Source organism: Dendropsophus ebraccatus, chromosome 2 (genome assembly GCF_027789765.1).
Source record: "Dendropsophus ebraccatus isolate aDenEbr1 chromosome 2, aDenEbr1.pat, whole genome shotgun sequence".
In the NCBI taxonomy this organism is placed as follows: domain Eukaryota; kingdom Metazoa; phylum Chordata; class Amphibia; order Anura; family Hylidae; genus Dendropsophus; species Dendropsophus ebraccatus.
In genome coordinates, this window is record NC_091455.1 from 176,735,204 (window position 1) to 176,879,382 (window position 144,179).

At 43.1% G+C, this 144,179-nt stretch overlaps 3 protein-coding genes and 1 long non-coding RNA gene across 5 annotated transcripts; 2 read left to right on the forward strand and 2 right to left on the reverse strand.

Annotated features, from left to right (window-relative positions):
• Nucleotides 1-7,811: 7,811 nt before the first annotated feature.
• Nucleotides 7,812-28,840, forward strand: LOC138784778 (ferroportin-like). 2 transcript variants are annotated; one of them, XM_069960467.1, is made up of 8 exons: nucleotides 7,812-7,876; nucleotides 8,780-8,847; nucleotides 9,852-10,011; nucleotides 12,254-12,369; nucleotides 15,107-15,233; nucleotides 22,356-22,610; nucleotides 24,728-25,441; nucleotides 28,403-28,840. In XM_069960467.1, exons 1-8 carry the CDS (start codon nucleotides 7,870-7,872, stop codon nucleotides 28,672-28,674), a joined length of 1,719 nt encoding a protein of 572 aa, XP_069816568.1. In that variant the 5' UTR covers nucleotides 7,812-7,869; the 3' UTR covers nucleotides 28,675-28,840. The 2 variants fall into 2 exon arrangements, with proteins under 2 accessions (XP_069816568.1, XP_069816569.1); XM_069960468.1 differs by lacking the exon at nucleotides 7,812-7,876 and adding an exon at nucleotides 7,913-7,967.
• A 4,917-nt stretch (nucleotides 28,841-33,757) lies between these two features.
• Nucleotides 33,758-42,718, reverse strand: LOC138784779 (uncharacterized). The gene is made up of 5 exons (XR_011361936.1): nucleotides 42,617-42,718; nucleotides 41,094-41,185; nucleotides 40,754-40,775; nucleotides 40,368-40,439; nucleotides 33,758-34,084 (listed from the first exon to the last, which is right to left on the reverse strand). It is a non-coding gene; the product is annotated as an uncharacterized lncRNA (long non-coding RNA).
• An 878-nt stretch (nucleotides 42,719-43,596) lies between these two features.
• On the forward strand, nucleotides 43,597-62,143 carry TOMM7 (translocase of outer mitochondrial membrane 7). Its single transcript, XM_069960469.1, has 3 exons — nucleotides 43,597-43,745; nucleotides 51,920-51,968; nucleotides 61,822-62,143. Exons 1-3 carry the CDS (start codon nucleotides 43,643-43,645, stop codon nucleotides 61,835-61,837), a joined length of 168 nt encoding a protein of 55 aa, XP_069816570.1. The 5' UTR covers nucleotides 43,597-43,642; the 3' UTR covers nucleotides 61,838-62,143.
• An 8,313-nt stretch (nucleotides 62,144-70,456) lies between these two features.
• IL6 (interleukin 6) lies at nucleotides 70,457-75,604 on the reverse strand. The gene is made up of 5 exons (XM_069960470.1): nucleotides 75,574-75,604; nucleotides 74,445-74,608; nucleotides 72,864-72,977; nucleotides 72,208-72,351; nucleotides 70,457-70,636 (listed from the first exon to the last, which is right to left on the reverse strand). Exons 1-5 carry the CDS (start codon nucleotides 75,584-75,586, stop codon nucleotides 70,457-70,459), a joined length of 615 nt encoding a protein of 204 aa, XP_069816571.1. The 5' UTR covers nucleotides 75,587-75,604.
• Nucleotides 75,605-144,179: the final 68,575 nt, after the last annotated feature.

A 144,179-nucleotide genomic window follows, 5' to 3' on the forward strand; every position in this document is an offset into this window, starting at 1 on the left:
AATAAGATTAGTGACATGACAGTTTCACTATACAGTGTATTAAAAACATATACAGTGGTACCTTGGTTTAAGGGTACAAACCCACTTGCCTGATCCGCAGCGAGTCCCCTCGCTGCGTATTTGCAGCAAGACTCGCTGCGAATCCCGGCCCTATACTTTCAATGCCAGACAAACTCGCAGCAGGGATGTACATCCCTGCTGCGAGTTTGTCCGCAGCCCGCCCCGTTAACCCCCTGCCGGCTGGACACTATACATTACCGGGTCCCCGCTCCTGCTTGCTTCGGGGCTCCCGATGTCTGCATGTCCCGCTCGGCCAATCAGTGCGCTGCGGCGGGGCAGCGCACTGATTGGCCGGCCGGACGTGTCGGGAACCGCCGAAGCAAGCAGGAGCGGGGACCCGGTAATGTATAGTGTCCAGCCGGCAGGGGGTTAACGGGGCGGGTTGCGGACAAACTCGCAGCAGGGATGTACATCCCTGCTGCGAGTTTGGCATTGAAAGTATAGGGCCGGGATCCGCAGTCCCCTCGCTGCGGATCCGGCAAGTGGGTTTGTACCCTAAGAGTGTTTTGGAAGAAGAGCTCACAGATTTTGTAAATTGTGACTTGGTTTAAGAGCATTGCTTTGGTTTAAGAGCTCCCTGTACTGGGTGGGAGGGTGAGTGGGGAAGGGGCATGAACTGCATAGTAGGGTCTATAGCACTGTACTCTGCCTCAGAAAGTCTCCCTCACCTTCCAAATCATAGCAGGTCTACTTCAGGCTGGGGCTTGCATCAGGGGACAGGACTGTAGAGGTAATCTCTCCATAGCTGTAATTCCTATCTCCCCGGAGTGCTGCTATACTGTGCCCACATCTGTCCTGCTTATTCCTTCATGCTCCCTGCAGTCTCTGTAAGTTCTGATTGGTCCATGCTGAACAACCCCCCCCCCCTTCTCCATTGCTGTCATGTGACCACACAGACCTCTGACAGCAGCCCTGCTTCTCTATTCTAGCCTGTTGTACTACGCTACTACATTATGGGGATCTGCAGTTCCATCCTGTATCTACAAACTGCTGCTGTTTTTTCAGGGTTATGCACTTACTATACATTATATACCACATGCTGATTGCTATTCACCTGTATTCACCTCGGAACCTTACATGTGTACAATTCAATTAATCCGATTAATTATTCCTATACAATAATTAGGTTACAGATACAGGTAAATGAATATAAATATAGATGACACAAAAACAACTTCCTTTGTCTACCTAGGGAGATCAGTGGTTACCTCCTCTTTGGCTATTTAGACCCTTATTAGCATATTGGGCAGAGAAACTAATGGCAATGATAGGGAATGAAAAGGGCTAAAAATAAAATGTTTAAGAACAAGAAAGTTTTTTTTTAAATGCCCACCAGACCTCCTTAACTCAACGTTGTTTTTTTTTATTTATTTTTTTTAAAAGACTCCTTTTCTTTTTAAAAAGACGTCCGTTATTGCTGCATATTAATTGACCAAAATGCAATGCATTGAAGTCAATGGAATGACGGCGCCCAATGCACACAGTGTATGAAATAACAGATGTTGTCTGTCAGGATGTCAAAAAAATTATCATGACAATTATTTTCGGACGTCTTTTGCAAAGAGTGGACGTCATTTTTTAGTTGTTCGCACACAGGTTTGTTGTTTTTTTTTGCAAACTTATATTTTATTTTCAAAAATTTTCCAAATAGCACATGAAAAGATTACATCAGCAATAAAAATATGAGGCAAACCCCTCTTTACAGCTTATTTCGATAACAGTAACAAATATACAGTGTTCTGCCAAACAAGAACAAGATCCAACACTAACAACAAAAACAAAATGCCCCCCTTTATTCCCTCCCCCTCCCTACGCACCCCAACAAACCTCCCCCCCTTCCCCCCATCTCGCAGGAATAAGTTCACACACACTCCACTTCAGAGCCACTAGCAGATTAGTCTCGGATTTTGAGGGCCCCCAATGTACCCGCTATATCTGCCTTAAGGTACCATGTAGTATTGCGAAAAGGAAACACTACTTTTCTAATCTCCGCTTGATCCAAAAAGGTCACTATACACGTCTTCCACTTTTTGAAAAATGATTTTGCCTTATGTTCCCTGGCTGGTTCAGCGTCCAATTGATCCATGAGCAAATAGCGTTTCATCTGAGCAAGGACAAACTCTCTCGAGGGTATGTCCCCCGTAAGCCACCTTGCCAAGAGGCACCGTTTAGCTACCAGAATCCAAATATGAAAGAGGTGAGTAATCGTGACATCCGGAGGAGGGATGTGCAAAATAATTAAATGAGGGGTGATTGGGCAAGATATATGAAGTTTACCCTGCAGCCAATCCAACAGAGACACCCAGAAAGACTGCACATCGGGACAGGAGTATAGGCCATGCTCCAGGTCAGTGCCCGCCTCTCCACATTTTGGGCAGGCTATAATTCTGTCCGGATGGGATGGAGTCCTGGGAAAAGTAAATCCATAGGTTGCATGATGCATTATACGAAATTGAGATTCACGCCATTGCTCAGAGATAATAATGGACCTGATAAGATTCCAACCTTTGAGGGCGCCAGCCACTAAGTCCTCCATAGGCCATTTATTTTCCCAGTACCTCAGTAAGGAGGACGCCACCCCTTCAGTCGTAGAGTCTCTAAGAGTCATGTACAAGGCAGGTAAGGAATGTAGGGGCGTTGAAACCTTGACATAAGTAGAGATGGGATTGGCCGATAATTCCACAGTGAGATTCCTTAGGCGAGAAATAAGGAAACTATAAATTTGATTATAGTCCAGGAAGTGGCCGGGGCTTAGATCATATTTCGCCTGCATCTCTGAAAAGGACAAATATCGTTTTTCAGTGGTGCATATCAGGTCCTATACTCGCATGATCCCCTTAGCCCTCCATGAGGCGAAAAGTGGATTATGATGACCCTGCGGAAATGCTGGATGGTGCTATAAGTCAAGGAATGCGCTTACTTGCCATGGCAGCCCCAAAAGAGTGCGGCAAATCTGCCAGGCTTTCATAGAATCCCGGAAAACCAAATTAAGTTTGATGTCCCGAGGTAGCTCACCATATTTCGTATGGAGAAGACTATTCAGAGACCAAGGGCAAGCCAGATGTGACTCTAAGGTATAATTAGAATAATTGCTAGACCCTCGTAGCCAGTCCAGGCCATGTCTCATGAGACAGGCCAAATTATATAGGCGAACGTCGGGCAGATTTAGTCCACCTTTATCTTTAGGTAGCATTAGTTTTTTATGAGCTTTTCTTGGCCTCCTGGAGGACCATATAAATTTACGGATGGCCATCGTAATAAGGGTGACATCTGTATGCTTCAGTAAGAGTGGAATGGTCTGTAGCGGGTAAAGTAATTTGGCGAACCCGATCATCTTGACCAGAGCCACCCTGGCAAATAGCGAGAGAGGTAAAGTGGACCATGGCTGGAGGTCCGATCGAATTTTTTGTATTATGGGGGGGAAGTTGAGCGAGTATAGGGAACCAGATGTAGTACCAACCTTTATTCCCAAATAGGTGATATGATTTCTAGTGGACCGTATTGGAAGGGCCAGGGAAGGTCCAGAGTTGACAGAGTGTCCAAACGATAGATCTAGAAGATTGCTCTTTTCCACGTTGACCTTGAACCTCGACTGTAAGCCAAAGTCTGTCAGATATTGAAAGACCGTGGTCAAGTCTCTATCAGAGTTATTAAGGAAAACCAGCAGGTCATCCGCGAAAAGAGCAATGCGTATCTCGCACGGTCCTACCTTCACCCCCTCAATATCTGCAGCCCTTTGCAACCTTCGGGACAGAGGCTCAATGGCTATGTTAAATAGCAGGGGGGAGAGGTGACATCCCTGCCGCGTCCCCCGTTGTAGTGGGAAGGCAGCAGAGAGAAACCCCGGGGTATGGATTCGGGCCACAGGGGCAGCATACAAGGACCTTATATAACTAAAAAAAGGGCCCCGAAAAGCCCATCTCCGACATTACCCTCAACATCCATCCCCAGCTCACACTATCAAAAGCTTTTTCAGCGTCAATGGAAAGCAGAGCCGGGGATGGATGCAAATGGGGTCGCCTCGCTACCTCGTCCAACACCACCATGACTTTCCGCACATTCATAACAGCTGAGCGGCCTCTAACAAATCCCACTTGGGCTGGGGAGATAAGGTCTGGAAGGATTAAGGCCAATCTATCGGCCATAATTTTAGACATCAATTTAACGTCCAAGTTTATTAGAGAAATTGGACGATAAGAGGCAGGGGAGTGTGGGTCCTTCCCAGGCTTTAGCAATAGCTTAATGTAGGCGGTGTTGGATGAGCTAGGTACAGGGGCTCCTTCTAAGTAGGAAGAGAAAAGGGACATTAGTGCAGGGGAAATATCATCACATAGTATCTTATAAAAGTCTGCTGAATATCCATCAGGGCCTGGAGCTTTATGGGATTTCAGCTTGGAGATGGCCTGCTTAATTTCCTCAACACCAATCGGGGAGTTTAGGATGGCAAGGTGCTCATCAGACAATGTTGGTAGGTCGTGGTCCCTTAGCCAATCCGGCACTTCTATATTAGTATTAGGGCTAGGGGAAGAGTAAAGGGTTTCATAATAGGACTGAAGAATAGAATTAATAGTCCAAGGATCTCTCTGTAGAAGACCGTTACCGTCCAAAAGTTGTGAAATATGCTGCATGGTGTGTGGACCTTTGGCGAACCGTGCCAATAATCTGCCTGCCTTGCTACCATGGCGGAATAATAGGGCATCGAAATATGATCTATGCAAGCTATCTCTCCTCTCCATCCACTGTTCATAATGTTGGCGGGCCTCTTGCCATACCTTTTTAGTTACCATTGATGGAGAAGACAGAAAGGCCGTGTAGGCATTACGTAGTTGGGTACTAAACTGTTGTATCTGCCCTGAGATTTTCTTTTGTATCGCCGCCTTATAGGCCATAATACGGCCTCTCAGTACCGCCTTAGCCGTGTCCCAGTAGAGATGGGGTTGAAGAACATGTGCTACATTATCTACGGAATACTCCAACCACCAGGCTTTCAACAGGGTTTTAAATTCATCATCCTTGGCAAGACCTATAGGGAATCGCCACAGAAAATCACTTCCCTGAGGTAACTGTGTATGGAAGGTACAAACTAAAGGCGTATGATCCGATATCACCATATCTTCTATAGTGTGTTTGCCTAGACGGGGGAGCAAAGTAGCTGACACCAGCACATAGTCGATACGCGACAATGAATCATGCACCGGTAAGTGAAAGGAGTATTCTTGGGCGTCAGGGTGAAGGTATCTCCATGTGTCTATAAGGTGGTTAGATTTACATAAGGATAATAAAGGAGTAGCTGTTAGGTGAGAGGATCGTGAGCCAGTACGGTCTTCCACAGTAGAGAGGACCTCATTAAAGCCCCAAGCCACCACCTTTAAAGGTATCTGATCTGCCAACAGGTGCTGAGAAAGATTGGAATAGAAGGATGTAGTAGGGCCATTAGGGCCATACACATTATAAATCATGACGTCTTCCGTGGGAAGGCGAACATGCAGCGCACATAACCTACCAGCTGCGTCACTAGAAGAATGTAGGACAGTTCCCTGGAATGCTTTATGAATTAAGATGATTACCCCTGCTTTACGGTTCACTGCAGAGGAACCATATACTTCTCTGACCCATAGCTTCCGCAACCTGAAGAAGTCAGAGGCCTCCAGGTGAGTCTCTTGCAATAAAACCACATCCGGATGCAACTTTTTCAGGTGGAGGAGAACCATTGACCTTTTTTGCGGGGAACGAAGGCCCTTAACGTTCCACGTCACTACTTGCAACATGATAAAAATATGCGGAGACTATTACTTGCGTAATGGCCGTGTGGAGACCCCCTTCCTGCGAGTGCCCTCCCTAACCCCCCCCCCCCCCCAACAAACCCGAACACACCCTCCCCCCTCCCAACAAGAAAAAATGACAGGCTTCCTTGAGTGCACACCGTGCAACCTACTATCAAGGAAGCATTGTCTCCTGACTTCACCTTTTTCCATGCAGCAGGACATGAAAAACATCGAGAATCAAACAAGTAACTTTACACGACCTGGACCCTTATGAGAACCTTTACACGACCTGGACCTGGACCCTTATGAGAATATAACTATAATAGGAAATGTCGCTGCTTATGAAGGCTCCTGCACGTAGACATCAAGACTGAGACAAGGTACAAACTGGGATCCCTTGCTTCAGAACAGCATCCAGTCAGTTTCTCAGGCAAAGTCCAGATTCCTCCATCTGCTCGGCATAAACTCCATACTGCTGAATATCTTATATGGTAGGTAATGAAGAACGCCGGATTCGTTGTTCCCTTGGGGGACTGAACCAGTCCGAATCTTGCCGACAAGGAGAGTTGTTGTCCCCCCAAGAAGCCGGGGATTTCCTAGAGCTGTGTGCCTGTCCCGAGGCAGGTCTCGGTGTAGTATCGCTCAGCAATGAAGATAGCCCCTCTTTGGCATCTTCCGGAGAATGATAGGAAGAGAATGTTCCGTCTGGGTGAAAGATGCGTATGGTAGCCGGGTGGAGAAGAGCAAAGCGGACCTGCTTCTGGTATAACAAGGAGCAGATGGGCGAAAAAATCTTGCGCTTCCACATCGTCTCAGCCGAATAGTCTCCAAATATTAGGAGTTTGTGTTCCTTGTAGAATAAGCCGCTCTTTAGGCGGCGAAATATACTCATTATTTCTGTCTTATCAGCATAGTCCAGGTAGCGGACAATCACTTGTCTCGGGCGTGTGCGGTGTTGTAGGGCAGGATGGGAGGTCGGGCCCTAAGCGGTGCGCCCGCTCAACTTTGCATACACTCTCCACATTCAACAGTTTGGGGAGCAATGTTTCACAGAAATGTTTTAAGTCTTTCTGAGGAACCGTCTCCGGTACTCCTATTACCCTCAGATTGTTCCGCCGAGAGCGGTCCTCCAAATCTTGTATTTTCTCCCATAATTTGCGTGTCTCTTGGGCTATCATACCTTGTGGAGCAATGATGCCATCTATCTGATCCTCCATGTTATGCACTGTTTTACCTGTTTTACCTCTGCCTGGAGCTGGTGGAATTGATGCGCTATGGTAGTCGCTAATGTTTCTTGTAGCTCCGGAGCTAGACGTTTGGCCACCTCGACCGCTAGCTTAGCATAGTCCACATGCATCGGGGTTGTCTCTTCCACACTGTCAACTAAGTCTTTAGAGGGTCGGGTGGGAGAGACAGGTCTCTGAGCTGCGTCACGGCGGGCCTCCGCCATGACAGTCTCCTCACGCTGTGCCAGATTCCTCAGAGAGACGCGGGTTTTCGAGCCTGTGGATTGGAGAAAGCGGTCCATCTTGGCCACCGGGACGTGCAGGGCTCTGACGACCAACAACTGGGCTGTGGTGCGGGTCGGAGCAGCTATTATGCGGAGTCGGGACCCGGAGCCACGGTCTAGCACATCCTCACCGCATGGCGCCGGAACCGGAAGTCTCTACACAGTTTTTTTTTACCATCCTTAATATTAAATTCAATGGACTTTTCAATTAAAGACACACCCAAAGGGCAATCAGTCCACCCAAGCTAGAATAATGTACCGGTAGTCGTCTTTACACTAATGGGAAGCCAAACTATGAAATGAAGGATGTCATTTTAAAACTTAGGACAGGGAAAGGGAGGGACAGGAAAAAACCGTCATGGGAACATAGCCATTTTGGAGGAAATTTATCAAACATGGTGTAAAGTGAAACTGGCTCAGTTGCCCCTAGCAACCAATCAGATTCAACTTTTTATTTCTCACAGACTCTTTGGAAAACGAAAGGTAGAATCTGATTGGTTGCTAGGGGCACCTGAGCCAGTTTCACTTTATACCATGTTTGGTAAATCTCCCCCCTTATTGTGTGTATTATTATCATTCAATATAATGTATTAGAGGCTACATCTGGTGTAGATTTTTTGCCTATTTCCAAGGTGGTATACACATTATATCAGCCAGTGAGATTGATTACATTTCATCTATGCTGTAATTTAAGTAATTTTGTTCTATGTATGTCCAATGTCGCTCCTAAAGGGAACCTGTCACCCCCTGTGCAGGGGTGAAGGCCGCTAGAGCCCCCGGATTCTTACCCCATCTCGCCAAGTCCCGCTCCTGGAGCTGGTCCCGGGATGGAGATATCCTTGTTGAAAGAACGGAGTGCGAGCTGCATAGATGAGTCTGATGCCCATAGAGAATGAATGGAGCCGTCATTCTCTATGGACGTCAGACCCATCTCTGCAGCGCGCGCCGGGTTTCCGCCAAAGATATCTTGGTCCCAGGACTGTCTCCAGGAGCGGTACTTGGCGAGATGGGGTAAGTATCCGGGTCTCTAGCGGGGGTTGGGTGGCCTTCACCCCAGCATGGGGGGTGACAGGTTCCCTTTAATCTGCAATTATTATTATTATGATACAAGTGAGCTGACTGGCATTCGATAACCATGCCAGGCTTTTATTGTGGGCATGAATCCCAGAGAGGAAGGACAGATAAAGCAATGCTTTGTCCCACCTACTCACTGGGAATATATCAATTTATAAAAAATAAAGGAATAAAAGGAAGACAAGAGTAAGTTGTACAGAAATGTCAGTGTTATGAGCAGTCTGTCCCATATTGTCACATCTGAAGTTTTTTTTTTTTTTTTTGAGGCTTAAGTATGAAGTATTTTTGTTTGCTAGATTTTTTAACAAAAGAACATACGCATAGTGTTGAGTTGCCATTATGTACCAAATAACTATATTGGTTTTATCAGGCCCAGCTGTCAGCTACCTCATGGGACCAAAATTTCTTGTCTATGTAAGCTGTGCACTTTCAATATGGGTAAGTTCACTATTTAGTTTTGATATATACTGTAGCATTACACCATGATGTAACCTAAGTAATTGAAATTAGCAGGTGGTTATTTGCATACCTCACTGGGAAAGTCATAGAGATCTAAGTGTCTAGACTATGTCCTCTACAACATCCCTGTGCATGGAACATCAGGGGGTATTGCAGGACCTGTTACAGCCTGAACCAGTAATATATTTCTAAACTCCTTAAAGGAGAGCTTAAAGGGGTAGTTTGTGTAAATATTTTTATATGTAAAAGCACTTAGGATGGGCAGCACGGAAGCATTCTCCCTTTTATTGGCTGATTGCTTGCTCTTTTACATGGGCCAATTCCTACCCATCCTACCCAAACATTCAGCAGGTTAGAAGCATCTAAGCTGCTATGTCCCTAGTGCATGGGGTGCTGAGGATGAAGGTAAGTTTCCTACTTTTATCCTCAGCGCTGTTTTCATGCACTTTGTAGTTTAAGCCAAATGCTAATTGGGTGGTTTGGTGCACTGGGGGCGGGACTACCACTTTAGTGCACTGATCCACCCGAGCTCTGCAGTGATAAGTGCTGGAGTGACATCACCGCAGAGCAACGCCCTAATATTCATTAGAAGGGGCAGGCCAGCCAGAGGGGATCGGTGCACCGAGGGTGGTAGTCCTGCCCCAGTGAACCAAACTTCATCATTAGCCTATGGATTAAACTACAAAGTGCTTGAAAACAGCGCTAAGGATGAAGGTAAGAAATCTACCTTCATCCTCAGAATCCCATGTGCTATAAGGAGATGCTTCTAACCTGCTGATAGTTTCCCTTTAATAGAAAGAAATCCCAGGAAAAAGTCTCCACCCCTAATCCTTACAGATGGCTTAGTATCAGGCTGGGGGGCCCTTCTGAGGTACTGTATACTTTGCTGTATACTGTATACTTTATTATATCTGTGATAGATTGATCCATTTGGTGTACATATACATGTGCTATTATTGAAGGTGTTCTTATGTTTCTTTCAGGGGGATCGCATGTGGCATTTTGCCATCTCTGTATTCCTCATTGAACTCTATGGACATAACCTGCTGCTAACAGCTGTTTTTGGTTTAGTGGTAGCCGGCTCTGTACTAGTGTTTGGGGCTTTAATTGGTGACTGGATAGACAGGAAACCCAGAAATAAAGGTATGTTATATGATAAGAATTGGTTCACCTTCTTGTATTCTTTATAGATGAATTATATACTGTATACAAGCACCATTATATTCCCTTTTAAAAATTGACAGTGATTTACTACTGTGCAAAATATAGACCAAAAACCACTAATACTCGCAGCCTTCCTTGTGCATTTACATTAAAATAAAATGGGAAATACTTCAAAAGCAGAATTGCACATGTATATTTTTACATGAGGCCGATGCAACAGACAAAAGCTTCCTCCCCCACCATCACCAAAGCATTGGCTGGAACTACTTTCATTTAAATGCAAATAACAGGTTATATTTTTCCAGCAGGACAACGCTATCCACAAACACATCACTTGTATATCAAGAGGAAAGAAATGGGGACATTATTTAATAATAAATGTCAATTCATTGCTGTGCTAGCGTAATGTTTGAAACAGGTTACAAAAATGCTTAAATAAAAAGGTTTATAAATTGGGGGTAAAATATCCTTAGGATCTTTTATTGTATAGAAATAGTAGGGGATACTGTAGATCCTAAATTAAAAAGAAGGGTAGCTAAAATGTAATTACTTGGAGTTCTATATAGTCAGCAGGTATCTGCCAGAACCCTATATGCATTATTGAACTATCTGATTGTAAGTAATGCATTGAGTTTGCAGTTTGCATAGACTGTATAGCGCTATGGAAAACCACAATGATGAGTTATGCAAAATGATGATCTGTGACTCACTGACAAATAGCTCAGCTACATCTGTAGTTTTAAAAGTGATTGTACATTTCTGTAAGGTAGACTGGCGCGGGGATACCGGTGCTGCGGTCCTTTTTTTGAACCACGGCCCATTTCCCACGCACAGCACCGGTCTATAGGTGACAAAGCCCCTCCCCTCTTTGATGCAGCTCCATTGATTCCAATAGACCAGCGTCACAAAGGGGAGGGCAGAACGTCACACTGGGGGCCCCTGGTGCCCTGGAATAGACCTGGAACTGACCCGCAGTTCAAAAAATGGACTGCTGTACCAGCATCCCTGTGCCGGGCCAGTCTATTGATGTAAAAATCCTAAAGCGACGTACCTTATGGTACATTCGCTTTAAGACTTTATAGTATTGAATTCATTGGAAATGATGGTTTAACCCCTCCAGGACCAAGGACGTAATTGTACGTCCTTTTTTTGCAGTGTGTTTTCGCTCAAGGACATACAGTTATATCCTGAAATAAAACGGGTGCAGGAGCTGCGCCCGTGCCATCCTGTGGTGGGTCCTGGCTGTCAGTGATAGCCGGGCAACTGCCACATCTGCCGCGACCCGCGCCTGGTCAGCTTTTCCTATTTTACAGGCACATTACAATGCAGATCTGCATTGCAATGTAATGTGCCTGTAATCAGGCAATCAAATAGTGATGTCCCCATGGTGGGACAGTAAAATAAAGTATAACACTTAACAAAACACACACACAAATAAATAAGTAAATAAAGTACACTGCCACCGGCAGAGAAAGCAGCTACCAAGCAACACAAGTGTGAATAAGGTCTCACTACTCACCATCCACCGGCAGGTAGAATGCGAAAAAGAGGAGGCACTTACCATATGTACACAGGTGCTTCCTGCTAGTTTGGATCACATGGGTTTTACAAGGGGGGAGTGCTAGCCACAATGAAAAAAGGGACAGAATACATAAAATATGCACAAGCCAAAAGGACAGAAATAGCTGCACATGGTTGATATGAAAGCCTATCAGCTACATTAAAAACCAACATCAGAAGTTAGTATATAATTTGATCAAACCATATTGCCTCATGTACCACAAGCAGGTCTCTGATACACATGAGCCCCTTTCTCTCCATGTCCGTACAAGTGTATAATAGTTGGTGTCCATGCTAAATGTAACCTATGAAGCAACATTGCACCACTATAGACTGAGTATGTTTATGCTGAGGAATAGGCAAGGAATTTCAAGTGGAACCAGAGCAATGTTGGGTTCAATGTTGGGTTCATAGACGTCATTGGGGCTTTGAATTTCCTCATTATGCTTAAATTCCACTAGAATTACGCACCTACTTCGCCAGAGCTGAAGATGAGGGAGTTTCAAGCAGACAACTTTCCCCTTCAATTCCTCGCCTATTCAACATGTGTGAAGATACCCTTAATATGCAGTACATTATCTCTCCTTTTAAGCAATGAAGGTGTCCTAGTAAATCCTCTCAGTGCATGTTTTCTGTTAATGATACATTTTTGCTTCCTCAGTTGCACATGCATCACTATTCATTCAGAACTCATCTGTCACCGCTTGCTGTATAGTCCTGATGCTGGTATTCTCCTATAAAAATGAGATAGAACAGATTTGGCATGGCTGGCTTACCGTAAGTCTGGTTGGTGTGTGATTTCCCAGCTTTAAAGTACAGCTTAAAGGGGTTCTCCAAGATTAGTAAAACATGGCTGGTTTACTCCAAAAACAGTGCCGCATTTCCCATCAGATGGTATTTGATTTTATATGTTTAAAGGGAATCCGTCAGCTCCCGGGCCCTACCTGAGGTGCTGGCAGTGTGCTGTAGCTGGCAGTCCCCCAGTAAGCATGGTGCCTTTTTGGTAATTTTCCGTGCAGCGGATTATGTACAATCTCATGTCTCCTACTGTCACAGAGCAGTTGTTCGTGCCACACTTGTCATTAGGGATGGTCCGAACCGAGTTCGGCTGGGGTTCGTGCGAACCCGAACCCTCGGTAATGATTCCCGCTGTCTGCCCGCTCCGTGCAGCGGGCGGATCCAGCCGGAGGACCGCCTGGAAAAATGGGATACAGCCATAGCCATAGGCTGTATCCCATTTTTCCAGGCGGTCCTCCAGCTGCATCCGCCCGCTGCACGGAGCGTGAAGACAGCGGGAATCCGATGCCGAGCGTTCGGGTTCATCCGAACCCGAATCTCGGCGGGTTCGGACCATCCCTACCTGTCATGCATCCTCCTCCCTCTTCATGAATAATCAATGCTGCCTGGCCTCCTGCTCACTCAGCTGTCAGCTGATTGCAGATCAGTCCTCTGTAGGCAGTTTATCTCTGAAAGAATCTCTCTTCCCAAATGTATTGGAGCTGTGGTAACTCACCTGTCTAGAAACCTGACAGCAGTTCAGTCTCTGGTTCATCCCCTGATGAAAATTAACTAGATGTCTTTTTTTTCTCATTATTGTATCATTTTTAAGGCTATGTTCACACAGTATTTTTGCTCAGTATTTTGGTCAGTATTTTGCAACAAAAACCAGGAGTGGATTGAGAACACAGGAAGGCTATGTTCTCACACTGTTGAAATTGAGCAGATGGCCGTCATTTAATGGCAAATATCAGACGTTGTTTTAAAAAAAAACTGTAATTATTTGGCATTAAATGACAGCCATCCACTTAATTTCAACAGTGTGTGAACATAGCCGTTCAGTGTTTTCAATCCACTTCTGGTTTTGGTTGCAAAATACTGACCAAAATACTGAGCAAAAATACTGAGCAAAAATACTGTGTGTGAACATAGCCTTAAAAATGATACAATAATGAGGAAAAAAAAGACATCGATTTAATTTACATCAGGGGATTCGAACCAGAGAATGACCTGCTGTCAGATCCCTAGATAAGTGAGTTACCCCTAGACCACAGCTCCAACACATTACAGAGGAAAGATTCTTTCAGACATAAACTGCCTACAGAGGACTGATCTGCAATCTAACAGCTGAGCGAGCAGGAGGCCGGGCAGCATTGATTATTCATGAAGAGGGAGGAGGATGCATGACAAGTGTGGCACAAACAACTGCTCTGTGACAGTAGGAGACATAAGATTGTACATAATCCGCTGCACGGAAAATTACCAAAAAGGCACCATGCTTACTGGGGGACTGCCAGCTACAGCACACTGTCACCACCTTAGGTCGTGCCCGGGAGCTGACGAATTCCCTTTAATGAATGGGACAGGGCAGCAGCAATACCACACAACCTGAGGAGAGATGTGGCATTAATTTTTTTTTTTGTAAAGAAGCAGCTGTGATTTACTAATGCTGTGAATGTCTGCCTTTTAACACAAAGCCTGTTTAAAGTCCAATATTATTTTTTAGAACATCTGATAGATAGAAGATCAGGCTCGTTTTTTGTGACATAGAGCCCCTAATCACTTCTTTAATACACTCATAGAATTACATGATAAAATTCTGATTAGTAAAAGCTTAATGTATACTCTATATCTGAGTTCATTGTAAAAAAAAAAAATAATTGTATGCATTAACATTTTCAGCTTCCCCTAGTGGTCACTACAGGCAGCCAGAATTTTATTATTTAACTCCATGGGTAGGATTCCAACCAAGTTAAATAAACTATATTTTAGGAGTTAAAAACAAAATGGAGTTTAAAGAGGACCTGTCACCCCCCGCGCCGGGGTGACAGGCTCTCAGTCCCCTGCTAGATCCCCTTATAGTTACCGCATGTCGCCGAGTCCCGCTGCCGGAGCCGGTCCCGGGACAGAGATATCTCGGTGAGAAGCCGGCGCGCGCACTGTGGAGTGGGGTCCGGCGTCCATAGAGAATGAATGGAGCCGGACTCATCTCTGCTGCGCGCGCACGGCTCCATTCATTCTCTATAGACGCCGGACCCATCTCCACAGCGCGCGCGCCGGCTTCTCACCGGGATATCTCTGTCCCGGGACCGGCTCCGGCAGCAGGACTTGGCGACGCGGGGGGTGACAGGTCTCCTTTAAGTTAAGGGTGGACATTCACTTTAAGAAGCGTATGGATTACTGGTTGTTGTTTAGCAAAAGCTTAAAGAACTAAACCGTAAATATAGGATTCTATAAGAGATCAAAATAACTGTAGAACATTCATGAAATGTAAGTACACAAGATGTAACAATTGCCTCAATGTTATCCCTTTATTTTGGAATTTTTTTGGTCAAAGCCAAAGAATTTTAATGATTTTATTTAATTAACAGCTTAATTTTGCACATATAGCTAGTATGCAGCTAGATAGATTGTTGCACACATTCATATGCGAGTGTTGCTGTGGTTTAGGAGACCAGTAGGAGCAATGAAATTTAAAAAAAATTCTAGTTCAAGTGTAATTTTTGTTTGTTCACAGGTATTCTGCTATGGAGTGGTTATTATTTTAGCAGATCTGGCAAATCTTGCAAGTACGGCGCTGACCATAACTATTCAGAAAGACTGGATCGTAGTTATTACAGGAGATAACAGAAGCCAGCTGGCCGGTGAGACTTATATTAATACATAGCACTCAAGAATTTAGTGATTCTCCAGGACTTTAAACTGATTTAAAAAAGTATTTCTGCCATTTCTATGTGCGCAGTTGTCTCTAATAGCCTGGCACCCGACTTAAGTGTTACTGCACTGCAGTATAAGGCGCCTTACTGCTGCAGCAATTCCATTTTCTTTGCCTTATATTATTTTCTAATATTTTATTTTTAATATTCTAATATTTTAAAAACAAGATATTAATTTTATTCTAAGTCAGTGCGACTAAAACTCCAAATACAGTTAAGAGGGTTTTGTCTTGTTTTACAGTTTAAAAATTGCTTAGCATCACTATGTGTTGACCCCTATATTTTTTCTCTATGGAGCTGTATGAGGGCCTTTTTTTTGCACAGTGAACTGTAGTTTTTATTGGTAGCAGGTAAGAGTTCTAACATAGCAGCCACAGATGCCTTTAGAAGGTCCCTGAGTGCCATGGCAACCAATCAGCACCCTGTGATTGCAACAATGAGATGGGACCAACAACTGTCATTTAACAATGACATCTAGGGAGTTAAATGACCGGCATCAGAGTAATCTCTGATGCCAGCCACAGGCAGAGGGTGTCAGCTATAGAAAGCAGCTTCCTGCTGGGTATTAGCACTTAGCACCTGAAGATTGAGTTGTGGTGCTCCTCCTATGAATGCAGCACCCTGTCTATTGTGTACAGGGAACAAATCTTCTTGTCCTTTCCTAAGAATTAGCTATCATTTAAATCTTGGAGAACTCCTTTAATTGTATTTATTCTATGAGACCTAAACAATCTTAGCTAGTCAAAAATGAAGGTCCACTATGGATAATCTCGACATCATATATGAGGGTTGTATCTTTTGCCATTCACTAATATACATCATTTCAAATTTATTCCCACGTATAATTCCATTAGTAATATTTCATTGTAAGTTCTTAGGCTATGTTCACACTACGTATCAGACCAGCCGTTCCGTGACCCCGGCCGGATCACGGAACGGCCGGTCTGTGCCCGGATCATTGCGGCCGGTACTTAAGTACCGGCCGGATGATCCGTCTGGCCGCAGAGCTCTGATACGGGCAAATCAGCACGCGCACGCATCAGAGCTTCCCATAGCCCACAGTAAAGCAAGCGGCCGGAGCTGCTCGCTTCACTGTGTGAACTGACAGGGCTTTCTGCGGCCGGAATTTACTAAATTCCAGCCGCAGAAAACTGACATGTCAGTTATTTGTGGCCCCGTATGGGATCCCGGCCGGAGAGTATACGTTGTGTGTACGCTCCAGCCGGGATCCCATAAAGAAGCAGGCATTGTTCCCCCGCACAAAAGTACGGCCGTTGTTGCCATCGGCAACAACGGCCATACTTTTACTTAGTGTGAACAAAACCCTTTTAAAGTGTAACCTGTTATAAGGGCTGCCGCCGTATAAGGGGTGAAATCCACATTACGGGTGGAAGGTCGGGTCTCCATGGCTATGAACATGCATACCGTAATGGGCAGAATCCCCAGTGGATCAGAACAGGGGTCACGTGCATTACGGGTTCATGTGTGTTCATAGCCATGGGGACCCAAACTTCTGCCTGTATAGTGGAATTCACTGTTGATACGGCAGCAGCCTTGATGACAGGTAGACTTTAAAGGAGAACCCCAGCTCCAGCTCTGGTGCCGGTATCCTGCAGCTCTGATTCCCCGGTCCTATCCGCTTCTGGGTCTGGGTGGGGACCTAGGACGTGACATACCTGCACAGCCAGTTGATGGCCGAGGTGGGATCCCGGTACAGCCGCCGCCTGGCTGAGTGGGCTTAACACGTCACTTCCCAGGTCCCCACTCAGATCCAAAAGTGTCTGGGACTGGAGCTGCGGGATATTGTCACCAGCAATGGAGCCGGGTATGCTGGGTAGTATGCTTGTCACCCCACTGAGCAGACATTGATGGCCTATACTAAAAACAGGCCATCAATGTATAATGCCCAGAAAAACCCTCTCCTCAGAGCAAAGTCCAATTCCCTTTTGTGTTATTTTCCGAATATGTGTGTGTTTTTTCTTTAAGTGATGATTAATGTGTTTGTCGCTTCATATAATAGTGTAGGGCTGTACAATATGCTGATGCTATATAAACAATGTTATTATCAAGAGGATATAGCACTATACATTCTATGGGGATGCAGGAATACAATCACAGCAGTTAGAAGCAATTACACAGTAACAAAGAGATCCAGTCTGAAGGGCATAGGGTAGAAACCTCAGTAGCTAAAGCAGCTGGAGGGCCACACATTTACAGTCCACTGCTTTATTGGTGATATGTGTGCGGCACATTAATGTGATCTAAATGTTTGTAGGAAAGTGTTATGTCTGTTATTTTAACACTGAAATAGAATTATTCATTTCTTCTTGCTTTTGTTACATGTGCTTTGATGCATTGGTCATGCTTCAGGCCGTATGAATACGGATGACTTGGTTTCCTTTGGGATTTTTATAATTAGTACACCCTTAGATGTAACGTTTCCTAGGCTTTTAATTATTTCCATTGAATTATTTTTTGTACAGAAGCCAAATATACAATATTAATAGGATATAACCGTGTGTGTGTGTTTTTTGCAAAAGGAATTTACTTTATAAACAAAGCATCTATAAGGTTCCCATACATATTAGAGGAAAGTTTCCATTGCATATCAATGATATCTAAATACTTTGAAGCTTTTCATATCAGAACACATATTATACAGAAGGGCTTCATGTTTGGCTTAATTAATGCAGTGTATTGCTGTCTGTTTCACTGACTACTCCTAAAGTGGATATTCCCAGTATTTTTTAACCTACTTTTTGGTTCCATGTTGAGTGCCCACATGAAATATTATGTGCCGTTCCATAGTATGTATAAAAATAGGTATTCTATGCAAAGAAATTGATTTAAAAAAATAAATCTGTTTCTATTATTAGACATCTTACATTGATGTCAGTGGTGGCGCCCCCTGCTGTTCCTTGTTCTAATTTCTGTATCCACCTTCTGCAGCTTCCAATGATGGACATGCAAGTTCCTTTGCTGGCCTTCTCACCGCACCTTGATATTTTTGTAGAAATTTTTATGTCATAAAATTTCATATGTGTATCAGACATCCATAGAAATATTGTTACAGGGAGGGAGAGAGGAAATGGGAATGAGAGTATATTTTTGTGTAGTATTATTCTTTTCTATAGTTTATAGAAGTGCGTACAGGTAGTCTGTGAAGCACAAATAATAAATAAGTAGGATAAATTAATGTGGGGTGCAGAGAGGAAAATTCGATGGAAAATTAAATCCTTATGTATTAGTGAGTTGAGGAAATACTTTCTACACAGGTCAGTGAAGGAAGGCAGAAGCAGGGCCGCCATCAGGAATTTCGGGGCCCCATACAACCAAAGTGTCTGGGCCCCCCACATTAATAAAAAAACAATTGTGTGTTCGCCCCATGCCTTGCTGGGAGGTATAATTTGGTTCAGATCAATTCTAGAGAACTGGCTCATATACCCCATTTTCCCCAGTGGCTTAAAATGTAACCTCTGTTATACAGTTATAAAATTGTAGAAATTAAATGTGAACAAGGTGCAATTCAAACAGACACTTACTTGTATAGCTGCCTCTTGTGCTCTGTATGCAGTGCATTATATTCACCCTTGCAACGTACAATTTATAGCGTGTCTACAAGCCCAGCGGGGCTCATTATGATGGAGACTAAAACTTATACAAGAGTGGGGTAGGGGTTCCCCTGTATTCAGAATGCTGTTGAGTACTAGGCAATGCCCCGTTTGGGGTTATTGAATTTCGAGGGTCTGGGGGGCTGTTTGATTTGTATATGTTCACCAATATCAGCCCCCCCCCCCCGGTAAGCTCACTAACATAGAATATGTTGATAAGGCTAATATAATGAGGCTGTTCCATGTTAGTGAGCATATACAAATCACCCCCCCCCCCAGGCAGACTAGTTTAGCTCACCCAAGCCAGTGATAGCGAATACATGGCGGTGAGAACGCTTTCTAGGAGATCCTGTTTGTGCAGCAGAGGTGTCTTTATCCTGCTCTGCATAGACCCTCGAAATTCAATAATCCCAGACGGGGCATTGCCTAGCACTCAACAGCATTCTGAATACAGGGGAACCCCTACCCCACTCTTGTATAAGTTTTAGTCTCCATCATAATGAGCCCCGCTGGGCTTGTAGACACGCTATAAATTGTACGTTGCAAGGGTGAATATAATGCACTGCATACAGAGCACAAGAGACAGCTATACAAGTAAGTGTCTATTTGAATTGCACCTTGTTCACATTTAGGTTCTACAATTTTATAACTGTATAACAGAGGTTACATTTTAAGCCACTGGGGAAAATGGGATATATGAGCCAGTTCTCTAGAATTGATCTCACACACAGACACCAGCACACATGTATACAGACATACAGACACCAGCACACATGTATACAGACATACAGACACCAGCACACATGTATACAGACATACAGACACCAGCACACATGTATACAGACATACAGACACCAGCACACATGTATACAGACACCAGCACACATGTATACAGACACCAGCACACATGTATACAGACATACAGACACCAGCACACCAGGGCACGATGAAGTTTGAACTTCTGCAACCTGGAGAAATCACCTGATATCACCTGCAGTCCTATGTAACACCACATAACACAGTGGTATCTCTGAGTACAGATAATGTAGTAGATTTCACCTGCAGTCCTATGTAACAGCACAGATAACACAGTGATATCTCTGAGTATAGATCATGTAGTAGATGTCACCTGCAGTCCTATGTAACAGCACAGATAACACAGTGATATCCCTGAGTACAGATGTAGTAGATTTCACCTGCAGTCCTATGTAACAGCACAGATAACACAGTGATATCTCTGAGTATAGATCATGTAGTAGATGTCACCTGCAGTCCTATGTAACACCACAGATAACACAGTGATATCTCTGAGTACAGATAATGTAGATGTCACCTGCAGTCCTATGTAACACAACAGATAACACAGTGATATCTCTAAATACAGATAATGTAGTAGCTTTCACCTCGGGGCGCCCCTACTAAATGATGTTCTACAAAATAAGAGAACCGTCATACAGTGACTCACCGGTGACGTCTTCTTTGATCTGAGGCGTCACTTTCCCTTTTCCTCTCCATCCGGCCCAGACCTCCATGATGATTCCTTCCAGATACGTTTCATCCCCTTAGAACCTGCGAGACAAACAATTTAGGCTCCGCACATTTCTAGCAACTTCCTTTCCTTTCTCCCCCCTGTAGGCTCCCATAGTAACTGCGCTGTGTGGGATGCCCCCTGTATGTAGGATCCCCTGCTGTGCCCCCTGTATGTAGGATTCCCAGCTGTGCCCCCATGAGCTAATAATGCCCCCAGAGGTACCCCCATGCACTAATAATGCCCCCAGAGGTACCCCCATGCACTAATAATGCCCCCAGAGGTACCCCCATGCACTAATAATGCCCCCAGAGATGCCCCCATGAGTTAATAATGCCCCCAGAGGTGCCCCCATGAACTAATAATGCCCCCATATACTAATAATGCCCCCAGAGGTGCCCCCATATACTAATAATGCCCCCAGAGGTGCCCCCATATACTAATAATGCCCCCAGAGGTGCCCCCATATACTAATAATGCCCCCAGAGGTGCCCCCATATACTAATAATGCCCCCAGAGGTGCCCCCATACACTAATAATGCCCCCAGAGGTGCCCCCATATACTAATAATGCCCCCAGAGGTGCCCCCATATACTAATAATGCCCCCAGAGGTGCCCCCATACACTAATAATGCCCCCAGAGTTGCCCCCCATATACTAATAATGCCCCCAGAGGTGCCCCCATATACTAATAACGCCCCCAGAGGTGCCCCTAAAAAAAACAAACATCTTACTCACCTAATCCGCGCTGTGCAGGCAGCAGCTCTTCCTCCTCCTCTTCGGGCTCCATCTTGCGAGCCGCAGGGACGGGACTTCCGGCAGACGTGATGACGTCACATCGTCACGCCTGCCGGAGGGGCACATGATCACGGCCCGGCCTCCCATAGGCTGCTGGTATGAAGTGCCGGCAGCCTATGGGAGAGAATACAGGAGGAGGACGCTGACAGGTCCTTCTCCTGTATTCTGATCGCTTTAATGTTCCGCCCGCTGTGCGGGCGGAACATTAAAGCGATCAGTGCATCCCGAGAAGCTGCGTGGCCACAGCTTCTCGGGATGCTCAAAAACAGGTGGCAAGGGGGGCCGTGCGGACCCCCCTAGCGTAGCGGGCGGGGGGCGGCGGCCGGCGGGCCCCCCCCCCCCGTGTCTCTTAGGGTCCGGGCCCCATACGGCAGTACCACTTGTACTGCCCTATCGGCGGCCCTGGGCAGAAGAACTGAGGTATGAAGAGCCAGACAGCAATACACTGCTAGGATATACAGCTTTTTAGAGGTCAAAGGGTTTACACTGGTTCCACAGAAAGGGTAGAGACCAGAGCTGCAGAGGCTTGAGGAAAGAAGAACATTACACTGGAAAGTGTCTTTTTTTGTGTGGATAGTGGCATAAGGATCTTTTTACATGACCCGATCTTCAGCCACCCACAGTGGCAAACATGTGCCCATCAGTGAGAACGCAATCGTTTGTAAAGTGTCTTTACACAGCACAACAAAAATGAGTGGCCGGGCCACACGAACAATACCTGTATTGTTTGCGTGGCCTTTAAAATACATTGCTGCACAAAATGCCATGGCCTGGCTGAGAGATTGCCCGCTCAGCCAGTCAGCGACTCGGGCAATGCCCTGTACGCGACGTTGCAAATGGAAGAGCTGAAGGACACCGGTGGCTGTTAGCTGGACCCAGGAGCATTGCTATGGGGCACAAGGATAGGTTTACTTTGTTTTTTATATTCTTGTACCCTACTGCCTTCCTGTCATTTTTGGATTTCATGGGACTTCTCTTTTAAACTAGAAGGTTGCACTATAAAGAGTCCTCTTGTTGCTCCAGTCTTATGTATCGTTACAATAGTATACAAGTATGTGGACATTTTCTCACCTCTATGTAATCAATTGTGTTTGTGATCTCTGCCTCCTATAGGGATGAATGCAACTGTGAGAAGGATGGATCAAGTAATAAATATCTTTGCCCCATTATCAGTGGGCCAAGTCATGACTTGGGCTTCTAATGTGGTTGGCTGCGGATTTATTCTCGGTTGGAATCTGGTTTCACTGTTCGTGGAATTTATTTTTCTCTCCAGAGTTTATAAAATGGTACCTCAGCTGGCTGTAAAAGCACAGCAACCCATCGGAGAGCATTACATAGAGCGACAGCTGGAACTCCTAAATGTACAAGGTATGGCATCTTATAAAAACGAGACTCGATATATAGTTTAAAAGCTATAGTCTTGTAATTTAGAATGTTAGAATAGGCACTAAGGGCTAATGCACCTAACTATGTATTTGGATGCTGTGTTATACAGATACTGAATATGGCGGGAAAGAATTGCTCTGGTAGCAGACATGCTGTAACGCCTGGAGTAGTGGATCCACTGGGCCGACACTAGCGATGGCACAAAACCGCACCAGGGAGCGGAGTCTAAAGGGCCGCTGGTTTTCACCAGAGCCCGCCGCAAGGCGGGATAGGCTTGCTGCGGCAGGCGACCCCCAGGCCGCTACCCCTGGTTTGGTTGCTAGTGACAGCAGGCGAGGCGAGGCAGGAGCAGTAGGCAGGAGATGGTGCTAGCAGAGGTCTGTAGGCGTAACCGCAGGTGACAGGCTGAACACAGGAGCGATAGTGTGACAGAGGAGCAGGAACCAGGAACAAGGACTGGGGACCAGATAGCGGACAGGAATCAGGAACAAGGACTAGGGACCAGGTAGCGGACAGGAATCAGGAACAACAGGGAGCTGGACCAAACACTATAGGAAGCATGTAGAGGCTCCAACACCTGGAAGGGGGCAGGGCTGGAACTTATAGGGGAGTGATTGACATTCAAGCGAATTAGGAGCGCACTGCCCCTTTAAATCTGAGACAGCCGGCACGCGCACGCCGACCGGCACAGCGACGGGCAGGAGCGCGGTGAGGTGAGGCGCCCCCCGAGGCCCAAGCAACAGCAGCGCCGGGTCCCTGCATATGGACACCGGCTGCTGCAGAAGTGGGAGAGAGGGTGCGGTGGCGGTCCGGAGCACGGGACGTCGCCGTGGCCCTAACACATGCATACATTTATTTTTAAAGCCTATACATTTCATTGCTTATTGTTAGAATAAAACATTCACAGTTAGACATATGCATGTGGTGCTAATCACTCAAACGGGTCCCAAGCCCCCTGTATTTCCTCAACTGCATTGGAGATGAGATTGAATGGAGGGCCAGTCATACATGCGCCTTGATGCTCCATTCTTTGTCTACGAGAAGATTAAGACAGTGAACAGTCAAAAAAGGTCCCTACACTTAAAGGAGAAGTCCCTTCAAAGTTAAAAATCTTCGGCGGGTGCGGGAACATAATAAAAAAAGCTTATTTACCCATCCCCGTGCCCTCACAGTGCCGGCTTACCAATTCCTGCCATCCACCGGTGTCCTGCAGCTCCTCCAGCTACAATGTTACATACCCTGCTGATGGATCACCGGTTCAGCCAATCAGTGACTGGGGGGGGGGACACCACTTCAGTCACTGATTGGGTGACCGAGCAATCCCTCATCCAGGCCATGACGTTGCAGCTGCAGAAACCAGGTACTTGACCCACTTGACTGCTGGACGAGAATGACATCTGGCAGCTGACAGCGGCCACACAGGGGCACAGGGACCCTACATTCTTTATTACGTTCACACACACCCCTGCCTGCCTAAAATTTTTTACTTTGGTGGGACATCTCCTTTTAAGGGGTATTCTGCAGAAATACAATTATTCCTTTACATGGCAACTACATGGCAACTACATAGCAACTCTGCTGCCACCAGTGGCTGTGTTCGAACTGAAGGGCTTCAGAAGCTCTGATGCTCACACAGTTGGATATCACTAATGCTGCTGCATGCAGTGTTAGCAATACAGAGCCTCTCCTAAGGGCCCTATTACAGCAAACGATTATCGGGCGTACTTGGACGATTACCGTCAATTCCGGATGACAATTGTTTGGTGTAATAGTGCCACGATCAGTTGACATGCAAGATATCGGCTGGTCTTTAAAGAACATTTTCTTTAATAAAGTTATATTACAAAGTTATATTAAGTTATATAACTTTATGAAAGAAATATTTTATGCAGAATACCCCTTTAATTTTACAACCATAATTGCAGATGTAAAATTCACATATGTGGGATGTTTTACCATTGGGGTCAATATAACTAAGTGTTTTTGAGCCATTTTTGGAAAGTGAAATGTCCATTTTACGTCTACAGATAGCTTCAATGCGGTTGCTACTTGTTTCCTCTAGAAAACGATCCTCTAATAAATGACTTTTCTTTCTGTAGGTGACCTGCCAATCTGCTCAGTCATAGGAGACTTCATTGGCACACCAGTCATTCCCAGTGTACCCAATATAGAGAGGCCCCGGACTCCAGAGCCACCAGCAGGACGCGCTTCATCACTTCCAGTTTGCTTCCAAAAAGTACGCAGAATGTTGCGTACCTGTACAGACGGCTGGAAATCCTACTACAGACAATCTGTTTTCTTAGCAGGTTTAGGATTGGCCTTCTTGTACACCACAGTCCTGGGCTTTGATTGTATTACTACAGGTTACGCCTACACTCAGGGGATAAGTGGCTCTCTGCTCAGCATACTCATGGCTGTCTCTGCCATCTCAGGATTAATGGGCACCTTTCTGTTTACCAAACTAAGAAGACATTACGGCTTAGTGGTCACAGGAATTATATCCAGCTGCCTCCATGTTAGTTGTTTAATGCTTTGCGTATTTTCAGTCTTTGCTCCCGGAAGCCCGTTTGACTTGAGCATTTTCTCTGTCATTATGGGGGTGAATTCTTCATCAAACACCGAAAAACTGCATCAGAACCAACTCCATATTTATCCATCTCAAGGGAATATCAACCAGCCTATCCTTCCAGACCGCTCCTCAATCCACTGGACTAACAATACTGTGCTGTTTGAGAGTGTACGTGCTGGCGACCATCCAGACTCCTATATCTCAATCATACTGCTGTTTTCAGGAGTAATATTAGCAAGAGTGGGTATGTTCACATTGGCTACAATCTACAATTATTCCTAAATATAGTTGGCCATATATATTATAATATTGTACTTTGTGTGCATCTAGTATACTTTTCTTTCTTTTACTCAACCATTGTGAATTATTTAACTACACCCTAAGGCCCCTTTACACAGAGCGGTAATCGGGCTGAATAAGGCCAATTTGACTGATTATGGCTCCGTGTAATAGAGACAATGATCAGCCAATGACAACTATCATTGGCTTATTGTGTATTTTGGTCTGGTCCTAAAATCAGCGATCTGTGATGTGTAAAAAAAGTAAACTGTATACATTACCTGTCCATGGTCCCAGTGTTCTTCTGCCCTCTGTTCACTTCCCGGAGTCGGTGAGGTAGCTTCAGAGCGGGTCTCTGAACTCACAAACTGCTCAGCCAATCACTGGCCGCCGCGGTCCCGTCCAAAGATTGGCTGAGCGGCCTGACATTTCAGAGACCCGTTCTGAAGCTACCTCAGCAACTTCAAAAAGTGAGCAGAGGGCAGAAGAACACCGGAACCATGGACAGGTAATGTATACATCGCTAACAATGTCTGTGCAGCCCTTGCTAAAAGATTATCGAGCAGTGTAATAGGCTCGGTAAGCAAACGCCGATCTGCTTAGAGGGGCCATTGAACCGTCTAATATGGCCCTTAGACTGTTCACACCATGTTGTTTTATAATTATCAAAAGACGGCTGACCAAAGAGACGGTCGCAAAACAATCATTGTGTGAACATAGCCCTACTATGCACCCATTATCATATGCACAGTAAACCAAGATTTCAAATGGCACATGTCTTGCATGCAGTACAAGTGTAATGCAGGTTATGCTACTTTCCTGAGGCCTCTTTTAAAGGCTTGAAAGTTTCTGTGAGCAACTTGTCCACTTCTCCTGTCCACTGGTTTTGGTACTTCATCAATATGGCGATGGCATATCTTCACATAGGACAGTGTTGTTACTTGAGTCAAGAATATTTTAATGCTTGACTGCTCAAGTAACAAACCCCCTTGAAATCAATGGGAGCCCTGAGCATTTAACCAGGTGCCCCCTAGGATCGTTTGTCCTCCGTTTTTGAAGGTGTATGGTCTCCTTTACCCTAGGATCAAGCTTGATCGACCATGCTTGTTCAACACTAATTGTTCCCACTAATTTGCACTTGGCCAAACTGATCATGCATTTCATATGAACAGGTTTGATCAGCATGTTTGACATTTTATTTGTCTTGGAATAGGTTGGACACTACTTTAAATTTTGTATTGGTATCCAGATTAAGTATATATCATCTAAATGTATATGCAACTCTCTAACTCTAATATGCAGCTGTGTTGTCAGGTGTGTTTTGTAAGAGCAGCATACAATAGAGGGGTGGAGGTGCTAAGTATATTGGTTTTTATACTTTTTATTTCTGAGACTCTACAGTGGGAATTTATTAGTTTATCATTTACCATCTTATACCTGTTAGAATCTTAAGCCCCTATTACTCACATCGATATTGAGAAGGAAACGAGCGCCGACCTGTCAGATAAGCTCTCCCTTCCTCCTCACCCCCCACCCGCTGCCTATGCTATTACACGCACAGACAACAAGCTAGGAGGAGCATTGAGGAAAGCGACGGTCTGCTGCCGCCACTCCTGTTACATATACTCCTGTCACAGTGACAGACAGCAGACCATTGCTGTCGTGATCGTGTTGATTTCGCACAGCGTCCCCTGTCTGTCCACTTGGCGAACACAACACAGAGCCAGCAAAAATTCACAAACACTTTGTGCAAAATATGCACCTTTACTTGGGTCAGCACCAGACACAGTTATGATAACGTCACCCTATATGTATTTCTCAACCTGTCAGTTACTTTCTGTGGTTCCCGGCTATTTAAATTGTTAGATACTATGATAGTGACCAGGACATCTAAGCCATAACACAGACAGCCAATGATAACATTGTGGGGTGCACAGGAGACTACTAAAGGCCTCCAAGCCTACAATTTTAGTACTTCTACTATACCCTGCAATGTCTAAAAGGATTGTGGTTACAGCAAAATAGACATAGGGGGATTTATCAAACATGGTCTAAAGTAGAACTGTCTCAGTTGCCCCTAGCAACCAATCAGATTCCCCCTTTCATTTTCCAAAGAATCTGTGAGGAATGAAAAGTGGAATCTGATTGGTTGCTAGGGGCAACTAAGCCAGTTCTACTTTACACCAGTTTGATAAATCCCCCTCATAGAGTATTTCAGTGTATTGTGCATTCAGTGAGTTGGAAAGTTAGTTAAAAATTTAAATTAATTTGGCCTGTCCATATTAGTTTGAACTATTAAACTAAAACGCTATGATCACACACTTTAACAGGTAAAGGTAAAACACGGCTGTAATTCTGGGGTAAAAATACAGCTGTATTTTCATTATAATGTACTCCATTTAAGTCAATAAGAAAGTGGCTGGCAAAATGTCCATAACTCATTACGACCGCACAAATGATGAACACGTTCATTAACAACTGCTTTTGCAAAGTATGGCTGTTTTCTTCTCAATCTATTTACAAGTTTTGTCTTCACTTGAACTTATGACCGTATTTAATTTTATTTTACTATGTGTAAACCTAGCCATTCTCAAAACGAGAGCTCACTCCTAAGAAAATGGAATAAATTCATAAAATAGTACCCAAAAATACTACACCTCATGGCGACTGCAGCACTCTCCCTTTCTAGTGAGTGGTGGGTGGTTTACACACCCAGACACTGACCATTCAAAACTTTTGACATGTCCCTACAAGAGTGCTAATGTTTTTTTTTTTTTTTTTTTTTTAAGTAACAGTGACACAGAATGTAATTCCAACAAGTTACCCTTATAATAGTAACACTATGCCGTATTTTACACTAACCTTATTTTATTTTCCTATTTTCTGTTGGTTGTAATAATATTTTGGTATATTTTATCTCTTGTAGGTCTGTGGTCCTTCGACTTAACAGTGACTCAGCTTCTCCAGGAGAACATTCCGGAATCTGAGCGCGGAGTCGTCAACGGAGTGCAAAGCTCAATGAATTACCTGATGGATCTAGTACATTTCATCATGGTCATTCTTGCTCCTCAGCCCCAACAGTTTGGGCTCCTGGTTATCATCTCGATCCTGTTTGTGATCGCTGGACACACCATGTATTTTTTTTATACCAAAAAATATAAAACAAAAGAGAGGGAATCACCGAATACTCCTGCCTGATAGTCTTGTGATTAACCATTTTTAAGTAGCTAGTGCTCCTTGTAGTATAATCTTTGTAGTATGAGTTTTAGCATGAAGTGTTGGATAACTTTAGCAAACTTGTCCAATGTTCACCTAATCTGTTCCATTTCTTTTTATATTTTTATTTTATACATGAACCACCATATTCCATATACAGATTCTATCAACTTCACTGGAAATAAACAACATACATTACTTAAAACACCAAATCTATGCTTTTGCCTATATTATAAGTTTTTGTATTTTACTGAAACATCTGGATATCTCTTGAGGTGGATTATGATATAGTCTGCCATTGCAGTGATGGAAAGTGGTATAGGTATAGTGTTATAGTGCCTATTCTGTGCACAACACAGTCAGGTTACTCTGACCAATATCTGCTCTTATGAATATTCATACTGTGCCTACTACTCTATAATAGCTCTCTGTGTGTTTGTAGTTCTTTTTAACTCCTTGGTGTTGAGATCCGCACACTAGACTGAAGGACACTGTACTATCATGCACAGATCTAATTCTTATTGTTAAGATGCAGACACGATAGTCAGTGGCCTCCGCAACTCTACTGCCCAGGATATTTGGTGGGGGTGGGGGAGGGGGGGGTGTAATAATTTTATAGATGCTAGTCTGCAGCATAGAGCCGAGGCTGACAGTGGGCGCCCCTGGCACAGCATTTACTTTGATGTAATGTAATATCAGTGACTCACAGTTGATGTCTTCTCTTGAGTTGTCCTTTTCCTTTTTTTCTGATTTGGACTGCCATGACTTCTTCCATCTGTGTCTCATGGCTGCACAGTTTGAAGCTTAGCTCTGGCTGTCCATGCATAATGGGAATTGCAGTTTTGCAACAGCTGGAGGGTAGAAGAAATAATATGTGTCCCCTTAATGCACTGTGCACTCCCAATGAGGTATAATGGATCTCAATTCCCCTCCCCCGAAGAGGAAATGTTGTGGATACCCTCTGTATCCAAGTGATTATCTACCTGCTACTGATTAGATAATGGAAAAGGTACACGTGTACACGGAAGGATTATGCCGAACAGCAACTTAGAATAATGTCCAGATGTTACAAGATGACTTAGACACACTGAGTGTTTGGGCGTCCACTTGGCAAATGAGGTTCAATGTGGATAAATGTAAGGTTATGCACCTGGGTACTAATAACCTGCATGCATCATATGTCCTGGGGGGAGTTACACTGGGAGAGTCACTGATGGAGAAGGATCTGGGTGTACTTGTAGATAATAGACTACAGAACAGCACACAATGTCAGTCAGCTGCTTCTAAGGCCAGCAGGATATTGTCATGCATTAACACAGCCAAGGACTCACGGGACAGGGATATAATATTACCGCTTTATAAAGCTTTGGTGCGGCCTCATCTGGAGTATGCTGTCCAGTTTTGGGCACCAATTCATAGAAAGGATGTCATAGAGCTGGAAAGGTACAAAGACAGGCAACTAAACTAATAAGGGGAATGGAGCATCTTAGTTATGACTAGAGATGAAAAGAATTACATTTGTTTAGTCTGGAGAAGAGACGTTTAAGGGGAGATATGATTAATTTATTTAAATATATAAATGGCCCCTACAAGAAATATGGGGAAAAGATGTTCCAGGTAAAACCTCCTCAAAGGACAAGGGGGCATTGCCTCCACCTGAAAAAAAAAGGTTCAATCTCCGGAGGCGACAAGCCTTCTTTACCATGAGAACTGTGAATCTGTGGAACAGTCTACCCCAGGATCTGGTCACAGCAACAACAGTAGAGGGCTTCAAAACAGGGCTAGACAAGTTCTTAGACCAAAATAATATAAATGCATATGTATAGAACCTATCATCATCTTTCCCCTTCCCTCCATCCATCCCCTCCTTGTATACTCCCCTTCCCTGTATCCATCCTCTCCTTGTATATCCCCCTTCCCTATATCCATCCTCTCCTTGTATACTCCCCTTCCCTGTATCCATCCCCTCCTTGTATATCCCCCTTCCCTATCTCCATCCTCTCCTTGTATATCCCTCTTCCCTGCATCCACCCCCTACTTGTATATCCCCCTTCCCTCCATCCATCCCCTGCTTGTATATCCCCCTTCCCTGCATCCATCCCCTCCTTGTATATCCCCCTTCCCTGCATCCATCCCCTCCTTGTATATCCCCCTTCCCTATATCCATCCTCTCCGTGTATATCCCCCTTTCCTGCATCCATCCCCTCCTTGTATATCCCCCTTCCCTGTATCCATCCCCTCCTTGTATATCCCCCTTCCCTGCATCCATCCCCTCCTTGTATATCCCCCTTCCCTGCATCCATCCCCTCCTTGTATATCCCCCTTCCCTGTATCCATCCCCTCCTTGTATATCCCCCTTCCCTGCATATATCCCCTCCTTGTATATCCCCCTTCCCTGCATCCATCCCCTCCCTGTATATCCCCCTTCCCTGCATCCATCCCCTCCTTGTATATCCCCCTTCCCTATATCCATCCCCTCCTTGTATATCCCCCTTCCCTGCATCCATCCCCTCCTTGTATATCCCCTTCCCTATATCCATCCTCTCCTTGTATATCCCCCTTCTCTGCATCCATCCCCTCCTTGTATATCCCCCTTCCCTGTATCCATCCCCTCCTTGTATATCCCTCTTCCCTGCATCCATCCCCTCCTTGTATATCCCCCTTCCCTATATCCATCCTCTTCTTGTATATCCCTCTTCCCTGTATCCATCCCCTCCTTGTATGTCCCCCTTCCTTATATCCATCCCCTCCTTGTATATCCCTCTTCCCTGCATCCAACCCCTCCTTGTATATCCCCCTTCCCTGTATCCATCCCCTCCTTGTATATCCCCCTTCCCTCCATCCATCCCCTACTTGGTTGAACTTGATGGACATGTCTTTTATCAGCCGTTGTAACTATGTAATACTCCAGCTTTATTGCGTAGCAAGCAGTTTATATAGTAAGCACAAAGCAAAGGGTGGGGTGTATCCTATCCGTCGTGTTCATTGGTTTCTTCCATCAGTCACCTAGAGATAAGAACAGAATCCGGGAGTGATACAATGATGGGGGGAGCCATCTTGGAGTAGGATACCTCTGCCATCATTCACAACAGTACAGCAAGTGATTTCAGTTAATACTACGGTTTGTCACAGTATAATGCACTGATATAATGTGCACCCCCTTTAATAAGTTGTTATACAATGCCCCCCCCCCCCCCCCCCCCCCAATAATCAGCTATATCTTATTGAGGCTGTGTATTTCAAATCGCTTCCTTCTGGGGGGAGGGGAGCCTGCTTGAATAATCATAAGATCGTCCATGTGGCCCATAGAAGAGAGTGGCGGTCTGTCGTCATTGTGATTTTAGAACATGCTGAAAGACCACGATCAGCCGACAGGGAACAGGTAATAAAAGAAAGACTGAGATTACTCCTCTTCTCAAATCTAGTCCTGGCTTTGGCTTAAAAAAATCTGTCAGCTAAATCTCTCTGTAAACGCACCATAACTCAATGTGAATGTATAATTTAATTGCCATCCAGCAGTCTTTTATTGCATTAATGCAATGAAACTCCAGTATGTGTAAACATACCCTAAGGTAGGAAATAATCTATTATATCTCATTAGGATGGTGTGCATTGTGTATAAAAATACATAATGAGGTATAATGTAGTGTGCCCCCTGTACGGTGTTACATACTCACCTGTACTGTCCTCAGCAGATGCCGCTCTGACATCAGCATGTCAGGTCTGGCTCCTAGTGTGAGGCAGCTGCCACCATCTCACACCGGGAGCACAGATCAGTATTGCAGGTTGAAGGCGGTGGCTCCTTACGGTGTATCAGCGCCTTTTAAATGTTTTTATTGATTTTTCAACAACAAAACAATAGTCATGGAAGTGGGTTGGAGACAAGGAATGGGAGAGGGATGGGTGTGGGTAAGGAAAAGGTGGGCAGGGCAGCATGGCGATAGGTTCACCAGCAGAAGATATAGCATCAAGCCTCAAAATAATGCTGAGAGGGAGACACTTTCCAGTCCCCAGGTAGCATGTCATGGGAACAGAATGTCATTGTTGTAAGTAAACGTAATGTAAACCTTTAATGTCTGGTTATTTAAGGTATAATATAAGAGACTGCTTGATATAGAGGAGTTTGGGGAAAGCAACCATTTTTTTAAGATTTGCTCTACCTGCTGAGATTGTGGCTTCACTTTTAGGCCAGCCACCAAATTTGGCTAATGTGCTGAATAGACAATAATAGAGCACATAGGCCTCAGCAGGTGGCCATCCAGAGTGTCAAGCACACTGCCACTCACTTCACTTGGCTATAACCTCATCACTTTTTTCTAAACCTGAATAATCACTTTATAATCCACACTGCAACTGCAGGACAGTTTAGACTGTGATTTCCTATGCTGTGTGGACAAGGCGCCAGAGTTTGGGGGTGGGGGTACTGTATGCAGCACTTACAGATACTATTTATTGGGGATTAAGAAGAAATAAAAATAATAATAATAAATAATAATATACACACACTCTGGCTCAGAATCTCAGGAGTGAGATCCTGTGCAATCATTAATCTTGGACATATCTGTTGACACACAAAAAGTGTGGAAATGACAGTGATGCTTAATTATCCACTGTCATTACCAATAAATGTTAAGTAAGCAGGGGAGGTAATATACTACATCTTTCCCATTTACTTTATTTTGGCCTGTTTTCTATATAAAATACAATCCTATAAGTTTGACCACTAGGTGTCTCACTTACTGGAAAACTGCATTTGCGGCTCCATCACCAAGGGTCCTATTACACCAAGCGATTATTGTTCGTATTTAGCAGAATAGTTTGGTGTTATAGCACCTGGGAAAAGACCACGATCAGCTGACATGCAAGAGGGCAGCTGATAGTTGTCCTAAAACAGGTTGAATAATACAGATAACGATAGCGACGGTCTGCTGACCATTGCTCTCTTCAATAGGGCACTAAAAAGGCTGCTGAAAAGGCTAGCGTAATTTGCCATTTAAAAAAATAAAAACTGGCAGATAAGGCAAGCATTAACTTTATACTTGCTGTGTTTTTATTTTATATAAGCTTATGCTTATTTTAAAACATGTTTATTAGAACAGTAATATAAAGAATACATACATCATTAAGAAAAATGACAAATGTAAACGTGCTTGACAAACTCTGATAGGATACCATAAATCTGGTGACAACTCTCTTTAAGCAGCATGTTTCTACAATCAGAATGAGAATCGACTATATATATATATATATATCTCTGCAAGGATAGAAGACTATAATGTCAAGATCACATCTTGTCCATTTTTCTGCTTCAATGACTGTTCTCCGGTACAGGTTGTCAGCTGGCAGGCTATTCCACTACACTCATCCAGGTTCTTGACCTCTTCTGTTCGGCCTACAAAACAATAAAACAGTCAATATTTTCAATGCCTCCAATTATTCTGCAAGGATCGGTATATGACTGGGTTCCGGCAAAGAGTAATAGTCCTTCCGGTAGATTTCCTGTTTCTTTTGAATATACTCTTAGGTTTTAGCTCAAGACCTGCAGTTTAAAAATAAAAACTTGTGTGTGTTGTAGCAGCCTTACAGTTTTGGAAGAACTAGACTGATGGCATATAAGTAGGACTGCTCTGGTCCTCAGTTTGTGTGTGGTATTACAGCTCGGTTCTATTAAAATAAATGGGTCTGAGTAGTTATAACACACACAACCTGAGGGAAAGGTTGGAGCTGTTTTTGGAAGAAAGCCTCTAATCCTGGAGAACCCCTTTAAACACTGCTTTTCTGTGGGGCAGACTGGTGATCACATGACTAAACTGCAGCAATGAAATGCATGGATGCAGCTGTGCTGGGATAACATGTGTTAAGTACACGATTGGGGGTGGGGGTGGCGGATGCTTCTTAGGATGCTTCCTAAGGGTGCCTTTAGGCTTCGTTCCCACTGAGCAAAACTAGCAGAATTGTCCACCGCAGAATGCCGTTAGACTCCCAATATGAGAGGGAGGCTATGGGAGGCGCGCGCTCCTGCTTTGTCCGCGCTAAAGAATAAACATGTTCATTGTTCAGCGCCAGGGGCGCCGCAATGATGAGGCGACCTGAGTCGTCTGCCTCAGGCGGCGCCACCAGCTATCTTAATGGGGGCGGCATTCAGGGCCGCTTTAACCAGAGGGCACATGGTGCACGTGCACCGGGCCCACTGGTTAAAGGGGCCCCCCCGAGCAGGCCGGCCGTTGCTATGTGCGACCAATGCGGTCGCACAGGGCTCCGGCCACCAGCCTGTCAGGGGGGAGCGCCATGGATGGGTAATCTACTTACCCCTCCATGGCGCCCCCTGCAGGGCCCCCCCCGGCGATCACCGCTGCCCCCGCCCGCTGCTGCTGCGGCTCTTCAGCGCTGCAGCAGCAGCGACACTGACAGAGAGAGAGCCATTGGCTCCCTCCCTGTCAGTCACTCACTCTGGTGGCCGCACTTCCTGCGGTCACAAGAGGCCGCACTCTCCCTCTAGCGCCCGACGTCACTGGAGCGTCGGCGCGAGGGTAAGGGGAGTGCAGCCTCTTGTGACTGCAGGAAGTGCGGCCACAAGAGGGAAGAGAAGAGGAACGCGTGGACCCAGGTGAGTAACAGTGTTTGTTTTTTTCAATGTTATATGGGAGGGGGAGCTATATACTATGGGGGGGCACAGGGGGCTATATACTATGGGGGAGGACGGGGCTATATACTATAGGGGAGGACAGGGGGCTATATACTATGGGGGAGCACAGGGGGCTATATACTATGGGGGAGCACAGGGGGCTATATACTACTGGGGAGCACAGGGAGCTATATACTATGGGGGAGCACAGGGGAGCTATATACTGTGGGGGAGCACAGGGAGCTATATACTATGGGGGAGCACTGGGGAGCTATATACTATGGGGGAGCACAGGGGGCTATATACTATGGGGGAGCACAGGGGAGCTATATACTATTGGGAAGCACAGGGGGCTATACACTATGGGGGAGCACAGGGGAGCTATATACTATGGGGGAGCACAGGGGAGCTATATACTATTGGGGAGCTATATACTATTGGGAAGCACAGGGGGCTATATACTATTGGGGAGCACAGGGGAGCTATATACTATGGGGGAGCACAGGGGGCTATATACTATTGGGGGAGCACTGGGGAGCTATATACTATGGGGGAGCACAGGGGGCTATATACTATGGGGGAGCACAGGGGAGCTATATACTATGGGGGAGCACTGGGGAGCTATATACTATGGGGGAGCACAGGGGGCTATATACTATGGGGGAGCTATATACTATGGGGGAGCACAGGGGACCTATATACTATGGGAGAGCACAGGGGACTATATACTACTGGGGAGCACAGGGGTCTATATACTATGGGGAGCACAGGGAATCTATATACTATGGGGGAGCACAGGGGGCTATATACTATGGGGGAGCACAGGGGGGCTATATACTATGGGGGAGCACAGGGGGCTATATACTATGGGGGAGCACAGGGGAGCTATATACTATGGGGGAGCACAGGGGAGCTATATACTACTGGGGAGCACAGGGGAGCTATATACTACTGGGGAGCACAGGGGAGCTATATACTACTGGGGAGCACAGGGGGCTATATACTACTGGGGAGCACAGGGGGCTATATACTACTGGGGAGCACAGAGGGGCTATATACTATGGGGGAGCACAGGGGAATATATACTATGGGGGAGCACTGGGGAGCTATATACTATTGGGGAGCACAGGGGACTATATACTATTGGGGAGCACAGGGGAGGTATATACTATTGGTGAGCACAGGGAGCTATATCATATTGAGGAGCACAGGGGTCTATATACTATGGGGGAGAGCACAGGGGGGCTATATATTATGGAGAGCACAGGGGGGCTATATACTATTGGGGAGAGCACAGGGGGCTATATACTATTGGGGGGAGCACAGGGGGGCTATATACTATTGGGGGAGAGCACAGGGGGGCTATATACTATTGTGGGAGAGCATAGGGGTCTATATACTATTGGAGAGCACAGGGGGACTATATACTATTGGGGGAGAGCACAGGGGGGCTATATACTATTGTGGGAGAGCACAGGGGGGCTATATACTATTGTGGAAGAGCACAGGGGGGCTATATACTACTGGGGAGAGTGCACAGGGGGGCTATATACTAATGGGGGAGCGCACAGGAGGGCTGTATATAACTGGAGGAGCACATGAGGGTCTATATACTACAGGGACACCTTAAAACTATGGAGGCACAGAGGGGTGTAACTATGTAGGAGTACAGAGGGGTGTAACTACTGTATAGGGGTACAAGGGACCTAACTACTGTATGTGTTGGAGCCTAAAATATTTGTCTGGCAGATTCTGGAGAGAAGATTCACAGCCAGGAGAAGACTTCAAGGTGGCCCAGGCTGGATGGAGAGAAAAAGAAAAGGTGACAGACTCTGATTGGAGAAAACGCCCCCGGTGAGTCACTGGATGTAACTGCACTCTGTTATAGGATTGTAGTGTTAGGGGTCATGGTGTGGCGGTATTATGTAATGGTATCAATGGTGATATCTTTCTGTTTTGTTTAGTGCAGTTTTTATGTAATATGTAATCACTGTATTGTGGAAATAGTGTTATAAGGTAACTACTGTATGTATTGGGGCTCTTGATACAGTGTGGGGGCAAATTCAGTACATTATACAATGTGCGAAAGGGAAGGGGGGGCCCACTCTTGAGGGCTGTGCACTGGGCCCACCAATGTATTAAAACGGCTCTGGCGGCATTCAGTGGCAGATTATAATATGAGCGGTTCGGGCGGCCGCCCACATTATAATCCGCCACTGATTGTACCATGTACTAGAGTCCCCCCGCGCCCGGGCAGTATCTGTAATGAGATGCTGTGAGCGGGGGAGACTGTATTCATAAGCGCCGCGCTGTACTAAATCAGCCGCGCCGTGCTGATACTACAGCGCGGCGCTTATGAATACAGTCCCCCCCCGCTCACAGCATCTTATTACAGATACTGCCCGGGCGCGGGGGGGGCTCCAGTACATGCATTCCACGTCCGTGATCCGTCAGGATCACGGAACGTGGGAATGCAGCCTTAGTCCCCCGGGTGATGTGCGGCTGCCGGGGGTGTCCCGTCCTGTCCCCGGCAGCGCACGCATCAGAGAGCTCCCTGTGCGCCGGAAGTCACAGGCGCACGGGGAGCTTTGTGATGCGCGCGCTGCCGGGGACAGGACGGGACACCCCGGGCAGCCGCACATCAGCCGGGACCAGACCAGAGAGGCTCGACGGGGGAACGGAGGGTAGGTGAGTTGTGTGCTGTTTTTTGTTTTTGTTTTATCTGCTGTGCAGGGGGGGGGGGAGAGGGGGACCATCTATAAGGTAGGGTGGAAAGAGGGGGACGATCTATAAGGGAGGGGGGAAAGAGGGGGACGATCTATAAGGGGGGACCATCTATAAGGGGGGGGGACCATCTATAAGGGAGGGGGAGAGGGAAGAGGGGGACTATCTATAGGGGGGGGGAAGGGGACCATCTATAAGGGAGGGGGGAAAGAGGGGGACCATCTATAAGGTAGGGGGGAAGGGGACCATCTATAAGGGAGGGGGGAAAGAGGGGGACCATCTATAAGGTAGGGGGGGAAGGGGACCATCTATAAGGGAGGGGGGAAAGAGGGGGACCATCTATAAGGGAGGGGGGAAAGAGGGGGACGATCTATAAGGGAGGGGGGAAAGAGGGGACGATCTATAAGGGAGGGGGGAAAGAGGGGGACGATCTATAAGGGGGGGGCCATCTATAAGGGAGGAAGAGAGGGAAGAGGGGGACCATCTATAGGGGGGGAAGGGGACCATCTATAAGGGAGGGGGGAAAGAGGGGGACCATCTATAAGGGGGGGAGAGGGAAGAGGGGGACCATCTATAAGGGGGGGGGGGGGAGAGGGGGACCATCTATAAGGGGGGGGGAGAGGGGGACCATCTATAAGGGGGGGGGAGAGAGGGAAGAGGGGGACCAACTATAAGGGGGGGGAAGAGGGGGACCATCTATAAGGGGGGAAGAGGGGGACCATCTATAAGGGAGGGGGGAGAGGGGGACCATCTATAAGGGAGGGGGGAGAGGGGGACCATCTATAAGGGAGGGGGGAGAGGGGGACCATCTATAAGGGAGAGGGGACCATCTATAAGGGGGGAAGAGGGGGACCATCTATAAGGGGGGAAGAGGGGGACCATCTCCTAAAAGATCAGCACCCTCCTCTCCTGACATCCTCTGTGCTGCTGGGACTTCTCCTATAGGATTAGCACCCTCCTCTCCTGACATCCTCTGTGCTGCTGGGACCTCTCCTATAGGATTAGCACCCTCATCTCCTGACATCCTCTGTGCTGCTGGGACCTCTCCTATAGGATTAGCCCCCTCCTCTCCTGACATCCTCTGTGCTGCTGGGACCTCTCCTATAAAGTCAGCCCCCTCCTCTCCTGACATCCTCTGTGCAGCAAGGGACCAAACATTATGTTTATTGGGGACAGCAGTGGGGGGGGCAGTAGTGGATTATAATGTGGGCGGATTGACCGGGGGGGGGGGGGGGGGGGGGCGTCATTCTATAGTTCGCCTCGGGCAGCAGAGAGGCTAGAATCACCCCTGTTCAGCGCGGACAGAGCAGGAGCGCGCGCCTCCCATAGACTCCCATTATGAGAGGGAGGCTAACGGCATTCCGCAGCGGAATTCCGCTAGTTTTGCTCAGTGGGAACGAAGCCTTACACAGAGATTTATCTGACAGATTTCTGAATCCAAAGCCAGGAACGGACTATAAACAGAGAACAGGTCATAAAGGAAAGACTGAGATTTCTTCTCTTCTTAAATCCATTCCTGGCTTTGGCTTCAAAAATCTGTCAGATAAATCTCCCTGTTTAAAGGCACCCTAAGGACTGAGCGACTATAGTGTTTCTTTGAGATGACCATCAAACTGGTGTCTTTTAAGCCAATCTATATAAACCGGAAAAAAAAAAAAAAAAGCTCTTCCAAACGTTAAAAAAAAACACTTTAATAGGTGGAAGTGAGGCGTAAGCGCTCTTGCTTTCTGAAAGAGAGATACTTTGCAACTCCTTCAAAATTACTCAGTTGGCAAGATCTTTATCCTTTAAAAATAGTAGCCCTAGAGGCTTAGCTTGAGATTTACCACAGCATAAATGCAGCCTTAGATAAACCCTTTAAAGCATCAACTGGAGACAACTTCCTGTCAGGAGTACAATATTCATCAGTGGCTACTCATCTATTCTTCTATCATTAAAGGAGAATTCCGAGCAGGAATATATATATATAATTTTTTTTATTTATTTGGGTGGGTGATAACATGTACTTACCTCCCTTGTTCCAGCGCTGATGCCCTCATACCGATGCTCCTGTTTCCAGCTGCTTCCTGGTCTGAGGGGGGACCTGTGCTGCTGACTGGCCAATCGGGCATGACACATCACATCCCAGACCAGACAAGCAAGCAGCCGGAGACTGGAGCAGCAGTATGCAGGAATCAGTGCTGGAGCCGGGGAGGTAAGTGCAAGTTATTTTTTACCCACCCCCTCCCTGGCAGTTTTGGAAAAAATATATATATATATATCCCTGCCAGGAATTCTCCTTTGAAGTAACAGCCTTGATCACATAGCTAACACCATAGTGTCTTACCACTATCACACTTGGGCATTTTCATACATGTTGGTAATGTTGCGCCAATGCAGAGTTCAGGTCAGACTTCAGCTGTAGTAATAAACAGAATAATAGGATTATAGAATGGACAATAAAGATTGCCCCCTCTTAATCCCAGAAAACACGGCAACTTAACGTGAAACAAGATTTACATCATGAACAAGATGCTACTGTACCCATGCCTTTAAATACATTTAGAGCAGAGTGGAAACTTTGTGTAGCCTCAGGTAAATCCTTTAAGGCATCAGTAACAGAACAACATATCCGTTCAGGTGTACACTGCTCATCACTGGCTACACGAGATTCCATCTGCATGATTACTGTATCTCTATACATACACGTATACTTGTATATGGGGAACTCACCTGTTCTGTATGTTTCTATCTTCTGTAATGCGTGTTGGGGAAGAAAAAAAACAGGAAAAACTTAGAATTTCACCACACAACAATCTGCTATTGATGACTACAAGTATAAGGCCTAGATAATATAGGTAATATGTGATGTGCATAGTCTCAGGTAAATCCTTTTGAACATCAACGATGATATGATCAGGGAGTACAGTTGTCATCACCGACTATGCACAAAACCAGCCAAAATATAGCAGTGACCATATATCTATACATTACTGGGATGTTTTCCTTCTATCGGAAAATACAGAATAAAATGCTGTACTATACATTGTACTTATAGAAATGATTACTATACCTCTGCATCAGGTTCCTTCACTCGGTAACCAAAGTATTGGTGTACCAGCATGTAGCGCTGGTAAGGGGTGAGAAACAGACATCTTAGGGAGGCTGCAAAAATATATTAAAAATACAGATTTATTGTATGAAGGGAACTATGTAAATGTTACTACAACTAATGCCTACAACACATTTTAAAGTGACTGTACCACCAGGCCCAGGCTGAAGCACTGGAGGCGGGCCGACCCACCCTTAGTGGGAGGAAACCCTAGCCCCTCTATGATAAGTTCCATTGATTCTAATGGAGTCACGTCATGGAGGGGCTGGGATTTCTTCCCACTAGGGGTGGGTCGGCCGCCTCCAGTGCTTCAGCCTGGGCCTGGTGGTACAGTCACTTTAAGAACCATGTGGGGTGTTGCTTCCCCCTCTAACAGGATATGCTGCCATTTTGGTGAATATTCGGAATCAATGTACCCTCTTAAAGGCATATTCCCATCTTGAGTGGATCGCTAGAGACCACTGGAGCACTCCGCAATCTTGACTGGGATGGCTAAATCCCAGTAAGGGGGCTTTTTTTTTTTTTTTTTTGTGTTAGTCCATCTCCAATGGCTCTATATTGAATGACTGGAGCGATGCTTAGCATGCATGGCCTGCAGCTCCATCCAGTGTAAATTTCGGGGTTCCCTGTAGTTGAGATCGAGGGAGGCAATAGCAGTGGAACTCCGAGTAATCTCTCCGTAGATACTGTGGATAGGGCATAACTTGTCATGGGGTTATCCAGTGCTACAAAAACATGGACACTTTTGCACCACTCTTGTCTCCAGATTGGGTGGGGTTTGAAACTCAGTTCCCATAAAGTAAATGGAGCTTAATTGCAAACAACACCTAAGCTGGAGAAAAAAGTGGCCTTGTTTTTGTAGCGCTGGATAACCCCTTTGAATATGACATTTTTCTGGTCAGACACAATTGCTTTACCAGGTTATGAAATCTTGCCATTGCTACTTAGATGAATTTGAAAAAAGCTCCCTCTAGTGGCCACCATGAACCACTCACATTTTTGCATTTATGCACTTGGTACAAGTGAAATATCCTAATGTTATATTAAAAATGCATTAGGTAGACAAATCTATAACCCATTGCTGCACAGCTCCTTACATTTACAGTGCTGGCAGGTAGAAGCTAAATGTACGAATACTATATTGGGTTTTTTTTTTAAGTGAGAAAACTTTGCAAATGTGTCCAGTTCAGCAACAGTTAATAAATATACATTACTTATCAATGCAATCCCTCCATTTCCTTTGACTGATAACTAGTGTGTCATTAATGTACTCTATGTGTGTGTGTATATATACATATATATATACACAAAACCATGAGAGGTTACAACGTGGGGCACAACACGTGGTGACTAAATGTGAAGCCAGATCTGTATATCGCGAATCCAAACTATGTAAATATTTCCACATCATGTATCACAACACAAAGTATACAATAATAATAATAACAACATATCAATAAGATCCCTAACGATACATTACTGACCTCTCTGCAGTCACCGCGCCAACTGAGGACGGGTGTAGTTCGCCTGACTCCCTAGAAGGCTCGTCTAACCCCATAGACCCACCCATCTGCAGGGGCTGTCGGTCACAATAACATCCGGAACCCTGTAACCACCTAATAACAACTCCATCGGGTTATTATTATTTACACAGCCGCAAATACAACCACTTGTTATGTATGTAAAGTTGGATTAAAGTTTTGGATTAAAGTTTTAATCACGTGACTAGGTGCTTGTTGTTCGGTTTGTGTCCAGCAGGTGTCGCTATTGCACTATTAAAGTAATCCCAATGCGCTGCTGCCTCTTTTTATACACGTGGATCTACCTCTTGTTTGTTGGATGTTATTAGACAGCATTCTCAATGATTTTATAAATAAATTTTATATATATATATATATATATATATATATATATATATATATATATATATATATATATATATATATAAATAAATTATATATATATATATATATATATATATATATATATATATATATATATATATAATTTTTTTTCTTTCATTAAATAATATATATAATCACTCATAATCAGGGTATGATCTAAAAAGGGCAAACAATGGTCCAGAAACCCCTTTAACAAATGATGTGAAGCATAAATTTGCTGCAAATAAACTCCATAAACCTATGGAAAAATCTGTTCCATGAACAAGCTGGACAAAACCCTGATGGTGCTTGTAGTAACATTTACTGTACATAGACATCTATTCAGTCTGTTCTTAATTCCAATGAGTATAAGATACACAAGCTTATTACTGTGCATTATGCTGCTCCAGTGTTCTCCACAGTTGTAGTTAGCAGAGTAGCCTTTGGTTGAAGCGTACTGCACTAAACAGCTAATGGATTGGCGGCTCCCCGCATGCACTTTGTACTCAGGGCGCTAGGTGTCGCTGTAGCGCCTGAGCCCCGCACTACACGCTCTCCCTCCTCTCGCTGTGCGGCGCTTCCGCTCCGGCCGCTTCCTTCCGGTTGCCTCTCGTGTCCTCCGCAGCCATGCCCGAGCTCAGCAAAGAAGCCAAACAGCGCCTGCAAAAGCTGTTCAAGTGCGGACAGTTCACCATCCGCTGGGGCTTCATCCCCCTCGTCCTGTACTTAGGTCAGTAGTCCTTCACACCGCCGCCTGTACCGCTACAGAGGGCTGGGAGTCCAGTGCCCTTTAAGTAGTGCAGCAGTGCAGTAAAGCAAGACATTAACAGTCATGTATCTATTTCTATGCCTTCATTTTATAGTATTCTGTTAATGTGACTGGACTACGAGTATCTTTCACTATATGACAAGGGCTGTGCTAGTCCAGCAATATGGAGAACGTAATACTGCCATTACAGCTCTATGGGCCCTATAACATGGGATGATTATTGTGTGAAAAATCGTTAAATTGTTTGAAATTAAACGATAATCGTTCTGTGTAATTGCAGGCAACGATTGAAAAATCGTTCGTGCGTCGTTTGTTGATATAGATCTGAACCTAAAATTATCGTTAATCGTTCGCTGTAATTCCACATTCGTTCGCTCAAGTTCCGCATTTTTTCACTAATCGTTCAGTGTAATAGCACATTGCTCATTGTTTTCCTGAGATCAGAAGGAATAAACAAATCTAACATATCTAACTAATATCGTTCTGTGTAATATGGTGAACGATTTCAGGTTAACAAACAATCTCGTTTGCAATTTGTCGTTAATTGTTAAAAATCGCTCCGTGTAATAGGACCCTAAGTCTAATCATTGTCAATGGGGTTACCGTGTTATTGTCACTAAAGCCGCAGTCGCTCAAGACTTGGCCAGCATTGACCTTAAAGTCAAAAGCAACTGTGACCTTAATTGTAACTTCTCTGTGATCTTGGTTCCAGCAGTCAGACCCCCCCCCCCCCCCCCCGACCATCACCATCATCACTTTTATGAGATTGTTTGTGGAACAGAATAGGTATTACTTGTTCTTTTCTCCAGAGCTCCACTTCCATCCTCGGCATGTTATGAATGTACCTTCAGAGACAAGAGGGCATGGGTAAAGAGTCATGATTAGAGATGAGCGAACCTGGAGCATGCTCTAGTCCATCCAAACCCGATTGTTCAGCATTTGATTAGCGGTGGCTGCTGAACTTGGATAAAGCCCTAAGGCTATGTGGAAATCATGGATATAGTCATTGGCTGTATCCATGTTTTCCAGACAACCTTAGAGCTTTATCCAAGTTCAGCAGCCCCAGCTTATCAAATGCTGATCGTTCGGGTTCGGATGGACTCGAACCCGGTTCGCTTATCTCTAGTCATGATCATTGTGTTCTACAGTGACATCCTGAAAGAAGCACCCAGTCAAGTGCTTCTCTCTCTTCTCACTGCAGGAGACAGATTCTTTAGAAGTCTATAGAGCCTGTATCTGACAGTGAGAAAATGGTGGACAGAAGTGCTCAGCTGTGCACTTCTACCTGTTTTTTTCCTGCGATCACTTGGGTTCTGAGCACCCAGACCCTAAGTGATCAGAACTGTTGAATGTGGTCTCTTCCTTCTGGGGATTATAAATCAGATCTGATTCCTGACCAGAAATTGATGTAATATCCTATGCTACTACTTGCTGTACTGGGAAAACCCCAATAGAGGGACTGTACCCTAAAGGCTTGCCCAGCCTATCAGCCCTTAAAGTGGTTATCCGGCGCTACAAAAAACATGACCCTTTTCTTTTAGAGACAACACGACTCTTGTCTCCTGTTCAGGTGAGGTTTGCAGTTAAGCTCCATTCACTTCAATGGAACTGAGCAGCAAAAGGCCAACCAAGCTGGAGACAAGAGTGGGGCTGTCTCTGGAAGAAAGTGGCCATGTTTTTGTAGAGCTGGATAACCCCTTTAAAAGTATTGATGATCAGACCACTAACAATCGCTAGAATGAGCTGGAAAAAGCGCTTGAACACTTTTCTCCCCATTTCAATGCAGGTGTATTCTACAGTAAGTTAATGGGGCTGCCGTTTTTGGCTTTCAACCACCTACAGCAGCTACAAGCAGGGGGTCCTGGGACCCTTTATCTTGAGATCAGTAAGAAAGTAATAAAGCTCCTCTGCTTTGGACAGTTCCTGTCAGATAGAGGTGGCAGCAGAGAGCACTGTGTCAGACTGGAATTAATTCACCACTTCCTGCAGGACATACAGCAGCTAAGTACTGGAAGATCAGAGTTTTTCTTTAAATAGAAGTAATTTACAAATCTGTAACTTTCTTACACCAGTTCATTTAAAAATTCTCTGGAGTATCCCTTTATGCAGATGCTGCATCTTAAGATGCAAAGCAAGTGGGCAAACCCTGCAAATTTTTTTATTGTAAAAAGTGACCTCACTGATTCATCAACTTCCACCTAGTGTCTTGGAAAAAAAAAAGAACTGGCTAGGGAGCAGGAAGGTAGCATTGCTGATGTCTGCAAAATGTGTTGGAATATAGAAGTGGCGCGTGGAAAGCAGAAATAGATGCTCGAATGAAAGAAAAAGTGACAGTCAGTATAGTGGCTGTGATGACACAAACATAGAGTTTTCATTTGGCCAAGTGATGACATCAGTCACATCCCTGGCTGGTGATCTTGTAACTTCTAATCTTGTAATTTCTAATTTACTTCTATTAAAAAAATCTCAAGTCTTCCCATACTTATGAGCTGCTGTATGTCCTGCAGGAAATGTTGTTTTATTTTCAGTCTGACACAGTGCTCTCTGCTGACATCTCTGGCCAAGACAGGAACTAGAGCAGGAGAGGTTTTCTATGGGGATTCATAGAAAACCTAGACAAAGTTCCTGTCTCGGCCAGAGATGTCAGCAGAGAGCACTGTGTCAGACTGAAAATAAAACAACATTTCCTGTAGGACATACAGCAGCTGATAAGTAAGGGAAAACTTTTTTAATAGAAGTAAATTACAAATCTATATAACTTTCTGATACCAGTTGATTTGAACGAATAGTGTGTGAACCCAGTCCTTTAAAATAATAACAAGAATGGATGTAGTAAAGCTGTATAAAAGGTATATGTGGGCTAATGCATAGGTGGACATGAAAGCTTCCCATAGGCTAATTTATCTGGGGAGGGGCCTGCAGCTAACGGAATGGATCAGATTGAGGCCAGCCACTCATCTGGTTCTGTTGTGTAAGCCCCGTATTACATAGAGCCACTGCTGGCTCTGCAATTCTCGTGGCAGCTGTGGGACTGGGCAGAACCAGCAGATACTGAGGAGTGTGGACAGGCATGTATGAATTTTTTTACACTAAAGGCAACAAATGTGCCGCATGTAAGTGTGCCCCTTGTGACTTGTACTCAGTGTTTGTCTGCTGGCGGGAGGCCGCAGTCTAAGGTCATCTAAGGAAGTAACTTTACATCTCAGCACGCTGATTTCTGGGCATTGCTAATTTACCATAATAGAGGATTTTGCTTGTTTCGATATGAAAAAGCGATACTCCTCTTACATGCCCTCCCTGCATGTAATTGTACAGTATTGTCATGTGCGCACTGTAAATACCCTAGCCTTTCCTTTGATAACGCCAGAGACTGCTGGCGAAACTAGTCAGGTCTATAAGGCAGAGATTTTAATAATAGTTCCAAGGGTGACATAGTCTATTAGTTTCCAACAAGCAGAGAATTATACGTGGGTGCACAACCAGCCCGATATCGCTGTCCGTTCGGGACGCGCCCGCGGACGGCGAGAGCGGTGCTGAGACCTTTCTACCTAATGTACGGGGGATGACACAATGAATAGATACACAACAGGACTTAGTTACTGGACCTCATGGTAACGTCCTGTAAGATACGCGATAGAGTACCCCAATAGAAAGTGTTACATTAGCGATCATATTTGTCACTTGTTACACACTGTGAAGACTTTACGATAAAGTTAAAGAGCCGTTTAGACTCATCCTGCCGGCATCGGAGCGTACCGCTCCTAGCAAGCACAAACTTGTGGCAATAAGAATAATTGATGCATTGTATCCACCAATGATGAGCAAACACTATCACACTCATCAGATACGAGGAAGATATACATGCTACAGATGATTACAAACTATACACAGCAATCTTCAGTTTAATTCATAACTATATTACTAAAATCAGTAACACGTGGAAGTGATAACAGGCAACAATTCCTGCACAATACTGGGCTTACAGTGCAACCTCTGCCCCCACAGTATTAAACTGCATGAACCCCCCAAAGATAAGACAGAATCCCCTAGGAACTATTTTTTATATAGCACTGTATATACACAAACACAGTTTTGCTTATATCCCAAACTCTAATAAAAGTTAAGTTTTATCCCTATGGGGAAAGAAGGTAATTTCTCTGCTAAGGCAGAACAAAAACACTGTAAATACCCTGCAGACTTACAGCTGAGATGAGAAAAGATTTATTTAGGGAGAACTGGTGAAATGTAAAAATTCAGGGTAGGCAGGAGGGGTAGGAACTAGAAATGCGCGAACACGAGTCGATCCGAACCCGAACTTTCGGCATTTGATTAGCGGTGGCTGCTGAAGTTGGATAAAGCCCTAAGGCTATGTGGAAAACATGGATATAGTCATTGGCTGTATCCATGTTTTCCAGACAACCTTAGAGCTTTATCCAAGTTCAGCAGCTCCAGCTAATCAAATGCCGATCGTTCGGGTTTGGATCGACTCAAACCCAAACCCAGTTCGCTCATCTCTAGTAGGAACATAATAATAATAAAAAAAAAAAAAAGAAACCTGTCTCTGCAGCGCTGCAACACCAGCTCACTGACAGTTGCTGGTTTCCAGTTTTCTTTTAGTTCCTGTGTTGTCACAACCCAGCAGGATCTATCCGCTCAGTCCTGCCTCACTGACTGAATGAGCAGGCATTTTTGAGCCGGGTTGGGAGCTACAGGAGGAAGACCAGGGTTTGGAAGCGGTGATGCTGTGCTGCAGGAGGAACAGGGATGGGGTAAGTATTACTTTTTTTTCTTATGTACATTATTTTACCACAGATTTTTGGCTACTAAATTGCAAGTGGCTCTGAGGTGCACAGTAACTACAGTGGTTGGATAAAATAACTAAAACATCAAATACTGATTACACTCTTTTTTTAACTGATAATGGGTACAACTCCTTTTTGCAGAAATGAAGCTGAAATACATGAAAGAATAGATAAATATAAATCTCAAATTATTGTGTCAATTTTGTTACACCCTTTAGCTAATACAGATACTGATTCCTGGATGGAAATGGATGGGGCAATCTACTCCTAACATTGTTTATAAGAATACCTCGCTTATGGTGCGTTTACACAGAGAGATTTTTGCAGCCAAAGGCAGGAACAGGCTGTAAACAGGGAACAGAATATAAAGGATTCATTACTGGCTTTGGCTTAAAAAAAAATCTGTCAGATCACTCACGCCAAAATGTAATGAAGTCTGGGTGGCCGAGTAGATGCTTAACTTTATTTTCATGTTCCTCAGACCTGAATGCAGTACATGGAGCAGTGGGGGTAGGAACCTAGAACCTTAGTAAGAACCTCAACCCTTTAAGAAGAGTGGGATGCCATGCCTCAGCAGACGATAAGACAACTTGTGCTAACAGCATTAAACATCATTGTTAATCTGTAATTGATGCTCAAGGACACATGACAAGTTATTGAGACAATGACCGTTTTTGTTGGGGTATATCCACCACTGGTGTTGGCTTTTGTTTCAATAAATTGTTCGAGATGAGAAAAACTAAATAACCACCAAATGAAATAACCCTGTGTGAGTAGTGTACTGTATATCTTAAGATAAAATATCCTAATGTAATAATATAAGGGAAGCCTAGATGGACCAGGTGGTGGTTTTCTACTGACAGTTTCCATATAAGATGACTAAAGGTTTGTGTAACTCAGTGGGCGATTTCCATTGCTTTGTGGTTATTGCAAATGGTGCACGTCACAATGTTATCCTATCATCTCTGCAAGAAGGAACGTCCACGAGCCGCAGAGTAAATGTCTATGGTACCAGTGAGATGACTAAATTTTATTTAGTCCTTTTCTAAGATAGAACTTTTTTTTTAATACATTAGAATTTGCTTGATGCCTTCATTGTGATTAAAACAAAGATTAACCCCTTAACGACATCGGGCGTAAATTTACGCCCTGATGCCGGTAAGGGAGTTCAGAGCGGGGCCGCGCGGCGGCCCCGCTCTGAACCGCGCCGGTCCCGGGTGCCGCGTGTAGCCCGGGACCGTAGGTATTAGCGGGCACGGTCCGATCGCCGTGCCCGCTAATACAGTAATCGGATGCAGCTGTCAAAGTTGACAGCTGCATCCGATTACCGGACGCAGCGTCATCCCTGGTGTCTAGTGGGGAGATCGCTCCTCCGGGATGTTGTCCCGGAGGAGCGATCTCCGCAAATGAAGCCGGCCGGGGACCGCTCCAAGATGGCGCCGTCCCCGGCTCGGCACTCGTTTACTTCCGGCTGCAGCAGCCGGAAGTAAACGAGTGCCTATCTCATGGATCTCTGCAGCATATCTATGCTGCAGAGATCTCAATGAGAGATCAAAGCACTTATACTAGAAGTCCCCCAGGGGGGCTTCTAGTATAAGTGTAAAAGTAAAAAAAAAAGTGTTGTTAATAGTAAAAATCCCCCTCCCCTAATAAAAGTCTGAATCACCCCCCTTTTCCCAGGTTATAAATAAAAGTAAATAAATAAATACATAAACAAACATGTTTGCTATCGCCGCGTGCGTAATCGCCCGAACTATTAATTAATCACATTCCTGATCTCGCACGGTAAATGGCGTCAGCGCAAAAAAATCCCAAAGTGCAAAATTGCGCATTTTTGGTCGCATCAAATCCAGAAAAATTGTAATAAAAAGCGATCAAAAAGTCGTATATGCGCAATCAAGGTACCGATAGAAAGAACACATCATGGCGCAAAAAATGACACCTCGCACAGCCCCATAGACCAAAGGATAAAAGCGCTATAAGCCTGGGAATGGAGCGATTTTAAGTGTTGTAGATTTGTTGACAATGGTTTAAATTTTTACAGGCCATCAGATACAATATAAGTTATACATGTTACATATCGTTTTAATCGTAACGACTTGAGGAACATATATAACAAGTCAGTTTTACCCCAGGGCGAATGGCGTAAAAACACATTTCCCCCAAATAAACAAAATGCGTTTTTTTTTTCAATTTCACCACACTTTAAATTTTTTTCTGGTTTCGCAGTGTACTTTATGCAAAAATTCAGCCTGTCATTGCAAAGTACAATTAGTGACGCAAAAAATAAGGGCTCATGTGGGTCTCTAGGTGGAAAAATGCAAGTGCTATGGCCTTTTATGCACAAGGAGGAAAAACCGAAAACGCAAAAATCGAAATTTGCTCTGTCCTTAAAGGGTTAAAGGAGAAGTCCGGTGAAATTTTCTATTAAAGTATTGTATTGCCCCCCAAAAGTTATACAAATCCCCAATGTACACTTATTCTGGGAATGCTTATAAAGTGCTTTTTTCCCTGCACTTACTACTGCATCAAGGCTTCACTTCCTGGATAACATAGTGATGTCACGACCTTACTCCCAGAGCTGTGCTGGCTGTGGCTGCTCAAGAGGATGATGGCAGAGGGACACTGAGGGACACAGAGCACTGGAGGGACACTGAGCATCCCCCTGCCATCATCCTCTCCAGCAGCCACAGTCCGCACAGCTCTGGGAGTCGGGTCGTGACATCACCATGTTATCCAGGAAGTGAAGCCTTGATGCAATACAATAGTAAGTGCAGGGAAACAAGCACTTTATAAGCATTTCCCGTAATAAGTGTATATTGGTGATTTGTATATCTTTTGGGGGGCAATACAATACTTTAATAAAAAATTTTGCCGGACTTCGCCTTTAAGCCGAGCACAGTGGTCAGTTTCTACTCATTAAATAAGCAGTAGTATGTGATTCCTATCTAGTCCAGTGTCACATTTTGTATTGTACTATACAAATTACAATCCTGGAGAGAAAAAGATTCGCTATATTTAAGCATAGAAGATGGTTCGGGGGCGCACATTCAGGGAGTGGCATCCTGATCAAATACATTGGAAAACCATGTGTATGTTACCCCAGCTTGACTGTTCTTTGACAAGGACCCTAAGCCAATCACGTGATAAAATTAGTAATTTATTACATGATTGGTTATGAAAGTGTGCATGACCTGTACAGTTTCACGTCTATATAATAAACCATATTATAAAATGCTATTCCCCATATGTCTGTTTTCAATGATTTTTTTTATACTTGGAGTTGTAACCTAGTTTTATGAAATCTTATTCCCAATTTTATTTTATTTCTAGGATTTAAAAGGGGAGCTGACCCTGGAATGCCTGAACCCACCGTACTAAGGTAACTATTACAGAGAAAAAGTTATGTCGCAGAGTTTGTAAATTAAACTTTATTGTTTCTACAACGCACCTTGAAGATGTGCAACATCCCGTTAATTTAAGTGAACATTTTTTGTCAGGGATATATGGTAAGTAGTCATTTAAAGGGTATTCCCATCTCCAGTATTTACACCAAATTGACAAAGCACCCTTTCATTCAGGTAAGTGGAGGTGTCCTGACCCAGGGCAGATTGACTGTTTGTTTCATTAGGGTACTATTACACGAAGCGATTTTCAAACGATTAACGATAGACTAACTGAAATGACCTGAAATCGTTCACCTAATTACACGGAACGATGATCGTTACTTATGATCATTATTGCGTTAATCCTGTTGTTGCTACTGCGTTCGCCACTACTGCGAACGACATCTTATTACATGTGAACGATTTGCAAACGATCAACGATAAAAATAGGTCCAAACTCTAATAAATGAACAAGGATTTCTCGTTGGCCGTTTAATCGCTGTCTGCTATCACACTAAACGATTATCGTTCAAATCCAAACGATTTAACGATTTTTCAAACGATAATTGCTTTGTGTAATTCCACCCTTAGAGTAGAGGTGAAGGAGCGATCATTGCTCTTTTTTTGATCATAATAGTGACAAGCAGTTTTTTATCAATTAACTTGACCTGACCTAATCAGACATCTTTTGCATATTCTGGGGAATTTATATAAATGTCTAAGATAGGAATATCCCTTTAAGACCAAAGATTTATTTTTTTAATTTGAATTTATACAGGATTTTTCCCCTTACTGGTTAATACTGGTTACTGTTTTTTTTTTCTCTTTCCCCTAAATCTATTGAAGGGTTGTAAAAACTGATAGTAGTTCCCCAACCTCCAGAGATGGGTTTTCTATAAAAGCTTGTCTTAGAGGAGTCCCCGAGCATGTCACATGACCCCAGCCAGCTATCGAGCACTTTATTTTCTAAGTAGTTTTAAAAATGTATCTTTTACTTGCCTGAAACTATATCCGGAGGAAAAAAATGCGGTTCAGACATATTCCTTTGTATGTTGTGTGTTTATTTGCATTGGGAACTTCCTTAATTTCCTTTCCTTTGGTCTCCCTTAGAGGTTTTCCTCCCCTTATTTTCCTTTTGCAAACTCAGCTTTTGATTTCTAACAATAGCAGAAAGCGGTCATTCCTCATAGAGGAAGTTACACAAAATAACCGAGGGTGCATCCTATTAGAGATATAATCTCCCTTTCAATGGAAAATCATACGTTTCACAAGTTGTCAACATTCATTCATTTTTGTTCTGTATATGTGGTTTACTTTAGATTTCTCCATTCACAAATGTAAGCTCAATTTGGTGTAAGTAACTTATTATCATGGACTTCTTATTTGAGAATTAGATCCCTTAAAGAATTGCTGCCATTTATATGACCTTTTAACAGAGTAATTGCTAGTATTGGTTCTGGTCAGTGCCATTCTGATCATTAGTTATACAGGTGAAACTTCCTGACTCTCTGTCTAATTGATTACAGGAGAAGGGCTTCGTAGACCTGTAACGCGCACTTCACCCTGCTATAATTAAAGGGTTCATTCAGCCTTAAAGCGACTCTGTACCCACAATCTGACACCCCCAACCGCTTGTACCGTCAGCTGCTTTTAATCCAAGATCTGTCCTGGGGTCAGTTCGGCAGGTGATGCAGTTATTGTCCTAAAAAACATTTTTAAAACTTGCAGCCCTGTGTCAAATTTGCGCGGTCTAGAATGTCTGTGCATTATGCTTGGACCACCTCTCTGTCCCTCCTCCCTGCCCTCTTCATCATTAGGAATGCTCCAGACAGATATTCTCCTATTAATTGTCTAAACACTGCACATGAGTTGGATCGTTAAGGCACCTGTGCAGTGTTCACACAAGTGAGGAATGGGAGAAATTCTGCCAGGGACATTCCTAATGACGAAGAGGGCAGGGAGGAGGCACGGAGAGACGGTGCATGGTTAGTGCATAGACACCCTAGGCCACGCCAATTTGACACAGGGCTGCAAGTTTAAAAGTTGTTTTTTAGGACAATAACTGCATCACCTACCGAACAGACCCCGGGACCGATCTTGGATTAAAAGCAGCTATCCGAAGGTACAAGCTGTTTGGGGTGGGCAGATTCGGGTACAGAGTCGCTTTAAAAAATAATGGCCTCTTTCTTTCATAAACAGCTCTTGTCCTGACCTAAGTTTGGCTGTGGTATTGCAGCTCAGTGAATGGAGCTGAATTGTAATCCCACACACAACCTGGGGACAGGGGTGGTGCTGTTTTGCAGTAAAGCAGTTGTGAGTTTCCTAACCACTTTAACAATTTGAGCGGGTCTCGGCACTAAAAACCCTGGCCGATCTTAAATTTTGAATTGTTAAAGGGGTACTCCAGACAGAAATTATTTTAAATCTTTTTTAGGGTACAAACCCACTTGACGTATTTGCTGCGTGAATCAGTCTTAGGGTACAAACACACACAGCGTATACGCAGCTTATTTACTGCTGCGATACGCAGCAAATACGCAACAAACACGCAGCAGATTAGATCTAAATAACTGAACACAGCATCAAATCTGCACCACCAAATCTGCTTCAAATCTGCTGCGTTTTTGCTGCGTATCTGCTGTGTATACGGTGTGTGGGTTTGTACCCTGACATTGGGGATTTTTATCAAAGGGGTGTAAAGTAGAATACTTTTTACATTTATGAGAGGCAACAGTAAGGGGTGACACTGGCCTCTCTGCTGCCACCAACCTACATGTTCAGCACTGCAGAGCTGTTGAAGCCTTGCGCTATTGGCACATACACAACGCTATTGGAACCTGAAAACCCATCTCTTCAAACTAGGCTACAACCTTTAATACTTTACTGGCTGCACTTTATCTCCTGTCTCTCTCCCAATACCTTATAGATTGTGAGCCCTTGCGGGCAGGGTCCTCTTCCCCATGTATCAGTCTGCCATCTGCCTTCATGTGATGTGTTTTGATCTTGTATTGTTCTTGTTTGTTACCCCTGTCGCCTGTATAGCGCTCTGGAATTAAGTGCGCTTTATAAATAATTAGTAATTGGGGTGACCCTTCTCAGTATGCTCTTATTAAAATATACAATACACAGGGGAAAGTGCGCAAGGAGAGTGCACATAAGGTTTCCCAATAACTTTTTTAACGTGTGATGCTAAAATGCAGAGAGTTTTAATGCGGAACACAGGGTATGCATATGATGACTAAGAAGGCATTGAGACAAATGTGTGACTATCCATGGCTCTCTGCCTGTAATCACGCTATGCACACCTGATTGACATGTAAAGAGCCATATGTGTCCCTGCAGTATGTGACGAGTCTTTATTCCTGTCAGTCTGGGTGCAGAGCGTGGTTACAGGCTGTGACTAGTTACGGCTCTGTCTCTGCCCCAGTGCCTACTTGGGCATCATGTACATGCACCACACTATAGCATTTTGGTATTTTATACTTGGCACCAAAACCCATGTAGGAAAAGTTTTTAGGACATCCTTTATGCACTGCCAATATTTGTATAGGATGAATAGTGCTGCCTGATTCCCTAAGCAATTTTGAATTCAGTTTTGCAGCAAATTATTTTTCAGGTTTCCTTTTAAAGGAGACAAACTACAGCAAGGAGGAAGATCTATAAGACCACAGTACAATGAGCCGTAACATTAATTTGCGGCTTCTCCCACTTTTTCGCCACACTAATTTTTTGAGACATTTCCTCTATGTTCATAAAATTGTTCCGAGAAAATTCCCGTATTTCACATTGAATAACTATTTACTGTTATCAGCTGTTTCAGGACATAAAGGGGAGGACTGGAGTGGTTGTACATGGGATTAATGGGCCGGATGTGTGCAATAAAAGACCCCCCTCCCTAATCATAACTTTACATCTGTGGATGTCTAAAAATAACAATAGTGTGAAGTAGTGCACATGTAACACAGGAAGCAAAACTGCTCTACAGCAGGCATTCTAGATATAGCTGAGTAATAATATGACATCTGCAGCATCAGTATCCCGCATTGCTTCAGGAGCAACAGAATCTGCCTTTGTCTCCCCTTCTGCATCCATCAAATGCACGGCACTCTCAGTTAGAGATCTTTGCCTAGTCAGTGAGCGGCAGGGATGACCTGCAAGTTTTTGCACTTGGCTTTATAGACCATTATAGGGTGTGTTTCTCCAAAATTATACTATTGGTTCTTAGATGGTGGCGCTTTGCAGAGTTATAAAAGCATGTTTTCCTTCCAAGATTAAGTGCCATTTAGCCTTGAGCTGCAGAAAGCATACCTCCTTCATCCAACCTTCCTGCTTGATTGTTCTAGGCTTAGCTTCCAGTGTTTTACATCAGTCTTTGGGTCAGGGGGAGATAGGAGGCATGCGTCACCTCCTCGGTGACACTTCGAGGGAACCAGTCTGCAACATTGTGCTGATATAGTTCCCTGCAGCACAGTATAGTGTACTGTGCAGTTCATGGAGCATACCAGCAGCAGCAGTAGCTTTATGGTGAAAAATAAGTTTTATTATGCCGCCCGAGGCAGAAAGAGGGGCTTCAACTAGTCTTCAATCATCCATGCACTGTGCGCTGACAGGCAGACAAGTCACAGGCAGCTCCCCACCCCGATGACAGTTGCCTTTCCTGGTCTTGCACAGCATAAAATAAAACAATGCTTTCACTTTTAGGGTAGCTTCACACGTACCGGATCCGCAGCGGATTTCACGCTGGGAGTTTGCACTGAAATCCGCCGCGGATCCTGGTAGTGTGAAGCTGAATGGGTCACATACACGCAGCTGAATTTTCATTCCGCTGCCAGTATGTGACCCAGCCCCCTCGCAGCATACATTACCTGCTCGACGCTGTGGCTGTGTGAGGCTCCCGGCTGTCTCTCACAGCCGCGGCGCTAAGCAGGTAATGTATGCTGCGGGCCGGGTGCTGCCCTGGAGTATACATCACCTGCTCCAGGCTTCGGAGCCTCCCGGCGATCAGCCAATCAGTGCGCTGCGGTGGGTCAGTGCACTGATTGGCTTACTGCTGGGAGGCCCAGAAGCAAGCAGGAGCTTGGAGCAGGTGATGTATGCTGCGGGGGTTAAAAGGGGGGCCGGGTTACATATCCGCAGCGAATGAAAATTATAAAGCTGCGGCTGGTATGCTCCATGAGCTGTAGCTGTATTCTGTTCTGCAGGGAACCATATGAGCACAATCGTGCAGAATGGTTTTCTTCAAGCTTAGAAACAAAACATGATTTCACCTCGCATTTGGCCATTAGTTAAGTATCAAGTTTTATTTGTTTTATCTCCATATCCGCTATCTGCCTGTGTCTTAAAGCTGTAATGGTGGCCATACACGTTCAATACCTGCCGGCTAAATGATTTAGCCAGACAGCTCTGGCAGTGACTTCTCTGTCTGTGAACATCTCTGATACATTATCTGTTGGTAGAGTCGTAGGAGCCCCCATACACTGTATACTGATGGCTGAACCTACTGTGTAGTTATCTGTACAATATAAAAATTATACTAGTGTATATTAGCCCAACACTTAAATCTGATACTTCGGTAGTGCTATATATAGGGTAGATTTTAATGTAGATTCAATAGTAGAAAAAGATGCGGCACTCACTATATCTTTTTTTTACTTTTTATTTTTATTTTAAAAACCAACGCCAGGATGTTGGTATATAATTTGATCAAACCATACTGCCACGTGTACCACGTGCCGGTCTCCTGGTTCACACAGGTCCCTACACTAACTCCACACTGTGTCGGTCAGCGTGCAGGGAAGGGAGGCCATGGACTGGCCCTGCAACCCCATTGTCACAGGACCAAACCCAAAGTGCCCCACCAATACCCAGCCGGCACCACCGGCGGAGAAGGCTGCCCCCAAACAACACAAGTATGGCACTCACCACCACTGCTGCAGACAGCTGGGTTTTGGGGGGGCACTTTGGGTTTGGTCCTGTGACATTTGGGTTGCAGGGCCATTCTATGAGGCAATATGGTTTGATCAAATTATACTGTATACAAACATCCTGGCGTTGGTTTTTAACCCCTAGACGACCCTGGACGTAGGGTTACGTCATGGAAGTCTGTCCCCAGACGACCCATGACGTAACCTTACGTCATGGGTGTTATTCCCGCTATGAAGCGCGCTCCGGAGCGGAGCGCGCTTCACAGCAGGTGGGGGCCGGCTGCAGTGAGCAGCCGGGACCTCACCGGTAATGACACGCTGCAGCGATCGCGCTGCCGCGTGTCATTAACCCCTTAAACGCCACGATCGCGGCGCGACCGCAGCGTTTAAGTGTAAGTGACAGGGGGAGTCCCCTGTCACTTACCGATCGGGACCCCCGCAGTGTGACTGCGGGGGTCCCGATCGTTGAAACGGACTGCTGGAGGTCTCTTACCTGCCTCCATGCGGTCCGATCGGCGATCTGCTACACTGAGCCTGCACAGGCAGGCTCAATGAGCAGATCGCCGATAACACTGATCAATGCTATGCCTATGGCATAGCATTCATCAGTGTATAAATCAAAGTAATGTATGTACAAGTCCCCCAAAGGGACTTCAAATGTGTAAAAAAAAAAAAAAAGTTCAAAACACTAACACACTACCCCAAAACCCCTCCCCCAATAAAAGTCTAAATCACCCCCCTTTCCCATTATATAAATAAAACATATAAAAATGAATAAATAGATAAACATATAATATACCATAGCGTGCGTAATTGTCCGATCTATTAAAATATAACAAGCGTCATTGCGACCGGTAAACGGCGTACACGAAAAGAGGGGAAAAAGTGCGCAGATTACCGATTTTATGTTACATTATATATTAAAAAAAATCAATAAAAAGTGATCAAAACGTCCGATCTTCACAAATATGGTATTAATAAAAACTAGAGATCATGGCGGAAAAAATGACATCCCATACAGCCCCGTAGGTGAAAAAATAAAACCGTTATAAGCGTCACAATAGGCCCATTTTATTAATATTTAATTGCCAAAAAAAAGGATTTCATAAAAAATATATATAACATTAGAGAATCTGTGTAACCTGCATATGGTTGTGTTCGGACTGACCTATAGAATAATAGTGTCATGTCGCTGTTACCATATAGTGCATTACGTAGACACAGGAACCCCCCAAAGGTTACCATATTGCATTCTTTCTTACGATTTCACCTATTTATATCTTCATAAATAATATATTTGGAATTCCGTCATACATGTTATGGTAAAATGAATGACGCCATTACAAAGTACAACTATTCCTGTAACAAACAAGCACTTACATGGCCTGTAGATAGAAAACTGAGAGTGCTAGAGCTCTTAGAAGGGGAGGAGGGAAAAACGAAAACACTAAGATCAAAATTTGCGCGGTCCACTGGGTCATTTTGGGCCTGGTCCTCAAAGGGTTAAACATAGTCTAGCGGCATTCGTATCAGCCATACAGTAGGTGTGATGTGCAGCAGCTCCTTTCTCTCCATGTCGCATCATATATAGTAAGCACTTGCACCTAGGTTGCTGTTGCACTTTCGTTTTTTTTGTTTGTCTCATAATAACATATAAAAATTTACAATCGGAAAATAGAAACCAGTAAAAAAACATAGTAAAAAGTAAAAAAATAGAAACATTTACATTAAATCCTGCATTGTGAGCAGTTAATATACTCCTATTCAATTTTCCCTTGAGAATCTTTTTTTGTGCTTTATAACCTTCCCCATTTCGTTCCTACTCCACTCCCATGCTTGGTGAATCCATCATTAAAGCGACTCTGTACCCACAATCTGAACCCCCCCCCCCCCAAACCACTTGTACCATCAGATAGCTGCTTTTAATCCAAGATCTGTCCTGGGGTCCGTTTAGCAGGGGATGCAGTTATTGTCATAAAAACATCCGGCAGCGCTGTGTCTAACGGCCGGGGCTTACATTTGTATATGCATTAGGCTGGCACACCCTCTCTGTCCTTCCTCCCCACCCTCCTCATCATTAGGAATGCTCCAGGCAGATTGCTTCCTATTCCCCACCTGTGTGTATAATGAACATGGGCTGGATCGTTAATACACCTGTGCAAAGCTCAAACAGCAGTAAATGTTCCTGGATCATTCCTAATAATGAGGAGGGTGGGGAGGAAGGACAGAGAGGGTGTGCCAGCCTAATGCATATACAAATGTAAGCCCCGGCCGTTAGACACAGCGATACCGGATTAAAGGTTGTTTTTATGACAAAAACTGCCGAACGGACCCCAGGACAGATCTTGGATTAAAAGCAGCTATCCGAAGGTACAAGTGGATTGGGGGGGACAGATTGAGGGTACGGAGTCGCTTTAATAGTTTGGGGGTCTGGCCTTTACACCACAATTAATGAACCATTTGACCACTTTCACACACAACAGCAATGAAAATGGCTTTGCCAAGTGTTGGATTACCAGGAATTCACTAAACTCCAGGATAAAGTCCTCTCCAGGCATACAGATTTGTAAGACAGATGTGACACCTTCTCTAGAATAAACTCATGAGGACCATATCACCAGTGCACTGTGCTGACGGCTTCATCATGATATAGTACAGACTAAAAGAAGGAACCGACACACATGCATTTAGTCATGAGCTTATTGTAATGCTTTACATAGTTTTTTTGATGAGGAAATACCTTCTGCAGAAAAGACCGTAATAAACAAGAAGTAAATGGGATTCCACGATAACTTTCCGAATGGAAACAGAAAAAAAAATTGCAATTGTGCTGCTGATTTGCACCATTTACTGGCATTGCCATCGCAGAGACTGTGCAAGAGCTATCAAAACCAATAAAATCCTTCTCCTGTATGATAGATTCACATAAACCTGATCACTCAGCATTTGAATCCCGCAGCCTGGAGAAGATTGATGCATAACTAGGACTGCCAGGAAAATATGGATACCGGGTATGGCTGTATCCATGTTTTCCAGGCAGCCCTAGGGTGGTATCCATTATCTCCAGCCACCGGGAGTGTTTGGGTTTGTATGAACCTGAACTTACTATAAGTTTGCTCATCGCTAATGGATAACTACAGTACAATGGGTTTTCTTTATTTTGTTCTTGAGTCACCGGGTTACATGTACAATTGAATGGCTTGCAGTGAAATAAATTGAAGATGTGATGTGGACAGAGACTTATGTTTGGTGGTATTCAGTGTTCTTTAACTCTCGGCAGACTATTTAAGTAAGTCATTGGTGCTTGTATAAAGACTATGAACAGCCTTAATGAAAATCTGTCAACTACAAACACCGCGTAATAGCTGTTGAGGTATAAAATTAATCTACCTTTCCTTGAGCTGGTGGGGGTTGCTTCAGGAAAGGTAATTTGCTTTTATACCCCAACAGCTATTATGCTGTGTCTGCATCTCTTAGCAGCAAATGCAGCTGACAGATATCGTATTATTTTGTTGTACTTATTAATAGCGTCAAATAAAATAAACAATTACATTTTACCTCAACTTTTTTTTTTTTTTTAATTTTGCTCAGTTTCTCTTCTGCAGTTTGCTTGTTTTCATGTGTAGTGCAGACTGCTCTTGCTAAATGGTTTTCTAAGCTGGTTTATGACCAGAGTAGAGTCCTAAATTGGCTAAGATGGCCATTCAAGAAAGGAAAGAGCGAAGCTGGAGACAGACCAACCACTGAATGCAGTCTGCACTCTGTGAAAGCATGCAGGCTGCAGAAGAGAAACGGAGCACATTATTTTAAAATAAAGATCTATGGGAAAAGCCTATTTAGACCTATTGTAATAGGTACAATAATTAGCTACTTACATTTCTCCTTTCCCAATCTTGATAACAAAATATTTGTGCTTTTTTAACAGTTTATTATGGGGATGAAGACTTCACCATCACAGACACCCGACATATGTATTGCAGTATCGAAGATTAAAAAGGACCAGCGTAGAACGTGTTCAACCTAAAATATGGGGGATTGTGCTGATATGCGCTTTGACATCACATTCAACAAATTGTGCTGTACAGTGCTCCTAAAGTGGCAGTGAAAGTGTGAAGACTTTGTTTCAATTATTTAAGTTTTTCTTAACTGTTTTTTTTTTTTTTTTTTTTTTACACAAATGATCTGCTGTATATATCATTCATTGTGCATTTTATGGTAATTCTAGATGAATAAAAATATACCAGTGATGCAAGAATAATTTTTATCCTTACATACACATCCATAGTTAGTGGTTTGAGTCCATGCAACATCTTGTTTTACCATAAGTGACTTGCGTTGGTGAAACATGTTGAAAAAATGTTTCACATGTACAAGCTGCAGCCAAAAACCACATTATTTTTTGTACAGTTTTGACAGCGCGTCAGACATTTTCTACGTCTGTGAATATACCCTAGTGGTGAAGGTGAAACTGTTCTTTTCTGCCATTTAATTTCTCATCAATGTTGATACAATTCTATAGACTAAAGGGGGAGTAAATCTTTTTGGACACACTCAGTGCCTATACCATTTATAGATACACTCTTGGGTCGGGTGATAAAGTACTGTAGACAAGATGCCCTCAAAATTAAAGTTGGCACATTGTAATGGTCAGGATGTAGCGTAGACCTCAGAACCAGGCACCAATCCACAGTTGCAGTCATCTGTTTTTTGTGCCCCTTACATTAGTCATCCAATTGTGTAAATCCAATTTTATGTCCAAAACTATGTAATCTTTTCTATTTCTATTGTGAGCATAAGATGAAGCATACAGCTATGCAATCTTCATAGGCAAACATTAGTAATAGAAGAGGTTGTACTGAGTTACATCATTGCGCTCTAGTTGGAGGCAGCTTTTCCAGAAACCTTTGCCAAACTTCCAAGGAAGTACAGTACATACTTTTCAGGAGTCTCATAGATTACGATTCTCCTGTTGAGCAACTGCATAGAAACCACACTTTCTACAGGGATGAATTACACGTGGCCATACAGCAGTCTGAATTTGATAGTCTGATAAATAAGGGGTTGACTGGTCCTCTTGGCTATTAACCCCTTAGCGACCCATGACGTATCTGGTACGTCATGGTGCCGCGAGGGGTGTGTTCAGAGCGGGGTCTCGCCGGGACCCCGCTGTGAATGGCGCCGCTTCCGGCTGTGATCTGCAGCCGGGGAGCTCCTCTATTAGCCGCTGCGGGTCCCGTTGCCGCGCCAGCTAATTAAGCACTTCAATGCAGCTGTCAAACCTGACAGCTGCATTGAAGTGCTTCAGACCTCACGTCCCTGGTGTCTAGTGGGACGGATCTCCCCCCGCGATGCGATCGCGGGGAGGAGATCCGTTCTTCTGCCTGTGCTGGGCCTCAGCGTCGCAATGATGCTGATCCCGGCTCGGTAATAGATTGCTGTGGCCTGCAGCAGGCCATAGTAATCTATGACCGATCTAATCGATCTTTGCTGTGTATATACACAGCATTGATCTCTATGAGAGATCAGTGCTGTCTATATACAAGCCCCCCAGGGTAAAATAGTGTTTTTATTAATAAAAAAATATATAAATTAATAAACAAACAAATAAACATATTTGGTATCGCCGCGCACATAATCGCCTGAACTATTAATCACATTCCTGATCTCACACGGTAGACGGCGTCAGCGCCCAAAAATTCCAAAGTGCAAAATTGCGCATTTTTGGTCGCATTAAATCCAGAGAAAATGTCATAAAAAGTGATCAAAAAGTCGTATATGTGCAATCAAGGTACTGATAGAAAGAACACATCATGGCGCAAAAAATGACACCTCACACAGCCCCATAGACCAAAGGATAAAAGCGCTATAAGCCTGGGAATAGGGGGATTTTAAGGAACATATATTTGTCAACAATGGTTTGAATTTTTTAAAAGCCATCAAATAAAATAAAAGTAATACATGTTATATATCGTTGTAATCGTAACGACTTGAGAAACATATATAACATGTCAGTTTTACCATAGGGTAAACAGCGTAAATGCAAAACTCCCCGAAATCAAAACAAATTCCTTTTTTTTTTTTCCAATTTGACAGTGCGAATAATGCCTGTCATTGCAAAGTACAATTGGTGTCGCAAAAAATAAGCGCTCATATAAGTCTCTAGGGGAAAAAATGCAAGCGCTATGGACTTTTAAACATAAAATCGAAAAAGCAAAAGCGCAAAAAACGAAAATTGGCTTTGACCTTAAGGGGTTAAAGAGAATGAGAGGAAACTTCTTATTTTGTCTGTGATAAGGACAGCATCTGTACAGCATTACAGTGACATCAGTGAAATGTGACATCACATCAGTAGATTGGGCAAGAGAAGCTTGCCGCCTTATGTAAAACGAGCTCTGCACAGGTCACATGTGTAAGCAAAGAGTCTTGAGATGTTTATTACTTCTATGTCCATAGGGCTTGCAGATCATTTAAAGGCATGCTCCAGCGAAACCTTAAAGGGGAACTCCAGATAAGAAAAACTTGTTTTCTATTAAAAGTTAAATATATGTGTCTATACAATGTATTACTGTATCTGTGCGGTTCTGCCACACTGGTAGCTGATAGATCTCCAGGAAGTGAAGAAAAATGGCCCCTATGCAAATCCACATTGTCTCCTGCTCCTTTTGCTCTCCCACCTTAGGAGACAAATCTTCTATGCCTCTGTCTCACATTGTGTGTGTTTGCTGAGATCAGGCTGATGATGCAGACAGGGTGTGATGTCCCAGGAGGCTTGACTGGATCCCCTAATTCACCATCTCTGACCGGCCAGAAGCAGGTGTTGCACTGATTTCTCTAATTGTGCAAAAGTGTGCAGTGAAATTAGGGCTGTGTTCACACATGTTGGAGTCTCATTGCAATACTGCAGCGTATTCAGAAATATGATGCAGTAACACAAGTAAATGATGCTAAATGGCAGAGAGGATCAGAGCCTTATTGTGGGGCTTAACGTCAAAGATAACAGATGCTTGATCATAATATGTGCGTGGAAGTGAAAAGAAAAATAAAATCAAAAAGTTCTTTACTTTATTCCAATATCAGCGTTACAGGTAGAGAATACAGTGTGCTGTGTGGTGTTACAGGTAGAGAATACAGTGTGCTGTGTGGTGTTACAGGTAGAGAATACAGCGTGCTGTGTGGTGTTACAGGTAGAGAATACAGTGTGCTGTGTGGTGTTACAGGTAGAGAATACAGTGTGGTGTTACAGGTAGAGAGTGCAGCGTGCTGTGTGGTGTTACAGGTAGAGAGTACAGTGTGCTGTGTGGTGGTACAGGTAGAGAATACAATGTGCTGTGTGGTGTTACAGGTAGAGAGTACAGCGTGCTGTGTGGTGTTACAGGTAGAGAGTACAGTGTGCTGTGTGGTGTTACAGGTAGAGAGTACAGTGTGCTGTGTGGTGTTACAGGTAGAGAGTACAGTGTGGTGTTACAGGTAGAGAATACAGCGTGCTGTGTGGTGTTACAGGTAGAGAATACAGTGTGGTGTTACAGGTAGAGAATACAGCGTGCTGTGTGGTATTACAGGTAGAGAATACAGCGTGCTGTGTGGTGTTACAGGTAGAGAAGACAGCGTGCTGTGTGGTGTTACAGGTAGATAATACAGGGTGCTGTGTGGTGTTACAGGTAGAGAATACAGCGTGCTGTGTGATGTTACAGGTAGAGAATACAGTGTGCTGTTACAGGTAGAGAATACAGCGTGCTGTGTGGTGTTACAGGTAGAGAATACAGTGTGCTGTGTGGTGTTACAGGTAGAGAATACAGTGTGGTGTTACAGGTAGAGAATACAGTGTGGTGTTACAGATAGAGAATACAGCGTGCTGTGTGGTGTTACAGGTAGAGAATACAGTGTGCTGTGTGGTGTTACAGGTAGAGAATACAGCGTGCTGTGTGATGTTACAGGTAGAGAATACAGCGTGCTGTGTGGTGTTACAGGTAGAGAATACAGTGTGCTGTGTGGTGTTACAGGTAGAGAATACAGCGCTGTGTGGTGTTACAGGTAGATAATACAGTGCGCTGTGTGGTGTTACAGGTAGAGAATACAGTGTGCTGTGTGGTGTTACAGGTAGAGAATACAGTGTGCTGTGTGGTGTTACAGGTAGAGAATACAGCGTGCTGTGTGGTGTTACAGGTAGAGAATACAGCGTGCTGTGTGGTGTTACAGGTAGAGAATACAGCGTGCTGTGTGGTGTTACAGGTAGAGAATACAGCGCTGTGTGGTGTTACAGGTAGATATTACAGTGTGCTGTGTGGGGGGGACCACAATGAAATCATAAATTACTGCAAATAATTCAGTAACAATAAAACTGCAATGTGTGAACACAGCCTAGATGTTCTGCAACAGATGGGCGGGGAATGTGCAGAGTGGAGGACTGTGATGAACAGCTGAGGGAAAGCATTGCATTCTGGTACCTGTAGTACTGTGTACAACTGATAAACCAGGAAGTGCAGAAACACAAAACAGAACAAAACCCCCCAAAACAAATGGATTTTTGGTAGTTTCTACCTGAGTTCCCCTTTAAGCCTTCCAGTACTTCTAGTACTCAGCTACTGTATGACGAGCAGGAAGTGGTGTATTCTTTCCAGTCTGGGACAGTGCTCCTTGCTGCCACCATTGTCCATGACGAGAACTGTCTAGAGCAGTAGCAAACCTTTCATCCTTAGGACAGTTCCTGACAAAAAAAAAAGCTGTGTTCATTATTATTATTTTTATTTTTAGAATTGGTTGAAAAATATGCTTATTAAAGGCTATTACCCTTTTTTTTTTTTTTTTATTGAGGGCCACCTGTCAGTATCATGGATCTAAAATGCTGATTATATGCTAATGCAATATAATAAGCTATATGTCATTGTGGTTTACTGAAAAATGCATGGTGGATTTTCTCCAGGCTGTGCCCTCATGCTTTCTGCTGCCATCTCCGTCTGTTTCAGGAACTGCCCAGACTAGTAGCAAATCTCCATAGAAAACTTTTCCTGTCACTTACAGAGGTGGCAGCAGCAAGCAACCTGCCAGACTGGAAAGAAAACACCACTTCCTGGAGGACATACAGCAGCTGATAAGTACCAAAAGACCTGAGATTTTTAAATAAAAGTAAATAAAAAAATCTACCCCTTTAATGCTGTTGAAAAGAGTTCAGGTACAATTGCTGCCCACATAATAATAATAATAATAATAATCAAAAAATACAAGCAGATAAAACAAAGAACATATTTGTCCCTACTTTAATTCAGATTTGCAAAATGCAAGTTCTGGTTTCAGCATTGTAGTACCAGTCTCAAAAGTGGAAAAGAAAAAGTTTAGGGTGGAAGTACATGCAGCATAATGTTGGTTTTACACGGAACGATGTATCGTTCGAATTTGCACGATAACGGTCGAATTGGAACGATAATCGTACGTGTAAACGCAGAAAACGATCAAGCGACGAGCGAAAAATCGTTCATTTTGTTCTTTCAACAAGTTCTCAAATCGTTGTTGATCGTTCGCAAAAAATTCGCAGATCGTTCAGTGTAAACAGTCTTTCAACGATTTCCCCTATGTGTGAGATAGGCTTAAACGATTGCAAAACGAATATTCCGTACGATGTATCGTTCCATCTAAACGCCGATCGTTATAAAAAAAAAATTGTTCATTCAAAATCGTTAATCGTGCAATTGGGCGAATTATCGCTCCGTGTAAAACCACCATAACACTGACCAGCATCAGTGGCAACCTAAGGGTCCTATTACACTGAGTGATTTTTAACGATTAACGACTAACGATCGCAAACAAGATTGTTTATCGTTAACCTGAAATTGTTCACCATATTACACAGAACGATAATCGTTACTACGGTTGTTACTGCAATCGTTATTGCGATCGTTACTATGATCGTTTATTCTGATCCCACAAAAACAATTAACAATGTGCAATTTCACTGAACGATTAGTGAAAAAATGCGGAACTTGAGCGAACGAACGTGGAATTACAGCCAACGATTAACGATAATTTTAGGTTCAGATCTATATCAACGACATGTGAACGATTTTTCTATCGTTGCCTGCAATAACACAGAACGATTATCGTCTATATTTAAACGATTTAACGATTTTTCGCACAATAATTGTCCCGTGTAATAGGGCCCATAGGCAATGGCAAATAAGATGAGACCTGGTCATTGGCTCTGAATAAATGACTTCTGTATGAAGCCATTAAACACTTGTCACTTTTGTGATCCTCCTCCTTCCCCCCCCCCTCCCCCATTGTTAAATTGGCTGAGTGAGCCTTAATTCCGCAGCAATTTTTCATCAAACCTTAGCGACGGAAGACGCAATTCTGATACCCTCCTCTTGGGAATTATAGCATATCGCCAGGATATGCTGTTACTTTTTGATCAGTGGGGGTCTAGAACAGACTGATATTGCTAAATCTTTATATAATAAGGACTCCAACAAGCATATCCTAGTAATATTCTGTCATTTTTTTATGATTGGAATACCCCTTAAATGCAGAGCTGTCAGCAGTTTTGAGTTTTTAGTACTGCTGACAGGCCCATACAGAGATGGGAAGAGGGATCTATACATACCTGGTCTCTTGGTCATCCAGTTTCCATGTTATTGAAGATCTTGCCCACCACCAATATTGTGCCCAATCAGTAGCCTGCTTGAGCCATGGGTGAGAGAAGGAGCCAGTAGTGCTCTCAATGCAGTGATCTCTGGACACCTAAGAAGATCGCAGCTCCAGGATACTTCTAGCTAAATCTGCAACCTTTAAAAACTTTTAATGCTGAAAGGACCACTTTAAGCCCCCCTTTACAGGCATTATCAAAAATGGCAATAAAAGTGTAACATCTGTCCCACAGGCGTTTTTTTTTTTTGCTAACTATAGACCACTGAAAACACCATACGTATGTGTATAAGTAGGAATGATAGGTCACACAATCATTGACTGATTAGTGGGGTGTGACGTGGGTTCCCTTTACATTATATAAGCAGAAATTCATGGGAAGTGTCTAGAGGAAGTTTCCACATTGATCACTTGCGGTTAATTGGGCCAAACCCATGTAATCATCTCTGGACAGCTTCTGTATATAAAGTGGTTGTCTCCGTGAAAAAATCCTTTAGGGTGCCTTCACATGTACCGGATTTGCAGCGGATTTCACACTGCGAAATCCGCTGCGAATCCTGGTAGTGTGAAGTTCAACAGGGTTACATACCCGCAGCATAATGTTCATTCTGCTGCAAGTATGTATCCCGGCTCCTTTAATCCCCCGCAGCCCACAGCTTATATTACCTGCTCAGCGCCACGACTGCATGTGAGACTCCTGTCGGTCCTGCTCAGCCAATCAGTGCTGCCGTGCAACGAGTGGCTGATGGGGTCTGACCGGAGCCTCACATGTAGCTTCAATGAACAGGGTGGCTCATTTTTTGAATGTGTGAAAAGTTGTTGAAGCTATTTTGCTGATGGATTTACCGAAATTTCCACAATTTTGTAAAGAAATCTTGAACAAGCAGTAATGGGTGGGCTGTGTCGGTGTCCATGTACATTGTTCATTTCTTGGAACATGTATAATTACTACATTGAACAAGATATTTCCATTGGATAAAGTAGGCTTATTTCATGTACAATTCTTAAAAGCAGGTAAAGTGTAGCTGTAAGGAGCATATATTAATGTTGCCCTAAATTTACGGAATCCTGTAGGTTGGAAAGAGTAATGCATAAGGGTAAAGATGTTGCTATGTGTACAGCGTTGTTCATTTTATAAAAACACAAATGCATCAATACTTTAAAATAATTTATTACACTAAAAAACAATAAATAGACCAGAATAAATAACAAAACGTACAACCTGCAACTGACATACAATGGTACAATACTGACGATCTTTTCATTGAAAATTCTGCTTGTGTGATACCACACTATGTGGTATTATGGATGTATTCACAGTGGGTTTACATGTTATGCTAGACAAGGTATCATGCCTCAATGATAAGTGAGTATGATTAAATTGTGATTCTGGGACAACAAATGTACCAATTTTTGGTTCACTTATTTGACTTAAATTCCAAATTAATAAATCGATTGGTATAAAATGTTTTAAGTTTGCATGCACCAAATTTTCAAATAGCCTGAGCTGTAAAAATTCTTAAGGCCGTATTACTCAGCACGATAATGAGAGGTAAGCTAGCACTTCATATTGAACATGTTGAAAGACCATGATGAGCCGACATTAAGAATTGTAGTCTTTTTAACATGTCCTATTACACCAAATGATTATCGGCCAGTAAGTAAGTTTCGAGTAAAAGGGCTTTCAGGCTGTCTAGTCTATGTTTACCTGCACCAATGACTTAGCACAGGCACAGCACAATTTGGCAAACTGGGTTGACGATGGCTTGAAAAGTTGAAAAGAAAATAAATACCAAATAAACAACATAAAATAAATAAGGCAGCAAAATTATTACAAAAAAATAAATATTTAAATAAAATAACTATAGATGTTCTAAAAATAGAACCAATCCTCACTACATAGTAGTAATGTGAAGCGAAGGTGTTCATTTAGAGACATTCATACTGTAACGCACAGCTCGAACTGTATACTCCATGTACTTCTGGAAGGATGATAGGATTGTATAGCTTGTTAGAGTCTGGTTCCACTGATATTTAGACCTTAAATCATCCTTCGTGATGCCAGTAGTAGTGTCGTCTTTGTCCTCAGAAGGATTTTCTTCAAGCTAGAATACAGAATGAAGTGACATTGAGTATATTGGTTTTTTCATATGTATGTAAAAGTCTGAACAGGGTCAGACTAGGATTCTGTGAAAAAATTTCCATTAGTATAGATTAGATTGCTGGGGTCTGACCAATGGGACACCCCTTCCCTCCTGCAATCTCCAGAACAAGGCCCCAAGACACTACGAATGGATCAATGTTGTGAATGTTCACTACCGATCCACTCTTATAAAGGAGCGGCCATACTTTGCTGAGCATTGTACTCAACGAACTTTGGTGGCGGCTCCATAGACAATAAATGGGCCAGGGGCAAGCATATTCCTTTATGAATAGAGTTGAAGCCTGACTCATGACAGCAAGTAAAGCAATCATAGTAAGTAGGGTATTTTTCAATGTTACTCAAGCGAAAGCTAACAATCTCCGATTTCACGCTCTGCTGCTTATAACAGAGACCGAGTATTTTTAGTCTTAGATAAAGTTTTTGGAAGGTTTATCTTGCTGAGTGATATTGTTACTTACATTAGGGATAGCACGCTTTACAGTAATTACAGTACCACCTATATTATATAATAGGAAAGTACAGTACTCACATGATGAATGTAGAGATAGTTATACTGAATGTACAGTATTTCTATAGATCGAGAAATGTGAATCCTGCATATTGATATAGTTTCGACTTTCTTTCGTCTGGGGCAAAGATTTATTTCACTGTTCTAGCCTTTCTGTGAAGAGGGACTTGTCGGGCAGCACTTATGCCCTACCAGATATATCGTTTTTTCAACTTAAAGTGATATTGCCACCCCCTCTCGATATGTGCACCGTTTAGAAGTTTACATGCTGCACAGTTCATATTTACCTGAATAAAACATGTCTTTGTTGTGTCTCTGGCCAAAGGAGCTTTTTATCATTGGTGGACAGTGTCATCTACGTGGGACTTCACAGCCGTTGCGCTGCCTGTCTTTCCCCGTCTCTGTCCCCTCTGTGAGGTCATCGGAATGGGCTGCTCCCACTACAGGCCAGGACTCATCTTCTGTGGCACAGGCGCATTGACATTGCTGTATCCTTATCGGCTCTTACTACGCCTATGCCACAGAAGATGAATCCCGGCCTCCACTCCAGTAGTAGCAGCTCATTCTGATGACGTTGACGTAAGTGGGAAGATGGGGACACAACTGCTTGAAGCCCCGTCCAGATGTCCACCAATGAAGGACAACAAAGATGTTTTATACTAGTAATTATGAACTATGCAGCATGCAAACTTCGAAACAGTGCTGAGAACGGCACATATCAATGTGACTTTATAAAGTGATACTGTCACCCCCTTACTCATGCTTCATTTTATCGGTAAACAGTGTCACCTACTGGGGAGAGGGCCCAGCTGCCATAACACTGTCCACCGATGAAATGAAGTGATTTTAGGGCAGAAAGAAGACACAGACAAGTTTTATACAGGTATATATCAGATGTGCAGCATCTAAGCTTTTGGAGAGTAAAGGGGGTTACAATATAATTTTAATTTTGTTAATACTATAGAATAATTGCTATTTCAGTACATAGATGAGACGAAACTTACATGTTTTACAGCGTTTGCCACGTGCTTGGACTCAACCTGCATAAACTCAATAATGGCTTTCTTGCTTGGCATAGTTTCAGTTAAAAATTCCAAATAGATCTGGAACTTGAGAAGATCACTGGAGATTTTGGGCAGACATTTTTCCTAAAGAGAAAATGAATATGTTACAGACTAAAATGGTACGTACCAACTTTATACTAACATATGGATTACAGACAAACCCTGCAACCCCGCGACTCCTCTATAAGAATGTTGTAAGTAGAAGTATACATTAGACAACTTGTATTTTGCTTCCCTCTTCCATTATAGGACGAAGCTTTCCCTTCAAGTCAATGAACGTTTAGAACATTACTAGGGATGGTGGCATCAGAGAGCTGCTTTGTATATCCTTCTCCCCAGAATTCCCAGTGGAGCATGAATAGTCTCCACACGTCTTTATGGCACCCTCCTCAAGGAGAGACATTATCATTTTCATCCTCCATTTAAATACCATGCTTATTTAGAATTCACCACTCTATCTGTTGTGCTTCATTTAATGTATTTCAGGAATTGTCCTTCCCTCTCTGGAATGTCTGCAGTATTTAGAGCACCTGTATATCATCATGCACTTTTGTTTCAGTCTTAGGATACACATAAGAACAAGACAAATTATGTACCTTTTGGAATTTTTTGCTCAGACATCCAGACTCCATATCTATTTCTGGTAGTTTCAGGTCCACTCTCAATAGATGTTCAGCACTGTTAAAGCACAGGTCGGAAGTTCTGCAGATCTACAAGAAGAACGCAAAGTGTATTTAACATTTAGGAAAAAGATGACCAACTGATTCCATATAGAGCTCAAAAATATTCTGCAGGGATGTGTAGAGAATACATCTACTCCCAGTGAGGAGACATACTGGGAAAGTTGGTTGTCACCAACTGGCAGACAAATAAACCATATATAACCATATAGAGGAGAGGAGAGAAAAGCCACAAAAAAGGCCATAAAATTCCATTGGCTCAAAGCTAACATCTGGCTGCAGCATTTTTTTTTTAAATTTTGGCAAAAAATGTCACCACTGTAAAACCAGCCTAGGCTACATTGTAACATTTTGTAACCCTACAGATGGAGTAGTCCACAGCTGTATTGCAATCAATTAGAATTAATTATTAATAATTTATAGTGCCACAAAAAGTTGCAGAAAGTTAATTAGCTGCTAACGTTTTTTTGGCTCGTTTTAATGAATCTGAATCTTGTTTTATACAGCAGTTTATTGCTACAGTAACAAGTAAAAAAACAACATACATTTTTTTAAATTTTTAAATCAAATGTACATCAGGAACCACTAAAGCACATGACTGCAAGACATAAAAATGTGCAGGGACGGGCGTTACGGGGAAAGCGCCTGAATACATCATAATGAGCAGAAATGACACTATTGTGAAGTATTCGGCGTACGGCGACACAGGAAATGTGCTTAGCTGCCTGAACACCCAGGGGACCAGACTACTAAGGCTGAGACACATCTAAATACTTAGTTTACTGGCAAAAGGTGTTCAGGGAAAGCAGAGAAACTTCATGACAACCATCAGAATGTAGAGAAGTTTCAGCCCCCCCTTCATTACGATATCATACTGAGAGTGTGTGGGGACTTTATACTTATAACTATAGAGACTTGTTATAGGGATAGTACCCTAAAGATTTGTTCGCTGTTATCAGCCATTATTTTAATTTATTCATTGTATAATTTAATATATAACCTGTAATGTATTTATATATTTAAATAAGCGCTGCGGAATCTGTTGGCGCTATACAAATTAATATTATTATTATTATTGATTGTAATAGCTTTGAGAATTCTTGGAAACATTTACTAACATATCAATGGGTGATATAAGAAGATCTGCTGATGGAGTAAGCTTCTGTACTTTCATACTGATGTTAGATCTTATGCTTTTTTAGGGGTGTCATTGACATGGCTTTACTACAGCTTCATATACAACTTCCATAGAGGTACAATGGACCATACCTCCAAAAGTCTCCATTTTTATACAGGAGCATAAGGAGGTTTCTCTGTTGGACACCATATATAACTCAATGGATGTAGTATGAATGCGTACTATAGAACAGTGTTCCCCAACCTGTGGCTTTCCAGCTCTTCTAAAACTAGACTTCATATCATACCCAGACAGCAAAAGGCATGATGGGAGTTGTAGTTTGGCATCCAAGCATGCATAAATATATTTCAGACACTCACCTCCTTGCTTAGCTCGCCTGCCTTAGTTACTAAGACAGTTGCCACATTTACAAGATCTTCTTTAGTTTGACCGGCATAGTTGAGGTGTGTTGGTGCTGACTGCACGATTGGTAGCATTGCGGTTATAGCCAAATAAACAAGGAACTGTGCAGATGATGTAGTGCCTGCAATAAGAAAACAAGTCAATGGATGGACGCTAAGCAGTGCAGTATATAACATGGTATGGAATAACTATATATAGCATGCACTGAATGACACACTAAATGGAGAATAAAACATTTGTATATAATAATAATAATCATCATCATAATATTTATTTGTATATTATAATGTATATGATAGAATTACTTAAAGGAGAAGTCCAGCGAAAAATGTTATTAAAGTATTGTATTGCCCCCCCAAAAGTTATACAAATCACTGATATACACTTACGGGAAATGCATATAAAGTCCTTTTTTTCCCTGCACTTACTACTGCATCAAGGCTTCACTTCCTGGATAACATGGTGATGTCACTTCCTGGATAACATGGGGATGTCACGACCCGACTCCCAGAGCTGGAGAGGATGATGGCAGGGGGATGCTCAGTGTCCCTCCAGTGCCCTGTGTCCCTCAGCAGGTAGGGGACATTGCACAAAGTGCTTTTAATAGTTGTGCCATAAAATATTTTATATTAATATTGATAATAAAGCCGTTTGGTGCACCAGGCGCCAGTACTTAACCCCTTGTAGCACCAATACAGCCACCAGTCCACTCTTCTAATGAATACACCTCTCTGCGCTGACATAGCGCCATATTAAAGGTACCATGTGCCTCTGCATAATTTCCCCCATTAGGCACTATCAGTAACTTTATAGTCTAATGGCTCACTCAACAGTCTATAACTTTACATTCTATTATACTCACATTCCTTTCAATTAAAACACAACCCCTAGTTCCAAACGACTGAGTATAATCTAAGTAGATATAAGTATAGTGCAATGTGTATCTATGTATAGAGAACATTACATGGTCGTGCTTAATAGCCTACAGGGTTAACTGAGCAGTTCTTATTATGTAATTCCCTTTCTAGAAGCAGCGCAGCGTCCTGTGTGATAGTTCTCAAATACTCGCAATAAAGTTTCACTTACTTGTATAATCCATGTCGTGTGCCGGGTACTTTTCCTTGTAAACCACACTTTGGTGAATGAGTCCCTGAGAAGGTTTCTTCTGAATGAATAATCTCCATGTCTTTTCACAGTGTATTTATTCAGAGTTCTGGGGGAAAATCCAGGGGCGGGTAGTAATGTATTGTGTAATAGAATAAAGAAAAGACATAGTTGCTGTAGTAATTCCTATTTGTAATCTATCCATCTATTATCTATCTATCTATAGTATGATATCTTTAGTGACCGGGGTTATTTAGTAATTTTTTTTTTTCTCTGACTCGAAGAGTGAAACAGAATCACAAAGTCGTCATACCCTGCCTGTAGATTCCTGGATGTATATCGTCAAAGGGGTCATCACAACTAGGGATGAGCGGACCGTCGGATTTTTGGTCCGACGGCATCGGCGCTCTATTATCATGCCTTTGATCCCGGGAATTCCAGCGATTCCCTGGAATGTCCTGGCCGCATATTCGCGGGATCGCAACTATGCGGCCGGGATTAAAGACATGATGAGAGAGCGAACTGCTTTACCCAGATAAATTAGCCTATGGGAAGCTCTCATGTCCACCTATGCATTACCCCACATATACCTTTTATACAGCTTTACCACATCCATTATTCTTGTTATTATTTTTAAAGTATTGGGTTCACACACTATGATGCTGAATAAGTTTTGGCCTGTAACGCAATTACTCATGCAAAACTACAGCTTGAGAATTGAAAAGTGCATTGAATTTAATAATAAAGATGGTGAAAGGACGGTGAATAAAGAAACTGTGTGTGAACTACTAAAAATAACGTCCGTTGTTTGTAAAAGACATTGGGGAATAATTGCCAAGTTACATTTTGAAGTTATAAAATAATGTTTTCCTTCTAAGCTTAAGCGCAGGGGAAGCTGTGCTGAGCTGCAGCAGGCACACCTTCTCCTCCCTGCCTTGCCTGATTGTACAGGGTTTGGCTTTCAGTATTGAGCCTTGTACATCAATCACGCACATTTGAGCTTAGAAGGAAAACATTATTTTATAATTTTGCAGTCATCAGCTAAGAGACAGGTATCATTTGTTTTATCTCCCTATCAGCTCTCAGCTCTATGTCTGCAGCTCTGAGCATGATAGCTGACAGATTCACTTTGGGTCCTGCTTTACATAAAACTAACATGAAATTCACTGAAGAAAAAATTAAAAGGTAGAAATGAGCACAAAGGTCAGTAAGAGCGTTCATTCAGCTATTTTCAGCTGAATAACTTTTCAGTGTTGCAAACATCTTCTGAAAGTTATTCCTATGGTACAAGCCACAATCTTGATAATAATTCTCTGGTGTGATCTTCCAAGTGATTCATTCAAGAATTTAAAATTGGCAAACAGTATACCCATATCTACGCTAGAGAGTTTAGTAACATTTCTTTAGTTTTGTATTATGAAATGTATTCATTTCTGTAAACCATAAAAGCTGAGCTATTTTACCATGACACAGCAAGAGTGAGTAACCACATATAGCTGCAGAAATGTAATGGCCAGCCTGACTGTGCATCATTTAAAGGGGTTATCTAGGCTTGGAAAGACATGGACACTTTTTTTTTTCCAGAAACAGTTCACTCTTGTCCCCAGTTTGGGTGTGGGTTTTACAGCTCAGTTTCATTGAAGTGAATAGAGCTGAATTGTAATACCACACACAACCTAGGACAGGGGTGGCGCTGTTTTTGCAAGAATCTAGCTTTTCTTTTTTCTAATCCTGCATAAGCTCTTTAAATAACTTAGTAGCTCTGTCTGCAGTAATATACAGAGCCACATATAACCAGCACAATAATAAAAATGCACTGTGCCATGCAGTATACAGAGGCTACTTTTCCTTTGGTTGCCTCATATGGGGGTCTGTCAAATGAGCCCCATATAAGCGCAACTTCATATAAGAGCATGCTTCAGTCCGATCATTCAGCATTAGAGATGAGCGAACCTCGAGCATGCTCGAGTCGATCCGAACCCGAACTTTCTGCATTTGATTAGCAGTGGCTGCTGAACTTGGATAAAGCCCTAAGGCTATGTGGAAAACATGGATATAGTCATTGGCTGCATCCATGTTTTCCAGATAACCTTACAGCTTTATCCAAGTTCAGCAGCCCCAGCTAATCAAATACCGAACGTTCGGGTTTGGATCGACTCGAACCCGAACCCAGTTCGCTCATCTCTATTCAGCATTTTGGATGCAGTCCTAGGGGTTCCTGGATAGCCATAGGCTGTATCCATGTTTTCCAAAACACCCTAGGACTGCATCCAACTTCTGCAGCCACCCATGTTTCTAAGGGCTGGACCTTGTGTTTTGTTACTTATGGATGGAGAGTTTTTCTATGTGTTTGGGTTCTGTCTTGAAATTATTAGCTTTAGTTGCATTCTACTTTCTTAGGCCAGAGCTATAACCAGCTTAACTACTTTGTTTAACGGGTGTATAAAGCAGTCCAAAATTCACCTATTATTTTATTATAGACTATTGCTGTGTCTCCTTACTCAGTTTTGTTTGCAGCAAAGTTAAAGTAGAAGTCCAGCGATTTCTAAAAGCCGCAGCCTGCAGAGGGAGGGGGGAAATTGGCAGGGGTCCCGCGGCTGCTGGAGCGGCTCACCGCGAGTACTGGGAGAGGTAGGTTCCTATTTGCAATCAATTTCCTCCCTCCCCCTGCAGGCTGGCGGCTTTTAGAAATTGCCGGACTTTGATAGGCCCCACAGACTATGCAGCAATCGTTTGTGTGAGCCCGCTGCACAATTCATTGGGCCTTGTTAATGCACTCACTTGCAGTGCACATCTAGCCACGTAAAAGGGCACTAACACAGTATGTGGTCAGATATTTGCCTGATCACAGCAATGTATATTTTAAAATAATCATGAAATCTTGTAGTTACCATTCTGGCCACTAGGCCTAAAAATAAGCTGACACTTCCTATACTGTTGACACCAGTATATAGATGACGTAGGTGCACACAATAGCTGTTGCTAACAACTCATCATCCGTTTCCTGTAGAATACTCACTGAGCATGCCCAGAAGCCATTCTCATTCATCTGAATATCTATTGTTGTCTATGGTCCATGGGGTTTGCTGTAAAGCATATCTCTAAATGCTGTTAAAATAACTCTGCAAAATGGAAAACAATTAAAAAACAATTACAATCAGAAAATAGAAACAGATTAGAAAAAAATGTGTTTTTAGAATCTTGCTGTAATCATTTATTAAATTGTTTTAGCAAATACATCCCCTTTAAATTTAAAATCAGGTGATTGTTGTTTTTGCAACAATTTGAGAAGTTTTATTGTAAAAGTAATTGGAAAGTACTTTACGAATAAACATTCACAAAGGCTATTGTTTCCCAGGAAACTCACCAAAAAGTTTAAGATTGGTTCAGTCTTGATGCATCATGTATGCCTCGTGTGGTAACAAATGATTGGCATTGTGCAACATTGCCAATGATTATTCAATAAGAAAGTAACTTCCCTTCTTGAGTTTCGGAAGAAATTAAGAAATTACATCTCTACCACTTGCGTAGAAGATGACAGATGACCTATTTACATATTGAAATAGTGAGTGGAATATCTAAGTGCCCTTATAATATTTCATTGGGAGCTTAACCCTTTATGGTGGCCAGTTTTCTGTTATGCACCTTCGTTTTTTACTCCTCGTGTATAAAAGGCCGTAGCGCTTACATATTTTCACCTACAGACCCACATGAGCCTTTATTTTTTGCGACACCAATTATACTTTGCAATTACAGACTTAATTTTTTAATAAAATATGGTGCAAAACCAGAAAAAAAATTATTTATGCAGTGAAATTGAAAAAAAAAGGTACAATTCTTTTTATTTTGAGGGGTTTCATGTTTACACCGTTCGCCCGATGGTAACGCTGACTTGTTATCGCGGCGTAGCTCCGGTCCCGTTCCGCGGTGCCGTTCAAATCGGGCCCGCGCTCACTTCCGCCGGCGCTGTGACTCCTCTTCTCCCTTTACACCTGTGGAGAGCAGTCAAAATGCAAATAGGGGGTGACAGTGTCACTTCAAGTACGTGTGTTGCATCCGAATGCTGTATTGTTTTGTATAGTGGTGCCCGCTTTCTCTTTACTGTATATGCATTATAAAGAACCTATACTTGCTGATCCCTGTGTCCTTGCAGTGCTCCAGATATCATCATCTCTTCTTCTCTTGATATATCCTGACTTGGCAGGATTGGGTGGGAGATAGCTCAGTCAGCCAATCAGTGACTGCAGCGGTGTCCCTCCCCAGTCACTGACTAGGTGAGCACGTCAGGTCACTCATGATATAGCAGGGGGAAAAGATGGAGAATCTCGGTGGGGGTCCAGGAGCTGGACACGGTGCTGCGAGGGCACGGGGACCAGTAAGTATAGGTTCTTTATTATGTTACCCCACCCCCACCTCTATTTTTATTGGCCTGGACTTCTACTTTGAGGACCGAGACATATTTTTAAAAAAATCGGTCTTGTTTTATGTGCTAATACCTTTGTGAAATTTAACCTTATGCAAGTGATTCTGACTTTGTGAAAACTCTAAAATATCATAAAAATGTAAAAATTTCTAGTCTCTAGGTTGAAATTCTCTGCGTATAACAAGATAATCACGCAATACAATTGAGATAAAAATGGGGTTGCATGAGGGTTTTTTTTCTTTTTTTTTCTTTTTGCTGTATTAAAGTATGCCTTTAATTAACTTAGTCTGTTGGAACGTTCGCGGTCTGGGTAATCGGCCAAAGAGGGTAGCCATTTTCAATGTCTTGTCCTGCTACCTTCCAGCCATTGTATGTTTGGTTGAGACCCATTGCACGGAAGAGGTGGCGGTATGACTGCATTGTAAATGGGCAGGGTGGGAGTTTCATTTTTTTTTACCAGCTTCTCATCAGGGGTTTCCATATTAATTCATAGGAAGATTCCATTCCAGCCAATCAAAAAGAAAATAGATTCGAAAGGAAGGTTTGTTTGTTTTTTTGTATGGTAAAATCTACGATCGGGAATTAATTCTTGCTGCGGTGTACATCCCTTCCCCCTATTCCCCTGGAGTATTTATAGGATTAGTGCAATTTAGTCAGGGCAAAGCCAACATGCCAATATATTTGTGTGGGGATTTTAATGAAGTGCTTAACCCCGTAAAGACAGAGCCAATTTCGATTTTTGCGTTTTTATTAACATTTTTCTGGATTTGATGCGACCAAAAATGCGCAATTTTGCACTTTGGGATTTTTTTGCGCTGACGCCGTTTACCGTGCGAGATCAGGAATGTGATTAATTAATAGTTCGGGCGATTACGCACGCGGCGATAGCAAACATGTTTATTTATTTATTTACTTTAATTAATAACCTGGGAAAAGGGGGGTGATTCAAACTTTTATTAGGGGAGGGGGATTTTTACTAATAACAATACTTTTTTTTTTTTAACTTTTACACTTATACTAGAAGCCCCCCTAGGGGATTTCTAGTATAAGTGCTTTGATCTCTCATAAAGATTTTTGCAGCATAGATATGCTGCAGAGATCCATGAGATCCATGACAGAGATCTCATGGATCTCTGCAGAGATCCATGAGATCCATGACAGCTGCATCCGATTACTGTATTAGCGGGCACGGCGATCGGACCGTGCCCGCTAATACCCGCGGTCCCGGGCTACAAGCGCCACCCGGGACCGCTGCGGTTCAGAGCGCGGCCGCCGTGCGGCCCCGCTCTGAACGTCCTTAACGACCGCAGGGCGTAAATATACGCCCGTGGTCGTTAAAGGGGTAGTGCGGCGGTAAAAAATTATTCACAGAATAACACACATTACAAAGTTATACAACTTTGTAATGTATGTTATGTCTGTGAATGGCCCCCTTCCCTGTGTCCCACCACCCCCACCCGTGTACCCGGAAGTGTAGTGCATTATACATACCTGATCCGTGCCGACATGCGTCCGCCATCTTGTGCCAAACGTCATCTTCGGCCGGCCGGCCCGAACACCTCCGATCTTCCCGAGTGCCGGCCGCGTCATCAGCTGCTCAGCCGCGATTGACTGAGCATAACTGTGCTCGGCCAATTGCGGCTCAGCGGCTGATGACGCGGCCGTTGTCTCCAGATTAGGTGAGGTTTTGAAACTCTATGCCACTCTGTGCACCTGAACTGGAGATAACAGTAGGGGGAAAAAAGTGGCCATGTTTTTGTAGCGCTGGATAACCCCTTTAACCCTTGTTTAGATAAAATAGGTAAGTCTCAAAGAGGAAACAAATCTAGGCTTGCCAGGCTACTAGAGGAATTGGGAAAGGCGTTCCTTAGGGGCTTATTATTCAGAGAAGTAAACTATAAGTAAAAGCTACTTAGATCTAAGGAACAGGAGTTGCTACTGCAGGTCCAGGAAGCAGAAGTGGATTTCCACAACTTTCCTAGGGTGGAAAATAGTGCAAAAAGCATATGGCGATTTCCTGATGGAGAAAGCTCAACAAAAAAACTTCTTTTTGGGCCAAAAATACTTCATAGAATCTGGTAAACCGGGGAAATTAGTTGCAAATATTATCAAAGCCCAAGCGGATAAGAGCTGTATCTCTGCTCTTTATGATAAGGAAGGAACAGTTACAAGAGACCCAAAAAAGATCAGAGATATCGTTCTTGAGAATTTTGCTGACCTATACAAATCTGAGAGCCTCAGGGGAGAAGATGAGATTATGCAGTTTCTAGAATCCTGCTCTCTGCCTTGCCTTTCTCAGGAACAGAAGGACATATTAAATGCCCCAATTGGTCTGGTAGACAGGTTCAAGTGCGCCCGGATCTGATGGCCTTCCATTTGAGGTCTATAGAGATTTTGAGGAAGTGCTGATTCCTATGTTGTTGGACACGCTTAATGGATCCTGTACTCAGAATTGTTTGCCCATGTCTATGCGTGAGGCGAATATTGTGCTTATATTAAAAAAGATAAAGACCCTCTAAAAGTAGAATCATACCGTCCAACCTCCCTCCTTAACAAGGACTGTAAAATTATAGCTAAAGTACTGGCGCAGCGTCTATCAAGTGTGGTTGATCGGAAAGAGCAGACCGGTTTCATTCCTGACAATTTAGCCAGAGCATTTGGTAATCTGTAGGCCAATTGTGACCTCCCCCGCTCCATCTTGTCGTTTGAAGCTGAAAAAGCCTTCGACAGGGTGGAGTGGGGTTTTTTTATAGAAGGTGATGGAGGTTCTTAATTTTGGACAAGAATTTATAGCATGGGTGTGGCTGCTTTACTCTTCCCCCACTGCCAGGGTATTGGTCAATGAGGCTTTTACATCAAGCTTTCAGTTGAGTAGTGGCACCCGTCAAGGGTGCCCGCTATCTCCGCTGCTATGTGTGGTCTATATTGAGCCCTGGGCGCAGAACATTAGAAAAGAGGAAAGGATTGTTGGATTTGGAATGGGAGGCAGAGACCATAAAATCCTTCTCTATACGGACGATATGATTATGTTCATAGCGGACCCTGGTAGGACTCTTCCGCTTGTGATGAACACTATTAACGAGTTTGGTCAGTTTTCAGGGCACAGAATTAACTGGGAGAAATCCTCTCTGCTTCCAGTGGATCCTCTTCCTTCTCCTCTCGAGGTAGGAGTTATGGAAAATTGAGAAGAAAATAGAAGTATGGCTAAAATTTCCCCTTTCTACGGCTGATCGTCTAGCTATCGTGAAAATTATACTTATTTGTAGCTCCAATATGGATCCAGGCTCCTTGCTCTTGTTAGTAGACTGATTTGGGGGAGGAGGAAAGTGAGGACCAAATATCAGCTATTGGTGCAGAGAGAAGGGGGGGGGGGATGAGTATGCCAGATTTCCGTTCATATTTTTTAACAATGAAATTACAGGATTTAATGCGGGGTGTTCCCTCTCCCACTGTTAGATTCATCCTTCAAGAAGTTGAGTCAAATGGAGGGATTTTTGAAAGAATAGAAGGGGACCAGTTGAAGGGAGATAAAATAGTTTTTTTTTCTTTATGTGTGTATACGCTCTGGCCGGGATTCCTAGGCAGCAATGGACATATATTTCCGTATAAATCACGGCCGTTGTACAAAGGCCAAGGTTTTACGAAAATATACGGTTTGTGAACATAGCCTAAAGACGTATTCATTTATTTAAAAAATTCTGTGGTTTTACAAATAGGGCAGACAAATAAGCAACGCCATATGCTTCTGCACTATTTTACTTTTTTGTACCTGATGTCAGAAAATCCCTTTAAATCCTCTCCTGCTTTGGAGCTGTCCGCTGGCGCTGCAGAGATATTGAAGCAATTACTGTATGTTGAAGGTATACAGGAAGGAATTCCACCTATGTATTATTGCTTTACAGCTCCAAGATTTTCACACTGGAGAAATTAAGCTTGCAGTTCCCTATCTGACTGACCACAAAAGAAGTGTCACGACAAGTAGAGCGAAACTTGACCAAACTGAGATAACAGCCAAGCAAAAATCCCACTAAAAATAGCTAAACTGAGCTATTCTTATCCTTCTCAGTAATTCAAACAATAATTTTCTCTAAATGTAAAGAATGATGACTTCCTTCTGTGTTTTTTTTTCTCTTTCATTTTATCAATTGGAACCCGGAATTGCCAAGCAGCATAGGGCATATAGGCTACATTCACACACGATAAAATGAGGTGAAAATAAGTCTGTTGTGTGAACATACCCATACAGAAAGGCTTAGGCTATGTTCACACACAGGAAAATAAAGGAAATATATGGCAGTAATTTTAAGGTAAATATGCGGCCAAATTTTAAATATAATAATGCGCTCCATTAAAGTCAATGGGAAATTGGTCGGCAATGTGCATACGGTATAAAATAATGGCCATAATTGATTGTGTCCGTCTAAATAATGAACATGCTCATTATTTACAACCTCTTTTAGCAAAATACGCCCTTTTTTTTCCATCTGTTCACTCTGTTCATTGTTTTATTTTCATGGGGAGCCCATACAGCACTTTCTACCAACAAAAACATTTTTGAGGGGAGAGACCACCAAGAAATCCTTCATAAGGCTATGTTCACACAACGTAAGTTCCACAGTAATCACGGCCATTGCTGCAACGGCTGTGATTAGTGCGGCGTTGTGCTGAAGGCTGAGGGAATTCCGGCCCGGAGTGTATACACAAAGTATGTGTGACATGTCAGTTTTCTGCGGCCACTATTCAATTAATAGCGGCCGCAGAAAAGCCTGCCAGTTCACACGATAGAACATGCGGCTCCTTCCGCACGCTCCATTGTGTGCAGTGGGAAGTTCTGATGCGGCCGCACATGGATGTGCCCGCATCAAAACTCAGTGGCGCCAAAGATCATCCGGCCGTTACTGCAGTACCGGTCACTCCGTGACCCAGCTGGGTCACAGAACGGCCGGTCTCATACAACGTGTGAACATGGCCTAAGGTAAAACATGAAATGTCCTGGATATAAGCTTAAGAATGGTGCTTAAAACTCCTTATATGGAAAGGGGTGGGGTGAAGTGACAGTATCACCTTAAATTATTTATTTGACAACCGTGGGATACATTCTAGCATTTGGCTCCTCACAGTGTTTTATTACCACAGCAGAAGGACCCTGAGACAGGTGAAAAGGGGCCAAAGTTCATGATCATGTTTGCTTGTAAAAACTTTGAGTTATTTAGTTAGGCTAGGTTCACACTGCATTTTTCCTATCCATTTAATGTATAGGTTTTATGGAAAAAAACGGATGCAACTGTGTGACATCCGTTTGGATCCGTTCTACCATTGACTTCCATTATAAAAAGAAACGGATCAAAACGGATCAGTTTTTTTAAACGTACACAAAAATAGCGTTGACTAAGTAACAAATTAAAGACGGATACGTTGAACAGATAGGAAAAACTCAGTGTGAACCCAGCTTTAGCCTGTCATAATGTAAAATTTCTAAACTTTACTAGTATAAGTGTGGTGACCACTGGGACTGATGTTATCAGTGGTGTTGTACAGCTTAGGTGGAATGTCGTGACATCGGTGCTAGTCCAGCACACAGGTGTGATGTTGATACCTGCTTTATAGAGTGGCTGGCTGTATCGCCCTGAAATGGTCGGTGACATTCCGGGCTGTGATGGGTCCCTTGGGCTTTTGTCACAGTAGTCAATTGACCCACCCGGACTATTGGTACCACCACCCATAGAAAGGGGAAAAAGACCCAAGGTGTGCGGCAAGTGTGTATAGGTGCTGGTGTGTAGGAAAGGATGACTAAGTCCCAGTGAGTAAATAAAACAGCTTTAGGCTGGGTTCACACTACGTATATTTCAGTCAGTATTGCAACCAAAACCAGGAGTCGATTAAAAACACAGAAAGGGTCTGTTCACACAATGGTGAAATTGAGTGGATGGCCGTCATATAACAGTAAATAACTGCCATTATTTCAATATAACAGCCGTTGTTTTAAAATAACAGCAAATATTTGCCATTAAATGGCGGCCATCCCCTCAATTTTAACATTGTGTAAACAGATCCTTTCTGTGTTTTTAATCCACTCCTGGTTTTGGTTGCAATATGAGGACCACAATACTGACTGAAATATATGTAGTGTGAACCTAGCGTAAATCCCGGCCGGAGTTTTACACGTATATGCCGGACATATACGTAGTGTGAACATAGCCTTACTGTGCAGTCTCTGAATAGCAAAAAATCCTTGAATAGACAATCTTGATACAGACTCTGTACCCACAATCTGACCCCCCCCAAACCACTTGTACCTTCGGATAGCTGCTTTCAATCCAAGATCTGTCCTGCTGTCCGTTTGGCAGGTGATTCAGTTATTGTCCAAAAAAACTACTTTTAAACTTAAAACCCCATGCCCTACGAGAGTATCTGTGCCTTAACTTTGCACCACCCCTCCGTCCCTCCTCCCCACCCTCTTCATCATTAGGAATGCCACTGGAACATTTTCTCCATGCTGAACATTGCACAGGTCCTTAACGATCCAGCCCATGTGCCGAGCTGACACAGGTGGGGAATAGGAGGCAATCTGCCTGGAGCATTCTTAATGATGAGGAGGGCGAGGAGAAGGGACAGAGAGGTTGTGCCAGCCTAATGCATACACAATCCAGGCCACTCCCGTAGGGCACGGGGCTGCCACTTTAAAAGTAAATTTTTGAAGGAACTATCTGAAGGTACAAGCAGTTTGGGGGGGGGGGTCAGATTGTGGGTACAGAGTCGCTTTAACTGAATCTGTGCTGCAGAGATACTTGTAAGTGCTGAATATAATAGAGGTAGTTATAGCGGTACTTATAGAGTTGAAGTTAGAGCAGAAGGGAGTCAAGGGAGTCCTAACCCAAAGTAGTACTGTGCTCTGCCGGAGCTTCAGAGAATACTTGAGACTTGAGAGTGAGAAGTTTACTTGTACCCTTGTTTAGAATATATCTGACCACCTTCTGCCCTACAGTGTCGAGTTTCCCGTCCTAATAGGGTGATACAAACCCCAGCTGTGGTTACCTGGGTGAAGCTAAGTGTCCGAGGTTGCCTGTTGTCACCTGCACTGCGAGATAGAATACGTAGACCTTCTGGTATCTTTGTTCTATCAAGGCTAGTTCCTCTGTGTATCAGGATACTGCCCTTCACTTTATAGAGTGGTCCTCGGCGTGGGCTGGGTTTATCCCCGACTTGTCATCCTTGTAGTGTCTAGCACTGCATAGTAACTACAGTAGATAGACTAGGAAGACAGAGTGTCTGGTTGCTTCACACACGTGTCTTGACTCACTAACACAACTGAACTGTCCCGGACCTGGGACAGGGTCCTGGCAGGCCCTGGCTTGGCTACAGCAGGGATGTCTCCTCTGTGTGTCCTCCTCCAATGAGAAACCAGATAAGACTGAAGCTACACTTTCTCCCACCAAGTGACTGCTTCCTACAGGCATGTGTAAAAGACCCTGGGAGTGGTGGAAAAGAATGCGTGCAAAGAAGAGGAGAGAAAGGATAGGTCAGAAAAGAAGAGTATCTCCATTGGTCAATAAAAGTACATAATACATAAGGAACAGTAACCCTTTGCTTACTTCAGCTGTGCAATAGAAAAGAGTTCACCTAGAAGACACTGACATCTAGAGGCGAAATAATAAACTATCTTCATTACCACTTAGCTTTGAGTAAGAGGCTTTTTACGACAGGTGTGAAACACGAAACACCGGTGGTGGGACACCACATAAGCATAGAAAAAAATTACCTTATTATTGGGGTTAAGTCAAGGTGCCTACTTTAGTTCTATTTGTAATATGCATCATCGGCAACATTGATAGCGGCGATGTTTGTTGGTTATGAAGGGAACAGCAATGGTTTTGTTGACTGTTATAGGTGGAAGCCATGAATTGTTCTGGTATAAGTGAAGATGCTAGACACTTAATAGTTCCCCACCTATATAACTGGAAAAAAAAGGCAAGGCAAAACTGTACAGCTTAAAGTGATCCTAGGGGGGGGGGGGGGGGGTAAATAGCCCATGGCTAGATAGGACTTGTCAGACTCTCCTAGAGGGGAAGAGAACTGAACCATTGCACTTTTATGGACTAGACTATAAATAACTATTGGCTGAACACCTTTACAGCCAACGCCTATATCTTTAGACTAACCTAACCCATAAACTATCACTCCAGATTGGCCAAGAGTTTATATTAATAAGCAGCTGCCCATCTTCTCTGGCAGCACCAGAATTGCTTGGTCGCCTTTGATGTCATCATTTATGACAAGTACTGTGGAATTTTTCATCCTGTGTGATATAGGTGTTGCCACACATTACATTCCTAGATATATAATGTAAGTTATGCAATTTCTTTCCAAGAGATGAAGTTGCAAAAATCAAATAAATTGTAATCATAGCATTTAGCAATGTACTTCCCCCTACCTACCAAAATGCAGGAAGGACACACAAGCTTGGAAAACCATTGGTTAACCACAATAAACAAATAGGTAATTGAGGAACTTTGTCACATTGATATTAGTTCTGCATCCCTAAGAAATTCTTTGAGAGTGAATATGGTGTTCTGTACTGCTCTGTAACACTGCTGTTACTTACTGTCATTAAAGGGGCTATCCAGCGGAAATCTTTTTTTTTTTCAAATCACATGGTTTTAGAAAGTTATATAGATTTGTCATTTACTTCTGTTTAAAAATCTCATCTTCCCATATTTATCAGCTGCTGTACGTCCTGCAGGAAATGTTGCTTTCTTTCCAGTCTGACACAGTGCTCTCTGCTGAAACCTCTGTCCATGTCAGAACTGTCCAGAGCAGGAGAGGTTTTCTATGGGGATTTGCTGCTGCTCTGGACAGTACCTGACATGGACAGAGGTGGCAGCAGAGAGCACTGTGTCGAACTGAACAGAATACACCACTTTCTGCAGGACATACAGCAACTGATAAGTATGGGAAGAGTTGAGATTTTTAAATAGAAGTAAATTACAAATCTATATAACTTTCTCCCTATTTGCTTTATACCAGCTTCCACTCCTGGGAAGACTTTCATCTAGAAGATGTTTGATGAGAGGGTCTTGCTTGCAATCTCCATTCAATTTATTTAAGTGTTTACTGGTGTTGAGATCAGGTCTCAGGTGCAGGTCAGTCATGTTCAGCTATGTCTTTATGGACCTTGTTCTGTGCTGGCAAAATGGGCTGCAATGTGTGAATACAGCCATAGAAATGGCCGTAATGTAAACCTTGCATTGTGTGTGTGTGTGTGTGTGTGTGGTGGCGGCGGGGGCTGGCACTGTACAAATAAATATTATTATAAAAAATATATATTTTAAATAAATAATTTGAAGGGAACCTTTCCCTAGTTTCAGATTGCCCGAGCCACAGGCAGCATGAATCATGGGCAGGTTCTCCATTACAATGCCTTATAGTTCACTTTGAATGGCTGTGCCATTTCAGGGGAATCATTATAATGTTACTAGAAACAGGGTGGATGACAGTGGCTTCCTCTGACTTCTTGGCCTTGATTGACAGATATATCCCTTTTAGCGTATATGGAGCGATCTATTGATCACACAGCTGAGGACTGCCCCAATGGACTCAGAGACCTGTTACCATCTTAAATTATAGTTATGTTTCCTCTGAGTTAACTATACAGCTCTGTGATAAGGTAACCTATCTCTGCTTCATGCTGCCTGTGGTTCGAACAGCACAAAACTAGTTCCAGACTAACTTTAATAACAATTTAAAGTGAATCTGTCAGCTGCAATTCACATTCCAAACGGCTGACACTATTAGATAGCTGTTATTATATCTATTAGATATTTGATAGCAGTATTATATCTTTCTGTGCTTCCATATCATAGAAAAATGCTGCTTTGCTTAGTGTCAAAAAGGCTTTCCCAAGCCTCTGAAGAGCTGAGGGTGGATTGCCTCTTTGCTCCCCCTCCCATCCCTGACCCTGCTTGATAGTCAGCAGTTTGGTACTCTGAAATGTGAATTGCAGCTGATAGATTCACTTAACCCTTAGACGACATAGGACGTACCGGTACATCCTGGAAGTCTGTCCCCAGATGACCCTGAACGTACCGGTACGTCCTGAGCTATGAAGCACGCTCCAGAGCGGAGCGCGCTTCATAGCAGGTGGGGTCCGGCTGCAATCAGCAGCCGGCACCTCACCGTTAATGACACGCTGCAGCGATCGCACTGCAGCGTGACATTAACTAGTTAAACGCCGCAGCATTTAAGTGTAAGTGACTGGGGGAGTCCCCTGTCACTTAACGATTGGGACTGCGGGGGTCCCGATTGTTAAAACGGACCGCCGGAGGTCTCTCACCTGCCTCCATGCGGTCCGATTGGCGCTCTGAGCGCCAATAACACTGATCAATGCTATGCGCCTATGGCATAGCAGTGATCAGTGTGTACAATCAAAGAGAATCAATTAGAGAATCTGTGTAAACCTGCATATGGTTGTGTTCGGACTGACCTATAGAGTAATAGTATCATGTCGCTTTTACCATATAGTGTTTTACGTAGACACAGGAACCCCCAAACGTTACCATATTGCATTCATTTTTACGATTTCACCTATTTATATCTTCATAAATTATATATTTGGGGTACCGTCATAAATGTTATGGTAGAATGAAAGACGCCATTACACAGTACAACTATTCCTGTAACAAACAAGCCATTACACGGCCCTGTAGATAGAAAACTGAGAGTGCTAGAGCTCTTAGAAGGGGAGGAGGGAAAAACGAAAACACTAAGATCAAAATTTGCGCGGTCCACTGGGTCATTTTGGGCCTGGTCCTCAAAGGGTTAATATATTTAACAAAAAAATATAGTTTAAAAATTATGTATAGAATATGGTACTATTCGTATGTATATATTAATTATACTGTGAATATTATGTATGTCTTCATGTAGTTTATACAGCAATAATTATTTCTGTAGGGCCACTTAATGATGGTCACATAACATCGTACCAGAGCTGTGTCTATCTTATTCCTAGGATCATGGGAATTCAGATGTCAGACCCCCTAGTGATGGGGAAGATGGGAAACCCCTTTAATTTTCACTGTAAAGTCATTTACCTCCATAATTCATACCTGTATAAGGCTTTGAATGTACTTTTTTATTTAGTGTCACTTTATGACTCGATTTTTATTATCTCTGACATATAACATTGCAATGTGAATATCACATGCAGGAAATTCCTTGTCCTTTATTTAATAATTTGTTCAGTTTATTTTTATCTCAATATTACAGGGTGTCACTTTTCTCAGAAAAAATACTTTCTCAGTTTGTAGTTCCTCTGTGAAACTGGCAATCCCTAAGAATATTATAGCATATTGGTTGTGGATGAGTCCTGTGATCCACTGTTATAGTATCACTTGTAGGTACATATCAGTCAACATCCCTTTCTAGGGCTGGCTCCTCATGTACTGGCATAAAATGCAGTGGAATCCACAGTTAGAGGCTTAGTGATTCTGCAGTAAACTGATGTTTTAATGCACAGCCATTAGAGATGAGCGAACCTGGAGCATGCTCGAGTCGATCCGAACCCGAACTTTCGGCATTTGATTAGCGGTGGCTGCTGAAGTTGGATAAAGCCCTAAGGCTATGTGGAAAACATGGATATAGTCATTGGCTGTATCCATGTTTTCCAGACAACCTTAGAGCTTTATCCAAGTTCAGCAGCCCCAGCTAAGCTCCAGGTTCGCTCATCTCTAACAGCCATCCAAACCATCTGTCATCATATGGACTGGTGTCACCTATGTATCTTAATAAAACTTTTGTATCCACATTTTGGAAAACTCTATCCATGGCTTTAATGCAGTAAAACACTGTGACGTCCTACTGGGACACGGTGAACAATTGAAAGGTGGCCTCTGTTCTGGCACATCATGGTGCATGAGTGATATTTGTGCAAGAATTGCTGTTGCTAAATATTCAAAAAGGTGTGTGTAAGGCTGTGCAGTTGTGCATTGAAACATCAGTTTACTGCAACAGATTGACTAATTAATTAAACAGCTTGTAACTGAAGTGCTGATATAATCCAGATTGCTCAAAACGTTAAAGGTTATACATGGTTCTAGCAGCTGTTCTGTCCTTGGTTTCCATGGACATCAGTTAGGTTTGAACGCTTGTAACCCTGTTGCCCGTACACCTTTTGTCACTTTCTTGCATTAACTTTTGCAAATACTAACCACTTTATACTGGGAACACTCTACAACATCCACCACTTTTCCTGCTTCCAACATGTAAATGTAAAGAACTTTGATGTTCACTATCTGCCTGAAATTTTCCACTTCTTTCACGTTATAAAGCTTTAAAGCGACTCCCCCAAACCACTTGTACCTTCAGATAGCTGCTTTTAATCCAAGATCTGTACTGTGGTCCATTCGGCAGGTGATACAGTTATTGTACTAAAAAACAACTTTTAAACTTGTAGCTCTGTGTCAAATTGGCGAGGCCTAGAGTGTGTATGCCCTAGAATTTTAACGCCCCTCCATGCCTTCTCCCCGCCCTCCTCATCACCAGGAAAGCCCCCGGGCAGGATATTTCCTATTCATCACCTGAACACTGCACAGGTGCCTTAACGATCCAGCTTATGTGCAGTGTTCACACAGGTGATGAATAGCAGAATTTATTCTAGGGGCATTCCTAATCATGAAAAGGGGGGGATAGGAGGGACGGAGAGGCGGTGCAAGTCTAGGGAATAGACCCTCTAGGCCACACCAATTTGACACAGGGCTGCAAGTCTAAAAGTTATTTTTTATGACAATAACTGCATCACCTGCCAAACGGACCCTAGGACAGATCTTGGATTAAAAGCATCTATCTGAAGGTACAAGCGGTTTGGGGGGGTCAGATTGTGGGTACAGAGTCGCTTTAAATGAAACATTTATTTCCGTTGTTACATAGTTTATTTAGTTCATTGCTCTTTTAAACTTTATATTTGAGACTGGGCATTGACATAGAGAACACTTTCTTAAGTTACATAAAGAGTCTATATCCCTATGAGTTTTAGGGGATTCCATATGAAATGATTACATGTAATTATTAGGCAATGACAATCGTATTTATCACTGGGGGAAAAAATCTCTTTTTTTCAACTGGTGACTTTTTTACTTTCACACAAGAAAGTAATTTCTGCCCAACAAATCATTGCAAAATAATTTATGCAAGACATTTCCATTACAGAGAATGCCTTCTGCCTTGTATTTTTTGCTTATTTTGAGATTTTGTTGTTGAGCTGCTGTATAAGTTGCCAATAGGAGACTAAAAAACAGAAGGGGCGGGGATTTACCAAACAAATTGGGAAAATGCATATTTTACTAAATAATAAAACGCTCTCATATCTTAATCAAGTTTACACATTCTGACCTCTTAATAATTAAAAAAAGGAAAAAAAATCCTGGACCGCGCCGGCTGTTATCTTCTCCCCAGTTCCGGATATGTCATCACCCAGGACCACATCACAGACTGGTGGGATTTAGCCCGCTCAGTCAAACGGTAACTGCAGCAGTGTCCTGTCCCAGTCACTGATTGGCTGAGCAGGGCATCCTTTAGCTGGGTTGTAACGTAGCCGGCAGGGAGCTCAAAAGACAGCTGGTGGGGTCTAGGAGCAGGACGTGGCTCTGTGCGGGCATCGGGACAGGTGGCTATGACATGTTTTTTATTTTCCCCCCACCCCCCTGCCCGTAATGATAGTTTACTTCCGGGACAGACTTCTCCTTGAATGTGGCTCTACGCTCCTGAACATTGAAATTGCAACACTACAAAGAAACAGTCATGTAAATCACAGGAGTGATAATGATATGCAAATAATAAGAAATGGAAATAACATGTTAAAAACATCTCGATTTATTCAGGATCCGGTATGAGCAACACACACACTTACAAAACTTTGCACAACCTTCTTGTGCAGTAAAATAATAACAGAGTGCATATGAATGCCATAGTCTGCAAAAAGTAGGATCAGCAGTAGAGATGAGCAAAGCAGCAGGAAATTCATTTTGCGCGCTTTGCGAATTTTGGGTCAAATTCATTAAGATTCGTGGATCAAATCTTAACAAATTTCACTAAAACAGCCAAACTATTACAGAAGAGCAAATTTGCTAAAGCATGTTGTTGTAAAAGTTTTTAAAAAATCTGAAAATCACAATTTAAAAAAAAATGTCAGCCAGTTTCCGTCATTCCTCTCCTCTCTGTCCCTATATCAATCTGTTAGTCTCTCCCTGCTCTGCTCTAACTACCTGCTGCAATCCTGCTCTCTCCTCCACACACAGTCAACTGGCCACCTCCGTTACCGAACCACCATATATAGAGGGGGAGGTGGTGACATCACAGAGGAGCCTACAGTTGATTGAACGGGCACTAGGGATTATGGTTAATGTCTTTCTCCCACCCAGTGACGCTCCAGACAGCATGTGCGGCCGCCATTTTGGTTCTTTTTGCAAATTTCCTAATAAATTGGGGAAAATTCGCATAGCAGAATGATTCGCCGGATTCACTTTGCCCATCTCTAATCAACACTTATACACTCTCTTTTGCGATTAGGGCTTCATAGACTTCATGCCCTTTGGAAGGGCATGGTCCATGATTCCGTGGTTCCCTCTGTTGGCTGCCCCCAATCACAAACTGTGCATATGGTGCATTACAGTCCAATCCATGGCCTCCCAGCCCTGCATGTGCACGCTTTGCGGGTTGGCAGCCGCTGACCGACACAGTGTGGAGTTAGCGTAGGGACCTGTGTGAACCAGGACCTGCACGTGGTACATGGGGCGATATGGTTTGATCAAATTATGTGCCAACATTCTGACGTTGGTTTTTAAAAATTAGCCTAGCAGTATTAGTATCAGCCATGGGTGTGATGTGCAGCCGCTCCTCTCTCTCCATGTCGTGTTTTACAGTCCAATCCATGGCTGTGAGGTCAAGGCCTTATTTTGCAAAGATAAGTTTTACATTGTTTAGCCAATAAAGGGATTACTTCTTAAATATATTTGTTTAATTTACCCAAAAACTTTTAACACTTTCTCAAAAATGTAAAAGTTTTTGACCGGGTAAGGAAAAAATTAATATCGGTCTCCGACCTTAATGCAAAGAAAGAAGCTTAAACTTAAACAGCACCTAGTTTCACCTTACAGAATTTCAACTTAAAGAAGCAGTTCACTTTTTTTTTTTTCGCCCCCCCGGGTAGCCGCTGTCAAGTATACTTACAGAAGATGATCGGTGTCCCGTTCCTGTCGGTCAGTTCCGTCCCGCGGTGCCGTTCACATCGGGCGCGCGCTCACTTCCGCCGGCGCTGTGACTCCTCTTCTCTCCCTTGTCATTTGAACGCCGGAAGTCACGCGCTTCCATAGAGAATGCATGGAAGCGAGTGACTTCCAGCGTATAATCACTGGGCAGAGAAGAGGACTCGCAGCAGCCGGCGGAAGTGAGCGCGCGCCCGATGTGAACGGCACCGCGGGACGGAACTGACCGACGGGAACGGGACACCGATCATCTTCTGTAAGTATACATGACAGCGGCTACCCGGGGGGGCGAAAAAAATAAAAAGTGAACTGCTTCTTTAAACTCAGTCTGTTACATAAAACCTGCCATCAGTTTCAGGCTGTTTAAACCAACCTTCTTTTCCATCATGAATATGATGTTTTTACTTCACCAAAGTTAAAGCGATGCGTTCCATCCAATATTGCTAATACAGTAAAACCACTCTAAGAAGCACAGTTACGCTTAGATACACTTAGGTACTTTCCATGTTTCCTGAGAAAGTTATTATTGCTCTGTCAGGGTCGTTTTTAATTCGACTGTATTTCTTAATGATTTTCTGACTTTAAAAAAATAATATTTTTTGCTATAACATAGCAATGAGTTAGAAAATACACTCCTTTACTCGAAAGACTCCACACGTGTTCAGACTATTTCTGTTACCATTAAGTACTTAAATACATAATCTATAGAATTTTAAGGTTCTTTCCTTATGTATTCTGTTGACAACTGGCAGGAGAACCCCTTAAGAATTAGACCCATATTATAATGCCCCTATCATTATAAAAACATTCTCTATGTCACAGAGAGTTTTTATTCATTGTGGTCTCAGTTTCAGACCCCCACATATCTCTAGATATTGCTGGGAGAACTGTGCGGCTGTGCGGCTCCCTGTGATCTCTGCACTGGAGCTTATGTTGTGCAGTGAGACTAAGAACACGGTGAGCTGGGAAAAGTATTGCTTAGCTGCGTGCTTCTCCCAGCTACGTTTAGAGATCAATGTCGTTCTGAATACTTCTCAATCAAAACTTTTCATAAAATAAAATTTAATTAGTTTGTTTGTTAAAATAAATGACTGACAGATAAAGTTGCAGGTGCCACCTGGTATAAAATAATGGGGGAGAGGGGGGGCACCAGATTTCACTAATCATAATCTGGTCCTATCTACATATACATTGTTTCCTGACTTATAAAATATGTTTAGAGCCAATAATGTTAAGAAAAAACTTTTTGTATATATTGTGGACATGTCACTGGACATGTCACTGGTAAAGTGCTCGAGGGGATGTACATCTCACCCAGGTTAATACATAGCGTGAGATGGTAAGTCCAGGAGGCATCGGTGCTCAGCAGTGTTATGCTGCTGAGCTATTATTTATTATTGCCGGGCCTGGACTCACATGGAATGGCAGGTAGGTTTTGGTAGTGGGACTTGCCATTCCCTTCCCCCCGATCCAGGTCAGGTTTTGGGGTCAGGTGTTTCTGACCCTAATCAGCCTGACAAGGTAAAAGCCCTGCAGAGGATCCAGTGTTTGCTCTCAGCCAGGGGTGAACAGCCTGGGTGTCTGTTTGGGAGCAACCTGGGAATAAAGCCTCTGCTGGAGCTTGTGTATACCCTGCAGTATCCAGGTGAAAGACGCACTGTGATAAGTGTTAGATAGGTGAGCTAACCTGTTAGTAAGCGCCCAGACGGGCAAGACCTTTTTGTTTGTTTTATTCTTAAAGCACGGTGCTGCTGTATTTTGTTTGATGGACTGTTTATGCTGCAAATAAACGCCAAGCTGTTATTTTACAAGTCCAAGTCTGCTGTGAACTGTGTACAAACACACCATCCCCCGGGAAGATCCCTACAATTGGTGCTGCGGAGCGGGCAAAACGGTTGCTAGGGGCAACGGTGTGCATCAACTTGGCTACAGCTGCTTATGTCCTGGGTGAAGGCTGCGGCTTCACTCCAAAAACAGACAAGCAACATGGAGGAGATGATGAAGCAGTTAATGCAAGTGAGTCTGCAACAGCAGCAGGCTCTGACAGACGCTAACCTGCGCCATGAACAGACAATGGCTGCACATCAGCAAGCAATGGCTCAACAACAGAGACTTATTGAGCACCTGATAGCAAAGCAAGAGGCGTCTGCAGGTGCTAATCCCCAGCTGGTGGCAGCAGCCGCGCCAGAGACTTTGTCTGTGAGAAGAGCTGTACAGCGAGCGCTGCAAAAGATGACTGCGGATGATGATATTGAGGCCTACTTAACTGTCTTTGAGCGTGTGGCTGAGCGAGAGAAGTTACCTTCCACTGAGTGGGCAGAAGTCATTGCTCCCTATTTAACAGGCGAAGCTCAAAAGGCCTACTATGACCTCAGTGAGCAAGAGGTCAAGAACTATCCTCGGCTAAGAGCAGAGATACTCGCCCGACTAGGAGTTACTGCTGCTGTCCGTGCCCGGAGGGTCCGCAACTGGAGCTACAGTCTGGACAAATCAGCGAGGTCCCAGATGTACGACCTGATCCATTTGGCAAGAAAATGGTTGGAGCCAGACACTTCTACTCCTGCACAGATCCTAGAGAGGGTCGTGATGGACCGCTACCTCCGCGCACTTCCTGCTGATCTGCAACGCTTGGTGGGACAAGGCGACCCTAAGAGTGCCGACGAACTTGTCAACCTTGTGGAGAGGTTCCAGGCGACTGAGGACTACCTCCGTGATGTTCCTGCAGCACCTTCACCTCCCCGGAGTGCCAGACCTGTGCCTTCAGCTGGTAAGAGACTTCCATCTATTGGGGGAGTGTGGAGGGGTGCTGATAGAGGGAAGAGCGCTCAGGAGGCGTCTCAGGGGCAAAAGACTGGTGGTGGTCCCCGGTGGTTAAGTGGCCCTAAAAAGGACTCCCTGCCAAGGAGACCAGGCCCTATCCAGTGCTGGAGATGCCATGAGACGGGACATGTGTCTGCCCATTGCCCTCTTACCAGTGAGCCCATGGAGTGTGACGCTAGCCGGCGTCAGTCGCTATTTGTGGAACCGTCTTTTGTTGCGGTCACTGGACTAGAGACTGAACCGCAAGTCTGCCACATTACTGTCAATGACTTCCCTGTTAAGGCGTTGCTGGACTCAGGAAGCCTTGTCACCCTGGTGCATGCCAGCCTGGTGACTGAGGACTTTGTGCCAAAAAGACATATGAGTGTGGTGTGCATACATGGTGATACAAAGGTTTACCTTATAGTACTGGCTAATGTCGGGACTGAACTAGGCACTGTACAATATGAAGTGGGTGTGGTTAAAAACCTTATGCATAATGTGATATTGGGGCGTGATTTTCCATTGTTCTGGGCTCTATGGGGAAAACAACAATCCCCTGAAAGGAGTGAGGATACCCCTAAGTCTATTGCATTACCCACGGTAAATGATAAAAAATGTACAGGATGAAAATGATGCTTTTCCTTTACAGGTCCTGGCTGGTGAGGAAGAGGCTCCTCTCACTGCGCAAAATGTTCCAGACTTAGAGGTGTCTAGGGATAATTTTGGTACTGCACAATTACAGGACCCCACTCTCAAAAATGCGAGAGAGCAGGTTACTGTTATGAATGGGGTACCTCAGGAACCAGAAGCTGAGAAAAAGTTTCCACATTTTTCTATGACTAATGATCTCTTCTATAGAGTCACTAAGATTAATGATGAGGTTGTGGAACAGCTTCTGGTGCCTAAGTCGTACCGGCGTCAGGTACTCGACATGGCCCATAATCATGTCCTTGGGGGCCACTTGGGGACAGATAAAACGCAGGAGAGAGTCCTCCAGAGGTTTTATTGGCCTGCGATTTATGCTGACATAAAAAAATACTGTGAGTCGTGCCCCACATGTCAGCTTAGCGCTCCAGTGTCGCATTTTCGCACTCCTTTGGTCCCACTCCCCATCATAGAGGTACCTTTTGACCGGATCGCAATGGATTTGGTGGGTCCCATTGTAAAGTCGGCTAGGGGACACCAGTACATTCTAGTTGTGTTAGACTACGCGACCCGCTATCCTGAGGCTGTACCCCTAAGAAACACTGCCTCTAAAACAATTGCACGGGAATTGTTTTATATGTTTTCCAGGGTGGGGATCCCCAAGGAAATCTTGACTGACCAAGTTACCCCATTTGTGTCAAAGGTGATGAAAGAGCTATGCAAACTGTTTAAAATCTCACACCTACGTACCTCTGTATATCACCCACAGACAGACGGGTTAGTGGAGAGGTTTAATAAAACCCTGAAACATATGTTAAAAAAAGTGGTGGAAAAGGATGGCCGTGATTGGGATCACTTACTACCTTACCTGATGTTTTCTATTAGGGAAGTACCCCAAGCGTCCACAGGGTTTTCTCCCTTCGAATTAGTCTATGGTCGTCACCCTAGGGGTTTGTTGGATATAGCGAAAGAGACATGGGAAAGCGAGTCCACCCCATACAGGAGTGTTATAGAACATGTAGCACAGATGCAGGACCGTATAGCCACTGTAATGCCCCTAGTAAGGGAACACCTCCAGAGGGCGCAAGAGAGCCAAAGCAGAATTTACAATCGTTCTGCAAGAATCAGGACATTCAGCCCAGTTGACCGGGTACTCATACTTGTTCCCACAGTAGAAAGCAAATTCTTAGCAAAGTGGCAAGGTCCCTATGAAATTGTAGAGAAGGTCAGTGAGGTGAACTACAAGGTACACCAACCCGGTAGAAGGAAGCCTTTCCAAGTTTATCACATAAACTTGATCAAGCCCTGGAAAGACAGGGAATCCTTGGTGGCGACAAATCCTGTTGGTCATCTGTCACCACCAATCCCTCCGGTCAGGATGGGTGACACCCTATCAGTGTCCCAGAAGCAGGAAGCTAAGGAGTTCCTGCAGAGAAATAAAGACAAGTTTTCTGACCTACCAGGGCGTACGCATCTCATTAGTCATCATATTGAAACTGAGCCTAGAAGCAGAGTAAACCTTAAGCCCTATAGGATACCAGAAGCACGGAGGGAGGCGGTGTCAGCCGAGGTAAAACGTATGCTTGACCTAGGAGTCATTGAGGTGTCCCAGAGCGAGTGGTCCAGCCCGATTGTGTTAATCCCAAAGCCCAATGGAACTTGGAGGTTCTGTAATGATTTTAGAAAGTTAAATGAGATCTCCAAGTTTGATGCCTACCCCATGCCCAGGGTAGATGAGTTGATAGAAAGGATGGGTAATGCCAGGTACATAACTACCCTCGATCTCACTAAGGGCTACTGGCAGATCCCACTCACTCCTAAGGCTAGAGAGAAGACTGCATTCTCCACCCCTGATGGGCTCTTCCAATATGTAGTGATGCCATTCGGGTTACATGGAGCCCCTGCCACTTTTCAGAGGTTGATGGACTTGATTCTGCGACCACATCGTGATTACTCCGCTGCCTACCTCAATGATGTGGTCATTTTTAGCCCGGATTGGGAAAGTCACCTCTGTAAGGTCCAGGCGGTGTTAGATGCCATAAGCGATGCAGGGTTAACCATCAATGCAGAGAAGTGTGCATTAGCCTTAGAGGAGGCCAAATACTTGGGCTACATTATTGGGAGGGGGTTAATCAAACCACAGCTAAATAAAATCGAGGCAATACAGAAGTGGCCTAAACCCCTCACAAAGAAACAGGTCAGAGCTTTCCTGGGTATTACGGGCTATTACCGTAGGTTTGTGCCAAACTTTGCCACAGTTGCAGCCCCGCTAACTGACCTGACAAAGGAAGGTAAGTCAGCAATGGTGACATGGACTCCAGAGACCGAGAAGGCTTTTCAAAGCCTTAAATCTGCCTTGTGTCAACAACCTGTGCTAGTTACCCCTAACTTTAGGCAAGAATTTCTGGTCCAGACAGATGCCTCCAACACAGGGTTAGGTGCCGTCCTCTCACAGGTCGTAAATGGCGAGGAGCACCCGGTGATGTACTTAAGCAGAAAGCTATCCCCGGCCGAGAAAAACTACGCCATAGTTGAGCGAGAATGTCTGGCAGTGAAGTGGGCCCTAGAGGCCCTGAGGTACTACTTGCTAGGCAGAAAATTCAAGTTAGTGACAGACCATGCCCCCCTAACATGGATGAAGGTTAACAAGGAGAAAAATGCGAGGGTAACTAGATGGTTTCTGTCCCTACAAAACTTTAATTTTACGGTGGAACACAGGCCAGGAAAGTTACAGGCAAATGCTGACGCCCTATCAAGGGTACACTGCCTGTGGGGACGAAATGCTCAGCCCTCCGGTCTGAAAAAGAGGGGGGGGATATGTGGACATGTCACTGGACATGTCACTGGTAAAGTGCTCGAGGGGATGTACATCTCACCCAGGTTAATACATAGCATGAGATGGTGAGTCCAGGAGGCATCTGTGCTCAGCAGTGTTAGTAAGCGCCCAGATGGGCAAGACCTTTTTGTTTGTTTTATTCTTAAAGCACGGTGCTGCTGTATTTTGTTTGATGGACTGTTTATGCTGCAAATAAACGCCAAGCTGTTATTTTACAAGTCCAAGTCTGCTGTGAACTGTGTCCAAACACACCATCCCCCGGGAAGATCCCTACAATATGCACTTACATGGAGAGAAAATAAAGTTCCCCCCACAGTTACTGCCCTTGGTGGGATTTGAACCCAGGGTGATTTTGCTAACCATGAAGCCACCATATAGCTGATATGCCTTTACAGTGATACATAGTCATATATTGCTTTATTGTATTTGAAAATTTAAAATACAAAAAAATACAAAAATATATACTGTAAACCCCAGAACCCCTTGTCCCCCAGCACTTTGGGAGAACAGTGCTAATCAGATATACACAGATATACGTATGTAATAACCCTGAGTCCTAGGAGAGTAGGCGGATCGTTATGTAAATAGATACACTGAAAAAAGCAGCAACAGAGGATGCATAGGGGAATGGAGGCATAAAAGAGGGGAAACAAGTAACGGAAAGGGAGGGATTACAAATGATGGTCTGTGCTAATATGCTATTCCAAAAAGCTTCAGACAACCCTTTAAGTCTTAGCCAGGAATCTGATATGTGACACATTATAATAAATGTCTTTTTTTTTATTATTCTTTATTTTTTTCCCAAATTAAAAATTTTAAAAAGGTACAAAAGGATACAAAACCTTTCCTAATACATCTCCACCGTTTGTGGAGCATTCACATAATCCACCATAGTTATAATCAATATACAATGTCAGCAAACATAATTGGCTTGTCTAAAAGCCTAGACACATAAATCCTTTTGTCCTGTTATCAATCCCTACCAAATCCCCCCCCCCCCCCCCCCTAACCAGACCAGGGAGTGTGAGCAATAAAACAAAACACAATCTACCAACTATCCCATTTCTTTAATAATTTATCATCTGCATTGCCGGGCCATCCTTCCAGGCACCTAATTCTATTCACTTGATTGATCCATTTGTTTTTCGTTGGGCCATTGGGAGAAAGCCAATTCCTTAGAATACAAAGCCTGGCTAAAAATAACACCGTACTGATTAGTCTATTGTCTCCTCTTTGTTCCCTCTCCTCCCCAAGTATAGCTTGTGAAAAAGTCATGTTGTCCTCCAGTAGTTCCTTTCTCTTTAATTCCTCCATAACCTCTGACCAAAAACTGCTTATATCATGACATGACCAGAATAAATGATAAAGATCCGCTCCCTCTATTCCGCATTTGATACAGTTAGAGTTCTCCCTGAATCCTATTCTCATCGTTGTCGCAGGGGTGTAATGAACTCTATGTATAATTTTAAATTGGGTCAGTTTATACTCAGGATTTATTGAGACTCTTGGGACACTACTTAAAATATTCTGCCACCTCTCCTCTGTGAATGGGCCTACATCTTTTTCCCACTGTGCTCTGTGCCCTTTAGTGATTAAATCATATTTCTGTGAAAGCAGTATTTTGTTCACCTTGGACATCAGATGTCTATTACTTTTAATATTTAAGATGTTTTGTATACCCTCGTTATAAGTGACTCTAAACAAATCCTTATTATGTGAAGCTTCATATGCATTTCTTAGTTGCCAGTACCTGAATTTGTGCGCCCATTGTAATTCTATATAATTTTCCAATGTGTCTATATTTTATAAGACCCCCCCCCCCAAGAAAAAAATCACTAACTCTCATATACCCTTTTCTTTTCCAATAACTTTGTGACTGTATACTACCGTTCAAAAGTTTGGTGTCACACTGAAATGCCCTTATTTTTGAAGTAAAAGCACTGTACTTTTCAATGAAGATAACCTAAAACTAGTCCTAACTTTAAACAAATACACTCTATACATTGCTAATGTGGTAAATGACTATTCTAGCTGCAAATGTCTGGTTTTTGGTGCAATATCTACATAGGTGTATAGAGGCCCATTTCCAGCAACTATCACTCCAGTGTTCTAATGGTACAATGTGTTTGCTCATTGGCTCAGAAGGCCAATTGATGATTAGAAAACCCTTGTGCAATCATGTTCACACATCTGAAAACATTCTAGCTCGTTACAGAAGCTACAAAACTGACCTTCCTTTGAGATTGTGTTTCTGGAGAAAAAGAGAACTTTCATCTGAAACTTGACAGTCTATTCTTGTTCTTAGAAATGAAGGTTATTCCATGTGAGAAATTGCTAAGAAATTGAAGATTTCCTACAACGGTGTGTACTACTCCCTTCAGAGGACAGCACAAACAGGCTCTAACCAGAGTAGAAAAAGAAGTGGGAGGCCGCGTTGCACAACTAAGCACATTAGAGTCTCTAGTTTGAGAAACAGACGCCTCACAGGTCCCCAACTGGCATCTTCATTAAATAGTACCCACAAAACACCAGTGTCAACATCTACAGTAAAGAGGCGGCTGCAGGATTTTAGGCTTCAGGGCAAAGTGGCAAAGAAAAAGCCATATCTGAGAATGGTCAATAAAATAAAAAGATTAAGATGGGCAAAAGAACACAGACATTGGACAGAGGACTACTGGACAAAAGTGTTGTGGACGGATGAATCCAAGTTTGAGGTGTTTGGATCACAAAGAAGAACGTTTGTGAGACGCAGAACAAATGAAAAGATGCTGGAAGAATGCCTGACGCCATCTGTTAAGCATTTGAGGTAATGTGATGGTCGGGGGTTGCTTTGGTGCTGGTAAGGTGGGAGATTTGTACAGGGTAAAAGGGATTCTGAATAAGGAAGGATATCACTCAATTTTGCAACGCCATGCCATACCCAGTGGACAGCGCTTGATTGGAGCCAATTTCATCCTACAACAGGACAATGACCCTAAACACACCTCCAAATTGTGCAAGAACTATTTACAGCAGAAGCAGCAGCTGGTATTCTATCAGTAATGGAGTGGCCAGCGCAGTCACCAGATCTGAACCCCATTGAGCTGTTGCGGGAGCAGCTTGACCGTATGGTACGCCAGAAGTGCCCATCCAACCAATCCAACTTGTGGGAGCTGCTTCTAGAAGCGTGGGGTGCAATTTCTCCAGCTTACCTCAACAGATTAATAGCTAGAATGCCAAAGGTGTGCAATGCTGTAATTGCTGCAAAAGGTGGATTCTTTGACGAAAGCAAAGTTTGATGTAAAAACAATGTTATTTCAAATACAAATCATTATTTCTAACCTTGTCAATGTCTTGACTCTATTTTCTATTCATTTCACAACGTATGGTGGTGAATAAGTTTGACTTTCATGGAAAACACAAAATTGTTTGGGTGACCCCAAACTTTTGAACGGTAGTGTATTTTAATAAATTCCTCGAAATTTTTATTATCCCATATCTCATTGATCCCCAAACTACTTTCTACCTTACATACTCTCTTAGTCTCTTTCCAAACTTTACGAAAAAGTTTCCCAAACCAGTCTTTAATTAATCGCCTTGACTTCCAACCCACCAGCCTCCAATTGAACCAGAATATCCCTCCTTCTCCCTATGAAACACTCCTGGTTCCACCATACTGCATTTTTATGGCATAAAAGGTAACCCAACTGCGATGCCAAAAAGTATAACTTAAAATCTGGCAGTCCAAACCCTCCATGTTTAATGTTTGGGCAAAAATGAGAATACTTAAGTCTGACCCTCTTTCTTCCCCAGATCAACCCGTTCAACACCTGTTCTATTCGTCCGAACCACTTCTCAGTGATCCAGACTGGAGATGCAGCTATAAAGTAGTTGATCTGGGGAAGAGCCACCATTTTAATTAATGCCAATCTGGCTGACATATTCAATGGCATCTTTATCCATGCTCCGATCCTTGCTTCTATTTTTTTCAGTACAGGTTTCAGATTGAGGTCTACATATTATTGTGGCATAGCCGAAAGCACTACTCCCAAATATTCCATTCCCTCCCCTTTTAGCATTATGTTTAACCCTCCTGTTACTCTCATAGTGTCTTCATCTAACAAAAGTATGTCTCTTTAAATATATATATATATATATATATATATATATATATATATATATATATATATATATATGACTATCTATTTATTCCTATCTCCCTATTTTTTTTGTATTTTGTTCTATATTTAACCACTGTTAAGATAGATAATATATAATAAATTGAATCCTGTGATCCAAGTGAGGTGGAAAATATTGAAAGTAATCTCAGATGAGCATATGGCCTTCATTATCAGCCTATGAATGCTTTCCCTGCCTAGGAAGTAAAAATAAAGTCATGGCATAATGGTTAATTCCTAGACGATGATCTAAGTTTTATATCCCTCAAAATCTATGCTTTAAGAATACAGTATATTCCGTTATAAATTATGGTGCCTACGTATCCATGACTTAATAGCTATGGACACCTGTAAAGGGAATTGGTTATTAGAAAATGACCTACTGTTTTAGTCAAGTTTTACGTTAAACATATTTTTCAGATTTTTTTTCTAATTTTCCATTTTACTATTTATATTTTAAAAAAATAATCCGGAAATCTTGCAGTTTCCATTCTGACCTAATAATAAGCTGAGACATCCTGTTCTGTACAGATTATTTCCCGACAGTGTCCTCCTTATCAACAGGAGTTCAGCAACACCAGTATACAGAAGTACAGCACACACATAGCTCACCTTCTCCCTCCCTGTAGATATCAGTGACCTCACTGAGCATGCCCACAAGCCTTTATCATGAATAGAAGAGGCCCTGTCTTTTTTGTCATATGGTTAATGGGGTTTGCTGTTAGTCTATTGTATAAATGCTGTTTAAATAGCTCAGGAAAGATTACCGCCCCTTAGCGACCACCAGTACAATTTTTTAAGGTGATCTCTAAGGGGCTCCTACAGCGGCATAGCATGAGAACAGCTGTCAGTGTGACATCCAGGCTCCAACTGCAACTATACAGAGTTGAGAATCCTCCTCTCCAGGTAGTTTAACAAGTTACATGCCACTGTCATAATAATAATAATAATGACATTGGCATGTTCTGATCCAGCATGGATGCATATAGATGTAGCCAGGCTTAACATGAGTTGTAGCCAGGGTTAACTTGATCACAAGTGTGTCAGGGAGCTATGTTAAGTCAATGAGAAAGTTGAGTTAAATGCGTTATTGTGATCAAGTTATCCCTGGCTAAAACTCATGTTAAGCCCGGCTACATCTATAGTTGGCAAATAACCCTCCCAAAGAAAACCCCCTTAACAACTGACTGAAATGAGACCAAGAGACTTTAGTTGTGGAATTAAATGGCCACGGTGCTTTTATTTTGATGTCACCAAAAATATGACACCATTTTAACTTTAATAAAAGTATAACTTATTAAATACTTAAAACCCATCTTTCATTTTTTCATGTATTAAAAACAAAATGGAAAAGATCAGTATAATCTTTATAACCAATGTCCGCCCAAACTGTGGGCGACATCCCATCTGCATGTTGGTACCTTAGGCCAAACATACCCCCACCGACACCGTGGCAAGTTCAATTAAATTCTGCAGCCCCATATTTAAGACGTCGAGCCTGACATCGACAGGTGCACCCCGTCCGGGCGATACAAGCCCTGCAAAAAGCCCTCCAAATCCATGTGTCTGTAAGACACACCACCTACACTCCTAATGTATCTAGCCAACCCACGATTCAAACGCTTCCTAATATTTTCCAGGTAAGCGTAACCGTAAGCAGCCCGAATAAACCTCTGAATAATTTCTGAAAAGCAAACAGTACAGTTAGGTAATAGGCTGAGCAATACAGCATAAGTAAGCTTCATGGCTTGAAAGTTCGGATTTTTCCCACATCATTGCCACCAGCATGGATTATGATCACATTAGGAGGTGTCCAGGTCTCACTACACTCCTCCACCACATCAATAACCTGGCCCCATTTCAAGCCCCTCACTCCTTTCCAATAAACAGCCACATCCGTCAAACCCAAATTTATGCCGTATACTCTGGACAAAGCTCGAACATTCGCCCAATAGACAAGAGAGTGACCAAGCAGCCAAACGATGATTGGAGGACAACCTGAAAGAAATTAAAGACACAAATGAGGACGAATATAGAGCTTGAATCTGTCCGATTTCCATCTACCAAAACCAGACAGATTCAAGCCCAACACAGACAGACACTTACGAAAAACAGAAACAACCTGAAACTTAGACAGAGACACACGATTTAGATGAACCAAAGAAGAACTGTGCCTTTGTGGGCGTAAGGCTAGAAATTGCCTGACAGCAGAAACAGGACAAGCAACAGAACCAGGCACACTCCCAAGACACACTGAAAAACCGATCAGTTGTAGACCGCTGAATTCTAATAAATAATCTATCCAAATCAATATGTACATCCTGAAAAAGCAAAGGTGAAACAGACTTTTTATTACAAGCTAACAACTCACTTGAAACGCGCCGAAAAAAGCCAAAATAAAGGCAGTACGAAACAATTGGATTTCATATGCAGAGGAATCCATATCGTGGTAAATACTTGAAATCAAAGTATTTTAGGAGTGATACCTTTATTGGCCAACAAAAAAAACTTTTAGAGCTGTGAGCTTTCGGGATTCACAAGATCCCTTCGTCAGACAAGTTCACAAATGAATGACTTACAGAAACAGCACAACATTTTAGGGATGTTACAAGCCAGAAGGGAGAGACATCTGTGAATGGGGGGGGGGGGGGGGGGGGGGGTTTGAGGGGGTATATACATCACATAGATAAGCCAGGGCAATAAAAAGGACTTGTTGTAAATTAAAGGTTATTTGGAAGTCCAAGATTGTTGGTCAGTTCAGTCTTATCTGTGGAGTGTGTCCATGTAGTGGGTCATAAATCCAGGTGCCAGGTTTAATCCATGTGTTAATGATTGGAAGGTTTTTATCAATTTGAATTCCCAAACTTTCCTCTCTCTGTCACTCTGGAAGTGACCTTTGAGGACCATAACCCTTAAATCTGTTATTCTATGGTCCAGTCCTGAGAAATGTTGGCCTACAGGGGTGTTGAGACTTCTTTTTATGGTATGTCTATGTAAGTTCATTCTAGTTTGTAGTTTCTGTTTTGTTTCCCCAATGTAAATCCCTGTGGGGCATCGTGTACACTTTATCATGTAGACCACATTGGAGGATGTACATGAGAAAGCATTGGTGATTGTGTAGTCTCGCTGTGTGTTGGGGATGCGGATTGTGTTTGTTTGTAATATGTGGGGACATGTGCTGCATTTTCTGTTGTTGCAGGGGAAGGTGCCAGTCTCTGTTGTTGATGTCAGAGCGCTTTTTACAAGGAGGTTTCTTAAATTCGGGGGTTGTTTGAATGAAAGAAGAGGTAATTCTGGGAAAATCTCTTTCAGTCTGTTGTCCCTCTGGAATATTGGATGTAGTTCAGCAGCAATCTTTTTTAGGATCTTCATATTAGGGTTATAGGTGACCACCAATGGCACCCGGCTGTTCTCCTCCTTCTGCTTATATTCCAGGAGGCTTTGTCTTGGAATTCTTTTGGCTCTGTGGATCTGTTCATCAATGGTTATTGGATGGTAGCCTTGTTTTAGGAATGTCTCTCTTAAAGATGATAGGTGGTGTTCTCTATCTTTATCATCAGAACAAATCCTAATGTATCTGAGGGCTTGGCTATAGATGATGGACTTTTTTGTGTGGTTTGGATGAAAGCTGTTCCATTTTAAGTATGCTGGGTGGCCTGTAGGTTTTTTGTAGATTGATGTTTGTATGGTGTTGTTCTCTATAGATATGGTTGTGTCCAGGAAATGGATTTTGGATTTGGAGTAGCTGAGTGTGAGTTTGATGGTGGGATGGAAATTATTAAAGTTGCTGTGGAAGGTGAGCAGTTCCTCTTCCGATGCTGTCCAAATGATGAGTAAATCATCAATGTACCGGAAATAAGCTAGAGGTTTGATCATACAAGTATTTAGGAACTCCTCCTCCAATTTGGCCATGAAGAGATTGGCATATTGAGGAGACATTTTGCTTCCCATAGCACTTCCCATACATTGCAGATACATGTCTTCCCCAAAACAAAAATAGTTATGGTTAAGCACAAACCTGATGAGTTGTGTTGTTGGTTCCATGGCTCTGTTGTGTTTCTGAAGGAAGTGTTGGCAGGCAGCAATGCCATCCTCATGGGGGATGTTTGAATACAGAGATTCCACATCCATGGTGGCCAATATTGTATCCTGTGGTAATGGGCCCAGGGCTGACAGTTTGTAGAGAATGTCAGTGGTGTCCTGGACATATTTGGTCTCCCTGGATTACCTTCTTTGTGTATTTTTGGTAGGATGTAGAAAGTCCCCATTTTGGGATTGTCTGGTACAAGGTCCAGTAGATTGGTAGATGTAGAGTTGAAGCTCCCTATGACGTTTAAGAGTTCCTTGGTATATCGTTTTGTGGGGTCCTCCTGCAATGGCTTGTAGTATATTCTGTCCTGGAGTTGTCTCTTTGCTTCCTTGATATAATCAGACGTGTTTATAATCACTACAGCTCCTCCTTTATCTGCCGGTTTAATAATGATATTTTTGTTAAGTTTTAGAGATTTTATAGCTTTCCTTTCCTCTGCACTGAGGTTATGTGTTTGGTTGTGTTGTTTATCCAAAATACCAGATTTAACTTTCTTTCTAAAACAGTCTATGTAGTAATCCAGGGTTTGATTATGTCCGGGTTGTGGAGTCCAGGTTGTCCTCTTTTTCTTTTTTGTAGGTTCTTGTTTCGTGTCAGTTTGTGAGTTAAAATCCATTCTGTCATAGAAAAACTCTTTTAATCGTAATCTGCGAAAAAATTCTTCTATATCACTGCAAAATTGGGTTCTGTCAAGTTGTTTTGCAGGGCAGAAGGTGAGTCCTTTAGACAGAACATTCATTTCTGCTGTGTTTGGCTGATACTGTGAGAGGTTTACAACTGAAGAAGATGTTTCCAGCTTGTGCTGATCCAATTTTCTCACCGGTGTTATGAGACCTGCTTTCATCCTAAGTCTGTAGAGTTTCTTCTTCTTGTTGATTATAAGTTGATGTTGTAGTTTATTGTGGAAATTCCAAAGTATTTCTCTTGTTGAGCAAAATGTTGGTCCTTGTGTTGTGTTCAGAGAATTAATTGCTTCTTGGACAGTTTTCTTCTTGCTGTAGAAAATGTGGATGAGGTGGTTCCTCAGACGTTCAGATGTTCTGTAGCACAGTTTCTGTGTAAAGTAAGTATTGTACGTACATCGAGTTGGGTTCTTGACCATGAGACCCTTGGGAATCAAATTATCCTTTTTGCATTGGGATAGGAAGAAGATGTCGCTGTTCAGTTGTGCCAGTTTCTTCAGTAGGGTTTTAAGATCCATTTGTGTTCGGTACATTGGGGTATCTTCCATTATGATTCTTGAAAAATGTATAGTATGGTACCGTGTTAGCCAGAAAAATCCATATCGTGGTAAATACTTGAAATCAAAGTATTTTAGGAGTGATACCTTTATTGGCCAACAAAAAAAACTTTTAGAGCTGTGAGCTTTCGGGATTCACAAGATCCCTTCGTCAGACAAGTTCACAAATGAATGACTTACAGAAACAGCACAACATTTTAGGGATGTTACAAGCCAGAAGGGAGAGACATCTGTGAATGGGGGGGGGGGGGGGGGGGGGTTTGAGGGGGTATATACATCACATAGATAAGCCAGGGCAATAAAAAGGACTTGTTGTAAATTAAAGGTTATTTGGAAGTCCAAGATTGTTGGTCAGTTCAGTCTTATCTGTGGAGTGTGTCCATGTAGTGGGTCATAAATCCAGGTGCCAGGTTTAATCCATGTGTTAATATGCAGAGGAACAAACAAGAAAACAAGCGTCCAGCAATCGACACAGAAAATGAAAGGTGACCGGGCGCCTAAGATCAGGCCGCTGCCTTTGAATTCTGAAACCCTTCAACACCTGTTTAACCTGGAATCTATTAGAGAGGGGAGAAAAACCTAGCCACCTTTAAAAAAAGGAAACACCACAGACTATTTTATAATCATAAGAATAAGACCAACCTCTATCAAGCAACCATGCTAAAAAAGACAGAGCCACCACAATATCGGCAGAAGAACTCTGAACACACAGACTAACACAAAATTGACACCACAAATCCTCCTCTCCAGGTAGTTTAACAAGTTACATGCCGCTGTCAAATAATGACATTGGCATGTTCTTGTCCAGCATTCTTACCAATCAGAAGTGCACTGATGAGGTCTGGCTTCCGATCGTCTCCATGGCAATCCCGGGGGTCTTCTGAAGGCCCCCAGGCTTGCCATGGATATGCCTCTACATAGCTGTTACACTACAGTGGTAGTACAGTGTATTGTATCAGTGATCAGCAGGTCACTAGTTAATGTACTATACTGTATGTAAAACTACTAGTAAAGTTTAAAAGAGATCCCTCCATCCTACCCCAAAATAAAATGACTTATAGTGCACAGAGCCTGTGTAGAACTGGTATCCACATCTGTATGGTCACTGTGTGAGGTGATATTGGTAGCAGTGGTGGCATTAGTCATTCTGTTGTGGTAATATTTGTCCCTTCTGGTACTGTTGGCATTATTGGTCTATACTTGTCTGGAGTTTGTCAGTAACAGTATGGTGGTAATTCTAGTGATCATGGAATGGTGGTAATAGTTACTCCTTGTATACTGGTATTATAGGTAATATCAGTCTTGTTATAAAGGATGTGGTCAGCAAGAGGATAGTTGTAATAGTAGTAGTCATGGTGTGGGTGTAATAGTTGCCCCTTCTCAGGGCCGCTTTTGCCATGAGGCCGAATGAGTTTATTGCTTAGGCAGCAGATTTGAAGAGTTCATGGAGTGTCTGTAAATTATACTGTCTGTTACACACCACTGACTTCACTGACCCCATGACCAGCAAATAGCGGGACACAGACTTAGGGGCCCTATTACGCGGGACAATTATTGTGTAAATTATCTTTATATCATCTGAATTTAAATGATAATCATTTCATGTCAATGCAGGCAACGTTCTAACGAAGTACGAGAAATCGTTCATCGTTTGGTGCTGACACCAAAATCATCATTAACCGTTTATTGTAATTCTTCATTTGTTCGCTCTAATTCCACATTCATTCACTAATCGTAAGTCAGGACTGCAAACTTTGCAGGAATTGTTATATGCTTCAGATAACCCTACTAGAGATTAGCAAATTTACAGTAACAATGAAGGTAAGCGCTTTGTTATCTCGGCAATCCGCTCATCACCCTGCTGCCATTTAACTCACTGCTGTTCTGTGCCGCTCCTTCCCTGGTGCATGGAAAAGCTGGAACCAGTTTCCCTGGACTAAATGCAGCTTTTTTCAGCACTTGGGGAGGAGCGTCAGTGAGTTACACGGCAGCAGGCTGATGAGCGGATTGATCATCTCTAATCACTACACTACAAGTGATCACTACCCCTTTAAATAGAGCTCAAGGTATAATGGTAATATGACCGTGAATAAGATCACCATGAGTAGTCAAAATGCACTGACTCTTGTATATGTCAAGTGCTTTTATTTTTGGAGCAATAAGGATTAAAGAAATGTTTACACACTCGTGGAATTTGAAACTTTTTCTGCCTTGTCTTGTCCAAGGATGGAAAGTAGAGCTTGAACAGGGTAATTTATGGTGGAGCTGAATTGCATGTATGTACTTATTAGCTACAGGTTTTCTGCACATACGCCTTACTTATTATTTTCAAGAGCCTTGGTTAGTGTGAACTCTGGGGGTTGGGATTGGGTGGTCGCCATTTCAGGTTTAGCCTCAAGCAGCAGAAAACCTAGAATCGGCCCTGCCCCTTGTATACTGGTATTATTGGTCTTAGTCTTGGTATGCATGATTTTGTCAGTAACATTATGGTTATAATATGCATGGTGACAATATTTGCTCTTTATATACTGGTGCTATTTGGCATTTCCATAAACAGTGTTATCATGCATAGAACATAGTGTAGATAAAACTATGTAAAAAATTATATATATATTTTTTTATATTTCCCTTACGTCCGAAGTGGCAGCACATAATGGGGAAGATTCTATCTTCCTGCAATGATAGGACAGATGGTAACAAGCAACTAAGGTTTTAATGAGCCCGTCTATAAGAGACCCTACAGACCCGGCCTCGTCGTGTTTTTTTCTGTCCTTCTGTGGGACATGTGGTCTGGGAGAAGGAGGGGGGACTGCAGATGCTTATTTCCTTCCTTTTCTCGCAAGCGCCTTTCCCTCTGCATGATCGTGCAGGAGGAAAGGGGTTAAGTATTCCTTTTTATTTTTCTATGATATGTTTATTGATCCTTTTTACAGTGAATGAAGTGGTATACATCTGTGCTTTGCAGCACGGCAATTCTATCTACCTTTTGATCCAGGCTGTGTCCTGATGGCGGACACGGCGCATGTGAACTCGTGAGCCCAGCGTGTGTTGTCATCACAGTGCGACGGACGCTGACGGAGTGACGTCATTACGCATGCGCGGCCTATGATGTGGACGCACGGCGACGCAGCGTCGGAGTACGTTCTGCCTACCTTTTGCGTACGGACGGCGTACGTTTGGTGTGCGGATGGAGTATATTTGGCGTGCGGATGGCGTACGTTCTGCGTATGGACGGCGTACGTTCTGTGTACGTTTAGCGTAGGCACGGCTACAGTGCTGAATCAAATCATTTAGGAGGGGACATGAGACCGGATGGGACCTCCGTGAGTCAGCTCCTTAGGCTCCGGACTGAGCAGCCTCCTTGCCTGCATGCTGTACGACCCCCTGAAAAAAGGTATTGTTGTTTCCATGGGATGTATGGTTACAGGATATAGTAAACCTGCCTTATCAACTTCAAGGAGTACCTGGATAGATTGATACTAAAATATATATATATATATATATATATATATATATATATATATATATATATTTGCAGTGTTCTATATACTTTAAAGTGGTTGACTTGAAATTTCCTGTTCCCTTAAAAAAAAAAAAGTAAATTTTTAGTTACCGTCTTTTTGGGTATGCTGTGTACTCATAACTATCGGTATGTATCTGATGCCCTAGATGTCTCAAGGATCAGGACAAAAGTCAACCAGCAAGCGCAGACATCTGGCATGTGTTGCCTGTGATACCCCCCTTACCAGGTGGGTATGAAACCAGGTTATGTACCAGCTGTACTTCACCGAATGAACCCTCGGATGATCAACTATCCTGCAGAGAAATGATGGCTTTGATGAGATATTTAATTAATTAAAAGACTGATGTTACATGAATGGAAAGCTCCAGACAAGGCACCCTTCCTGAATAAGAAATTCAAGGTGATGTTTGCGATTGATCCTGAGCAAAACAAGGAATGGGGTAACCCCCCTAAAGTGGGTTATGCTGTTACCCGGCTCTTTAGGCGTGCCTAGTGAGGACGGATCCAGCTTTGCCAATCCTATGGAGCGCAGGTTAGAAAACTCACTTAGAAAAGGGTATCTTACGGCCTCAGCCCAAGCCAAGGCTTCATCTTGTGCCTACACAGTAGCCAGAAACTTGAGGTCATGGCTCCTCCAGATGTAGGAAGACATTGAAAAGGGTGTGCCCAGAGATGACCTTCTGAAGAATTTTAAACCGATGGTTTAGCATCTGATTTTCTATGCGACACTTCTGTTCAACAGGCACGATTTGCAGCTAGAAGTATGGCGCTATCTTCTACAAGTAGGCGTGCACTGTGGATAAAACCTTGGGGGGCCAATGTCCATTCCAAGAATGCATTGTGCACAATGGAATTTGAGCCAGACAGGCTGTTTGGTCCTGAACTGGACTCTCTAATGGAGGGTCTTGCTGATAAAAAAGGCAAGACCTTGCTATTGACCTATAAAAGGAAAAGAAACTCCTTTCGCTCTTACTTCAGCAGGGGCTCCAACACAGGCAGAGGAAAAGGCTCTTACTTTTTATCAGAAGGAGGTCGCAATTCCCAGAAGGCTTCATCTCAGCACCAGAGAGGTCGAGGAAGAGGTTCATCGGGTGCCAGTAAGTCTGCCTTCTGACGCCAGAGGCATCCCGGTGGTAGGTCGCCTAGTCCACTTCGTAAGCCACTGGGAAAGGTATTTGGAAGACCCTTGGGTCTCAAAAATTATAAGATTTGGTTATCTTATAAAATGGCGCAAAACACTGGTCAACTGGTTCCGGCATACTCCCATTATGTCGCCCGTAAGACAGCGCCCTCTGGAGAGTGCAGTCTTAGAATTCATTCGCATTAACGTGTTAGAGGACGTCCCTATCCGAAGAAAGTTCAGAATGGAGACTATAAGATCAGCATTTCCCCTTATTTCCAGAGGAGACTTCTTGGCAACCCTGGACCTGAAGCACGCCTACTTCCATGTCCCCATTCACAGAAGGTACCTTCGTGTCAAGGTCTTTGTCCAGGGTGAGTGGCGACACCTGCAGTTTACAGCTCTTCCTTTCGGCATCACCTGTGCCCCCTTCCTCTTTACAAAGATTGTGTCTGCCGTCACTGCTTCCCTAAGGGAGGCAGGAATTACCATTGTCCCGTACCTAGACGACTGGCTGTTGATTGGCGGTTCAAGAGAAAAACTCTTGAACGACATAGATTACACACTAAGATGTATCCAGACTCTAGGATGGCTAGTAAATCAGGAGAAATCCCATCTGAAACCATCACAATCAAAGGTTCTTCTGGGTTTCATCCTAGATACGGTCACCATGACGGTGTCTCTACCACCGGAGAGGCTTCAGAAATTAAAGCAGGCGGTCAGGAGTCTGAAAGCTCCAGCTCCGGTGTCTCTGCGCCATATGATGAAGGTTTTAGGTATCATGACCTCCACAAGCGATGGCATAGAATGGGCAAGGTGGTACATGAGGACCCTGCAAGAGGTCCTATTAACTTGGGACAGGAAGATCGAGTCCTTAGATCAGAGGAGGATGATTTCCAAGGAGACGAGAGCCTCACTGGCCTGGTGGCTTTCCCCTGTCAACGGCAGAAGCTTTGCATCGGTGTCTTGGATAGAAGTTACAACCGACGCTTCAGGGCAACTGGCGAAAGGGAAATGGTCACATCTAGACAGAGTCCTGTTATCCAACCTGAGAGAGATGATTGCCATCCGTTTAGCCCTGATTCACTTCGAACCCCAGGTCCAGGGGCAATCTGTCAAGATAAGGTCAGATAACGCCACAACGTGGCATACATAAATCGCCAGGGTGGCACCAGGTCGCTTCCCCTCTTACTGGAGGCGGAGAAGATATTCTCATGACCAGATAATGACCGATAATAATGACCGATAATATGACCGATAATAATAATAGCACCTTACTGGCCCAAGAGAGCCTGGTTTGCTCTCCTGATGACTATGTCCAGGGGGACCTTTTGGAGGCTCCCTGTGTCTCCCCACCTACTGTCTCAGGGCGACAGACTGTGCTTGAACCTAGATCAACTACATCTGACATAATGGAGATTGACGGCTCTCGACGCCTGGTGTGCCAGAACGTAAGTGCCACCATCCTCGCCATCTGTGGAACAGATGCTACAATTCCTCCAGGATGGTTTTGACAAGGGTTTAAGTCCAAACACTATGAAGGTTCATGTGTCTGCTCTTCTAGGAAGAAGACTGTCTCAAGAGATCCTGATTCAGAGGTTCTTAAAAGCTACACAGCGCATCAGACCCATTGTCACTAATCCAGTCCCCAAATGGCATCTGGGATTGGTCTTGGATCAACTCTGCAGACTTCCTTTTGAGCCTCTACCATCAGTGGACCGGAAATTCCTGTCTCTCAAGGTATGCTTCCTGGTAGCCATCACCTCGGCTATGAGAGTCAGCAAGATTAAGGCTCTAGGATCAATAGAACCTTATTTAATTTTCTTACAGGACCGAGTGGTTCTGAGAACCCTACCTCCCTTCACCCCTAAAGTTCCTCCCTTTACTAATATAAATAAGCAGATCGAATTACCAGTTTTCCTGCCTAATCCCTCTAACGAGAATGAATTAAGACTGCACTCTCTAGACGTGGGTAGAGCGTTAAGAATCTACTTGGACCGTACAGAAGATTTCAGAAGTTCTGATAACCTTTTTGTATCCTTTTAAGGAAGGAACAGGGGTACTGGAGCATCAAGAGCGACCTTATCCAGATGGATAAAAGAGGCTATCACATTAGCATATGAGGAAGCAGAGGTTCAAGTGCCTGAAGCCATCAAAGCCCACTCTACCTGGGCAATGTCCACATCTTAGGCAGAACGGAATTGTATTCCTATCGACCAAATTTGCAGGACTGCCTCCTGGGCATCATCTAACACCTTTGCCAGGCATTATAGACTGGACATTAGATCCTCGGGACATCAGTCCTTCGGGAGTGCGGTCTTGAGGACTGCTCTGTGAATTTTGTTATGTCCCTCCCTTTTTTTGTGATCTTGCTATATCCCCATTATGTGCTGTTGCTTAGGACGTAAGGGAAAGTGTAATTTTTACTCACGTAAATTCTCTTTCCTGTAGTCCGAAGCGGCAGCACAAGCAATCCCCCAATAAAGATTTATAGTTTGCATCATACCTTGAGTCTGTCTTAGTAGTTATTTTGATAAATATATTTTAGATGTTGTTTTACATAAGTCGTTAGAACTACACAACGAGGCCAGGTCTGTAGGGTCTCTTATAGGCGGGCTCATTGAAACCTTAATTGCTTGTTACCATCTGTCCTATCATTGCAGGAAGATAGAATCTTCCCCATTATCTGCTGCCGCTTCGGACTACAGGAAAGAGAATTTAAGTGAGTAAAAATTACTCTTTATGACACATAATTCATAAAAACGTAACATGAGGCTATGAGTGAACTTGTAGGCTGGTGGAGTTTGCGTGCCAGGGCTTCTTTTTTGTCCCAGTCCAGCCCTGGGTGGTATACAGTCCCAATTTTTGTTTTTTTTATAGGCCAAACTACACGGTTTACAGTTGCACACAATGATTAGTAAGTTGGCTATTTAAACATGTCATAAATTTTGCAAATTACAGGGCCACTTTAAGACAGGGATGGGGAACCTTTGCCTCCCACCCCAAGCTGTTCGAAAACTACAATTCCCATCATGCCTGGAAAACCAAAGCTATAGCAGTAGTTTTGCAAAAGATAGACGGCTAAAAGTTTTGATCTCTATGTATGTATTTCTTGTCAAAGGTAATTTTACATGTAAACAAAACATTCCACCCCTTCCTATTTCCATAACATAATTCCTTTTCCCGCTATACTACTTGCTAGTTGCACAACTTCCCTGCCAACATTTGTTCTTATCACAAAGGCACAAGTGATCCAAGTCAGTCTTCTAATAATACCATGCAGTTCTGCAGAAGAGAAAATGATGTGATGCAGTTATGGCAAGACTGTAAAGTCAACTTACATAGGAAGACTATTTTAGTTTATTAAATGTTTTGCATAATGATGCATCTAGAGTAATAGGATTCAATGTGAGGTGAAATGCAGCAAACTGGAGGTTCAAATCTTTATGGGGTTTGTAGATAAATGGTCTTTTTAGTTATATTGGAAGGATTCAGATCTACATAAGACATCAGTGTGACCAAATTGTAGGGGAAGTAAGGTAAATGCTTAGCTAGAGGTAGAAACCAGTAGAAAAAGGGAGATTTTATTCCAGGATGTTGTAGTGCAGATTCCTGGCTTTTTCAGAATCACCTTTACCTCAGAAGGTAAGATCTTAAATTGGTGACTGAGGAAGATTGACAGTCACCTTGTGTTTCTTCCATTTTCTAATTACTGCATCAAAAGTTGTTGCATTCTCACCAAGCTGCATGGCTATTATCCTGCAGCCCATCCCAGCCTTGTGCAGGTCTACAATTTTGTCCCTGGTGTCCTAAGACAGCTCTTTTGTCTTTGCCATGGTGTTTTTTTTGGAGTGTGATTGATTGACTGTCTAGATAGGTGTTTTTACAGGTAATGAGTTCATACAGCGATTACTACAGTTACATTACATTAGTGCAGAGTAAGAGGGCTACTATGGATTCTGTCTCTCACAGTTGATGTGTACTTTAATAAAAAATTAAAGACCTCCCTATTCTTAAACATGCATGGAGTGCTGTGACATCAATATATGACCATTTTTTTTCAGATCAATGAAACAATGAAACACAACAATCACTGAGCTCGGGGAGATCAGTGGGAAAAAAAATCCAATGGAGTACTCATTTAAGAGTCTCCACTGATTGCCCTCTACAAAATTTGATTATGCAAAGAAAGGATCCATGGAGCCTCAGTTGCGAGTCTCAAAACATGGGAATAGCCAGGTATCCCTCTCTCTAGAAAAGGAAGCCTATTGCCAAGGGGTGCCTCCCAGTGGGGAGAAAACTAAACCACCCTGATACATAGCTCCTAAGGTCCTCACTCTGTTGCGAGCATTGGGACCCAAATAGGGAAACACCAGGGTGGCCCCTATAAGTTAAAGTCTAACTGTGTTGCCAGTGTAACGACATAAGACAAATGTTACCAAGGCTAGGCATCCATCCGCAGACAGCTGTTTCGGGGTATTTGCCCCTCATTAGTGTGGAGCAGGATTCTGACTACTAGGGGCAATGAAAAATAGAGCGACAAAACACAACAATCACTGAGCTCAAGGAGATCAGTGAAAAAAAATTCAATGGAGTACTCGTTGAGAGTCTCCACTGATTGCCCCCTACAAAATTTGAATATGCAAAGAAGGGATCAGTGGAGCCTAAGTTGTGAGTCTCAAAACACTGAAATAGCCAGATATCCCTCTCTCCAGAGAAGGAAGCCCTTTGCCAAGGGGTGCCCCCCAGTGGGGAGAACACCAAACCACCCTGATACATAGCCCCTAAGGTCCTCTGTTGCATTTTTAATACAGACACTAGAGTTATCCAAGCCTAGTAATTATTGAAATAAACCACTGGTCTTGTGTTGGAGGAGGAGCAAGTAACAATTATAAATATTTTAAAATAATAAATAAATACTAAATATTTTGTGGGGGCACCTCTATGTGGGGTAAGTTTTTGAAATAAAGGAAAAAGAATATATGGAAATTTTTTGAAGGGGGTTGTGGAGGCTTTGCGGTAATTCATAGGACAATGCACATTAGCTCACCAACTACGCCAGCACCAATCTTGTGTACAGAAAACCTGGAATGGACAGGAAACCTTGAATGTAGTTTAACAGATGCAGAATGTGTTGAAAATCCAACTTCTTTTATTAAATCTAAGACAGCTACAAAAGACCAAGGTGGAAATTTATCAAGGGTTTTGTGCCTATTTTTAGGTGAATAATTGGATTTTTTACCCATTTTTGGTACCCAAGTTCTATTTATGAACCAGTATTTGATGGGTAAATATTTTTTTAGATGCAACTTTTTTTTAAATGTGCCTGTTTTGAGTATTCACCCAAAGGTTTGCATAATCCGGGATTAGTGCATAATTAATTTTTTGACTCTTTAAAAAGTCACACAAACAGGTGCAAAGCTATGTCTGGTCAGTACCAGGTGAATATGCTTACGCAATTTTGGCAACTTTTTTGGAGACTTTGTACGTAGATACATTCACTATGGCAGTGCTACATTTATGGAACAAAATATACACCAATCCCCATTAGAACAGTTGCAGACATTAGACTGCTTACTAAATGTCCCCCGTGTGTTTCTGTCATTTGTAACTGTCTTTGGTTTAATAAAAGAAGTCAGATTTTTAACACCAAGTGAGGTATTAGACATTGCTTTGGGGCAATTGCCCTATTTTTCTTACTTATAGGTAACCGTCATATGTATTTTGTCCTTCCTATAAGATCTTGCCCATGCAACAGAGACTAAAGACATATTGGGGGAGATTTCTCAAACTGGTGTAAAGTAGAATCGTCTTAGTTGCCCCTAGCAATTAATCAGATTCCACCTTTCATTTTTCAAAGAATCTGTGAGGAACGAAAAGTGGAATCTGATTGGTTGCTAGGGGCAACTAAGACGATTCTACTTTACACCAGTTTGAGAAATCTCCCCCATTAATTTTACTAACAGAATCAATATACTTATCATTGTCCTTAATGAACTTTATATGACTTCGCTGACTACAACATTAGTGGTACAAAAATCTGACGTCACTGATGTACTCACAGTACATCAATTCCTCATAGCCTACATCTTGATTCGTGAGCTTGAAACGAAAGTAAATTCCAAAGCAGTGTCCAGAAAAGGAAAGGATATCTCAGACTAAGGCAGTCAGGGCAGACAGCCAAGCTAGTTTTCCTGTTTCCATTATTTCCTAAGGAGGTACCGAGAATTTACCTCATGAAAATGTTACGCATGAATAAGAAAACTTAGTAACAGCTCCAACTGTGGACATTTGATTTTTTTTTTTTGCGGAGTCACGGAAAATATAATAAATTACTTAATAGATTTGTACTAATTCTGAGCTTATATTGTAAGAATATTGTGAAACTTGATTCGGGCTAAGATAAGGTTAAAATAGGAACAGGAGGCAATTTTTGTACACTGACTTGTTTAAACTTGTGAACTGACACAAATAATTCCTGAAATCCTTCATTTTACAATTTGCCTATCCATGCATAGCTTTCCAGCCTGATATCTCTTTGACACATGTTCTTGAAGTTACTGCATGGTTCAAACTAAGCAATCTTTCTTAAAAATTAGTTTTCATGAAGTTTGGCGATAATTTTAGGCTTTTGCTGTCTGCACTTGACAGCCTGGTGGTTGAGAGCATGTCTTTCACTATACTCTGTCTCCTAGTCAATGCCAGGCTCCTTGTGGGCCCAGCTTTACCTTCAGACCTCCCTCTGTATTTGTCTACAAAAATACATGATCACGTGACACAGAGCCAGGAGAGGACCGCACTTAGTGCAGTCTTCTCCCAGCTCTATCTCCCGAATGGTTCGAGTCTGAACACTCAGACTTGGACCAATCAAGACTTTTGACATGTCTCAATGACATGTCAAAGTTTAGCAAAATGACAGTAACGCTTTAAAACAAGCAATTGTATGTATTTCAACAGTTTTAATAAATATAAGCATTTTATTCATATCAATTGACTCTTTATGCACTTTTGTAACTTTGTATATGTTAAGAACAGGAACTAGTGCTACACATAAATTCACAGAAATATATCTTTCGGTTAGAGAGAATAAACTTAAGTATGATGCTGTTTTTCTCTCTAATTCCATTTACATGCAGAAAAGAAGAATATAATGGACAAATAATAATAAGAACCATGCATTGTTAGGAAGTTGGTCCTAAAGGAATTACAGGAATTATCTTGTGGGAATCCTCATATGAAAAACTTCAGTGAAAGAGAACTAGAAGCAATACATGCATTGGAAAGTTTATTTAAACAGGATGGGTTGGGAAAGGTAAGTCTCCCTTCTCTGTAAATTCTAGATCTAGGACATTTCTCCCTTGACAATTTGCCCACCAGTGGAAATATTCACGAGAATTTTCAAAAAATATCATCATCCTTGGTGCTGCACAATGCAATGCACTCAATGAATCACAATAATACCAGGATGTTGTGTATAAAGCAAGTCGGGAAATGTCATTTGTCCCAGGGAAATGTGAGAAGGGGTTTTGTCAATTATGTTATAAATCTGAAATTTATGTGATAAAATTAGCAATTTGATATTAGAAATATTATGTGTATTTTTACACACAATTTTAAATTTAAAGTTTTGTTTTATGTAGAGAAATGTGGCACTGCCATGGGGGCTTTCTATGCTCCATCGTATGCCAACCTATAGTCCCTGTTCACATACTTAAACAATAATACTTCAACTTCTCCTCCATGAGCAAGTCCAAAGAGCTTTCTAAGGACATCAGAGACAAAATTGTAGAACTGCACAAGGCTGGGATGGGCTACAGGACAACAGGCAAGCAATTTCGTGAGCAGGCAACAACTGTTGGTGCAATAATTAGAAAATTAAAGAAACAGAGGATGAATCTTCATCTGTCTGGGGCTCAATGCAGAATCTTATAAACAATGTAAAATTAAATATGTACTTTTTGTATGCTCATTTTGTCCGTGTCTCATTTTAGATCTAAAATAAATTTTATTTTTTTTATGCATAACAATGTGTTTGGGATGAGAATACTTTTTACAGCTCTCTAAAATTAATTACAATGAGATGCCCTGATTTGAGAATCATAAAGTGTTGACTGATGTTTCATCAACGGGTTAATAGAAATAATAGGTATCAACCTAAGGATCTATTGTAGATTTTCTCACAGCCATAACACTTGTCTGAAGCCATTCCTTTAATGTTCCCTGAATGTTGTCATTTCCTGGATTACCCTTCAGTCCTGGTTCCAAAAGAAATTTATTGGTACAACATTCTGGAAATCCCCTACCAGGAGTAAGCAGGGATATATTATATACTGTTTGAAATAGATTTTCAACTACTTAAAGACTAGCTTATTTCGAATCCTTAGAATAAAGCAGTTTGTTTTAGCATAGCTACATTGCGACTGACATAATTTCATATTTTATTGTAAATATTGTGAAATATTATCAATGGTACCATTTTCGAATACTAATAATTTTTTGGTTAGAGGCAATCTGTCAGCACTATATCAAGCTTAGAGTTGGCAAATTGCAGCATGCATGCTTCCTTTCTTCCTGCCCTGTATGATTGATATACAGCTTCAAGCACTGAACTCTATACATCAATCAATAAAGTAAGGGAGAAGTGGGGAGGAAGGAAGCATGCATGCTGCACCTCAGCAGTGCCTCCTAGACACTTGAACTTTGAGCTTCATGTAATGTTGACAGATTCCCCTTAAATGGGCACTGTCATTACCAATAAATAATGTTAAATCAACAGGGGAAGTGATGCACTTGCAATTTATTTCATTTGTTTTTTTTTTTGCCTGAGTTTTATATAAAATACAGTGATATAAAGTTGGACACTAGGTGTCTCATTTACTATAAAACATAAAACTGCAGCAAAGGCTCAATCACCAAGGTCATTTGGTCTTTTGTAACAGCAAAAAAAAAAAAAAAAGACCAAATGCAGGAAGTGATGTCAGTTGTCCCTCTGCTCTGCACAGACTGGCCCAGTGGTAATAAGTGCTTATTAGCCAGCAGCTGGGCACGCCCCTGTGTACTGTAAACTAACTGATCTAAGGGCAGAAGCATGAGCCGCACAATGGGGCACTCAATGCACAAAACCAACAGCATACGTAAGGGAATGATTCCACTCAAACATAACTTTTCATATGTTGCTGCACATTGTGAGACTAACAATTCATTCCATACTTGTTCAGTCTCCTTCACCTAATTTTGAGCTGCTGTCTGCTGAAGACACAAATATAGGTGGAGGACACATTAGAGGCATGCACTGACCCTTTACATTGCAGCCAGTGCATGTGCATGGACCCTAGAGGGTAGACCACGAACTGCAGCAATGGTGAAAGCAGCAGGTAAGCTGGAAGTCAGAGGGAACACCCAGACAGCGGTAAGGTAGAGTAGAGAACGTGACTCAGTGGTGGTGAGTGCCCGGACACGTTGCACACTGGAAGGTGCCATCCACCAGCATTACACAAACTGTGAGTGCCACTTACTGTAGTGCCACAGACCCTCCAATAAGCTGATCCATTGGACCTCCTGAACTGATATACATTGCCTATCCTAAGAATGTAGACAGTAAAAAACACTTTTTCTACTCGGCTTTGGGTATTTTTACTGTCTACATTTTAATCCCTAGAGGATTTTTGTGAGTGGCTGCGGTCTGATCTACACATCATCGAGAGTTGTGCCTCATTCTTTGTACAACTCCAGGGGAGAGTTTCATGGTTGTACATACCTCACCTTGTCTGCGATGACCTATGCAATGGAGCTTTTATTCTTTATTTAGTAGTTCAACATCAGTATACCAAAAGCCCCTTTGAGCCATAGCCTTCATAGAACACCATAAACAATACATATGAATATCAATCTCTTTATGACTTTAAAACACCAGGGACATTAGGTATAATCCAGGAAACCCCTCTAGACTACCAGGAGTATGACAGGAAGTGTAGTCAGTAACCTAGGGTGCTTTAAATCTATCTAAAATGTGTTATTTATGTAGAAAGTTGGTATCTCCATTGTAGGCATCAGTGCATTTGGAAACCCCTGCAGTTGCCCCTTGTGTATGTGCATTGGATTACAGACAATAAAACATGTAAATACAATCCCTGAAAGACGTCCACAGTAAAAACTGACAAAGAAAAATGAATGTTCTGCTTTCATTTCTTTGCAATCATAAGGGAGTATTTCGGTCATCGTGTTCCCCAGTTTATGCAATGAATTTACCTACTGTAAGTTACAGCCTATTCGCTTTATTTGTATTGCGATGGAAAGTTTATAAAGGAAGGAGGATACATCGGTGACCTTTTATAGTAACAGAAACTGTTTATTTTTATAGCTGTATCAAGTCTTTATTATACTTAGTTTTTTTGGTCAGAATCCCCAAAGTAAGATGCTTTATTAACTTCTTGATGACCTGTTTCCTCTAAAGTTGTGATTTCTAGGTAATTCCTAAAGGTTCAGGTTGCAAATCTTATATACGATGCTAGCCGCTTTCTAATACCTGATGGTGTTCTCAAACTCAAAATATAAAATGCCTCTTAACCCCTTAATGACCATTGATTTGCATTTTTAGCTTGTATTAGGGGTCTATATTCTAGCTTCATGTCTTTTTATGGCAGTGCTAGAACGGCCGGCATGGGTCTTTTTTACCTGGTATAGAGGGTGCTTGGCTGTCACTTTACAGCTGCGCCACCCCCCCCCCCCCCTTCCTTGACCAGGACCAGAGAAGCCTCCGCTCATGGTAATTTAACACCTTACAGGCTGTCACCCCACTGATCACCAGGAGAGATGGGTTTCTATAACAGTCACTGGCCCAATCCAGGCCCCCCAGGTCTGACATATATCTGTGGCTCCAGCATAGACAAGCACTATGGGGGAGATTTATCAAACATGGTACATACATCTGTAACAACCCAAATTATAAAATATCTCAGTATTTATCATGCAAGGTGAACACTGCAAAGAAGTAAAAATACAATGTCAGAATTGCTGTATTTTAAAAGTGTGCCAAACATTAGAAAAGTGAAAAATCTTTAAATTTTGGTATTGTTGTAATCTAACAGACTCAAAAGAAAAAAGTAGTAATTTTTTTTATAGCACGTGAACGTGAACATCAAAATTTAAAATGCAATAAAACACCTTTTTTATCTGTACCCCCCCAAAGAAGAGTTAAAGGGGTTGTCCGATGTTCGGCCTTTTTTAATATGTTGCTGCTTGTGTATATAAAACAATAAACATGTTATCCATACCTGTCTGCGCTCCCTCAGAGTTCTCCACTGGTGACTGCATAGTGTCCACTTCTGAGACAGATTTGTCTCGGGAGTGTCAGCCCGCTTAGCCAATCATTGGCCGCTGCGTTTTCCCGTCTCAGTCAGTGATTGGCTCAGCGGGCTGTCATCTTGGTAGCTACCAGCATGCCAAAGGAGAAGATTTTTCTTCCATAGTGAAGAGATGTGTTTCCTCTTTAGGACCTGCTTTCCAAGGCAAGTGTTCCAGAAGAGTCTGTAAGAAGAACAAGTTACAATCAGAGAGCTTCAGTACTTGTGAATAGGACAAGCTAGATGCGATTTATACTGCCCTATAGAGACTCTGAGTAGACTCCAACACTTCCCAAAGCTGTTACAAGCAAGCTACCATTTTCAGTCCATGCTGTGAGGAGAATAATAAGTTCTGTGATCTACAATCTTCTTCAAGTCCAGAGATGGATACTCTACCTAAGGCATATCCCTGGCATTTACTGTTCTCTTAGAAGGCCTCTGGTCGGAGACAGCGCTTATCCACTCTCACGCCAGTGATCGTAGTTCTGCATGTGTCCCTTAGGGTGTCATGTTACAGATTGCAGAGTTGGGCTATGTTGGGAAAAGATCATCCCGGCCATACTGCAGTATTGGCTGGATGATCTCTAGCGCCGCTGACCCTGCACACTGTGCCACTGCATACTATGGAGCCGGAGCCCCTCGCTCCATAGTGTGCACTGACAGGGTTTTCTGTGGCCGCTATTCAATGAATAGCAGCCGCAGAAAACTGACACGGCAGTTTTCTACGGCGTCGCTAGGGATCCCAGCCGGAGTGTATACCCTCTGTATACACTCTGGCCGTGATTCCCTCGGCCTGCAGCATAACGTAGGTTCCGTACCAAGTACGGATTAGTACGGAACTTACATTGTGTGAACATGGCCTTGTTCTGTAAAATCAGCCAGACAAACTATGACGATCCTCATAAGGTGAAGTGCCATACAGCACAAGCTTTTAGTTAATATACTGTTCGCAGTGACCTTAAAGGGATGGTGACTAGTGACAGCACCTCTTGTGACCGAGTGTGCAGTGAGTCTTTTCACTAAAATAGGCACTGTTGCTTCAGCAAGCTTTGCATCAATCAACTTCTCCTGTTATCGAGCATAGCCACAAGTCAATGGGGGGGGGGGGGAGTAGAGAGAGAAAGAGAGAGCTAAAAGACCTGTTAAATAATGGCCAGATTTAGTGCTACTCCTGTAGGCATAGATGAGAGTATTTAGGATGTCTGGTCACTATAGAAGACATAGTACAAGGTATGCAGTAACATTCTGCTTGGGACAGTTTGGGCATTTTGGATTTTAGCATAGAGGCTTGTCTGACACCACCAAATAACAAATAAACAAATAAATCTATGCAGCCCCATATGCTATGTATTGTGGACTATATATAACTCTGTAGAAAACTCATATATGCATGGTAGTGGCTGTCCTAGTGTCAACTTATTCAGGAATTAAAAAAATATTAGTATATCTGTTTTACCTGTTGCATGTTTGGTGATTTCGTGGCTGTTATTATAGAACACACTAGGTGTAAAAGAGTTTCTATTGTTTTTAGTGAAACTCCATGGCTTTATAAAACTTCCTGTACTACTACTAATAATAATATTATTAAAATCATCATCATTAGTTCCTTACTGGAAACATACATTCGACTTGGGGGTTTACTTCGATCTCTTCACCCAGAGTTTCCCTTGATTAATATTTATTTTCTGCTCTATATCAATGGTCAAAAGATTATCTACTATGCATAAATAAAAAAATATTATATTATTATTGTTTTATGTTATTTTTTATTTTCACATTTAACCCTTTGAGGACCAGGCCCAAAATGACCTCGTGGACCGCGCAAATTTTCATTTTTGTGTTTTCGACGTTTCCTCCTCCCCTTTTAAGAGCTCTAGCACTCTCAGTTTTCTATCTACAGGGCCATGTAAGGGCTTGTTTTTTACAGGAGTAGTTGTACTGTGTAATGGCGTCTTTCATTCTACCATAACATGTATGATGGAACCCCAAATATATTATTTATGAAGATATAAATTGGTGAATCGTAAAATAGAATGCAATATGGTAACGTTTGGGGGGCTCCTGTGACTACGTAATGCACTATATGGTAACATCGAGATGATACTATTATTCTATAGGTCAGCCCGAACACAACCATTTGCAGGTTTACACAGATTCTCCAATGTTATATATATTAATGAAATCCTTTTTTTTTTTTGCAATTAATTAATAAAATGGGCCTATTGTTACGCTTAAAACGTTTTGTTTTTTTTTTAATCATTTTTTCCGCCACGATCTCTATTTTTTATTAATACCATATTTGTAAAGATCGGACGTTTTGATCACTTTTTATTAAAAATTTTTTATATAATAATACAAAAAATCGGTAATCCGCGCTCTTTTTTAGCTCTTTTCGTTTATGCTGTTCACAATGATTATCGTAATAATGATTTTCACTTATTTTTTTTTAAACACATTTTAAGTCCCCTGGGGGACTTTTACGTACAATACTTTGATTGCAGGCACTGATCACTGCTATGCCATAGGCATAGCATTGATCAGTGTGATAGGCGATCTGCTGATTGAGCCTGCCTGTGGCAGACTCAATGACCAGAAAGCTGATCGGACCGCACGGAGGAAGGTAAGAGAACACCGGCGGTCCGATACAGCGATCGGGACCCTCGCAGTCTGCGGGGGTCCCGATCGGTAAGTGACAGGGGACTCTCTCTGTCACTTACACTTAAAGCCGCGGCGTTTAAGGGGTTAATGACACGCTGCAGCGCGATCGCTGCAGCCTGTCATTAACGGTGAGGGCTGGGCTGCTCACTGCAGCCGGCCCCCACCTGCTATGAAGCGTGCTCCGCTCCGGAGTGCTCCATAGCTCAGGACATACCTGTACGCCCAGGGTCATCTGGGGACAGACTTCCAGTGCGTACCCTTAGTCGTCTAGGGGTTAATTTTTGTTTTTATGCGATTGAATAAACATTCAGATCCTGACCGATAAAAACTTTTCATATCTCTCTCTCTGACATATCAAAAGTTTCATTTAATAACAGGTACTCTTCAAAAAAACTAAGGAAAAGTCATTAAAATGATAAAGAATGAAGGCAATAATAAAGATTAATTTGCTATATGTGATTTTATGTGCACTTATGGAATTTCAATCTCTTCTTTGATAATGTGATTATGTTGTCGATTTTTGAGGTGGAAATACCTCTTTAAGTTTGACAAAGGCTGGAGATTCAAGGAATTCTGGTTTATGGCTTTAGGAAGTTATTACAAGATCTGAGATGATTGTTTTTTCAGTCAGAATATTCATTATCCATTTCAGTAGAATCAGGAAAACTCAGCAGGATGTTTTTTTCCCCCCAAACTTTAAGTACTTTGGAAGCAACAGTGAAATGCAGAATATTCCTGCTGCTTTATGAGCATAGTAACCGTACCGTAAGATGACTTAAACTATTGTTTTTTCTGTAGTCTCATTCTGAGTCATCACTTCTGATTTCAACATTTTCTTTTCACTTGAAACCTATAACTGTCTTCAATATTATTTTTAATATATTAAAGGGGTTGTCCAGAATACAGAAACATTCAGCATTTACAACATAAGGTGTCACTGTTGTCCATGGGCTAAATAGGGATGTGCTGTTTACCTTGACTTTTATTCCCATTTATAAGACTGTTTCAGGAAAAAAAGCAGATTCCTACTTAAAAAAAAACATATTTTATTTAATTGTAACTTCTGTTGAACTTTTTTGTATTCCCATTGTCAAGCAAATTGCTTCTCTTCACACCTATTAAAAAAAAGTCTAATAATAGCAGAGTAATTGATATAAAACATGTAAGAAATTTTAGATATTTCAATAAAATCTACCTACATATATAGTGTGAGCTTAAAGGGGTATTCCAGAGAAATAGACTTAATTTGTTAAATTTTTTAAATCAACTGGTGTGAGAAAATTATATAGATATGTAAATTACTTCTGTTTAAAAAATCTCAAGTCTTCCAGTACGTATCAGCTGCTGTATGTCCTACAGGAAGTGATGTATTCTTTCTGGTCTGACACAGTGCTCTCTGCTACCTCTTCTGTCCGTGTCAAGAACTGTCCAAAGCAGGAAAGGTTTTCTATGGGGATTTGCTACTGCTTTGGACAGTTCCTGTCACGGACAGAGGTGGCAGCAGAGAGCAATGTATCAGACTGGAAGAAAACACCACTTCCTGCAGGACATACAGCAGCTGTTAGTACTGAAAAAACAGATTTATAACTTTCTGACACCAGTTCGATTAAAAACTTTTTTTTCCTTCGGACTACCCCTTTAATAACAAAGTAAATGCTGACAAAAAATTTGTTTGTACAAAAGTTCCGGTCTTCATTGCTGCAATATTGCCTTCCCTCTCTTTGAATCAAAAATCACACATACATCTCCATGACCACATCTGCATTTAACAGAACAAAAATAGATGCAGGTCATGGTCCTTCTGGTTTTCTAACGGCATTGTACCAGACAATATAGCGCTGCATGCTGTGCTATTTGTTACTATGTTTTTCCTGGAATCTGTGATAGAGACTCCTAAGGGAATATATTTGGCACAGTATATGTATACATGTATACAAGGTCTGAGACCTTTTTTACATGGCAGTATTTCAGTTAATATTTTGCATCAGCCAAACAAGGAGTGAGTCCCAAAACACAGACTAGACTCAAACCTTTTATATTACAATTCTCTATGTAGGCTACACTTCTAGTTTTGGCTTACATAATTTAAGATGCGTCTGCCTATTGTTTAAAAGTCAGACTGCAGCACCCTCTAGTGGTCATACTGAAATTTTACAAACAGTAATGTTGGGGGGAATGTTCTGTCTCTTTTGAAGCAAGGCTGTTATGGCACTGAAAACTGTAAGTGGTACTTATGTGCGACTAATTTATCAAAAAGTCATGCATGGGTTCATAAAAAGTCACATATGCATCAATGAATGCTTTGGGTTATAAACTTAGGGACAGGTTGTATAGTATTTACAATCCCTCTCAGAAATACATATAAACTAATAAATATTCTATTCTGCTGTCATGTCTTCCTGTTAAGTCTTTGTGTCCCCCACTGAACTCTCTCTGGCCGCTATTTCTGGGGTGGACTTGTCTCAGCAGTTACTACCCTTTTCTCCTAAAATAGTAGCATATTACAGTTGTTTTTTTTTACAGTTGTTATGCCCATGTAATATTTGTGTTCAGAGATCCTTATTACAGATAACTGGAAATAATAATTCCAAGTGGAATAGTAAAGTGATACTTCCGCAAGTGCAGTTTAACAGGCTTGTAAAATCTAGTTGCCCTCTAGTGGTTATACTGTTGGTAAAACTGGTGGTTAAACTCTTATGCAGTTTACAGCAGCTGTTTAGTTTTTCATCAGCACAGTAAATATTCTATGGGGAAATAGGAATGCAGCACCGAAGTAAAGATATTGAATATCCCCTATGTCAGATAATATTCAAACAACATATTATTAGTAATCATTCCAGCAACTTGGGTAATTTTAAAGGGTTCACTTACTTTTCCTTGCAACAGGGGTGTAGCTAGGATTCATGGGGCCCCATAGCCAAAAATTGTAAGGGCCCCCCTCCCCTACGCATAACATAAAGCACTGTCCATATATATATATATATATATATATATATATATATATATATACTGAATGATGTGGCCAAAATATAAAATCTCTTGTGGCCAAAGGCGAATCCTGCCTGCAGCTACAAAGTGAATGGCAGAGCAGGGAGTCAATAGCTACTTGCTCTGTCAGGCCACAGTTTTTAGTTTTAGGGGTCCATTAGAAGCCGTTACGGTTAAATACATAGGTGCAGGATCAGACTACCTTTTACTCAACAACTTATGTACTGCAGTGTGTAAGTGACCCAATGTTCAGAAGACAAGGAGCTCTCTGCTTTACTGCTGGTCAGGGCCATCTTATCCATTGGGCAGGGTAGGCGGCTGCCCGGGGGCCCTTGCGTCCTAGGGGGCCCGTGCCCTCTGGGACACACCTGTATTTTTAGCTTTATAAGACGCACTTATAAAACTAAGTGCGTCCTATAAAGCAAAGACGGCTCCCAAGCAGGGCTGAGCACCGCAAGGAAGCCGTCCCACCCGCCCCCTCTATTGCCGCTCACTATGCATATGCATAGTGAGCGGCCCTGAGCCACCCCCTCCGCCCGCCCCTTCTATCGCTTCTTAGCTGAGTCGATCAGAAGCCCAGGAAAGTGCAATGAGCAGCACTTTCCTGGGCTTCTGATCGACTCAGCTAAGCGGCGATAGAAGGGGCGGGCAGTCCAGGAACTCACCCGTCCGGCGGCCCCAGCAGCTCCTCTCCCGGCAGCGCGCACTCCCGACATCCTCCGGGCACAGGCAGCGGGGTACAGAGACGCTGCCTGTGTCCTTGATGTGTCATGCAGCAGGACACTCCCGGCACAGGCAGTCTCTCTGTACCCCTCCGCCTGTGCCGGAGGATGTCGGGAGTGCGCGCTGCCGGGAGACATCAGCTGCTGGGGCCGGCGGACGGGTGAGTAACTGGTTTGTTGTTTTGGGGGGCACTGGCTACTATGGGGGCACTGGCTACTATGGGGGCACTGGCTACTATGGGGGGCACTGGCTACTATGGGGGCACTGGCTACTATGGGGGCACTGGCTACTATGGGGGGCACTGGCTACTATGGGGGGGGGGGACTGGCTACTATGGGGGCACTGGCTACTATGGGAGGCACTGGCTACTATGGGGGGCACTGGCTACTGTGGGGGCACTGGCTACTGTGGGGGGCACTGGCTATTGTGGAGGCACTGGCTACTATGAGGGGCACTGACTACTATGGGGGGCACTGGCTACTATGGGGGCACTGGCTACTATGGGGGGCACTGGCTACTATGGGGGGCACTGGCTACTATGGGGGCACTGGCTACTGTGGGGGGCACTGCCTACTATGGGGGCACTGCCTACTGTGGGGGGCACTGGCTACTATGGGGGCACTGCCTACTGTGGGGGGCACTGGCTACTATGGGGGCACTGGCTACTATGGGGGGCACTGGCTACTATGGGGGGCACTGGCTACTATGGGGGGCACTATATGGGGGGATTGGCTACTATGGGGGGAACTATATGGGGGGATTGGCTACTATGGGGGGATTAGCTACTATGGGGGGCACTATATGCAAAGATGTGGGGGATTTGATAGTGGCGGTTGGGGGGGGGGGCAATTCGCACCTCTGCCCAGGGGCCCATAATACTGTTAAGACGGCCCTGCTGCTGGTGCACTGATAACCCCTCACTTCTGCACATTTTCCTACTTGATTGTGGCAGGCAGAGAGAACAGAGGTCAGGGGTTATCAGTGCAGTGAAGCACAGATATCTTTGTCTTCTGCTTGTTAACCCTTTTTTGTGTTGCAGCATGTAAGGGAACACTGGGTCACTTACACACTGCAGTACATAAGGGGTTAAGCAGAAGGTCACAGGATGGCTCTTACCTTCTCCCCCAGGCCCCCCTCCTGCACGGGCCCCATAGCAGCTGCCTACCCTGCCTGTTTAGTAGCTACGCCACTGCCTTGCAACTATAAATATATCAAATGAACTGAAAAGAGATTATGTGATTAGTGTAATGGTATCTATTGGAATTCCGCCTGTCTCAGTGTCCCATAGCCCATTTGTGGGAGAGTGTGCACTCCTCTGCAGCTGCCGCTCTCCGCTCAAAGAAGTGACGCGTCACATCTTTGAGCAGAGAGCAGCGGCAGTGGAGAAGCGCACACCCTCCCATTCACTCACTACAGGACACTGAGCACGGAGGGATTCCACTGCGGAATTCCACCGTATTTGCTCAGTGTGAACATACCCTAAGGCTTATCAAAATATCCCTGCCAAGTTTCACTGCTATATGATAATTTTGTGGCTGCTATGGAGCTGTTCCCTATTATCCATGTTCTCTACACTTCCTGTTTCATATTGTGTTTGCCTGTGGGGTCTAAAACTACTGAGGCCAGCATTACTTGTATGGAAGCCAGTCCCCTCTGTAACGCCCACTGCTGCTAACACAGCCTACTCCCCATCTCCTTACCTCAACTAGGCCAATAAGATCAGCCCAGGATATCACATCACACAACCCAACAGAAACCCCACAGCCCTCCTGCCTCAGCCTGCAGAGGGAATGTAACCATCACACAGTGACTTATCAGCACCTGGGAAAGCTGGGTGCCTGCCTGTGTGAATCAAACTGAAAGGCATAAGTGTGTTATTCCTGCACAGGCTTTCATCACAGCTGGATAATTCTGATCTTATAACAACATGGAGACAGAAAGAGCGAGATACCCAGAGGTAGCAGGAAATTGAGAGACAGTGAAGGGGGAGAGTGAAGTGAGAGACTGAGAGTGAAGTAAAATGGGATAGGTAGAAAATAGACAGAGAGAGAGAGATGCAAATATACAGAGAGATAATAATGCACTTCTTGATAACATCCACCCAACTTTCCCAGGTGCTGATAAACCAAGCTAAGAAAGTAGTCGGAACTACAGCCCCTCACAGGAATTAGGATGAGTTGAAGATGTGTCTGCACCTAGAAAAGCAGGGTTATGTACATTGTGCACTAACACCTCACTCTCTGTCTCTTTCCCTCACACTTCACCCTCCCCCTTCTCTGTCTCTATTTCCTGCTATCTCTGTATATCTCACCCTATAAACCTCTCCCCCTCACACCCGTTCAGCACACATGTTGTTATTAGATAACATGAAAGCCTGTGCAGGAATAACATATACACTTCTGCCCTTCAGTCTGAGTCACACATACAAGCACCCTACTTTCCCAGGTAGCAGAGTAATAGACAGATATATGTTAGGTAATTCCACTGGCCCAAAGGAAAGTAGAGGACCTGTCTGTGTGAAGCAAACAGCAGTATATTGTAGCTGGGAAGGTGCACAGCCATTACAGAGATCTGTACCAGGTACCTTGCTGGCCTGGTTATTGGCCAGCAAGCACCATGTGACTAACAGGCCAATCAGAAGTGACAGGACAACTGATGCAAATTAGCCATGAAGAAGGGAGATGGATTACAAGCCAGGACAGAGAATCCCCAGCCCAGAGCAGTGACTTCACACTGACAGGCTGACACAAAATGGCTGCACACTAACAGGCTGACACAAAATAGCTGCACACTGACAGGCTGACACAAAATGGCTGCACACTGACAGGCTGACACAAAATGGCTGCACACTGACAGGCTGACACAAAATGGCAGCAGCTAGAGATAAGAGGGGTCAACAGTAATAGGAAATATAGAAACGACAGAACTTCCTTGGCAGCAGCGGAGTGCAGAAAAGTGGCTGAAAACAGCAGAACAGATTAAACGTCCCTATATGAGTAATTTATATGCTGGGGAAAGGAATAGAAATGTGGTTAAATGTTTTTTTTTTTTTTTTTAGTGGAGTACCCCTTTAAATGCAGAACATCTGGGGGGGGGGGGGAGGGGCACAGTTTAGGCACAAGAAAAAGAAAAATTGGTCCTTCTCATAAAAGGTACCAATAGCCTCATAAAACACGTGTACCTAGATCACCTAGAACTGAGAATACAGGATGCAACCAAACATCCAATTCAGAGCACGATCTACTGGGTCCTCCAATGTACATACTGCCTCTTTACACACAAAGGGGAAGATTTATCAAACATGGTGTAAAGTGAAACTGGCTCAGTTGCCCCTAGCAACCAATCAGATTCCACCTTTCATTTTCCAAAGAGTCTGTGAGAAATGAAAGGTGGAATCTGATTGGTTGCTAGGGGCAACTGAGCCGGTGTCACTTTACACCATGTTTGATAAATATCCCCCAATGTCTCAAAACAACACTACAAGCATAGAGAATCCACAAAACATGAGTGGTCAAACAAGTGGAGCGGTACAGGTCAGATAATAATAATAACCCCTATTTTTTTTAGGGTTGAAGAGACCGGTCTAGTGGCAATGCGGAAAACAAGGATAAGTAGGGATGGTGAATTACAGATCATTAATCTCTCAAAAATCTCAATTTTCCAAAAGAAATGAAAACGCTCTCTTCATAAATACCATCTCCTATATCAAGAACTGAGTACACCATAAAACTGAGAGAGTAGGAAGCGTTCTAGAATCTTTGGAAACTGAAAATATACATTGAGTAGTGTGTGAAAAAGAGGCCACATTCCAAAAAGCAGTTGTATAGTCCTAAAACACAATCCAGAGACTTCAGCATAACTCGGTACAGTGCAGCCACACTGAGACACAGGGAAGCGCAGTTATATATCTGCAGCACACAGAAACTGTAAGCAAAAGTTGCTGATGTAATTGTCTTATGCAGAACTGGGGATAGTCACAAGATTTATGAAGCTACCAGAGGAGCATCTTGTTCGAGCGCATAACCGCCAACATCTTTTGGCAGCTCTGAATCAATTATTGGATGAGCTGGTCGCCCGGGTCAACAAATCAACACCAGCTTCTAGCAGCTATAGATTTGGATCATGATTTATGCCTGCAAGCAGATGATAAATGAGGCGCGAGAGGAGGCCATGCCTCCACCCCGCCTTGCCACGCCCCTCGAGCGCAGCAGGCATATGCCAGGGAGAAGGGTCAAATCTGCACATCTCCCTGGTGTACGCCCCTGACGGAACCTTTGTAAATTTCCCCCTAAGGCTATGTTCACACAACGTCATAAACAGAGAAAAGGCGTCCGATTTCGCTCTTTAAAAAAAAAAAGTCAGTTTTTGCCACGATGTCTTCAATCGAAAGACGGACGTTTTTACCGCAGACGTCAAAATAATGAACTTGATCATTATTTTCGGAAGTCTTTTGCAAACGGCGGACGTTTTTTATTAGTTGTTCACACACAGTTTTTCTTTTGTCACCGTTCTTTCTCTGTTTTTACTATTAAATTCAATGGGCTTTTCAATTAAGCTGCACCCAAAGTCCAATTAGTAACCCCAAACTAGAATAATGTACAAACAACAGTCATGGCACTGAGGGGAGGCCAGGCTGCTAAATAACGTCCGTTATTTTAGACTCAAAATGACGGACGTAATTTTAAACAAAGCTAAAAAAGGTTGTGTGAACATAGCCTTTGTGTTAAATCATGCACATTTCCCATAATTAATTCACATTAGGAATTTGTCTAAGGGCCCTAAGGTTTATCTTGCGAAAAATTGTTAAATTGTTCGAGTTTAAACGATAATCGTTCCGTGTAATTGCAGGCAACGATCGAAAAATCGGTCGTATGTCGTTGATTGTTTATTTAGATCTGAATCTAAAATTATCGTTAATCATTCGCTAATCGTTTGCTGTAATTCTACGTTCGTTCGCTCAAGTTCCGCGTTTTTTCACTAATCATTGATTGTAATAGCACATTGCCCATTGTTTTTCTGGGATCAGAAGGAATAAACGATCATAGTAACGATCGCAATAACGATCATAGTAACGATCGTAACTAACGATTATCGTTCTGTGTAATATGGTGAACGATGTCAGGTTAACGATAAACAATCTCGTTTGCGATCGTTTATCGTTAGTCGTTAATCGTTAAAAGTCGCTCAGTGTAATAGGACTCAAAGGGCCCTATTACACGGGACAATTATCATGTGAAAAATCGTTATATCGTTCGAATTTAAACAATAATCGTTCTGTGTAATTGCAGGCAACGATCGAAAAATCGTTCGTATGTTGTTGATCGTTGATTTAGATCTGAACCTAAAATTATCGTTAATCGTTCGCTGATCGTTCGCTGTAATTCCACGTTCGTTCCCTCAAGTTCCGCATTTTTTCACTAATCGTTCAGTGTAATTGCACATTGTTCATTGTTTTCCTGAGATCAAATGGTATAAATGATCGCAATAACGATCGTATCTAACGATTATCGTTCTGTGTAATATAGTGAACGATTTCAGGTTAACGATAAACAATCTCGTTTGCGATCGTTTATCGTTAGTCGTTATTCATTAAAAATCGCTCCGTGTAATAGGACTTTAACCCCTTCGTGCTGCAGCTAGTTTGGGCCTTAATGACCAGGCTAATTTTTCAAAATCTGACCTGTCTCACTTTATGCTCTTATAGCTCAGTGATGCTTTAACGTATGCTAGCGATTCTGAGATAATTTTTTTCGTCACATATGGCACTTTATGTTAGTGGCAAAATTTGGTCACTACTTTGTGTGTTTTTTGTGAAAAACCATCAAAATATCATGAAAAATTAAAAAAAATTAGCATTTTATGAACTTTGAAATTCTCTGCTTCTAAAAAAAGAACGTCGTAGCACATAAATTAGTTACTAAGTCACATCACCAATATGTCTTCTTTATTCTGGCATAATTTGGTAAACATATTTTACTTTTTTAGGGTGTTATGGGGCTTAGAAATTTATCAGCAAATTATCACATTTTCGTGAAAGTTTCCAAAACTGATTTTTTTAGGGACCAGTTCTTTTTTTAAATGGATTTAGAAGTCTGGTATCCTGAAAACCCCCATAAGTGACCCCATTTTGCAAACTACACACCTTAAAGAATTAATCTAGGGGTATATAGAGCATTTTGACCCTAAAGGGGCTGGAGGAAAGTGTTCACAATTAGGCAGTAAAATAATGGAAAATTAAAATTTTCCAATAATATATACGTTTGGATTAAAGTTTCTCATTTTCAAAAGGAACATGAGAGAAAAAGCACCCCAAAATTTGTAACGCAGGTTCTCTTGAGTACAACAGTACCCCATATGTGGGCGTAAAGCACTGTATGGGCACACAGCCGGGCTCAGAAGGAAGGGAGCGCCAATTAGCTTTTCCAATGCAGATTTTGCAGAAGAGTGCCAGGTGCGTTTGCAGTGCCCCTGTAGTGTCAGCAGAGAGAAAATCCCCCATAAGTCATCCCATTTTGGAAAGTGCACCCCTCAAAGAATTCATCATGGTGTGTGGTGACTATTTTGACCCCACAGGTATTACAGGAAAGTATTCAAAAGAAGACAGTAAAAATGAAAAACTCGAATTCTTCCAATAATATGTTCGTTTAGTTTGAAATTTCTCAATTTCACAGGGAACAAGAGAAAAAAAAGTACCCCAAAATTTGTAACGCAGGTTCTCCTGAGTACAATGGTACCCCATATGTGGGCGTAAACCACTGTATGGGCACACAGTCGGGCTCAGAAGGAAGGGAGCGCCAATTAGCTTTTCCAATGCAGATTTTGCTGAAGAAGTTTCTGAGCGCCAGGTGCATTTGCAGTGCCCCTGTAGTGTCAGCAGAGAGAAAAACCCCCATAAGTCACCCCATTTTGGAAGGTGCACCCCTCAAAGAATTCATTTTGGGGTGTGGTAAGCATTTTGACCCCACAGGTATTAGAGGAAAGTATTCAAAATTAGACAGTAAAAATGAAAAACTTAAATTTTTCCAATATTATGTTCTTTTAGTTTGAAATTTCTCAGTTTTATGAGGAACAAGAGAAAAAAAGTACCACAAAATTAGTAACGCAGGTTCTCCTAAGTGAAAAGGTACCTCATATGTGGGCATAAACCACTGCATGGGCACACAGCGGGGCTCAGAAGGAAAGGAGCGCCAATTAGCTTTTTCAATGTAGATTTTGCTGAAGAAGTTTCCGAGCACCAGGTGCTTTTGCAGTGCCCCTGTAGTGCCAGCAGAGTAAAATCTCCCAATAAGTCACTCCATTTTGGAAAGTACACCCCTCAGAGAATTCATTTTGGGGTGTGGTGAGCATTTTGACCCCACAGGTATTAGAGGAAAGTATTCAAAAGTAGACAGTAAAAATGAAAAACTCGAATTTTTCCAATAATATGTTCCTTTAGTTTGAAATTTCTCAATTTCATGAGGAAAAGGAGAGAAATGTCACCCCAATATATGTAACGCAGGTTCTCCTGAGTAGAACGGTACCCCATATGTGGGCATAAACCACTGTATGGGCACACATCCGGGCTCAGAAGGAAAGGAGCGCCAATTAGCATTTTCCGTGCAGATTTTTCTGAAGAAGTTTCTGAGCACCAGGTGCGTTTGCAGAGCCCCTGTAGTGTCAGCAGAATAGATTCCCCCCAAAAGTCACCCCATTTTGGAAAGTGCACCCCTCAAAGAATTCATCTTGGGGTGTGGTGACCATTTTGACCCCACAGGTATTAGAGGAAAGTATTCAAAATTGGCCAGTAAAAATGAAAAACTTGAATTTTTCCAATGATATGTTGGTTTAGTTTAAAATTCCTCAATTTCACGAGGAACAGGAGAGAAAACGTACCCCAAAATCTGTAACGCAGGTTCTTCTGAGTAAAATGCTACCTCATATGTGGGCATAAACCACTGTATGGGCACACAGCCGGGCTCAGAAGGGAAGGAGCGCCAATTAGCATTTTCAGTGCAGATTTTTCTGAAGAAGTTTCTGAGCACCAGGTGCGTTTGCAGAGCCCCTGTAGTGTCAGCAGAATAGATTCCCCCCAAAAGTCACCCTATTTTGGAAAGTGCACCCCTCAAAGAATTCATCTTGGGGTGTGGTGATCATTTTGACCCCACAGGTATTAGAGGAAAGTATTCAAAATTGGCCAGTAAAAATGAAAACTCAAATTTTTCCAATAATATGTTGGTTAAGTTTGAAATTTCTCAATTTCACGAGGAACAGGAGAGAAAACGTACCCCAAAATCTGTAAGGCAGGTTCTTCTGAGTAAAACCGTACCTCATATGTGGGCATAAACCACTGTATGGGCACACAGCAGGGCTCAGAAGGGAAGGAGCGCCAATTTACTGGAGCAAAACCGCAGCCAGTAATGGTTATTAGAATAACGCAGTTACTAAAATAAAATAAAAAAAATGAGATTACAGGTAATGTGGGGTGGTTACGGACAGTCTGGGGTGGTTATGGGCAACCTGAGGTGGTTACAGGTAATCTGGGGTGGTTACGGACAACATGGGGTGGTCACGGGGAACCTGCTGTGGTTACAGCAACCTGGGGTGGTTACAGGCAACGTGGGGTGGTTACGGGCAACGTGTGGTGGTTACACGCAACCTGCAGTGCTTACAGACAATCTGGGGTGGTTACGGGCAACGTGGGGTGGTTACGGGCAATGTGGGGTGGTTACGGATAAACTGAAGTGCTTATAGGTAATCTCGGGTGGGTACCTGTAATCTGGCATGGTTATCGCAATCTGGAGGGGGTCATTGGCAATTTGAGGTGGTCAGAGGCAACCTGCGGTGGTCAGAGGCGACGTGGCGTGGTCAGAGGCGACGTGGCGTGGTCAGAGGCGACGTGCGGTGGTCACGGGCAACCTGCTGTAGTTACGGCAACCTGGGGTGGTTACAGGCAACGTGGGGTGGTTACGGGATACGTGGGCTGGTTACGGGCAACCTGCTGTGCTTACAGACAATCTGGGGTGGTTACGGGCAACGTGGGGTGGTTATGGGCAACCTGCAGTGCTTACAGACAATCTGGGGTGGATACGGACAATGTGGGGTGGTTACGGGCAACCTGCAGTGCTTACAGAAAATCTGGGGTGGTTACAGGCAACGTGGGGTGGTCAGAGGCGCCGTGGCGTGGTCAGAGGCAACGTGCGGTGGTCAGAGGCATCGTGGCGTGGTCAGAGGCAACGTTCGGTGGTTACGTGCAATCTGGGGGGTTACATGTAATCTGGCGTGATTACGGGCAACCTGGGGGGGTTATGTGCAACTTGGAAGGGTTACAGACAATCTGGGATTGTTACTGATAAACTGAAGTGCTTATAGGTAATCTGGGGTGGGTACATGTAATTTGGGGTGGTTACGGGCAATCTGGAGGGGGTCACTGGCAATTTGGGGTGGTTACAGGCAATGTGCGGTGGTTACGGGCAATGTGCGGTGGTTACGGGCAACGTGCGGTGGTTACGGGCAACGTGCGGTGGTTACGGGCAACGTGCGGTTGTTATGGGCAACATGTGGTTACGGGTAATCTGGGGGGGTTAGGGGTAATTTGGGAGTAAACTGCAATTATTACTATAATAAAAAGTGTGTGTTTTATTTTTTTGTATGTTTGTCACTTTTTGTACTTTATACATTCATTTTCACTGTATTACCATCATTACTGTGATATTTTCTATCACAGTAATCATAGTTCAATGACAGAGACCAAATTGGTCTCTGTCACTTGAAATTTTCAGAGTTGGCTGGTTGTGGAGCGCATGCGCACTTCATAACCAGCCAGGATGCCGAAGAGGAAGGAGCTCCAGGATCAGGTAACGTATATGGGGAAGAGGGGGGGGGGGGACTGGGAGATGGGGGGTGACTGGGGGGGTTGGGGGCGACTTTGGGGGGGGGGGGACACATCACTTTTTATCTCCTTTCACCAATCATTTATGGTGACAGGGGATAAAAAGTGCCGGGCTCCACATGGCACAAGTGATCAGCGGTATATAGTATATACCGCTGATCGCTTGTACCGGGACCCCACAGGGGGGTCCCCGATCACTGCCCCATGCTCTCCGCTACCTCCGGTGGCGGAGAGCATGGGACTTTGATTTATTTTCACTTTTCCATCGCTGTGAACAGACATTAGTCTGTTCACAGCGATGGCGGCGGTCATCTTGGAAATGATGGCCGCCGGGGGAGGGGGGTTAGTGATCGCCCTACTAGGGGGGGCTGATCTGAGGTCTGGGGGACACTTATTTCATTATTGAATCCACGGCGGGGGGAGATGAAAGGCAGCGGACCCCACACACTGCCCCAACCCCTCAGCTACCTCCAGTAGCTGGGGGGATGGGGTGGGGGCCTTCCAGACCCCGCAATCTTAGTCTCTGCCATCGCCGTAAAAAGCTGATGGCAGCAGAATAAGGACCCTTAGTGACCGCCGTAAAAAGCCGTATCGGCGGTCACTAAGGGGTTAACTTTCCATAAGTAATAACATATTAAAAATATTTTGAACGAACTTCTCCTTTAAATCAACACTTGTACCCATGGTAGCAGAGAGGGATAAGTGTGCGGACAGCCCATCACACCTTATATACCCACCAAGCCAGCTAACCACATGTGACTTCCTTCATGAGCAATGCACTGCCAACATCAAAAGCAGGAAGAGGTCATAATAATGTGAATCGACTGTATATAGATGGTAATGGATTTTCTTTAAACACTATTTTATTGTCCTGATCATTGGTTCAGGTATAGTCCAGACCACAACATAGTGGAGA

Coding starts and splice junctions, on each gene's coding strand:
- LOC138784778 (XM_069960467.1), top strand. Junction 15,234..22,355: donor TAACAGAAGCCAGCTGGCCG/GTGAGACTTATA, acceptor TGCCTCCTATAG/GGATGAATGCAACTGTGAGA. Junction 25,442..28,402: donor AGTAATATTAGCAAGAGTGG/GTATGTTCACAT, acceptor TATCTCTTGTAG/GTCTGTGGTCCTTCGACTTA.
- TOMM7 (XM_069960469.1), top strand. CDS start 43,643: ATGCCCGAGCTCAGCAAAGAAGCCAAACAGCGCCTGCAAAAGCTGTTC. Junction 43,746..51,919: donor CCCCCTCGTCCTGTACTTAG/GTCAGTAGTCCT, acceptor TTTTATTTCTAG/GATTTAAAAGGGGAGCTGAC.
- IL6 (XM_069960470.1), bottom strand. Junction 72,352..72,863: donor TGAGCAAAAAATTCCAAAAG/GTACATAATTTG, acceptor TTTTCTCTTTAG/GAAAAATGTCTGCCCAAAAT. Junction 70,637..72,207: donor TGGCAAACGCTGTAAAACAT/GTAAGTTTCGTC, acceptor TCTGTATTCTAG/CTTGAAGAAAATCCTTCTGA.